This window comes from Lissotriton vulgaris, chromosome 7 (genome assembly GCF_964263255.1).
Source record: "Lissotriton vulgaris chromosome 7, aLisVul1.2, whole genome shotgun sequence".
NCBI classification, from domain to species: domain Eukaryota; kingdom Metazoa; phylum Chordata; class Amphibia; order Caudata; family Salamandridae; genus Lissotriton; species Lissotriton vulgaris.
Genome location: NC_141695.1, coordinates 540,351,351 through 540,495,529, shown reverse-complemented (window position 1 = coordinate 540,495,529; position 144,179 = coordinate 540,351,351). Strand labels below are relative to the sequence as shown.

Sequence of the window (144,179 nt, the reverse complement as noted above, 5' to 3'; positions counted from 1 at the left end):
CCCAAGATGATAGTCCCCTATCATCTTTGGAATCAGAAATATTCTAGAATAGCTTCCTTTGACTTGTTGATGACCTGGAACCAGATTTATGGCATACCTGTTTGTTGAGTGATGATTTCAACTTGTCCACATCCTATGGATTTCGAGTATGAATGGTCCCTGTGTATGCTGGAGCAGAAAGGAATTCTATCCTGTTACCATATTCCCCTATTTGAAGGACCCGTAAGTCAGAAGTGGATTGCTTCCATGTTTCCAGGAAATGAACACGTCTCCTTCCTCCTAATGGCCCGTCGCAGCCATTTACTACATAGTCTTGACTTCTGTCTCTAATTTCTAGAAGGCGACCCTGCATTGGTATTAACTTGTGGGTTGAATGATTTCTTTTTGTACTCTGATAATATTGATTCCACGAAGGTTTTCTATAAGATTTATTTGATTTTGTTCCAATCACTGAAGTTTGAGATGGCCTGAATGAAGGTGAATGTTTTTCTCTTTAAACATTTGATGCAGTGTCTCATCCAATTCAGGACCAAAACGTTTAATACTCTCAAATTGCATCAACAGGTTGCATATTTCGGAACATTTTCAGTACGCCAGTCTCTGAGAAAAACGTTCCTTTCTTGTAGCAATTGCTGCCTCTTTTTTTGCGAATCTGCTACGTTTGCAACATTGAAAGAGATGACAGATAAATCTCAGTTTGTTTTTCCAGACTCTCAATACAAACCGAAAACTCCTTCTCCTCCTGGATAGTTTTAAATACTTTCCTGAAATCAGCAAGCATAGACTGACTGGTGTAAAATTGTCATCTGCATAAGCTTTCTTTAGTGCAGAATCAGTCTTTTTCTCTGTAGGATCTTTAATCATATTCTTCTCTGCCATCGATGTGTGCCCAACTGTGGTGCTACATGTATTTTCACAATGTGAGACTGTGGTGACGTTTGACAATGTCTTTTATATTACTCTATTTTGAATGTACAACAACATTTTGTGCTTCATTTTGTGCCTTTTTGCTGTTTCAGAGTATGATGTTTTCATTTCTTCTTAGCACAGAAAAAACAGCCTTGCTGGAACAGAACATGTGGGATGTGCGTTTGAAAGTGTGAGACTCTGTCTCAGGTCAAAACGGGGAGGGCTGTACAGCTTCCGTCTTGATCTTGAAACACGGTCAGCCTTGGTTTTGCAATAGATGAACGGATGGGGGACTTCTAGAAGTCTCCCTCTTCGTGTTAGTAAATGTATTAAAGACAGGGGGCCTCATTTATGAGGCCTTGCGTCAGTTTTGCGCTGCTGATGCGTCACTTTTTGTGATGCATCGGCGGCGTAAAACATGCGCCTTGTTGCGCCATATTTAAAAAGTGACGCATCTAGGTAGATGCGTCACTTTTTAAACCCTGCGCCACATTATACCTGCGTCAGGTATAATGTATGCAGAGGGGGCGTTCCCCCGCAAAAAGCCTCGTAATAGTGACGCAGTGAAATCTATGAGATTTCACTGCGTCACTTTTAGGATGCTGTTGCGTCAAAATCTTGCGCCTGCCTCACAGCAGGCGTAAGACTGACGCAAGCCCTTTCACATGGGGCTTTCCCCATGTGAAAGGACGCATTGCTGGAGTTGCGTCACTTTTGTGACACACCCCAGCAATGCGTCACTTTTGCGCTTACAGATACGTCAGAAATACTGACGTATCTGTAACTCCTTGCGACATGATGCGTCATACATAAAATATGACGCATCATTGGTGTCGCAAGGAGTGCGCAGTGAAAAGTGACGCATCGCTGTTTTCACGCAGCGATGCGTCACTTTTCATAAATAAGGCCCAGGATGTTGTTGCGCTCCCACAGACGCTCACTTGTGAGGAGGACGCATCGTCATGAGAATGTGTTGCTGTCCCATTTAGACTTCTGGCGGCTAAAAGGGCTTCCCAGTCAAGCAGACCAGAATGTTGTGCTGTCCTCAATGGTGATGTATGAGCTATGAGTTTCTGTGATGTTTTCATGTTGGATATATATGTTCCTTATATTTGAGTCTTTCATTTGACAGTGCTTGTTTCTTGCATTGGACATCAATTATCTGCTTCCATTATTATTATCATCCAATGTTTAGCTCCTTTGCATTTTACTTGTGAATGTTCCATTATTATTTGACTTGTGAGTGTTTCATTATTATTATGATTTGCGTGTGTTTTACCATTATTATCTGCTTGTGTTTTATCTCATGCATTTGAACGTATGAGTATTTTATTATTATTTGCTTGCACATATATACATCTATAAACATTTGCATATTGTTTTACATGTGTCATTTGACATCTTGGAAAGTCTTTCTGCTAGAGAGTGTTGCATTAACAAAACCCCACGCTTCATTTGGAAACTGCCTTTTTATTTTGCCTCATTTGGTGAGCATCCTTGCCAGGTGCTTTTTCTCGTTTTACCAAGCGCCTCTTCTTGGGAGTGCTGATTTTATTTATTCTGGAGTATAAAGCAAGACACCAACTAAACTGGTGTTGCAGCAGGATTTGCAAAGTGCAGATCTTGGGTGCAAACTCAAATACAAGCTGCACTCGAGTGAATGTACCTTGAATTCCACACTGAGGCGTAACTTAAAAAATCAACTATACTTGAAGTACATGAAGGTTTATTAGCTGATTAACAACGTTACAAAGACAAATCATTTAATGTTGTCAAAAATCGGTAGTCAATTCATGAATTTCCCAGTTATTGTAATTCAAATCAATTCAAAATAGCAAATACAAAATGTTCAAAGTTGTCATAAAGCAAATCTAGCAAACTCAGCTTTCCATGAAGGGAAAGAGATAAGCTAAAGAAAATGTGAACATTTGTGAGAAGTCAAGCTGGAGGTGCCAGCAGGTAAAGCCTTTAAAGGCAGAAACAAATGAAGATTCAGTCAAGTAAATGACCATGGATTTGCCCAGGAGTCTAACTATTTCAAGCAGGAGCAAAGGAGCATCTCCTCAAAGAAGAATGGACAGTGCATCTGAAACCGACCTACTCAGCAATGCACAATTAAATCTAGTGTCTAGTGCTGACAGCTTGGGTGCAGGCCACGTGTCTGTTGGGCACCCTGGAGGCCATCTTTCCCATTCTTGCTAGGGTATTGGCCGGAATCTTACTTTATCTACCCCCCTCTTTTCGCTTATGGGGGTCATTTGGCAGCAGCCGCGTGGTCCTGAGGTCACCTTTAAGAAATTTCAGTGCAATGAATATCTGTTGTACTAGTGAAACAGCCCCAAAAGTTAAAGAAATATCCTTTTTTTTTAATTTTGAAGAGTTAGCCTTTATGGAAGTTTTAAATGAAGTTTTTTGCACAATTTACACAGACATGCCAACAGACTCGATTTAGGCGGGAGACTCCCAATAATTTTTAAGACAAATATGGCTTTTATTTAGCTGACTACTGCCGGAAATTTTCTCTGCTTGAATAGAAGGAAAGGGGAAATTACATTTGTTTTCAAGATCTGCCACTTTCCTGTTTTAAAAAGTTGGCATGTATGGATTTACATGGCAAACATTTTCAGAGCTTGACTCGTGCATGGGCTCTTAAGAGCCAAGCCAGAGACCCATGCCCGGCTCTCCCGGTTAATTTCATGGGTCGAACACCTCTGATGTAATTTCTTATGACATGACATAGAATACACATTACAGGGGTTACGTACATTCCCTTTCTGCCTGGTGCTCCAAAAAATCATAGAACTGTCCCTGTTAGGTGGGCTATCCCTAACACTCGGTAGAAAAATGGGCAGATAAGACAAAGCTATCTTAATAACATGCTTATATTTGTACTGGAGTCATCATACATACATCATTAGAAAGCTGCAACTCACCTGGCTCAAAACAAACGCCAAACAAGACAAATTCACCTACAGAAAATTAACAGATTATACAAGTCAGCTATCAAAAATACTAAGTAAAGGTACTATTCAGACAGAATTCAAAATGCTAAATGTGCAAATGAAGAATTCTATAAAATACTCAATGAATTTTGCAAACCAAATTGCCTAGAAGGAACTCATCCTGTTACCCAAGATTTCACAGACAAACTGGAAAATCATTACACGAACAAAGCAGACACATTGGATTCGTACTTAAAACAGAACCAAAGCACCAGCACTAACCCTGTACAAAACAACAATCCAAGCATACTCTAACCCAACTTGTCAGTTACTTTATACACATCTCACACAATCAATTTATGGACCTGGTCAAAGCAAGCAGGCCTGCCGGCAGCCCTTCTGTCCCCTGTCCACCACAGACTTTCAAGACAATTCTCTTAACAACTTCTGCTGCCACTCCAGTAAGAAGAATCATCAATGATTCATTAACTACCGGAATATTTCCAGAAGAACTCAAAAAGTCACTCATACGCCCTTTACTGAAGAAAACAAACTTGGACCCGCTGAACCCTGACAACCACAGACACATTACAAATGGACCATTCCTGGGCAAGCTGATAGAAAGAGCAGCATTCGCCCTGATGTCACAATTCATTGAAGAGAATGACTTACTTTCAGACTTCCAAACAGGATTCCGTCCAGGAAGAGGCACTGAATATGCCCTCCTTGCCATCTGGTATGACCTGAAGAATACAGTAGAACGCAACAGGGTTACTGCCTTACTCCTCTTGGATCGCTCGGCTGCCTTTGACATGGTTGACCATGACACTCTGAAGCAAAGACTCTATGAAGCCGGCATAGAGGGAACTGCTCTAGAGTGTATCGTGTCCTACCTTCGAACAGAACGAATGTCATCCATGCCCCACCTTTCTCGTCCAAACCACACTCCACAAACGCAGGGGTCCCTCATGTCACTATCATCTCGCCCATGCTTTTCCACATCTACATGAAGTCATTACCGGTACTGATCAATCAATTTCACCTCACATCCTATAACTATGCAGATGACACGCAAATACTCCTTCAACTGGAATGTCCCAAAGACATTGGAAAATCCCCAATTTTCAGTTGTCTCAGAGCCGTGGATCAGTGGATGACATGGAGCCATCTCAAATTGAATGCTTCCAAAACGGAAATACTCATGTGTGGCGATTAGAAACATTATGACCTGCTTGCCGCCTGGCCTGATGAACTGGGATCACCGCCTAAAGTATCGAAGGAAGTAAGAAACCTCAGAATGACCATGGACTCCAAGCTGTCGATGAATGCCCAAGTGGACAAACTAGCAAGATCAAGCTTTGTCACTATAAAAGTGCTGCGACTAATTTTCCCTCAATTGGGATTTCCACACAAGGTCCAAGCTACCATCTCCCTAGTTTTGACCAAAGTCGATTACACCAATAACCTCTACGATGGATCACCTTTAACAACCATGAAAAGACTACAATGGATTCAGAACTCGGCTGCCAGACTGCTCTTGCATATCAAAACGCAAAACCACATCTCACCTGCCTTGAAAGCCCTGCAATGGTTACTGTTTGCCAGAAGATCCATGTTCAAGCTATTTTGTATCACCCACAAAGCAATACATGGAATGAGACTGCTCTTCATCAGGAATAAAATCACCAAACACATTCAACAAAGGAACCTCTGCTCTAAAGGGGCATCTCGCCTCTAAATCCCAAGGTACAAGAAAAAAAACATGGGTGGCACATCCTTCTCTGTCCAAGCAGCCAAACTATGGAACTCTTTACCACCCAAACATAAGATCCACCGACAACCACCTTATCTTCAGAAAACTACTCAAGAATTGGCTCTTCCCCACATAAGAACCATACACAAACAGAAATTTACAGCATATCCCTCTGTATATAAGCATTTATATTCACTGTAGACATGTACATATCTTTGTGTATTGCTTTGTATAAACATGTAGAATAATTATGTTGTTAAAAAAATCATCTTTCCCTACATGTACTTGCTTCCATTGTACATCTATGTACCTTCTATGTACTTGGATCTGTGTGTCTGTTACTTTTCTCCTGAAAAAGCATATCCAATGCACTACCCTATTTCTCATCCTGTACCTCTATCAATATCTTTAATCTACATATACTTACCTCCTTTATGCATCTATATACTTTCAATGTACTTATGGATCTATATATTTATCACTTTCTTCTAATTTAGCATGTCCAATGAACTACCCTATTTCTCAGCCTATACTTCACTCAATATATCTACTAGCCCAACTTTCTGGCTCATCTCAAACTTCTTTCTACTACTGTTTCCAATGCACTGCCCTATCTCTCACCCTATACATCTATCAATATATCCTCTACATCCACTCTCTCATTTATCCCAAACTCCATCCCACTACTACGATCCCCAAAATAACCCTTTCTAGACTCTCTCCTTCTATACCCCTCCTTGCATCATCTGACACCTCTTTTACTATACCGATCCCCCAAAACAAACCTTTCTAAACTCTTCCCTCTGACTCTTCCCCTCCAAAACCCCTTTCTACTCACCCAAAAGCCTCCTCCTACTGTTATGACCTCAAACAAAACCCACACAAAAAAACAAATCCTTCAATCTTCTATCCCTCCACTTTCATTTTCAATCAAAATAACAGACTAACATGTTGACTTCTCAAATTCCATATTCCACTTTCATAATTCACCACTAATCCTTTATGGGGAATGGAGAGTAGCATGCTACTCTCCATTGAAGTGATTCAACACCCCATCAGGGATATAAGCGCTATATAAATGCTAACCTTTTTCCCTTTTCTACCCCTCCCCAACCCTTCTCAAGCCAAATAACTGACTAACATATCCACCACTCAAATTAATTTCATGTTTCACCAAACTAATTCAACACTAATCCTTATGGGTTCCAGAGTAGCTTGCTACTCACCAAAATAGTACTGTATACTCACCCTGTGATTGTAAACAGCGGTAGAGTGCAAGAAATGGCAATCTGGGGACGCGCTAAATACCTATTTTTCCTGCCTTGAGGGAAACGGCTCCACTCTTTCTTCTGCCCACCTCACCTGCGAGAATCCAGCGCCATGAGGGGAACGGCAAGCGGCATTGGGGCTCCGACGATGCCGTGAGGGGAACGGCTGGGAGGAGACTCCATTTCCCAGGAGGCTCTCTGTGGCGCCGGAGAGGACGTCACTGTGGGGTACTGAGGCCCTCAAAAGCAGCCCCAGCACCACGGCAGGGCGGGACGCGTGCGGGCGGCGCCCAGGCGAAGCCCAGGGCCAAGGGCGGGCCCGTCCTTACCCGTCATCGACCGGAGGAGACTGGGCTGGGCCACCCCTCTAACTTTTGGAGCTCTGGGTGCTTTGTCTTATCGCCTGCACTTGAAGGTACTGTGATCCGATTTTTGTCTGTTTGTTGCCTCATTCAATAATATTCTTTTAATGGCTCCACCAATTCCCTTTACTCGTGCGCAAGGGAAACGCGCCTGTGCTGTGAAGCGTACTGTTCCCAAATCTAATCCTCCGTCACCTCTAGTCCCCACAGCAAATGACTTAATGCTCCAAAAGGCGATAGGAGTGGTCACCACAGAAATTGAATTAACCGAAAGACGTCTCTCAATTACACCTTATTGTTTTCCATTGACCTCTCCTCCACCAACTGATTCAATGAACTTATTAGAACTAATTGGGAGTACAAATATGGTTTCGCACAGTAATGAAAATATTACCTTACCAAGTTCTGTGCCCAGATATAAGGACCCTCCACCAACTGCCTGTCTGCCAAGAAAAAGGACTTTGGGTAGCAAACAGGGTCCTAAAGTGAAAAAATCTAGGGGTGGTCCTGGCAGTAGCAAAGGTCTTGAAAAGATAAAGAAAAGTGATATCTCTTTAGTTAACGCTAATAAGTGTTCAGCAGACCAGACCTACCCCCTTTGGGCCAAAGCTTTAGTAGTAGACTTGTTGTACCAGTGTAGAATGATGGTAAGGGAAGAGATTGCTCCTATTCTACAGCACATTCAAAAAATTTCACTTCCTAAAAATCCATCAGAAACTCTTCCTAATAATGAAGCTACTATCAACCCAATTGTTAGATTAGGGAAACATCCTTTATGACGCAACTTTTACCACGCAGTGCTTTTACAACGCAGGTTTTTCAACGCAAGTCATTACGACGAATTGCGCTGGGGGGTGCCATAGGATAGGTAATAGTTTAATTTACTATACAACACCTTTCCTACTATCCACGGGGACTGGAGTTGGAATAGTAAATTAAACTATTTACTATTCAGTACCCCCTTACGCAAGTCGTTGTGACGACTTGCGTTGAAAAACCTGCGTTGTAAAGGCATGCATGGTTAAAGCATGCGTTGTAACAACGTACATCCGTTAGTTTACCTAATGCTGGGCCCCCTGTTTCTTTGGACCCACTCCCGAGTTTGTCAACTAAGTTACCCAAAGCTGTTAAAGTGCCCCAAATACAGGTTCCTTCTACTCCTGAAGTTAGAAACGTATCTGGTGAAATAGGGTTGCCATTTTCAGGCCTAGGACCGGCACCTTTACCAGCCCCCCAAGGTGCCCAGGGGAATAATTCCAAACTGCTGAAGCCGCTGACTGCCCGACACACCCGATTTACTAAAAATCCATTTGATGGTGACGCAAGTGTTTTGCCTCCTGCTGAGGAGAACCCAGGGGGTGGAAATGGTGTGTCTCAGCAATCTACTCTTCCCAAAATCAACTTCCCCCTGAGGCTGTTCCTTATGTAATTATTCTGGCAGGAATTCCAGAACTCAAAGAAGGCCATAAAGAGTCTCAGCTTGAACTTTGTAATAAGATTTTGTTCTGGCTTGTGAAAAATAGGCAGTTTACGTATGACAAGTCAGGTGAAATCTTGTTGGTAAGGAGGGTAGCTTGGGTGGGCCCCACACAGAAGTCTATTGTTGGAGATTGTGTGATTATTAACTTTAGGCACCTAGAAACCATCCAAAGATTAGTGGCTCAATCCCCATTTTCTATTAATCATTCTATGTCTATCAGAGCACTCACCTTGGATTTTTTCTACCCAAGACCATGGAGAGCAGGTCTCCCTTGCCCCCTAGTTGATCTCGATAGATGGGTCAAGCATCGTTACATTGCTCCCACCACTCCATATCTAAATCCACCACACTATAGCATTCCCGTAGCAAACCGGTTTGCCCCATTGGAGGATGTTGATTGACTGGCAGAGCAGGTTGTTCTAAATAATGCTCAAATCCCACCCAGGCATTTGGAAAAATCTTCTATTCTGAGTTTGATCTCTATAAATCTAGGGTTAGATAATAACTGTCACAACTGGGACAACCTAGAAAATAAAAACCTGGAAGAATCAGACCCTGGTAATTTTGAAGGTCACCATTCGACACCCTTTGTTTTTCCCATTTTGCAAACTATGGAGAAGGAAACCATTGAATCTGAACTCCAAAAGAGTGATAGTCCCACTAATGTCCCAGTTTTGGGCAACAGGACCCCAATTGAAAACTGTGACAGGTCCCAGATTTCTGATGATAACATTTCCATTCTGTCTTGGAATGTGGCTGGGCTCGCCAATAAATTGGCCAGCCCGATTGGGGACTTTTTATAGATAAATTTGATATTTGTTTTCTTCAGGAGACGTGGTCTAAGGAAAACTTCCACAGGCTGGGTTACCTGTCAGTTAGTAATTTGGCTTTGATTGGTATGAGGGGAAGACCGTTTGGGGGCCTAACTATTCCTAATGGCTCCCATTTAGGTTGTACAGTGACGCAATTAAATTCCCCTTCCCCTGATCTCTTATGTGTTAGACTTTCTTTTAGGTCAAAATTTAGTGTGACCCTTATCAATGTTTATTCTTGACCCACTAAGTTGGGTAAAGAATCTTTAACATTAGATTCCCTTGACAACCTTATTTCTACAGTTAAGGGGGCGAGCACTTTGATTGTTGCGGGAGACATCAATTGTCAGTATGAGCCACTCCCGGGCATGATTGAACCTATTTCTATTATTGAGGACTCCTTGTGGTCCATTCCCGATTTGCTAATATCTCCGATAAAGGCCTGGTCTCAAATAGCTCTCCAACTGACTTCCATCACATTGGCCCACTCCTTAAGAGCTTGAAATGGCCGTACAAAATCGGATTTGGAGGGTAAGAATACTTTTAATCGTCTAGGGCAATCGTCCCGTATTGATTACATCTTGGTTGAGGCCTGCATTTTGTCCAAGGTTATTGACTTTGTGGTCCTACCTCGCTATGATAGTGACCATAATGCCCTGGCTCTTGAATTGGGTTTTCCAGAGCTGAGCATAAATAAGGGATCAGCAGAGGTAAATCAGGTCCCATTGGTAATATCTAATGATAGAAGAAGGTTAAAATGGCCAATGGTAAAGGGTTCGCATGAACTAATGAGTTTTCTCTATCAAACTGTCCTTCGGGCACTTGATGACCTAAGTTGCTTATTAGACCTGGGGCAGGACCCGCCTGGAGACCAAATTCTTAATATCCATGCAGGGCTAGTTACCGCCATCACCTCATTCCTTAATCCACCAATGGGAAAACCTAGGAATAACAAGGAAAACAATACATGGTATGATTTGAACTGTAGGATAGCAATGGGGGCTCTTTTGGCTGCAATCAAAGCCTCAAATAGATCATTAATAAAAATTAAGAGGCTTGAGTACAAGAAAGTGCAGTCTGAGGCCAAACAGACGTGGGAGAACACTAAATGGGCTGCTATAAAAAGTGCACTTGGCTGTAGGGACATGAGAGAATTTTGGTCCATAGTCCGCTCTGGTAGCAAGGAAGGTCAAAATCCACCTATCCCAAATATTGCACCAGAGAGTTGGGTGGACCATTATCAGAGCATATATGCCGCTCCTGTTGAAGAAATTCTCCTAGTAGATCTTCCAGACCAGCCCAGAATTTGCTCCCAAATAGCTGCATGGAGCATCCCACTGTGGGTTACCCTACCAACGAATGTCTAGAGCCCAAATTAACCATGAAGGAGCTAGAGTTAGGTATAAATAGGCTCCCAACTGGTAAGGCGCCTGGCCTTGACCAAATCCCCGGCGACCTTTACAAAGATCAAAATGGGATTTGGGTCCCCTATCTTTACTTGTTGTTCAATTCTATTCTACAGGGTGCTAAATTACCTCACACATGGGTAGGAGCTGAGATCATACCCATCTTCAAAAAAGGTTCTCCACTTCTTCCGCTCAATTACCGTCCGATCTGTCTGATTGATGTGAGTCAAAAACTTCTCTCACGCATCATTCTTGATCAGCTCCAGAATTGGATGGAAGAATGGCAGATTCTTAGCCCTTTTCAGGCTGGTTTTAGGGAAAAGACGTCCACGGTCGACCAGTTATTAAGGCACCAACTACATTACTGGAAGACCGTGAGAGTAGAGGGTGGCAGCCTCTACTTAATCTTTGTTGACCTCAAAACAGCCTTTGATCTGGTGCCCCGTAAAATCACTTGGGATGTTTTGGAGGATATGGGGGTTCCAACCGATCTCCTCAACATCATTAAGAGACTCCATTATGATAACTTTGCCCAAGTTAGGAGTGGTAAATGGGGTAGTCTTACAACCAAACTCCCAGTCAATAGAGGAGGTAGACAGGGGTGCGTGTTGGCGCTGACCCTATTTTTTCTGTTCATTAATGCTTTGATTGACCACCTTAGAGGTGTTAAAGACATTGACGCCCCAAAACTGAGAAATTAACACGTGGTGGCATTAATGTTCACCAACGACACTCTTCTATTGTCAAAATCTCCCGTGGGAATTCAACGTGCCCTGGACAGCTTTGCAAATTTTTGTCATGTAAGGGGGTTGGAGATCAATACTCAAAAAACCAAATTCATGGTCTGCAATCCGACCAAGTCCAGATGTCCCAACCCCTCTTTGAATGGCATAGCTTTGGACAGGGTCACTGTTTTTGAATACCTGGGTATCACTCTCACAGACAAAATGGATTGGGGCCCCCAATTGGCAAAGGCCATACTTAGACTCGCCCAAATTATGGGAGGTATTCTTAAATTGCACTGAGAGTCCATAACCAAGCCAGTTGCATCAATTATTGAAATCCCTAAAGCACAAGCTAGGGGATCAATCCTATACGGAGCTGAATTGTGGGGGCATCGCCCGTTGGGTGGTATTAGCAAGATGGAAAATCAATTCTTAAGATCCCTCCTGACCCTCCCACCCAGTACCCCCCTCACCCCGTTAAGAATGGACCTCGGTATTAGACCTCTAGAAGACGAAGTTGCCCTACACCCTATAATCTACTGGCATAGGCTGTGGGTGACCTCTGAACTAATCCATTTTAGATCAGCCTTGGAAGAGGTACTAGCCCTCCCTGGGGAGGGGAAAATACCTTGGTTTGCCTTCATAAAAAAGGAGTGTGCAAGACTAGACATACCTGGCCTTTGGTCTAATCCTGCTGTTGGCTGCGCCCAGCTGTCGCGTGACGATTTGGTTAAGATGGACCGCAGAAATAGGCGAGAGGACATTCTTGGTAGTTCTTCTTTGGGCCCACTTACTACTCAGTTTTTTAGGTTTCGCCCTGGCCGTAGCAACTGCGTAGCAGTTGCTCCGCCCAGGGCGAAATCTTATGTCCTAGATATGGGGCTTTGGTTCCACCTCTGTCTTCCATTGGCTAGCTCCATAAATGGAGGCTAGCCATTGGAAGACATCAGCGTCAATCACTTTCTCCCGGTCAGAACGCGAATCGTGGGCGTTTCTGACTCTTTTTTTAAGTCCCGCCCCTTGATGCTGTGTGTCCCGGGCCGCGCTGTGATTGGTTGCCGCCCGAGACACCCCCATGACATCATTCCCCGGGCCGCGCTGTGATTGGCTGCCGGCCTGGGACACCCCCGTGACGTCATTCCCCGGGCCGCGCTGTGATTGGCTGCCGGCCCGGGACCTGACTTGTTGTATTCTTCGACTAGCAAGGCATCCCGAGGTCAGTCTTGAAATAATAAGCGCGGCTAATAGATCGCCCTTTTAAAAGCCCAGCTAAAGATTGTGCAACGGCTACATGCCAACAGACCAGATTCCGGTTAGACTCGATTTTTTTAAACCCAAATATTGGATTTAGTTTAGGTGTTTTCCAACTCAGTGAAATTCCCTTTACTTTAATGCACGCCATTTGGAAAAATCAATTCCCCCAACTTAACTTCAAAATCTCCCTCTCGCCAGGTTTAAAATGTTGGCATGTATGGCTGCGTCTCCACTCCGAAAAGTACGTACGTTGCCTTCCCAAAAAGAACAGGTCCTGTCCCCGAGTACCCTACATAGATCACGGGAATCATCAGTCAGTGATCTGAAAGGACGCTCGCCCATCTGCAGTTATACTATAGACAGATGCGCTGCATACTTACAGGCATCAGTATACACATCTTTACTAGCAATGTAGTGTGGTATATGTCTTCTATTTCTGTTGACATTTAAAAAAAAGCGCGTCTCTATACTTAATACAACCGCTTACCACTCAGTGTTTACGTGTACTTTTCTGCACATAAAACAGTGATTCTCACAGGCGCGGAAGAAAAAAAACCACATTAAAGCTGTGGTTAGACACCGCTCAACTCTTAATAACGAATGCGGCTGAGGGAAATTTATTAAATGCAACGTGTAGCGTGCTTCCTAATTTCTGCCTGGGTGGCCTCGATCCAGATGGTAGTAGCACAAGGAATTTACCCCAAATATTCATTATAATTATAATGCATGGGTAATAATTGAGTATCTGAGGGGGAACTCCTTAAAGATGTGTTTGGAAATGCGTGCACTTGCAGCGTTTGAAAGGAACGTGGCATTTATTGTGGCAAAACATGCATATTTGGTCAGTAAAACAGCACATTGCCGAGGAGATGCCAAAAAACTCCTACTGCTGATCCGAGTTTGCGCAGGGATTCACGAAGAGCAGTTGGAGTATCTGCTGAACGGAAGCCCCGTTGGAAGCAGCAGCTGCTATGCTACGACGCCGCCGTAGAGCGCTGCTTGCAAATGGGGCCGAGGAAGGGAGGGAGAATTGAAGACGGGGACCGTGCACGGCAGACTCCCCAGCCGCTGCAAACGGCGACCCGACAGCCCCTCCCCAGGCACCGAAATGCTTTTTAAAAATCTGCAAAGGGCCTAAAAAGCGCCCGCTACCTCATTCCGTTTTCTAATGTCGTTTTTTCCTGATAATTAACTGTCAAGAAGTCGCACCATTTTGCCCAGCGGAGATGTACCCGCCCCCTTCGCTGGGGAGCCGCGCAGTATTCGCACATCTCTGTCTGCCCCGGGGGCCCTTGCCCCCTGGGTCTCTCTCCGCCCCCTCCTGCCAGCTGCACTTACGTGTAGTGAGACGGCTTCTCGGTTTGCGGCGAGGCGCTAAGTTTGGCTTTACACACCGCAGTAGGACAGCATGGGCCACGGGCAGGATAAACAAACACTGTCCCTCCCACCCCGACACCTACCTAATTTGCCACCCCGTGCCCCATGTGCCACCTGGACAGCATGTCAGGCCGCAGGTATGCACGCTACCCACCCACACCAAAAGTAAAGTATGCACCATTGGACTTGGGTGTGCAGCATGTTGCCCTGAGTTTCAGGTCATGACATCATGTGACGGATTATGGGCGTTTAGGGGGCATTTTAACTAGGCAAGGAGGAAATGTGCCACGTGTGTCACAGGTGTGAGCTACGTATTAAAGGTAATGTTGAGTGTTTCTCTGACGCTGGTACAAAGGTCAATCAATCAGTCAAATAACTTTATTCGCATTTAGTAAATGCATAAAAGTACAAATAGTTATCACAGTACGAATTGATCAAGGAATAATTCAAAACTGTTAAAAATTAATTGTATACATTTTTCCTTTTAAAAGATATCAACATTTATATGCATCCACATTACTGGAGCTAGCAGCTATACATTTATGAGAGGAATATTTGCAGTAATCAATTTATGATGGTAACACCCTCACGTGTGGTTTGTTCAGAATAGCCAAGCACTGGAAACCTGGCTGTGCTTGCTTCGCTGCCCCCTGGCCGTGCTTGCTTCCCTGCCCCCCTGGCTGTGCTTGCTTCCCTGCCCCCTCGCTGTGCTTGCTTCCCTGCCCCCCTGGCTGTGCTTGCTTCCCAGCCCCCTGGCTGTGCTTGCTTCCCTGCCTCCTGGCTGTGCTTGCTTCCCTGCCCCCTGGCTGTGCTTTCTTCCCTGCCCCCTGGCTGTGCTTTCTTCCCTGCCCCCTGGCTGTGCTTTCTTCCCTGCCCCCTGGCTGTGCTTTTTTCCCTGCCCCCTGGCTGTGCTTTCTTCCCTGCCCCCTCGCTTTGCTTGCTTCCCTGCCCCCTGGCTGTGCTTTCTTCCCTGCCCCCTGGCTGTGCTTTCTTCCATGCCCCCTGGCTGTGCTTTCTTCCCTGCCCCTGGCTGCACTTTCTTCCCTGCCCCCTGGCTGTGCTTTCTTCCCTGCCCCCTCGCTGTGCTTGCTTCCCTGCCCCCTCGCTGTGCTTGCTTCCCTGCCCCCTCGCTGTGCTTGCTCTCCTGAGTGTGTGTGTGGCTCTGGGTGGGTGTGTGTGTGTGTGTGTGTGTGTGGCTCTGGGTGTGTGTGTGTGGCTCTGGGTGGGTGTGTGTGTGTGTGTGGCTCTGGGTGGGTGTGTGTGTGGCTCTGGGTGTGTGTGTGTGTGTGGCTCTGTGTGTGTGTGTGTGTAGCTCTGGGTATGTGTGTGTGTGTCTGGCTCTGGGTGTGTGTGTGTGGCTGGCTTTTGGTGTGTGTGTGTGGCTGGCTCTGGGTGTGTGTGTGTGGCTGGCTCTGGGTGTGTGTGTGTGGCTCTGGGTGTGTGTGTGGTAGTAATTGCTGTCTGCTGAGCTCGTCCTTAGGGTACTATTTGGTAAAGGTCTATAGTCAAGTGACAACACAAATGTAATAACCACAAAATTATAATAACCAACAATTACTAACAGATGAACTCACCACTCACAAGAAATTAGATGTTCTTTTGTATAAATTTATTTTATATTAAGGATTTATATTTTCATTTTTTTGATTTTTTTAGGATATATTCATTGTATACAGATATATGTTTTTCATCAAATTCTTAATAGTGTATAAATAATAAAATCCATTGAAAGACAGACATAACAAAACACGTGATAATGCAATATGGCAAGATAGGTCACAACGCGCGTTTCGGCTGGCTAGCCTTCTTCAGGTGGCCATATATTGCACTGAAATATTAAGAAAAACATTGTGAGTGAGAGTTTAAGACATATGTGCATATTTTTACATGGGTGACATTAAACAAACAGTGTTTCATAACAATTTTAAACAGAACAACATTTTTTGTCTACAGTCAAACTGTTAAGTATATATCGTGATGGAAGACATATGAGAGACAGAAGCCTGTATGCAATCCTATAGCACCCTATATCTTGGACAACCCAAGTATACATCTATATTTACATTTCATACTCAGATATTTCAAGGATACCATAGACATTTGTATTTAGGTCTGGCCTATTTATGTTTCATACGTATACATCTATATTTACATTTCATATTCAGATGTACCATGGATAGTAACTACTAAGAGAGTAAGCTCTCACATTAGATATACACTGCCCATATGGAGCCTAATGCAAAGTACATTAAGAGATGTTGATTTGTATGGACATAGAGTTAAAGTAGATGGAAGTAAGGATGCCCATAAATAATGGCGAATGTCCTATGTAGATTATAAGCTTAAAAAAGGGGAGGGATGCGCTTACCTAAATACAGTTGCAGAAAAAACTAAACATCCTTTATGGGCTGGAGTATAGGATAAATATCTAATGTGTACAAAAAGAAGGAATAAAAAACTGATATAAAATAGATGGATATTAATGTTTGTGCAAACATAGGCACTAATATACAAAAAATATATCTACCTTGGGGGATAATATTCCGTCCACACGACTTTACATGATTGATTAAGGTTGTATAGTCCTTTGAAGGTATTTCCTCTTCATTCACAAAATTTGATACTGAAATGTAACAAAATACTTTATGTAGAAACTAGAGTTTCATACGGGTGCATGAAGATATAAGGAAGGGAGAGGGCCATTTATATTGTGTGTTTACCTTAATGATCAGCTTTATATAGGTACCATTTTATGGCCTGTACGCTGGGTTGGGTATTAAGAAAGTGGTCATCCAGAGCGGGGTCAGCTATGCAACACAGGTAACTGGAACGTATGGATACATTTGTAGATATATGCCTGAAATGGATATATAACAGTGATATAAGTACAAAGGGTAGGGTACTTACAGATATGTAACTAGCGTTTATAGCGGCCAGTGGAGGGCTCTTGTATGAACATTTCGCAATTTTAGCAATGTTTAGGAATATTTATAAAAAGATGAGGGATGAGTTTGTTGTAAAACTAACACAAATAAAGTAACCATAAGATATTCTGATAGGCTCATATGGTGAGTGTCCTAAATTCAGAGGTTTTAGGCAAAAGATAAATAATGTAATTTGTGAAAGTGATAAAACACGGAAAACCAGAGAGGTTGTTACTGTATACGTAGCCCTAAAAGATTCTAATAAGGGCCATTGTTAAACTAAATAATAAAGAAGGTAACGTTAGCTATTAATTACCGGCACACAAGATTCTAATAAGGGCCATTGTTAAACTAAATTATAAAGAAGGTAACGTTAGCCATTAATTACCTGATGGGTTCATATAACTAGCTTCCGAGAGTCAGAAGTCTTAGGCTGTGTTTAATTCTTGTAGTCTGAAAATACATGACAGACACAAGCGATACTTTAATATCCGAGACAGCACAAAAAGTAACATTTGTATCCGTATGCCCGTGCAGGGGCTTACTGCGGGTCGACTCTGGAAGGCTTACCGTAGTTTCAAGAGAATAGCGCAGGATATGGCTCTCGTAAGTGTGGCGGTCAGCGAGGAAGGGCGTCTGCAACCAGTTAACGGTTTGGGAACGCCTTTTATAGCTAGATAAGAAAAGCCGCGGTCGGCATGTTAATCATAGAGAAAGGACTGCCGTTAATTCTACACGCGATCGGTCAGGGACCCGCGTTCAACAAAGATAATAAAGATAGGACTGTGGACCCTTCTGCTCGTGCTGGCTTAGTACGTAAGAACACAAGGATACCAATCAGAGCTGCATAGTATAAACGCAGAAAGTAAAATTACCGTATTTAGAATAAATGAAGGACGAATAGCTGTAAACATGATCCAAAAAGATTTTACGCTTTATTGTGCAGCCAAGGAAAGCGATAACATATGATTTTTGTAAAGAGAAAAAAAGGAATAAATAATTAAATGACAAAATGATATAAACCAAGGATCGGGAAGGGAAAATATGTAAACAGACACTATGATTATGTAATTCAGACTATATGGTATATACATAAAACCTTAAAGTTGTAAGCCGGGATTCTAACAGGGCGTATAATACCCAGATAGAATGGGTTAGAAGAAATTATCATCTGGAATGTTGTATAGGATGAAGATATCCGTCCGGATAAAGAATTAAAGTGGCCTATCATAGGGTGACTAAATATTTGTAATTTACATAAGTGTATATGGGCAATGTATAAAGATGTGCTTATTTACATCAAACAGAAAGTATATACAGTGATGATTTACATACATAAATTGTGATTAAAATCAAGTATTTTCATCATCATTACAGCCTTATAATTTTAACAGGGATCTGCTAGTCTAATAGTCATTCGCATTTGGACCATTTCTAGTAACATTATAGACTATCTATTCATGATTGGTGTATCTCTATATGTGAAACTGTTGATTCCAGTGTTAGTTAGAGTGGCCGACTGGATTATATTATGGCGTCCGCCCACTGGATTTCTGAGTTAAGGCCATTGGAGACAGTATTAAACATAAATATGTAGTAGACTTCCCGCTTTTTACGTACTTTATCACAGCAGAGCCCCACTGTGGGAGTGATTTTTTCCAAAATAAACCACTTGGCATCATCAGGAGTGTGATTGTTTTCTACAAAATGTGATACTAGTGGTGCGGAGAATTTCTGAGTGCGTATTGCAGATCTATGTAGGGTACAACAGGTCTCACATTTGCGAGAGATTAAGCTAATGGCAATGTAAATGACAATGCCATTAATTTATCTGTTTTCAAAACCAACACATAAATACAAATTTTGTCATTTACAATGCCAATAGCTCTAACTTTTCCAAAGGTGAAACCATTGCATTGTAAATGCTTGTTATTTAAAAGATGCTTATAGAGTTGAACCATTCTTAGATGAAATTTTACCTTCCTCAGCGAGGAAATACTATATACAATTTAGACATGGAACACTCCCGCTTAGGGTCTTCTCCAACAAATGGTCGCCCATTAAATCCGTAGAATGCCCAGTGTGTGGGGCCAAAGAAGAATCGCAGTACCACGTTTTCTTTTTTTGCCCGACATATAAAACCATGCAGCAACACTGGCTTATTCAACTTTGTAAAAACTTGGGATTTAGACTTTATAAAGAGGCCCTTAGAATACTGAAGAGTAATACTTCTACCCCAGTTGTATTCTCAGTGTCTCGCTTTATTGATGCCATGTAGAGAAGGAGAATATCTTATTTGTAGGAAAAATTCTTACCTGTGGAATTGATTTATGAAATGTATCTATGTGTTTTTAATGGGTATACAACCGTTTCAACGCAACTTTTACAACGGACTACTTTTACAACGCAACTACTACAACGCAGGATCCTTTACAACGAATGCCTTTACAACGCATGACATTACATAGCAGATGCTATTACAACGCATGCCATTACAACGTAAGTATAGGTAAGTATATCATTTTATTTAAACATTTATTTAATTCCAATTTTTTTTTAAATTCATTTAATAAATATTAAAAATAAATTAATTTAAGTAATTTTATATATATAGTTTTGGGTTATGGGGTACAGGGGTATTTTTAGGGTTCGGGGCTGGGTTTGGGTTATGGGGTACAGGGGTATTTTTAGGGTTCAGGGCTGGGTTGGGGTATGGGGTGCAGGGGTATTTTTAGGGTTCAGGGCTGGGTTTGGGTTATGAGGTACATGGGTATTTTTAGGGTTCAGGGCTGGGTTTGGGTTATGGGGTACAGGGGTATTTTTAGGGTTCAGGGCTGGGTTTGGGTTATGGGGTACAGGGGTATTTTTAGGGTTCAGGGCTAGGTTTGGGTTATGGGGTACAGGGGTATTTTTAGGGTTCAGGGCTGGGTTTGGGTTATGGGGTACAGGGGTATTTTTAGGGTTCAGGGCTAGGTTGGGTTATGGGGTACAGGGGTATTGTTAGGGTTCAGGGCTGGGTTTGGGTTATGGGGTACAGGGGTATTTTTAGGGTTCAGGGCTGGGTTTGGGTTATGGGGTACAGGGGTATTTTTAGGGTTCAGGGCTGGGTTTGGGTTATGGGGTATTTTTATGGTTCAGGGCTAGGTTTGGGTTATGGGGTACAGGGGTAATTTTAGGGTTCAGGGCTGGGTTTCGGTTTTACACTAACTGGATGTTGTATATTATTTTTAAACACCTACACTATTTTAAAAAATATATATAAATATATTTAGAAATATATTAATAAAAAATTAATTTAATTAATAAAATTAAGTAAATATTTATTAATTACATTTAAAAAAAAATAATATACTTACCTAGACTTACGTTGTAATGGCATGCGTTGTAAAGGCATTTGTTGTAAAGGATCCTGCGCTGTAAAAATTGCATTGTAATGGTGTGCGTTGAAAAAGTATGCGTTGTTACGTCATACATCCTTTTTAATGCTGTACAGTTTTTAAATTGTTATACTTGTATTTATTATTAATGTTAATGGACAGCGTTTTTTAAATAATTTGGATGGTTACTATGCATCTTTTATAATCTACGATCGAAATAAAGATTACTTGACTGACTGACTGCTATATAAATACAAACCTTTTTTACCTATTCTATCCTTCTGAATCCAAATAACTGACTAACCTAGCCACCACTTAAAATGTACTTGTATGTTTCACTATACTAATTCAACACTAAACCTCTATGGGTCCCGGAGTAGCGTGCTACTCACCGAAAATGCGCTTTGACGCCTAGTCAGGGATAGTGAGCGCTGTATAAATGCCATTACAATTAATCATCATGGTTGCCGATAATTTTCACAAGGCATTTTATAGCGACAGAAACAGGGAGAGCCTGCTAATATTTTGAAGCGGCCATATTTAAATGTCAGAAAAGGGGGTGGTGATTAACAGAGTGTCTGAATTAAGCAGACCACTCTTACCCAGTCCAAAGATCAGGGCTTGATCCATCACCGTTTTTTAGCTCACTGCACCTTCCCAGCTCAGAACCTGGCTACATGCAAATGAGTCTGTTCCTGTCCCAGTGCATGATGGGAACAGGGCAAACCAAACTACCAAGCCAATTCTTATACTGGGAAGGAAACAAGCTACCGGGGACCGGTTTCTGGCATTTCAGCCGTCGTCGGCCCGGCTTGTTTGAATCCTGATGGTGCAATGAGCAAGGGACTCACATATGAGTATACTCTTCCACGCTTATGGTGGACAAAATGATTCAGAAAAGGGGGTGGTGATGAACAGAGTGTCTGAACTAAGCAGACCACTCTTACCCAGTCCAAAGATCAGGGCTTGATCCATCACCGTTTTTTAGTTCACTGCACCATCCCAGCTCAGAACCTGGCTACATGCAAATTAGTCTGTTCCTGTCCAAGTGTGTAATGAATATTGTTTGCCCCCACACAGTGCTCAGAGACTTCCAGTGCTTGTAGTTTGTTTTATTTAAACGTTACAATTTATCTCAAGCACATAGAGCGCCGAGCGTCTATCCAGCTCCTGCTCCGGTCGCTAACTGCAGATATCTTGTTCGCGCCTTTCCTAGTCCTGCCGACCACGCATGCGCGCGTGCCTCGCTCCGTCTACAGCGTGACGCGTCATCGCGTTCACGCTCGTAGACTAGAGCGCAACACCACATATCTCCCCCCCTTTGACACTCTCAATATAAACAGTATTAGAGTCCATCACTAATGTCCGCTCATGTCGTAGTCTTTATATCGAGCAGGCAGGGTAACTGTTCTGCCCATGCGGGTGCGCCTTACCAGGTTACTCTCCTCACCGTCGCTTCCGCAAGGAAGACTCTCCGTGTCTCTCTGATCTCTCCTCTCTCCATCTGTAGCTGGGCTGGAGTTGCTTCCTGCTGCCTCTGCAGTCTGCGCTTCTCCTTCTCCTCTTCTGTCTGTCTCTTCTAGTGTTTCTCTCTTGATTTCCTTTCTTATGGGTGTCTCTTCTCCTCCGATCGGTATCTCCTCCTCCTCGAGTTTAGGCCACTTGACGATCCTGTTGACTCTCGCCATGCGGTCTTGGGACCACACCTTGCCATCGCTGAGTAGGGCAGCTCTGCCTCACACCTCCTTGACTTGTAATGGTTGGCTATTCTTGCTCTCTCCTTTCTTTTGCAGGGTAGGAAGTTTGACCCTGACCCATTCTCCCTTCTCCAGCAAGACTTCTTTGGTGTTGTGCCGCCTGTTGTAATGAGCTGCATACACTTTTTGAGCCTTCTCCAGGTTGTGCTGTACTACTGCAGGAGACCATTTACTGGTCACAGTTTTTTCTCGCCACACCACATTGTCCCTGGTGAAGGGGAATCGGCCTCTCAGGATTTGGAATGGGCTATACCCCATCACCGTTGGGGTGATCCTGTACGCCCATAGCATGCTCTGCACTTCCGTTTCCCAGTCCTTCCCTTGCATGATGGCTGCTTGTATTGACCCCATAAGTACGCGGTTGAACCGCTCCACTTGGCCGTTACAAGCTGGATGGTAGATAGCTGTGTGTTTCGATTTGATTCCGTTCCTCATCATCAATCTAGTCCACTTGTCCGAGACCAACTGGGGTCCGTTGTCACTCAATATCGTTTTAGGTATGCCTTCCCTCAAGAACAGGGAGGTTAAGAACTTTAATACAGTGTCTGTGTCCATGGATTCTTGCACGTCTATCTCCGGCCACTTAGAGTACTTGTCAATGACTACACACAAGTATTTGTTTATTCCTCTGTTGTCGAGCACTGGTCCCAGGATGTCAATTGCTATATCTTCCCACGGGTTCTGGGGACGATCAAATTTTCCTAACGCAGGTCTGAGGGGTCGGAGTATTTTATCAGCTCCTTGGCACTGTTCACATTCTCTCACCTGCCTTTCTATCTGGCCATCCAAGCCTGGCCACCAATACGTTTGTTTCACTCGGGCTTTAGTCTTGAGGATGCCCAGATGTCCTTCATGCAGTTGTTTCAATAATGCCGGTATTAGGGTTTCCGGTGGTATGACTCTCTCTCCTCTGTACAGGAAGACTCCAGAGTCACTCAGGGATAATTCTTCCCGAATTTCATAGAACTTCCTCAGCTCCTCTTTGAGCTTCCGTTTGTCTGGCCACCCTGATGTGAGGTATTGCTTGACTTCTGACTTCTCTCGATCTTGTGCGTATGCTGCTGTCCACTCTTGCCTGCTTATCGTCATCTCATTGTCGACCATGTCTGCCACCATCTCGTCCGTGTCCGGTGAGGATGCTGGGGCGTCTTCCATGGCGGAAGCTCTACTTAGGTAGTCTGCCACCTTGTTCTGTGTCCCTGGCAAGTATTCAACATCGTAGGTGTAGTCCAGTAATTTGAGCATCATTTTTGCAATGCGTGGGGTAGCGGTTTCGTGGCCCGAAGCCGTTAAGACCTTGACCAACGGTTTGTGGTCGGTTTGGAGTTTGAACCTGGTGCCCCAGATGAATTGTCTGAATTTGCTCATTGCCCACGTGACCGCCAGCATTTCTTTCTCAATTACGCTATATCTCTGTTCTGTGGGCGACAAAGCACGTGATGCAAAGCTGACCGTCTCGACGGTGCCGTCTGCCCTTTCTTGTGCCAGTACTGCTCCAAGGCCTTTGTCACTTGCATCCGTGGTTTGGATGGTGCTGCCGGAGGGGTCATAGCCCTGCAAGGGTACCGCTTCACTGATGTCCTTTTTCACACATTCGAATTCACTTTGTGCTTCCATATCCCACTCAAATTTTGATTTGTCCCTGATGAGCATTCGCAGTCTGTTTGTTTTGGTGGCAAAGTGTCTCACAAATTTACTATAGTACTCGGCCATTCCCAGAAATGACCGTACTTCTTCTTTGGTGCTCGGGGCTCTGGCTTCATTGATGGCTCTCACGTTCTGCCCTTTTGGGGATATGCCGTGACTCCCAATCTCATGCCCCAAGTAAGTGACCGATGACATCCCTATCTTGCACTTGCTCCATTCAGCCGTGAGGCCTTTGTCTTGTAGTACGGTGACTACCTTGGACAGTTTCCCGTCGTGGTCTTCCTGGCTGGATCCCATTACAAGGATGTCGTCCTGGAAATACTGGACTCCAGGTATATCTTTGAACAGGCGATGCATCAACTTTTGGAAGACCGCGGCTGCGGATGCAAGGCCAAATGGCATGTGGCGGAACTGATAGCACCCAAAGGGTGTGATGAATGAGGTGTATCTTCTGCTAGTGGGATGCAGGTCTATCTGGTGGTACGCTGATGTGAGATCAATAGTGGAGAACCAGGTGACTCCTTTTGTTCTCGCTAACATTTCCTCAATCCTGGGCAGAGGGAACTTTTCCACAATGAGACACTTGTTGAGTTCGCGAAGATCCACACATAAACGGACCTTGCCATTGGGCTTCATGGCTACGACCAAGGGGGCCAACCACTCTGAACTGTCTATTGGCTCGATAATGCCCTGTCGTTCCAGTCTCTGGAGCTCTTGTTGCACCGCCTCCCTTGTGGATATGGGGATATTCCTGACCTTGTGGGACACAGGCTTCGCCCCCTCCTTGAGTATTATCTTGTGGACGAACTTGTCCAATTTTCCTACTGTACCATCAAAGACTTTGGGGTAGGCCTGTTTCAACTCCTCACCGTTTGTTGTTTGAAGTTCTTCTGTTAATAGGATTTGTTCCTTGCCGCCAGGATCTAATTTGATTCCCAAATCTCCTGCATCTCTCCAGCCGAGTACAAAGGGGCCTTTTTCTGCCACGTATAACTTGCAGGTTGCTGCTCTGCCTCTAAATTCAAACTTCAAAGGGCGAAAGCCTAGTATGGGAATGGCATTCTCGGTGTAGGAGATGGGACGTATGTCAGGCGGTTGTAGATTTGGTCCTAGCACCGGTGCGAAGTCCCCTTCCCATATAGACCGCTGCACTATAGTCCAAGGGGAGCCGGAGTCAATGGCCACATACACTTTCACTCCACCAATGAGCATGTCCGTGCGTGGCTTGTCCGTGCGTTTTCCTGTTACCTCCAGCACTTGACCTTCTACACACAGGACCATGTCGCCATCTTCTAGATCATCTTCTGTCCCGACTTCTGACGGTGCAGGCTCTACACACTTTACTGTGGACCTCTTCCCTTTTTTGCGGCATACTTTCTCAAAATGGCCGACCAGCCCACAGAACGTGCATCTGGCGCGAAGCGCCGGGCAACGTTTGTCCTGTGCCGAGTGGCCCGTACTCCCGCACCTGTAGCATGCGAACTTGCTGTCCGTGGAAGGTCGTCCCGATCCCGTCTGCTTCCCTGCCCTTCTGGATTCTTGCTTCTGGTCTCCGTATGGCCCCTTCTGCTTGTGTGTGGTTGAGGCCTCGTCGATCTTATCGACCATCTGTTTCTGTGCGTTTTCTCGCTTGGCTGCGTCTGCACAGCGCTTCGACATCTCCGCCTTCTTCACCATGGCTATGACGTCCTTGAGTGATGCTTCACTCTGTGCCCACAGCTTGTCTTGGACTGGTTTATTGGTTGTGTGCATGACTATCTGATCCTTTATATACTCATCTTGAAGTGTTCCGTACTTGCATGTGATGGCCAGACGTCGCAATGCTGCCACGTAGTCGTCTATTGATTCCACCGTTTCCTGTTTCCTTTGCTGGAAATTGTACCGGTCTATGGACACACAAACTGCTGGTCTGAAGTGATTATCTAGGTCTTCCAGTGCGTTCATGAAGACGTCGTCCTCTGTCGCATCACGTTCCTTGGGCACGATGTTGGCAAAAACTCGCACGCCTTTCGGGCCTAGGTTGTGGAGCAACAACCTCTTTTTTCTAGCTGGGGGGTATGGTTCTCCATTCTCGTCCTCTAGGGCTTCTATGTAGTTTTTGAAGTACTCCCTCCAGTCCTCCCACTTCATTTGGGGTTCGCCTGGTCTGGGCAGGAAGGGGATGGGAGCCATCAAGGCAGATGATTGGTTGGCCATCTTGGGTTCGTCCTTGGGTGCCTCTGCTTGGGCTCTGGGGCTGTTTGGTGCACTGGGAGATTTTGATCCCCCTGCAACCTCTCCTTGGCCTCTGGGGCTGCCTGGGGTGTTGTCCGCAGTCCCTCGAGGGAGGTTGAGAGACTGCTCGCCCTCCTCTGGATCCTGGGCTTCCTCTTTGGTTGCCAGGGTACTGGCTGATGTACCCCTCGCACTCCGGGACAGCACTGACCTTGAATGGTGTCTGTGGCTGGTGCCTCTGCCGAGTTGTAGGGAGGAAGGGCACTCCTCAGGCTCCGGTGCTGGTAAGGTGCTACTGCCGCGCTCTATGTTCCGATGTTGGCACTGCCTCCTATGCAAAGTTCTCTTAGCTCGGGATGGTCTGCTGATGCTCAGGGTGTCGATCTTCCAGCCAGGCTGTGTGGAGACAGTGGGGTGATCCCAGTCCTCGTCGCCACTGTAATGAATATTGTTTGCCCCCACACAGTGCTCAGAGACTTCCAGTGCTTGTAGTTTGTTTTATTTAAACGTTACAATTTATCTCAAACACATAGAGCGCCGAGCGTCTATCCAGCTCCTGCTCCGGTCGCTAACTGCCGATATCTTGTTCGCGCCTTTCCTAGTCCTGCCGACCACGCATGCGCGCGTGCCTCGCTCCGTCTACAGCGTGACGCGTCATCGCGTTCACGCTCGTAGACTTGAGCGCAACACCACACAGTGCATGATGGGAACAGGGCAAACCAAACTACCAAGCCAATTCTTATACTGGGAAGAAAACAAGCTACCGGGACCGGTTTCTGGCATTTCAGCCGTCGTCGGCCCGGCTTGCTTGAATCCTGATGGTGTAATGAGCAAGGGACTCACATCTGAGTATACCCTTCCACGCTGATGGTGGACAAAATGATTCAGAAAAGGGGGTGGTGAAGGCATTTGTTGAAAGGATCCTGCTCTGTAAAAATTGCGTTGTAATGGTGTGCGTTGAAAAAGTATGCGTTGTTACGTCATACATCCTTTTTAATGCTGTACAGTTTTTAAATTGTTATACTTGTATTTAATATTAATGTTAATAGACAGCGTTTTTTTAATGATTTGGATGGTTACTATGCATCTTTTATAATATACGATCGAAATAAAAATTACTTGACTGACTGACTGCTATATAAATGTCATTACAATTAATCATCATGGTTGCCGATAATTTTCACAAGGCATTTTATAGCGACATAAACAGGGAGAGCCTGCTAATATTTTGAAGCGGCCATATTTAAATGTCAAACCTGTATACCGTAATCAATGCGTTTCACTTCAATGTAGTACACTTTTTATCATTGTTAATTGTGGCAAACGGAGACTGGCTTCTTGTATTTTACATGCATAGTTTTATAATACTGTTCTAGTCATGCTCGCAATAGTTACTTTTAGGACGATCCTAAAACAAAATCCTCTTTGTAATAATTTTAGTGACCAATTCTAAGAAGTCGTAGTATACATCAGAAAGGGAGCTATTTCACGCAGCCTTCTTGAATAGGTATTTGATCCTGTTTAAAATACGGGTTCATGCCAAAGGAGTTTACTAAAGTAACAGAGAAGAGGTCGTGGCGCGTTTTGTCCTTTTTCTGTTTCTATGATTCCGGAGCTGCTCGAGTTGACAAGGGAAAAAGCCGGAAGTGATTGCGTGGAGCAGAAGTGACGTGCGACTTCATCGAGATGTTGCAGCGCCAAGTAAGTGGGGTTAAATCTGAGGGATTTGGGGAAAAAATATGGGTTGTCTCTTAATTAAAGCGTAGTACCCCAGCCTGAGTAGTAGTAGCTTCCTTTGAGTGACGCTACGTCTTCAAAGCCCTTGCAAGTTAGGATTCAATAGTTTTGAGTCTGTCAAAGTTGTATATGCGGTCCTATGTCATACATATGATAATATTTAACAGTTTATTGGCGTTCAATGCAATAGGCCAACAGCGTGCAGTATCACTACAGAAAACTGCACTCAAAATAAAGGTCGTAGATTCAAAATGAGGCGCATTTGTGAGTTGGAGTAACTTTTGTAATGCCGTCCTGCTGGAACGCCCCAATGGATCCTTGAGTTCCCCACTTGTTACATTAGCAAAACGCCAAAACATTCTCACATAGTATAACTCATGTTCTGAACTTGGAGCAACTGCATTGATCCCTCCCAGTATGCTATATTCATCTTAACCATTGTCTTCAGATTCTCCTCCCTTCACCAGCCGTGGTTCATTTCCCCTGTGGAATGTTCAAGTGTGAGCATTCCAAGTTGACAGTTAGTTAGATGGTGATATATGAAAGTGGCATTCACATGTCTTGCCCGCTTGCTCCAAATTTAACGAAAAACAACCTGGCTAGTTACAGTGGCTGATCATGTTTTCGGCTATATTATATGTCGCTATTGTAACCAATTACATTGTTAGGCCTATTCTTCGGGTTCTAGGTCGGTTAGTTATCAAATGACGGGAATCGAATTCAGTAAAATACTTACTTAGACGGACAGGTTGCTTCATAAATCTACTTGTCCTGTAAAAAAAATCCACTTGTCCCTTTAGTGCCATGTAGTATGCAGACTAATTATGGGCGCAACCTCATTACCTAAAAGCTTTGATATTAACCTGTTTGGTTATGCCAGGGTTTATTCTAGAGTAGGGTTTGAATACTAGCAGTTCCATTATTTTGCCACCTTTCTGCAGAGCTACATACTGGGGCAGAAGGTAGTGGTGAGCAATAGTTGCAGGGTTGGAATGCCCTTTTGAGAATGTGCAAACCTGGTAACTTGCATGCTTCAGGGTCCTAAGCTCTTTAATCTTTTCCCATACTCCGAAAGGTTGGAAATTTACTCCTGACAAGGGCAGAAGTAAATCCTTACTGGGTTAAGGGAAAAAGTGATTGGAGGGAAAAATAACTTGCAAACTCTTAACAGATTTTCAAAAGAGAAAATCTACACATGCATATTTGCTTACGCTAAAATGCAGTTCACAAATAATTTCTAGAAGTACGATTTCCTGGCTTACTTCTGTAAATTCTTGTGAATTTATAAAAGCCGTAAATCTGCACTAATGCAGGGAAATATACGATGGGTGCACTCTGTGACCTACTTTAAGAATTGGGTCCTTTATTAGGTCTGACATTAGCAAAGACCTTTTTTGTTTTTATTAAAACTATCTGCCTCTCTACCTATTGTCTGGCTTCATTATGAGTTACAGCATTCTGCACTTTTACAAGCAGCATATCAGCACACAAAGTAGATTTGTTCAGTGCCAGGAACTACTGTGGCTATGTGGGCGTTTTGAGACCAAAAAATATTATTGCCATTGTTTTTTTATAATTGTAAGTGCCTGGCATGTCCCACAATAATAAAATTGTTCAAAAACGATGTAAAAACAAGACACGCGTTGACAAACCCAAAAGGCTGACCACCAATGTCCGACCTATTGACTTTTCCAGTACTTGTTTATTTTTATGCTCGATACAATCTTGTCCGAACTGTTTGCACTGATTTTCCATTCTGAATATTTTTGTAAAGTATTAACATGCATCAACACATTTTACTAAATGATGCTTCTAAGAAACGGTACCTAAAGTTTCACAGTAGATTAGCAAAACGTTTTTTCCTAGTTGCATTTTTTGTGTAAACATTTAATTTGGAAAGCAAAGAATAATCAATCTTGCTTTCAAGCTTCTGCAAATATTTGTATCTAATCATAGAGCCTTCTGTGAGCATTTTACGCAGCCTCATATTGGTAAACTTTGTAAAGATGTGTACACGTTTTTTATACTGGAACCTCTGTCAGATTGTCAGTCCAAGCTTATAACATATTCTTAGAGTGCTCACCCTAATAATGAAGGCTTTGCATTAATGAACCATGAATACAAGTTCGAACAGCATTAACATATGGACCCAAATATTACCTTAACTGCTGATAAGGTCGTTCCATAATGTGGTACTATAAATTGCCAGTCAAAGAGTTTGTGCTGCAGAAGCCTGTGCTTACTTGTCATAAGGACCAAATAAATATGAAAACTTTTTGTCCTTGACCCCAAACAATGTTTTCTGGGCATCGGGCTATAATAATTCTACACCCCTGAAATGAGTAATTGTTGTTTTTCAGAGACTGAGGGAAGATTGCCTAACTCAAAGGAAGCAAAGGTTCCTAGTTAAGTTTTGTCTTTGATGTGTTAGTGGGAAGTCCCAAGACACATTTTAAAGTGGGAGTATTTTACTTACTACTTTTGGAAGCTGGGAGTAAAAATATTTTGCTAGGAGCAAAAAAGCTAATTCTCATTTTAAATGTCAATAGTTTTAAGCAAGTAAAAAATAATTCCACCCAGATGCATCTCTTTAGCTAAAATGTATGTGTTATGATGTATGTATGAATTGGTGTCTAGAGTGCTGAGTTGAGTTAACGCTGAAAGTGAATGATGTAATACAGTGTGTGAGTGTGTAGTATTCAGTGGAAGCCTGGAGATATGGACAGTTGGAGCGAGGATGGAGGACTGACAGGACCTACCTGCTATTGCTCTAAATTAAGGGCTAACATGAAATACAGAACATACCCCCTATCTGAGTGACTCCTGTTCTTGTGTGAAGACCCTACCTTCCAACTACAACAGTTTGGCCTAAAGTTGTTAAGAACTTGCATGAAAATGCAGTAAGGCATTGGTGGTAGTTAGGAGCCATTTCTGGCAAAAGAAGAGGAGGCCTGTGAGGAGGAAGATGGCCCTGTGACTGTGGAGGACTAGTATGGGGCCATCTACCCTCAAATCCCAGTGAAGTGGGTGGGAAATCTCTGGTAAGGACAAGGAACAAGCTGTGGGAAGTTACATACTGAGGAAATGTGTCCCAGTGAATAATCCTAAGCTTAAGGACAATGCTGTGGAGACAGTGTAATAAGGGTAGTGCTGTGGAGACGGTGGGAAGGGCCTGGATTCTCCTTTACACTAAGCAGAACTGTGAAATGCCTCCTGGAGCATCAGGCAGTAATACATTCAGCTGTGACATAATGAGCAGTGTTTGTGTATGTGCAGTGTGATTTTTCAATTAAGTTGACTAAGGCACTGGCATGGACTAGGCTTTGTCTCAGTAAACCTAATTGAAAAATCATATGGTTCCCTCTCCAACACAGTTCTGTGGAGGGTCCTGTGGGCATTCACATATTTATGGCGCACTGTCCAGATTGACCTTAGGAGATGTCAAGACTCCAACTGACGCAGTGGTTGAGGCGTTTGTCAAATGTTTGTAACAGTATAGGCACCAGATAAATGGGGACTTTCCTCTCTGGCACAATTCAGTCGGGCTGGAAGAAAACAATGTGATCTTTAGGAACATTACAACTTGCTCATGCAAGCGACTCGCAGATGTCTTGGATTCCAGGCCTAAGTGTCGGAGTGGAGGCCCTGGCTATACAGACTTTAACATCATGATGGAAGATAGTAAGCAGATGTTAAATTGAGACTGGTCTGGAAATTTTGAAGAAAGACGACCTAAGGCCTCCTTGTGAATTATTAAAAAAAAGCAGGATTATATCCAAGGCCATCGGAGATATAAATGAAACTCTTGTCAGAGGGTATACTGTGTTCTAAAGTCATGGGAAGTTGAAACATCACCTGCCATGTAATTTGAAAATTGTCCTGTTAAAATATAACATTCAGTTAATTAATCATCGGGTTTATTTGGTATTCATGGAGTTTGTATTATATTATGTACTTCTCTTAAAAAATGTGCCTTTTTCCCACTAACTGGGATGTGTATTAGGTTGGAAACATGTTAGTTTATAGTTCTTATGTTTTGTTGTATTCCTTACACATCATGCTTTTGATGCGTATCCGGTTTAGTATGTTGAAGTGTGTTAGGGCTCAGTTGGTTTGGGAATTACAGTTTTTGATAATGTTTGTGGTGTGTTGAATGCTTAGTACTGCAAGACATATTTGGAAGTTTAAATTATCCACCAATTGCTTGCTTTGAGAGCAGTGTGTGAAAATGTGCTTTCAACTTCATTTGCAGTCCAGTTAGTAGTTAGGAGAAGAGGTTGTAGTACTCATCTGTATGTTGTGTAGCTACATGCGAATTGTGTGTGCTCAAGTGTTGCAGATATGCGGTAGAGTCGTATCCCGTCACAAGAAATACGAGTGTAGTACTCTTGTGTTTCTGTTGGGGAACATGCAGTACCGTTACTATAGGTTGTATGGGGGAGTTCATGATTGTGTGCTTAGTTATTTGAAGAGTAGTACCATGTTGTGAGAAGTTGTATGAGAGAGTACCAGTTGGATGTGATGTGGGAGAAGGGAGCCACGATGTTGCAGTCGGAAGTATCCATGAAGTGAACATGTGGGCAAGGGTAGTACTCCATGGTGTCCTAGGTGATGGCGACAAGTTTTGCCTGATGTGGGTTAACGCCACACATTTCGCCTGAGTCGTCATTCTTTACCAAAGAGAGAATTTAAAGGTGTGTTGTACTAGAGTGATTGATTGTTTTGTGGTGCATTTTATTCAGTTTGCAGCGTTGTGCTTGAATATAAGTTTTTTGATGTAGATCTAGTGTTTTGTAGATGAGTACTTCTTTACATGCTGATGTGGTCTGGAGTTAATAATTGCATTACTGGAGTTCTCTAGTGTTTGATTATTGTGTTGTATCAATAATGTTTTCTCTATGCATATACTGGATGCTGTCATGCTTGTGTTCGGAAGACGTCCCTACTTTTCCCTGTGTAATTTCCAGAGGGCCGGGTTCTGAGTTTAGATTAAGTGCTTTCTTTGGACTAACTGTTGATCACTTTGGTCTGAGCTGCTAGTGAAACTGGGTGTTCCATGTGTTGGAGTGCTGGGCTGCACTTTTGTGTGTGAATGTTTGCCTGTGTTTGTTGCCCATCTAGATGGGTGTGTTCTGAATTTGGAAGATAGAGAAAGTGGGACTGTTAGTTGTGTCTGTGTCATCTTTGTCGTTGTGTGATTTGGAAACCTGGGGACTTGTGAATGTTGTGAGGACAGGTTTTGTATTGGAGTGTGGTCAGGGGAGTTTACCTTAAAGTGCTTGAAGCTTAAATATTTAGTTTTTAGGTCTCGGCTAGCATAGGCTGCGCATGCGCAGTCTCGCTGGCGAGATCTTATGTCTCAGAGTAGAAAGGCTTGAACCTGCCCTTCTTCTCCATTGGCTGGCTGCCTAAACAGGGGCCAGCCATTGGAGAAGAGGGTTCTGTGACGTCATTTTTGGTAGCTGAGCCCCGTCCGTTTCGAATTGAGGGGCATGTTTTTTTTGTTTCCTTCACTCCACGAAAAACACGCCCCCAGTCTGCAAAGGACGGGGCTTAGCTTCCAAAAATGACGTCTCCTCCTCTCCCCCCACACCTCTTCTCACCTCTTAACTGGCTTGTGCACTACACTACCTAGTCCCAGGCTAATTTTTTTATCTTAACAGCTCTGAGGATGTCACCAATCCCCAAAAAACGTAATGGCCGTTGATACACGTTTAAAGATTCTGAAAAGACTCGGACATTGTACTTAAACATAACTTAATATAAAATAACTTGTAACCGTTTTTACACAGTCTTTTCGTCTTTGCCTACTTTAAATATCAGTCAAGGATTATTATGGAATATTGTATTCACTGTTTAGAGCGTGTGCCATTGTAGCGAAAAATTCCTGCTTTAGGTGATTTCCTACATTTTGTATTGGTCATTCGAGAAAAAACACGGGGCCAGAGGGCAACGCCTGCCCACGTGAAATTGATTGTCAGTCACGATGCTTTTAGCTCTCTATACTTCACATTCATTGTTAGCTGAATCCTTCCCTGAACGCTGCAGAGAAACCGTTATTCCAACTGCCAAGATCGCGCATCACTCAATCAACGTGCAAAGCCGCTTTCTAGATGTTGCATAGGCGGCGATGTGGCTGACATACCGAGAGACGCAGTTATAGGACGTGACGTGTCTCGTAGGCAGTTGCGAACTGTAAATCCTCTAATGGGAATGTCACTATCCTATCAGAAGTGCACTTAGCACGGAACCGGAAGTGCTGAGAACAAAGGAGCAGAATAGAGGTAAGCAGAGGGTCTAGCGAGGAAAAACTGGATTAGAATGAAGTGTTCTATGGGCGTCTCATAGGAGGGGGCGAGGAAAAATAACATAAGGTAGACATTAGGTGCCTCCAAAGCAATTTGAGTGTAAGAAGAGCGTGGGCTAGACGGGCTTTGGCTTTTGAGGTGATAGGGGAGATGGAATTGTAGCGAGGACGGATATAAGGCTAGTGAGGGGTGTCTCAGAGGAAGGGCTTATTGGGGCGGATCCGCATGAAAAAAGGCACCTAGACTTTATTTCTGATCTAGGTTTTAAATGCCACACGAGAGTGTGGCTGCTCAACTAAAGAAAATGAGTTGATGGATAATACTCCCACCTGCGGAATGTGAGATTTGACCAATTTCAAAGATGGTGATTCCACGTCAATCGGATTTAGGATCGAAGGTGTGGTTAGGAAAATGATCTATTGTCAGTGATTATATAGAGGGACATAACCAATTAAACCAGGCTCACTTAAGGCAACATTAGTATTTGCTATTGAGCTGCTGGGAGGGTTTCAGGTATTCCAGATTAGGACGGGCGCACAGCCGTGTGATCGCAGGGTTTTAGGGTGAGTTCAAAGTAACAGTTTCCAGGCAATGGGGTGGGCGGTAATCCCTCGTAACCGCTCAGGGTGGATAAATCCACACAGGTAGGCACAAAAACAACAAATACCCCTGCTCTAGGAAAAATGCAGTAAAGTCACAGTAGTTTCTGGTTGTGGAAACAGTAGTAAGATGAGCACATCAACATATATCAAAGTCAGTAGATGGCGGTATGCCAGAAGAAAGTTCGATAATGAGTGGAATTCTTGTTGTGGAAAGCAGTTTATTGTTTCTCTTGTTATGGCCAACACGTGTTTCATCGCAGGGAAACCAGACTGCGAATCTTCAGGGCTGGATAAATATACAAAAAATGCATTTGTATGATTGTCCTATGTGAGCTAAGCAAGTGAAAAAAGGTGGTTGGTGGACCCTTCGTGATACATTGTGGGCATGCCATGGAGTGACTAGGTGAAAAAACGTATGACTTGAATTCTGGAGCTTAAGTGCCTTTGGTGTATGTGACTGGTGAAGTTTTTATACCGTGGTTAAGCAGATTGTGTGGAAATGACTGCAGACAATCTGTGGCTGGGAAGTTCTAAAAAAGGAAACACATTGACCAGTATGCATAAATACATTTTGAAGATGGAAATACATCGAGGCGAAAAAACTGAAGTGCAAGTGCTCAGATGTACAACCCATTGTGACCTAAAGTGACTGCTAAGTGGGTACTTAAATGATCAAAACATATATCCAAACATTTTGTAGATAATATCGACTAATTAGTGAAATCCGACCGGTAACCGTTTTCTTAAACATGTTGTATGATTAAAACCTATATCAAAAACCAAAATATTCTGTAAGACGACCGGTACATGTAGTAGGGAGTGTTTGAGGACATTGTCGATTGGTGCTAAATAGGATCCAGAAGGTTAGAGAATTAGTGCTATATTTTAGAACACTCATGAGGTGCTCAATCTGTCGATTTAGTTGTACAGCCCTTTAGTGGTGTCAACCTTTTGTGGCAACAGACGGTCATTCCGTACGTTACTGGTCAATGTAAGCGTTATAACACGGAAAAGGAGGATAGCTATTCTATGGGTGTGTTTTTTGAAAAAGCACTCTAATAGATCTGTTTTCAGAACACCAAACGCAAAGAATTACAAAAAACGAAGAACATATGATTGTATTGCAGAGGTTTTACGCAGCTTTCCTTATATTGGTGGGTGGTTGGGTTATGTAATAAAGGAAACGATCTAGTCATGTTCTGGGGTAGAAATGGTAAATCAACATTAGTAAAACTCACCCTTTTAAATAACAAAAGCCGGGATTGGTAATGGGACCAACACCCAGAGAGGCGAGTGTATGAAGGACGCGCTGTACACGCGTGGTAGGTTAGCTCCTATAACCAAAGACACGGGGTTTCAAACAAAAAACACACATGAGGAACCCTTAAAAGAATTTAAATACACAGGGGCGACCAAAATTAGGACATATCTTCATACCTTATCGGGCTCATCTGGATGACTGAAACCGGGAGGAGAATATGTTAGAGCTGTAACGCTCGAAAAAGAGGGCAAACAGGCGGGTGCACCTGTAAAGATAGTAAATAGAGAAACAAGCGATGTGGTATGGTTCGCTTCTATACTATTCAAATAGCGTTTCGAAAGTGCGTAAAGGCCGGTGTATAAAACTGGATGCTTTACCTGTTGCCATTCGTTCCCCCTCCTGTAGTTCCCGGCGCCGTTTGTCGAAGACGGTGCCCGGCCGGAAGTGGGGACCTCTATTTAAGCCTCATTTCCGCCTCTCAGTAGCAGAAAGACTAGAGCGGTGTTATGTCATTATTTATGTAATATTATTGGCAAAGTTTAGAAGAGATACTAAATACGATAGAGTGTTCTGGAATGGCCTCATTTCCGCCTCTCAGTAGCAGAAAGACTAGGTGCACCCGCCTGTTTGCCCTCTTTTTCGAGCGTTACAGCTCTAACATATTCTCCTCCCGGTACACTCGCCTCTCTGGGTGTTGGTCCCATTACCAATCCCGGCTTTTGTTATTTAAAAGGGTGAGTTTTACTAATGTTGATTTACCATTTCTACCCCAGAACATGACTAGATCGTTTCCTTTATTACATAACCCAACCACCCACCAATATAAGGAAAGCTGCGTAAAACCTCTGCAATACAATCATATGTTCTTCGTTTTTTGTAATTCTTTGCGTTTGGTGTTCTGAAAACAGATCTATTAGAGTGCTTTTTCAAAAAACACACCCATAGAATAGCTATCCTCCTTTTCCGTGTTATAACGCTTACATTGACCAGTAACGTACGGAATGACCGTCTGTTGCCACAAAAGGTTGACACCACTAAAGGGCTGTACAACTAAATCGACAGATTGAGCACCTCATGAGTGTTCTAAAATATAGCACTAATTCTCTAACCTTCTGGATCCTATTTAGCACCAATCGACAATGTCCTCAAACACTCCCTACTACATGTACCGGTCGTCTTACAGAATATTTTGGTTTTTGATATAGGTTTTAATCATACAACATGTTTAAGAAAACGGTTACCGGTCGGATTTCACTAATTAGTCGATATTATCTACAAAATGTTTGGATATATGTTTTGATCATTTAAGTACCCACTTAGCAGTCACTTTAGGTCACAATGGGTTGTACATCTGAGCACTTGCACTTCAGTTTTTTCGCCTCGATGTATTTCCATCTTCAAAATGTATTTATGCATACTGGTCAATGTGTTTCCTTTTTTAGAACTTCCCAGCCACAGATTGTCTGCAGTCATTTCCACACAATCTGCTTAACCACGGTATAAAAACTTCACCAGTCACATACACCAAAGGCACTTAAGCTCCAGAATTCAAGTCATACGTTTTTTCACCTAGTCACTCCATGGCATGCCCACAATGTATCACGAAGGGTCCACCAACCACCTTTTTTCACTTGCTTAGCTCACATAGGACAATCATACAAATGCATTTTTTGTATATTTATCCAGCCCTGAAGATTCGCAGTCTGGTTTCCCTGCGATGAAACACGTGTTGGCCATAACAAGAGAAACAATAAACTGCTTTCCACAACAAGAATTCCACTCATTATCGAACTTTCTTCTGGCATACCGCCATCTACTGACTTTGATATATGTTGATGTGCTCATCTTACTACTGTTTCCACAACCAGAAACTACTGTGACTTTACTGCATTTTTCCTAGAGCAGGGGTATTTGTTGTTTTTGAACATTAGTATTTGGCCCACCAGAGCCATGCCCAGGCATTGCGTTCCCCATATCTCCCACTCCACCCAGCTTATGATGTTAAGATCATTGGTAGAACTCTCATTTTGTCGTTCGTATGGTCTCGCAGTAGTCAAGTCAAGTCAAATAGGCTTTATTTCGATAAAAACATATCTTAAAAAGCGTTACATAACAGTAAAAAACCATTCAATGGGATAAAAAAGACACACAACATCAATAAAATAGATAAAAGGGTTTAACAAAATGACCATCATTAAACAATTTCATTTAGTCTTTTGAATCTAATCTTCAAAGCCCAATTTAAAAACTTAGCCATGCCGCACATGAACAAAGGCGGAGTATCGGACTTCAGAATACGCATTGCGGTTATGTGTTGTCTGGTGCCCAACTCCTTACACAATGGTTTCAACCACCTTAATCGCGGAAGTTTGTAGGCGGGGCATTTAAATAGGAAGTGGGCAACAGACTCGACCCTAAGCACAAAGAATGGTCAAAAAGGGGAAGTTTGGGCCGGGATTTTCCAGCGGGCAGTCAATTCACCCACTGGCAGCGTACCTATTCTGAACTCAAAATACAAGGCCCTATCTTTGGATTTTGAGATTAAATCAAGGTAGGGTTCACGGATGGGCACGTCCTTAATCATGAGGAACTCACTGGTTGCTCTGCAGTGGTTGGGATTAGTGCTGCTCTTCACAGCTACCCAGTTCCAATACATATTCTTAAGGACAGACTTTGGAGGGGCAGATCTAGTTAACCAACCCTCCCCAAGCCCCAGCTCCCCAGGCAAGAATTTGACGTCCCTAAGCCACCTGATTTTAGACCAACCAGACCATGACCATACCTCCTTCAAGCCTTCCGCATAACTGGCAAGTTCTGGCACCCTCCACAGACGGGCCCAAAGTAATAGGGGACGGAGCTTTGCCTGACCTTTTAATAGAGCGGCATCCCAAATCTAAAAGCAGAGGGAGCATTGGGGTACTCTGAGAGCGAGCCATTAGGTCCCTCAGAACTTTGTTCTCTGAGCAAGAAAGCTGGTCAACAATATGGGTTCCCCAGAGCTCTACCCCATAAAGTGCTGCACTGACACCTCTCGCCTTATATATATCTAGCACAGGGGCAATGGGTTTACAAGAGGACGATCGCTGTTCTTTAAGAAGAGCCCCACCCACCCTTTTGTGGCTTAATAACATCTTCTGTAGGTGGGAGTTCCACCGCATAGTATCCGTTAAACGTATGCCCAGATAATCAAATTCCTTTTCCCTTTCCAGGGGAACTAGGTTGAGTAAAGGTGCCCGACCAAGCCTTTTGGGGGGGTTCAATATCAAATACTTTGTCTTTTCTTTGTTAATCAGTAACCCTCTACTTACACAGAAAGATTGGAAACTGTCCAAAAGCCTCTGTAGACCCATGGGGGATTTGGAGATTAAAAGGGTGTCCTCAGCGAACAGGAGAGTTGGAATTCTCTTGCCCGCCAGGGTTGGTGAGTCAGATGGAATTTCCAGAAGATGCTCCACCACTCCGTTCACATACAATGAGAACAGAGTGGGGGCAAGAACACAACCCTGGCGGACGCCCCTGTTTACTGGCACTCTAGCTGTCTTTTGGCCCTGCCTACCCCATCTCACCTGCGCAAAATTGCCAGAATGGAGCTTCACCAATAGGGACACTATATAAGCGGGCATCCCCAGATCTAGCTGGACCTTCCACAGGCGATCCCGGGGCACCAAGTCAAAGGCAGTCTTTAAGTCGATAAAAGCCAGATAAAGACTGCCCTTGCCCAGCACGACTACCTTCCAGTAAAGGAGCAGCAATCTGAATGACTGCTCAATAGTCCCCGTACCGGTCCTAAGACCTGCTTGGTAGTCGGAGAGCATTTTGTTGTCGTCAATCCACTGGAGTATTCTCCCCAGAACCACCTTTCCTACCACCTTCTGAGTGGAGTCGATTAGGCTTATCGGGCGGTAATTTGCTGGGTCGTTCCGACTCCCCTTTTTGAAGACAGGGACGACATCAGCTCCCATCCAAGATTCTGGGAGATCCACACCTAAAAAAGTTGCTTTTAGTAATGATGAAATGAGCCTCCCCCACTCCACGAGATTGAGGCGAAGCAAGTCCCCCGGTAGTCCGTCAGGGCCTGCTGCTTTATTGGGGATTAATGATTTTATCACACTCCTTTACCAGTAAAGGTGAGATCTTCAGGCAACCCATAGGGGCCCATAGGAGAAAAGTTGGTCTGCCCTGCCCTTGGATCCAGGTTGGTAGAGTAGAGGAGGGAGAAGTGACTAAACCATGCCTCCTCTGGTATATTACAGGTTATAAGGGTATAGAGTGGCCTATTCCTAGCTCTTACTAGGTCCCAAAAGCCCTTGGAATCCCTCCCTGCACTAGCCTCCTTCAGGTTACGCCAGAACAAGTCCTCCCTCTCATTCTTGGCTTCGTTAACAGCGTGCTTATACTACTTTCTTGCCACCTGAATCAGCGCAGGTCCCTTAAGTTTTACTGCTTCCAACAGTGTCCTTTTTGCCCGCCGACATTTAGTTGAATACCAGCCCGGAATGCTCTCATATCTCCAGCACTCTCTCGCTGGAGGACCCCGGCTGCAAATTAAAAATAACTCTCCCAGGGCATTGATGGTGTCACAAAACAGCAGGGATACCTCCGGAGGGTGCAAGGTGGCGGTCTCCAACCTGGTCACGGCATTTGCCAAAAGTACCCCTGTAGTCTGGACCTTCTCTTCATCCATGGTAACCTTGCGCCATTTCAGACGCCTCCCGCAATTTGAGGGATGTACTTCCCCCAGTTGTGCGCTGCATAGATGGTTCCTGCAGGCCTTTTGATGCCGACCACAAAGGAGTCAGGATCAGAGATAGAGGGTTATGGTCGCTATCCATAGTGGGTAGTACTTCCATATCCCGCATATGGTTCCAAAGTTTAAAATCTAGGAGAATGTAATCGATTCTTGACGAATGGTCTACCCTGTTGAACGTATGTGCTCCACAAGGGTCTGAAATTGATCTACAATTTGCCGCCCTTAGCCCATATTGCATGGTGAGAGCATTGAGCTTGATTACCCGTTGGGACCACCTCTTTATAGGCGCTATTGTTAGGGAAGGAATACCCCTCTTGGCATCCTCCTCTGAGGTACCCAAAATGTCATCTGTCGCAAGGGGCTCAAAGGTGCAGTGAAAGTCCCCGGCAACCATAACATGCATATCGTGAGAGCACCGTCTAAGATCGTCTTCGAGCACAGATAGAATTGGAGAAGGAAGGCCCCCTTTTGTGCCTTTAGCATAGATGTTAAATATTTCCAGGGTAGGTCCTCTCTTAGGCCCCCTAACTGATAATCTCATTAGGTCAGGAGAGTTGGTTTCTCTGAGCTTAATTTGACACCCCAGGGAAATGCTGACCCAAATAAGAAGGCCTCCTGAGGGGTGACCCCTCCCTGCAGTGGGGGAGATTGCAGGAACCAAGTACGTGGAATATCCAACCTCATAGCAAGGCTCCAGGCACCAGGTCTCTTGGAAAATGCATATCCCAAATAACTCAATAAAGATGTTCCAGTCTGGGAAATCAAGGTTTCTGGAGATACGCACTATGTTCCAGCTAACAATCTTCATATTACTGTGTGCTAAGTCTAGCTCTACTGGAGGCTGCTGACTGGGTATGTTAATAATGAACCATTTCCCAGAGGTGAGCCCTCCATCTCAGCTAGCATGCAATAGTCTCCAGGTGGAGAACAGACAGGTGCAGACTTATTCACATGGCAAAGGGAAGGCGAGGGAGTGGACTCAAGAGGATACAGATGGTTATGTAATACCCCCTGCTCAAACACCCTACAACTCACAGATGTAATGGTTGCAGCAGGTAACATCTCGTGTAGGTGGTGGGCGTCAAGTCAACAATCCCACCCTGGCCTATTGATGCCTAGGCCTGAATTCAGCAAAAACGGCCATGTGGGGTGGAAATCATGATGATACAGCCCTCTCTCCCATTCTCTCCAGATTGGTGGGCTAACAAGATGATAGTTTACTGGATAGGAGTGGAAATAGCTGAGGTCGTGGGTGCTAATTCCCAAACTACCCTGGCTAGAATGATAGTTTCAGATATAACTTGCTACCCTAGCATCCCTGAAATTAACCAGGATGCAATCTCCCCTCGTGTCCTTAGGCCTACTCCCTACCCAGCTAACCCGTCTCAACATGGAGAACCCTCCCATCAAGTGAACTAGGCAACGGTCTATTTTCCCTTAGCCAGAACATTGTTTTATTTTTCAATTCATCGTACGATTTAGATTTCACCCCCCTTCAGTTGTGGAACCCCGGTGAGCACTGCTACATATGGCTGGCAATCAGGAGGTAGGTTGACATGGGGAAAGTTTAATAGGGGAGGGTCAATAGCTCCCTTCTCTACTGTGACCATCACTTTAGGTGGAACAGATGTATTACCATTCTGACCCCCACCACCCCCCACGCTGTTAGAGGTGCCTTTGTTCTTAGCAGGTCGACCTTGGGGGGGACCTTGTGTCCCTTTAATCAGGGTCAGACTGGGGTTCGAGCTCGGTGGGGCAGTGGGGCAAGTTTGACCACCCTCGATGTTAACTCCGGCGCTCACATTTACCCCAGGCACTACCCCTGATGAAATGGGTGCTCTCGTCTCTGCAGGAGAGGAATCCACCTGTTGACTTACATTAATTCTAAAGTCATCCTCCCGGTTTTTAGAATGTAGTTTTATTAAGGACTTGAGTGAAAAGAAATTGTCGAGAGTGGCTTGCTCAAATCTATCTAGCCTCTCCGACAAGACCTTCACTCTTTCGATTACCGGGAGTATCAGGGATTTAATTAATTTCTCAATTTGAGTGATAGAGGGGAATTCAAGTGAGGTGCTGGCTAAGGAAGTAGGCTGTACATTGGCATTCTCCTGCTCAGATGGAGTACATGACAACTGACCATCAGAGGATGGGATCCCTTGTAACTCTGACTGAGTCTGCCTCGTCCCGACCCCCAACCCTGAAGATTTCGCACAACCCCTAGAGCAATTGCCTCTGGGCTTCTTAGGCGGTTTTAGGTGGTTACCCCTACGTAGACTTATAGTTCTTTTCCTCTTAAGGGGCGCTGCTCTGACTATATTAATGGGCGCTACATCTGGTTGGACAGGGGGACTCTCAGAGTGGATAGAAATACTCAAGGGAACAAGAGGCTCTGAGGGCTCAATCGGCACCCGTTCAGGTTGGGTGGCCGGGGGCCTTCGGAGTTCAAGGGCATTAAGGTTATCCAGGCTGGCCTTAACGGCACCAGATCTAAGTTGGTCAGCACTGGGAGAACCTGAATCAGAGAGCTCAGCTGTATGTACCGGGAAATTTGCTAGAGCCAGGGGCCCAATGGAGGAGCGTTTGTGGTTAAGCTGCTCGAGAGAGAGGCGGCGCTCCGTAATGGCAATCTCTTTCTCGATGACTGAAAAAGCTAGAGTGATAAACTGGTCCATCGTGCCGCTTATATAACCAGCCCGCCCCCTCTCGGACTTCCCAGAACGAGTTGTCATTGGCATCGCAAAGAACACTAGCAGATAAGTGCACCCAACAGCTGGACAAGCACATTAAACTAACAGCAAAGAAAACAGACAGAAAGCCTGAAAATGTCCAAACGTAAGTGGGGTGGCCCAGCCCAGCCACGACCGGCCCCGGACGGCCACAGGCGGTTCTGCCCTTGTCCCAGGCTTCTCTCGGCGCACTCCCGCGCGGCGGAGATTATGGCTCTTTAAATAGCATCAGGAGGGGCGGTGCTCCAGCCCCGCTACAGGAGGGACTCCTGGTAGTTCGAGTCCTATGTCCGTAGAACACAGCTCCCTCGCAGTGACAGTCCGTGGGGGGAAGGTGTCGCTAATCCCCGTACTTCTCCGTTTGGGCTCACAAGCAACAAACACTCTGCACCCTCGTGTGCTGGGGCACCCCTAATGGTCTCATCCTGGCTTTGCAGGCTTTTATCTTGTTATGTCTCTCTCCTTAAAATATGTACTGTATACAGCATCGGAGAGTAAGACCTACAAGAAGAGTTCTAGTGTGTCCGCAGAATGTACCGCTGATTGGATGCTTCATTCACTAGCTATGGAATATTAGTTTAGGGTCACAGATGTCAAGAGCATGTCCCTGTGGATGCTTGACATAGAGTTTTTTTTCCACATTTCCCTCACGTCCCGGTTTTCTTTCTCTCATGCTTAGGATGTGGTGCCTACGTTTCCAGTGTGAGACTTCGATAAGTGTTCAACTTTAGTGCACCACGTATATGTCCGCTTGGAACATTATATCTATGGCTTTGTTATATTTATCAAAGGCATTTGACAGCTATAGGCCGCTTCAATGCACTGAGTGGAACTCAAGACAGAAATATGATTGCGCGTGAGAGGGACGGGGTGTTCAAGAATGAGAGAATAGAAAAAAGACGTTTTCTTATACAGAGAAGTGAAGAAGAAAGGGTGATGGCTGGAAGGGAACGAGAAAAGGGGTTGCGGGGGAAATACTTTAGGAAGGATAAAGTGAAATAATGAGGAAAGCGGCGAGATTGCTTATCCAAGAAGATAGATTCAGTTGCAATCTCCGCTTATTTATTCTCTAAAGAGTCTGCCCTCCATTCTGTGGATAAAAATACGTTTTTACTCCTTCCTCAAAAGTATGTACATGTGAAATTGCTCTCTGCCAATCATATTAGTTGTCTAAGCAACATTTGCCTGGTGTTAGTCGAGGTTTGCTTCAATGGGTCACATACTAATAATGCCATATTAACACCCATGAAAATAATCCTAGCTAAAGATTTGTGTAAGTGATTTCTGACTGTGCTAGTGATGTGTCCATGATTAGGTTTTGAAAACTTCAATAACATCTGGGATCTGTCGAAAATGACTTGGATAATAGGAACTCTCCACACCGCCTCGGCCCCTTTCCCAAAAACAAAAGACTTCGGCAAACTGCCCTCTTCTTTCTCTGGATTAAAAAAACAAGTATTTACAATGCAATGATCTCGGCTTTGTTAAAGTTAGAGCTATTGGCATTGCAAAAAGCATTTTTTTAAACATAAATAAATGGTATTGTCATTTACGATGGCAATAGGTGAGCATTCGAGAGTAGTAGAGAGTATTAGCACACACACGTCACACACGTCACACACGTCACACTCACCGGCGGGCCAGCCCTGCTGAGTTGTGTTGTGAGAGCATGGCAGAAGCGTTAATGACACAAGCGACCCTACAGTGTCAGCAGAGTGACTGAGCGTGTAGAATGGAGGGGGGCCGCAGGAGGCAACACGCTCGTGACGCAAGATACAGACCGAGTGGCTCTCTGCAACCGAAGTCTGTTTTCCACACCGGCCCTGTTCCCACTGATTATAGATAACTTACTGTCAAAGTCAACCAGTGGAGTCGGGAAGTCAGTCAACGGAAGGAAGGGAGTGCAGCAGGTTTATTCTCAGAGGTGCGGGTTCTATGTTGGACACCACGCCAATAAACAAGCGTCAAACATTTCCTCATCCAATGTCAAGGCACAATATAGTCTGCAAGGGGGCAGCACAGCCCAACGAACAGCTAGCATGGAAATCCCTCAGTTAATTTAATGACACAAACTCCACCAACTAAACCAATGACAAGACGCTTTGACACCACTAAATAATATGTCCCTTCTTACCTAATTGGTTGCCGACACGCAGCTGCCCAATCTCTACTTTTGCTCGTTGTAATAGAGGACCGGTAGGTGCCTGTCAAAGTAGCTTAGCACAGGTGCCAGATTTTCTCTGTTTGCTTATGTGTCACAGCCGCTTGCAGAAAGACAGGGCCATGTGGGCGATTACGGACGAAAAGATGAGGCAAGTCGGGCGGTAGTGACAATGAAGCTCGGAGTCCGCAACGTGGGGCGCCCTCACAGATGCAGTGCACGCGCTGCAACTACTGGCCGCCAGCCACAATCATTCTCCCTTCGAAGTTCAAGTTTGGTGAGGCGTACCTAGTCCCCTCACATCCTCTGCATGATATTGGAGTAGCCCCAAGGCTCGGTTCAGCCTGGTAGACGGCCATCCGCGGCGAGATGGATGGACGGGCCGGTCGGGAACGCATGAGGATCTCTGTGAGGCACACTGCAGGCAGCATAAGTGAAGTTGCCTCCATGTCCCGCCTGCCGCTTTACTCAAAGCCTCACTTCCTGCTCCCTGTGTGTAACAGGGCTTGACATGGGTGCCAGGCCGCGTCGCTGCACAAACCAGTTAAGAGGTGAGAAGAGGAGTGGGGGGAGATGAGGCAACGTAATTTTTGGAAGCGAAGTCCTGTTTTTTTTCAGACTGGGGGCGTGTTTTTCGCGGAGAGAAAGAAACGGAAAAAACACGCCCCTCAATCCGAAACGGACAGGGCTTAGTTACCAAAAATTACGTCACAGAGTGTGTGTGTGTGTGTGTCTGTGTGTGTGTGGCTCTCTGTGTGGCTCTTTGTGTGTGTGTGTGGCTCTTTGTGTGTGTGTGTGTGTGGCTCTTTGTGTGTGTGTGGCTCTTTGTGTGTGTGTGTGTGTGGCTCTTTGTGTGTGTGTGGCTCTTTGTGTGTGTGTGTGTGTGGCTCTTTGTGTGTGTGTGTGGCTCTTTGTGTGTGTGTGTGGCTCTTTTTGTGTGTGTGTGTGGCTCTTTTTGTGTGTGTGTGTGGCTCTTTTTGTGTGTGTGTGGCTCTTTTTGTGTGTGTGTGTGGCTCTTTTTGTGTGTGTGTGTGTGGCTCTTTGTGTGTGTGTGTGTGTGGCTCTTTGTGTGTGTGTGTGTATGTGGCTCTGTGTGTGTGTGTCTCTGTGTCCGCTAATACTCTCTATTACTCTCTAATGCTCACCTATTGCCATTGTAAATGACAATACCATTCATTTATGTTTTTTAAAAAAAATGAAAAAAATGCCATTTGCAATGCCAATCGCTCTAACTTTAACAAAGCCAAGACCATTGCATTGCAAATTCTTGTTATGTTGTATGTGTCTTGAATGTGCAAACTTACAGATGACGGAGAAACCCTTTGTCTAAGGATACTCTGACTGTCGCGTGATGGGGCGTCCGTGACTACATGTCCTGTGTCCATAAATGTGAGCGTGTAGACATGTGGTGGGGCCTCCTATCCAAAAGGCCCTCCAGACCTGCTTGTCTTGGACCATTATGCAATGATAGTCAGAACCTAGTTGAATTGTTTCTGTGTTTTACACGAGGTGGGAAAAGCCTCAAGTCTTGAACTGTCGTAGAGTTTCTGCGACTTTTATTTGTCATGTTTGTGTGTCTTTGTGGGTATTGGGGAGTTTGTAAAAAGGTTTTTATTGGTTAAATGTGTAAATTAGACATAAGGATTGATTGATTGTTCAGGATTGTCCCTGTACTGTATTTTATTTGCAAGGGAACAACGGTTCTTTGTTCTGTTTGTGAGAAAGGGAGGTGTGTAGTATCCCCCGTTTTCCCATTTCCTGTTTATCTCTAAGCTGGTTTCTGGTATTTTGTGAGTGAATGATCTAATAGAATGCAAGTGTGGTCTGCAGTGAAAGCTAGAAGATATGGAGCGTTGGAGGGAGAATGGAGGCCTGACAGGACCTATCTGCCGTTGCTGTAACCTAAGTGCCTGAATGATATTAAGAACGTATTTCCTGCAGAGTGTCTCCAGACTTCTTTATGAAATTCTCGCCTAGAGCCTCATATTTTCTTTGTAGCTGGAAATTCGCACACATAAAAAGGTGTACCTTTAGTCCTTAAGTCCACCCTGCAGAAAAAGAAGTAACAATAGTAGAACACCTTGTGGCACATCACTACAGGTGCTAATGATCTGGACATATCACCAGGTCATTGCTGTCGAAAGCTTCCATTAACATCGGTGCTTAGAGTACTCCGCTTTTTTAGGTGCGGATTTTAACAGAACAGCTGTCAAATATAGCTGTTGCTAACAATACACGCATGCATACAGTGGCTCCTAGGGTCGCCCCTTGCTTCCATTGGCTTTCTTCGACCAGCTTCCTTTAGTCATTTACTTGAGACTATGACTATCACACTATCACATCTTGCTTAGCCCAGTGAAGTATGCCTCTCTCACCTAATATTATTAGCTGTTTAGAGTGTATCCTTCTGCCTCCATTAGAGTGCTTGCACTGAACCACACGAGTGCTTGCAACTTTATTTTAAACTATACTGCTCTCTGTCCTCTTCTACTGACTTGGTCTCTCTCATGCCTGTAATGTGCTTAATCTAGATATACTCTTACATGAACCCCCGACCTCTTGACTTTGCCAATGCCTATGCTTGTACTTGAGTGAGATTTAGCTATCTTGCCAGACCCATGTAATGAGAAAACATTGGCCAAGGCAACAGGTCTAGACTTGGCAAGTTGGTGCAATATATTTTTCAAATTTTCATTTATTGCAAGTGTATGACACACCAGTAAAAAGAAGCCCATAGGTTTTGTTTCTTTTTTAGAGAGTAGTGGCATTCACGTTTTCATGGAATTCAAAAGCTTCAATCTGCACTTTTCAGACACAGGCTACAGAACCATAGGCTATTTCTAGAGATCCCCTGAGTTAGACAAAAGTTCTCTATGTATTACAGCAGTACGTTTAGCCATTACTAGATGTCCAAGAGGCATAATGTGCCCCTTTGAATTTTTTATCTCCAAGATTCATTGTATATAAAAAGCAATAGATTTTTGTATAGTTTGTTCACTGAAGCAGACTTTTAACTCCAATTGTAAGCCATGTCGATTTGCTATGCCAGTGCTTGTTAATTTTCCAGGGCAAATGCAAAAAACTCCCTTGTCCAATAATAAAGGCTTTAAAATCTAAATGAGGGTTACAAGTTTCCATAATGATTGTGCTACATTATTGATGCCTCATTAGTTGTAGTATCAACTTATAATTACACCTACATATTAGTGCATCAACATTTATGAATGTAGCAACTGCATATGTATTATAGGTTCCGAAAGTTGTACTGGCACATGTGGTTGTTGGAAACCATTGCTTTCCACTTTCTCTGTGGTCCCAGAGGCCTAATCTGCACAGTCAAATGTTTTAGAAGCAATAATATTTTGAGGGCTTTTCTTTGCTAATGGAAGTTTCTGGGTCCAGTTAGTCTGTTATAGTCATCAACTTTGTATTTATTGGTTATTTTTAATTGTAAAAAATTCATTATGCACAGCTGGTATAATTTGATTGAGGCATGTATGGCTGTAGATACACATGTTCTGCATACTCCTGCTATCTCATGTTGGGCGCAGATGTGTGCAACTTGTTTTTCTTCAAAGAATTCTTCTCGAGTTACGATGTAGTTCGACTTCACCTCTTGCTTGTAACGCTTATGGTCATCTTGTCCATTGTTCGATTTTATATATATATTTTTTCCTTCATGTTCAGTCGTATTCTTCCGTGCTCCAGATCAACGGTGTTGCAGTGTTTACTTTTGAAGATTCTTTTGTTTCTCTTTCGGTATAATTTACGATCGCATGTGTCCTCTTCTCTTTCGTACCATGTCGATGCTTCCAGTTAGGACATTGTGCCGACCGACTCTAGCCCCGCCCGTGGGGTTTCGCCGATCGGGCCTTTGTTTCATTCTGTGCGATCTACTCTCTACATGTCTTGTCTGTGATGGAACGGACGTCCTTTCAGTACTGCTCTTGATATTGTTCAAAGTACTGCTGGGCCGATTTCCACCAGGTTTGCAATCTCTGCCTCTCTTCTGAGCACGTCAAGGCGTCCTGCAATGCATGTCCTCTTTTTGGTCGTAGTAGACCCTTCCAGACCACCAGGTCCATTGACTCGAGATGTCGTGCAGATGATATCCCTGACCTCTTCAGCACCCAGGACCTCGAAGGGGAACATTATCCCGTGGCTTTCTCTTCCAAAGAAAGTTCCAGCTCTGACCCCGAAATCAAAGACCTCCTGCCGCCTCAGTGGTTCGTAAGTGCAGCTTCTTTTCCCCCTCAACACTTCTCTGAGCTGCTACTCCACAAGGTTTATTCAGCTGCTCGGGACCCACAGAAGCAGACTTCTGGGCCGCCACTGCCTTCTGGTCGTGGTCGGCACTGACCGTCCACTTTGGACACCACGCCCAGCTTTAGTTTGGCACCAAAGAAAATAATAAAAACTCCGCCCTCGTCGCCGCCTGCTCCTGGCTTTGCGCCGACACAGCCGTCTTATTCGAAACTATCAGCCGCGAAGCACAAGTCTGTGCCAGCACCGAAACAATCTGCTCTGACCGGAACACCAGCCAACAAACACGTCCTCCTGAAATTACATCCACAGCTCGATGCCTGACAGAAACAAATATTCATCCACTCTCAAATAGGTTGAATACTAACACAGCCTCCCGATGCAAGTTCCTCTGCCTTCTAAGTGACCGCTTGGTTTTGAAGAAGCTCTCTACCTCCAAAGTAGCGGGAAAAGTAGCATAAAGCCACCAATCCCCTTTTAGACACTAGACTGCCTCCACCATCTTGCACTTCACCCAGTCTCCCACCATTACCTTTCCCTCCACCTTTTTCACCTGACCCACTATCTTACATTCCACAGGGGTCACCACATTCTGATGCTGGTGGACACGCTGGGGGAGAGGGGACACTTATGATGTACCCCAACAGGAGACCCATGGAACTCTTAAAATGTAGATCTATTTGTGGGTACTGACCCTGACTGTTGGACTTGGCCCTTCTGGCAGGTTCACCCCTGAACTTTTTGCCTTTTAATGTTGCATCATGATAGTGATTTCTGGTCTTTGCACACTTTTGCACTGTTTCGCAGTGTAAAGTGCGTGCGCTCTCTGAGTGCGTGTGTGAGATTGGCCTGCCCTCCCATAGGAATGCAAAGGGGAAATGTGTGTCCATGGTAATTCCTGATGCATGGGGAGTGCAAGGTTGAGTTTGGTATGTGCAAACTCGTGAGATTGAATGCTGCACGATGATGTGTGTGGCGTTCTTGTGTCTAGTGTGGAAGTGCCACTTCTAGAAGTTGGCCTGTCTGTGCATTGATTGGCTGGAGCTGGCTGGTGTGCCTGGCTCCAGGAGTCAGGATGGGTCTGCCCCGGTGGTGAATGGGAGATCTGCATGTTAATGGCTGGGGAGGAGTGCACCTGGGACCTGAATAGGGCTGGGCTTTCCCCTCACAATGCTGGCTCCACCCCCTGTGGTTTGTCTGATGTCCCTGACCCATCCTGTGAATAGGCAAAGTGGCTGAGCAAAACAAAGTGCTCAGGAACCAGTTGTATCTGGTTCGCCCCTTGCCTGCACCTTTGTAGACAAAGGATTTCTCTGTATAAAAGAGGGGCTGTGACCCCATAAAAATGTTCTTGTTCCTGACTTGAATCTGCCAGGGGCGTGCTGCTGCTGGAGCCCAGGCTTGCCTCCCTGGGCCCTGCACAGCCCCTGGATGCTGGAAGACTTCTTGGATCCTTTTTTTTTTTGTTAGGTGTACCCCCTTCTTCTAGCCTTGTGGATTTAGGCTGCCCTAGCTCCCTGGGAGCGCTGTGCCTTCTTACAGTGATTTGGATCCCCCCAGAGGGCGAGAACTTGGGGACTGCGCAGCACTGATGCTGCAAGCCCTGGTGATGGAACCCCTGTCAAGGGATTTTCCCTGCGATGTCAGCCCTGCGGGTGCCACCCCTCTTATTTAATTACTTTGGTGCGCAGGTGCCCACCCTGCGTATTGTGTTTTTAATTTAAAATGAACACGGGTGCCCACCCCGTTTATGCCGCCAAAGAAATCACTGACGCAGCCCAAGCTGTGTGTTTTAAAACGTTGCCGGGCCGCTGCCTAACGTGACCCGTAAGCAGAGGAGGTGGGCGGGGCCTGGTGCCCCCTTTGTTCCGCGTCCCCCTGCCTGGGGAAGCCATTGCGCCGCGCCGAGGGAAAAAGCCCCGGGTCCCAGGAGGGGGCCCGGGTGAAATGGTGCAGCCGCAGCAGAGGCCGTAGATAGCAGCGCGGGGCTCCCGGGATGAAGGAGTGAAGCCCCCCGCCGACAGAGGAGACGTTGGTCGAAGCCTCGCGGGCTCTGGGTTGGCGGGGAAGCCGGTCCCTGGTCCTGTTGGTGTGCGGGCCTCTCCTAGTGAGGAGAGAGCCCCGCGGATGCCTAGCCGACTCCCGAAGAAGCCCGCAGCACGGAAGGAGCACCTCAGGAACAGTCCGGAGCACCTCAGGAACAGTCCGGTGAGTGGGGGGCTCCATGCTGCTTTGTGCCCTTTGAGGCACCCGGCGAGTGCGATATTTCAAGTGGCCCCGTCTGACTGCTCCTACAGTGTTCCTCCTATCTTGCCTAGAGCCCGAGTGCCTCCCACAGGTGCGGCATGTATTTATAGAAGCCCCGTGTGGCTCTAGCCTTCGCTTTAAGTGGCTTGTGAGCCTAGATGGCTCCAACGTGTGGGGGCAAGTTCTCTCCCTTCAGGGTGCCCAGTTGTCTAAAGCGCCAGCGCGCTTCACAGTATTTGGGGGCCAGCTTTTGCTCCCTACATTGGGCATCGTTATTTTAGACATGTGCTATGCAGAGCCTAGAGGGCTCCAACGCTGTGAAACAGGATTCCAGAGCCAGTTGGCTCGGGTTGGCACAGTTTTGTTCTAAAGGGCTAGTGAGAGCCCATGCCGCAGTTTTAAGTTCCCAGCTGCCCAGCAATTAGTGGGCAGCTGCACCGTTTAGGTTTTCTTTTCAGGGACATGTACTTTGGACTCAGGAGTGAGTCGGACTCCTTCGCCCCTTACTTGGCCTTCGATAGCTGTGCAGCACTTAGTGCCAGCTGCAGTGTTTAGGCCCTGTTCTGTCCCTGTCCTCAGCTGCCCAGCAAGTAATGGGCAGATGCGACGTTTAGGTTTTGGCGCAGTGGCGCAACTTGGACTTTGATGTGAGTTATGTGCTACATGTGATTTCTGCGCTAAATGTGATATATGTGATATTATGATTTATGCGCTAATGCTTTGGGTGTTAGGAAATGTACTGTGTGTAGTATGTTTTGCGCACCTTGTGTTCTGACACCTCTGAATGTGTTTTTATGCATCATGTGTAAAGCTTCTGGCCTATAACCCTAAATGTATTTTTATGCTTAGGTGGTTGTTTTCCCCAGTATAGTTATGCTAGTGAGTTAATGGTTTCCTGCGTGATATTTTCCTAAGGTGGTTAGGGTTGCATAGGTGGTACCTATCTTTTACCAGTGGTTACTGGTTGTGTGCTACATTTGCTATTTGGTGCTTAAAACTATCTCCAAGGGCTTGAGACTGAGCTCCCCCCTGACCGGAGTACCAGGACCAGTGGACTCTATTGTGCCTTCCCAGCCAAGTTGCTGGGACTTGTCTGATCCCCTTGGGCCGCTGGGGTCCCGTCTGAAGTGTGCCTCGCTCACCCCCCTTTTGCAGCCCGTGCCTGGCCGCCCTCCTGCCTCGAGCCGCGCCGCTCTCCTCTGAATTGCATCTGCTTCGCTGGGCCACCCGCACTCTGCCCCCCTCCTCCTCTGAGTCGCACACTTTGGTTGCCTCAGCCACTGAAAATAGCCCAGAGCCTTTGGAAGGCGAGAAACGCCCGCACGCTTGCAGCATGCCGGCCGCCGGCCGCCTCCCGCCCGCTCCGGCCTATTGAGGAGGTCACCCGCATTGTGTGTAGGAACCAAGGGAAAACTTGTTTTTACTTGCTATTAGTACTCTATTCCCTTGGTGTGGTAAACGGGGTCCCTCTCATTTACTAGCACTAAGATTTGATTTTTGCCCACAAGTTTAAATTGAAAGTATGCTGCTGGTCTTTTACTGTAATATTTAATATTGCTTTACAAAGCGAAAAAAAGCTAAAATACATTAGTTTGCTTCATTGCAGTGCATGAACCGATTTAGTAAAAAAAAGTACAGTGCATCTGCAATACAAAAAGTGGCTGTCATGTCTGTTCTGGAGTGCCAAGTTTATTGCTGGTGCTTTGCACAGGTTAAGCCTCAGAGTTTGGTGCATGTGTTTAAATGTGTTGTTTTTATCCCCTCCCTAGGAGAGCAGTGATGACACGGAAGATGTGTCGTTGTTTGATGCGGATGAGGGAAGTTCTAGGAAACCGAAAAAATCAAAGATAAGGTAATTGACCACTGCAAAAAACTAAATAAAATGAAGCAAGTGCGATCTAATTGTGTCATTTAAGGAGTGGTGCCCTTCAAGTTGATGAGCAGGCATGCATTTACAGTCTTAAGGAGTAGGCTGTTTCGACCAATGGAAACGCAGCAATTTGCAGTTATATTAAAAAGAAAGTAAACTCGCGTAAGATTCTATGGTTTTACATTTTAGAATATACATGACCTTTATCTAATCCTCACCAAATTGTAACAGTGGATAAAAGGACCATTTGTCATTATTTATTAAACAAAGAAAACCCAGTCAGAGTTCAGTACTCTTCTGTGGAAAAGTGCATCCCGTGATTAAGTAATATATGTAAACCAGTCAAAGTTAAGAGTGGTGTAGCTGATTCATCAGGCACACTCCCATTCTGTTCTGATTGTGTTTGAAAAGTGGATGCCAGGAGAAAGACACGGGTGTGTGGCGGAGATTTTGAGATTTCTATTGTTGCAGTGAAGTGTAAGCCGAGGCTCACAGCAATATCCTACTGGTGTCACCAGAAGGATATTGACGCACACTTGAATAATCTCTACTCCCTTTTGATTGTAGGTCGTTGACTACAGGACACACACACCTGTGTTCCCACCCATGGCTTGCTTTGAGCCTAACACGATTGGACAAGTTACTGATTATCCAAACACTTGGTTACGTTCTTATTCACCTTGCGGTTCAGAACTGCCGGGTTGGAATTATCACGATTCAGAAAAGGGGGTGGTGATGGACAGAGTATCTGAATTAAGCAGAACACTCCTACCCAGTCAACAGATCAGGGCTTGATCATCACCGTTTTTTAGCTTACTGCACCATCCCAGCTCAGAACCTGGCTACATGCAAATTAGTCTGTCCCTGGCCCAGCCAATTCTTTTACTGGAAAGGAAACAAGCTTCCGGGGACCGGTTTCTGGCATTACAGCCGTCTTCGGCCCGGCTTGCATGAATCCTGATGGTGCAGTGAGCAAGGGACTCTTGTCTGAGCATACCCTTCCACGCATATGGTGGACAAAACGATTCAGAAAAGGGGGTGGTGACCATCATCAGGATTCAAGGAAGCCGGGCCGAAGACGGCTGTAATGCCAGAAATCGGTCCCCGAAAGCTTGTTTCCTCTCCATTAAAAGAATTGGCTTGGTAGTTTGGTCTGCCCTGTTCCCCCTCGAGACAGTGAATGCGAAGTCGGGCACGAGCACGCTTTAAAGTTAAGAACAGCTGAGGTTTTCTAATGCGCAGTTTTTAATAGAGTTCAGTTTCTAAGTTCCTCTTTAAATTCCAGATATTTAACATGCGTGCGTGTTAATAGCAGGCAAAAACACAGCATAGAAGAGGCACTGGAGCAGTCCAAAATGGACGCAGCTCTCTGTCCCAATTCCTCCGATTTAAGTGAACGTGTGCCTTGGTGAAGATCGACAAAAAAAATTGTACTCGCTTTTGAGTCGCTGAGATTCAAGTTGAAAATACCTCTGATCTGGTGACAGTGAGAGATAGATGAGTCACTAGGCAGGGCAGAGTTGTATCCCATCTTCTGTTGCCAGTGAAATGAAGATAAAGAGTGGTAATAGGTTTCAGCTGTAGATTTATTGGGGAGTAAAGAGAGCTGTCCCTAGTACAGCCAAGGCACAGATAGCAACTGCCAGTACCAGAACATTCAGAGCATAAAGCCTTCCTTCCAACACTCTAGATGACATCAGGGAGTTCTTACAAGTCTCTGACTGTATCACATCACCACACATATCCTTTGTTACTTTTTTCGATGACACTACATATTTTACAATGACCATTCAGAATCAAAACTCTACGTACATGAACCTACGTACGTCCTTGTACTCACTTTTTTGCAATTCTACCGCAAACGTATATTCCTATGTGTTTAGTTTTCCTAATGTACAACGCTTTGGGTCTCCGAAAGAGTCACTTGTATATGCTCATCTGTTTGCCTCTATGTTGTACCTGCACTCTAATACCCAAAAGGGTCATGTTCGCTCTTTATAAAACTCAATAAATAAATACAATAAACGTGGAAACACTTCCTGATGATGAGGTAACCAGTTTCACTTGTTTAGCAGCAGATGATTCTAATTGCAGTGAAAGGAAACTCTAAAGCTCCACTTTTCTCACAAGGCTTTCGAGTATTGCATAATTTGTTTTTTAATGAATGATGTGAAAGTGAAATATTTGTTTCACATTTGTCATGTGGGGGTAGATGTATTTACTGTTATGATTTTCTGAGGACCAAATATCCAGTGTATGGTAATATGTAAAATCATTAAAGGGAGAACTTTCTCTTTTACATCACTGTATAGTGTATATATATTTTTTTTGCCACAGCTGTTTCACCAGGCTTCCCAACACTTTGTGAGCGGACTAAAAAGAAAATCACAGCAGCTAACCCCACAACAATTCATGTTAAGTACTGGTAATTAATGTCTGAACAGCCTTGCCTCAATACCCCATGGAAGGTGATGGGACTAGAGCTCAATTTTGTAGAATATCAAACGGCAATAGCACAGCCTCTGTGAAGACCGTGAGGAATTTCTGAGTATGCAGAGCTACTCATTTGAGGACTGTAGTTGTGAGTCATGAGGCTTCAATTTGAGCTCTGGAGCTGGTCATTAAAAAAAAAAAAAAAAATTCATAGTGATTGAACTTCATTCTTTTGCAGACTATGATAATACCACAAATGTGTTGCGATTGTATGATCCTCCTTTACGACAGGCCAATTGTACGTGTTGGTTAAGCCGCGTAATTTCGGTCTCTGAATTGAAGATTGAGAGGATACTTCTCTTAAATGATGCAAGCTATTCATCAGTTATCTATCTGTTGTTGAAATTCAGCACTTTAGAAATAAGCTGTGCATGTTACGGTTTCCAATTTTTTTATCCTCCTTTTATTTGGCTTGTAAGAGAGCTGGGTAGGAGTGTTGTGTTTAGCCACCTGCTTCATAGAGTTCTGGTGCCTTAAGGGTGATTATCTCTATACAATCTATAAGTCATCCATCGGGGTCACATGTTTTATCCCAGGAGAGCAGACTTATTTCAGGGTTAATAAAATGAGTACCAATATACTTTGTAATAACAACACAAGTAGAATGACAAGCTGTAAAGTAGAAATGGTAGTGTGTAGCAGTCATGTAGTGCTGCATGTCTAATCCACAACTTGGAATATATAAATCCTGTGTACAAAGCAAAAATAAGATCCCTATTCAATGCTACAATGCTAGTCACCATACAAAGAACTACACAAAATACGGCCAGAATTTCACAATTCAGAATGTGCCCCTGGCCCAGCACCTCAAGCACAAGCCTTCTACAACCGAATGGCTGATCACTTTGTCACTAAACCAAAATATCCAGAAGTGTCCCTCTCAAACAAAAGATCTCGATCCTAAACCGACTAATAATAAGGCACTTGGAGATCTGCTGAAAGCCAGATCACTATCAGACCCTTTCCCATTGCAAATATTTAAGATAATACTGCTATTCACTTTGGGTTCGATCCCAGTAATAAGTGATTCCTTAAACACAGACAATTTCCCAAGAGAACTCAAGGCATCATGTACATAACCACTCTTAAAGGACACCAAACTGGACTCATCTGACCATGATAAGATCATTCTCAAACGAGTCGTTCCTCAGAAAACTAGAGCAGCTTTCAAAGAATTCAAACTTCTTGGAATAGAAGACATTTCTGTTGGATCAACAAACAGGGATCCTACGAGAGAGGCACGGAGGTGGCAGTGAACTTCATCTGAGATGATTTGATCTCATCAGCTGATGGAAACTGTAGGAGCACTACTATTCCTCTGCTGCATTTTACACTGTCCATCATGGAACACTCTTTTGCAGGCAAAAAAACATAATCATAAAATCCTTGACTGGGCTCCCCCATAATTCAAAGACAAAGTGATCATTATCTTAATACATGCATACAGATCTACATCACACAGCACCAAGGCATGATTTCCTAAATCTCAAGAAGATCCACTTTTAAAATTCACTTTCCACAAAACTAACATTAAATTAACATTAAGCACATGGAATCTGCTAAAGTGTATAAATCTTATGAAAATATATCAATTGTATGGCACTAAATCTAAGCATATCTATACATATCTCCATACACTTGACTGCACCACTAATGCTTGGTCTCCATGGAGTAGCTTGCTACCCTTCCACAAAGTGCTTCAGCGCCTCTTTAGGCACTTCAATGTCCACAGCCTGGTCATTGTGCCTTGCAGTAGTCCGTAAGTTCAACTTTCAAAGAGCGGGACCTACTGATTGTGGATTTGAGTAATCGGACAACACAGAAGTATGAGCTCTTTGCATAATGTCTGGCAGCTACTGTTTAATTTGTGTAATGTTCTGATCTGTTATCTGTTTTGCTTTATATTTTAGACACCCTGTGGCCTCGTTTTTCCATTTGTTCTTCCGCGTCAGTGCAATAATCGTGTACCTCCTCTGTGATCTGATAAGCGGCAGCTTCATCGCCTGCATGGTGACAATCATTTTGTTGCTGTCCTGTGACTTCTGGGCAGTGAAGGTGAGTTTGTCTGCTTTCATTACAGTAAAGAGCGATTAATATTTAAAAGATGAAGATATCCGATACTTAGGAACTTTTGTCTGTGGCCTATATACTGACAATTGTAAAATGCCAAAATATGCAGCGGATTCAATTAATTTGGTTGTTTACACACTATTCTTTAATACTACTCAGTGGTGTCTTGGTTATTGCAAGTGAAGAATTATTTCTCTGCCATTTGAGAGATTATCAATAAGGCTTGCAACTGCAAAATTTGCGATGTTCCCCTTTGGGCTGGTATGTTGAGAAAAATATTTATACAATTGCTACATGTGCATGGCTGAAGCTAGATATATAATAGGGTTTTTGCTCAACACCCGCTCCGTCCACAGACACGCCGTCGAGCTCTGGGACCTGCTCGACAACACAGCCCCAGACGTCGCCTTCCTCGCGGAAACCTGGATGAACGCCTCCTCAGCGCCCGACATCGCCATCGCCATCCCGGATGGCTACAAGATCATCCGGAGGGACCGCGTCAACCAGACAGGAGGAGGCATCGCCATCATCCACAGGAACACCATCCGCATCACGACCAACACCGACGACACCCTCGCACCCGCCGAGCACCTGCACTTCCAGATCCACGTCAACCCCAAGACCACCCTCAGAGGCACCCTCATCTACAGACCCCCGGGACCGCGCACACAATTCAGCGAGGACATCGCCGACTTCGTCAGCCTGCATGCCCTCCCATCCGCTGACTACATACTCCTCGGGGACCTCAACTTCCACCTGGAGAACAACAACGACCGCAACACCACCACCCTGCTGGACAACCTCACTAACCTCGGACTCAAGCAACTGGTGACCACCCCCACCCACTACGCCGGACACACACTCGACCCAGTCTTCTCATCCAGTAAGGACATTGCATTCAGCCACGCCACCGGACTCCACTGGACGGACCACAGCTGCGTCCACTTCAGCTTCAAAAGGACCACGATCCTCCGCCAACAGCAACAGGTTGCACGCAGAAGCTGGAACAAGATCACAGCCGACCAGCTCGCGACTTCCCTGAGCAAGAACCCACCCACCAGCGAAACGAACCCCAGCCAAGCGGCCACCAACCTCACGAAGTGGATCAGCGACTGCGCAGACGACCTCGCCCCTCTGAGGACCCCGCCTAGCAGACCCGGCAGCAAGAAAGCCCCATGGTTCACCGACGAACTCAAGAGCTCCAAGAAGGACTGCAGAGCCCTGGAGAAAGCCTGGCGCAGAGACCCAACACCGGACAACATGACTGCCCTCAAGATTGCCACCCGAAAACACCACCAACTGATCCACACCACCAAGAAAACTGCATTCAAGGAACGACTGGACAACAACGCACACAACAGCAAGGAACTCTTCAACATCGTTAAAGAGCTCTCCAACCCCAACGCCGAAACAACGACATCACCCCTTCGCAAGACCGCTGCAACTCCCTCGCCTCCTACTTCCTCAACAAGATCGCGGACATACACAACAGCTTCAGCACTCAACCAACGCACGCCACGAGCGAACCACGGCCCCCCACCACCACCCTCCGCGTCTGGACCCTGATCAGCACCGAAGACACCATCCGCACGATGAACTCCATCCACTCTGGATCTCCGACCGACCCTTGCCCTCACCACGTCTTCAACAAGGCCGACGCTGTCATCGCACCCCACCTGCGGGACATCATCAACACCTCCTTCAACACCGCTACCTTCCCGGAGAGCTGGAAGCACGCCGAACTCAGCGCCCTACTAAAGAAGCCAGCAGCCGACCCCACCGACCTCAAGAACTACCGACCCATCTCGCTGCTCCCGTTTCCCGCAAAAAACATCGAGAAGACCGTCAACAAGCAGCTGGCCGCCTTCCTCGAGACGAACGGATCCCTCGACCTCTCGCAGTCTGGCTTCCAGGCCAACCACAGCACCGAGACAGCCCTGATCGCAGCAACGGATGACATCCGAGCCCTGCTCGACAACGGAGAAACAGCGGCCCTCATCCTCCTAGACCTCTCCGCGGCCTTCAACACTGTCTGCCACCGTACCCTAGTACAGCGCCTCAGCAACGTCGGAATCCAGGAGAAGGCACTGGAGTGGATCACCTCCTTCCTCGCCGGAAGAACACAGAGAGTCTGCCTTCCCCCGTTCAGATCAGAAGCCACCAAAGTCATCTGCGGCGTCCCTCAAGGCTCCTCGCTCAGCCCAACCCTCTTCAACGTCTACATGAGTCCCCTCGCAGCCATCGCACGCCAGCACAACCTCAACATCATCTCCTACGCCGACGACACCCAGCTGATCCTCTCCCTCACCAACGACCGCGCCACCGCCAGAGCCAACCTACACGAAGGGATGAAAGAGGTAGCCAATTGGATGAAGAACAGCCGCCTGAAACTGAACTCGGACAAGACGGAAGTCCTCATCCTGGGATCCTCACCCTCCGCCTGGGACGACTCCTGGTGGCTCCCCGCCCTAGGCAGCGCACCCAAACCAACAGACCACGCACGCAACCTGGGCTTCATCCTGAACTCCTCCCTCTCCATGACCAGACAAGTCAACGCCGTCTCCTCGTCATGCTTCAACATCCTACGCATGCTACGCAAGGTCTTCCTGTGGATCCCCACCGAGACGAGGAAGACGGTCACCCAGGCCCTCGTCACCAGCCGACTGAACTACGGCAACTCCCTCTACGCCGGAACCACCGCCAAACTCCAGAAGAGACTCCAGCGGATCCAGAACGCCTCAGCACGACTCATCCTGGACATCCCCCGTCGCAACCACATCACCGGACACCTGAGAGACCTGCACTGGCTCCCGGTCAACAAGAGAATCACCTTCCGTCTCCTCACCCACGCACACAAAGCCCTGCACAACCAAGGCCCAGGATACCTCAACAGCCGCCTCAACTTCTACGCTCCCAAACGCCAGCTTCGATCGACCGGCCACGCCCTCGCCGCCGCCCCCGGCATCCTAAGAGCCACCACAGGGGGAAGGTCCTTCTCCTACCTCGCCGCCAAGACTTGGAACTCCCTCCCGACCCACCTCCGCCTGACCCAGGACCACCTCGCCTTCAGGAAGCAGCTCAAGACCTGGCTGTTCGAGCAGTAGCGGACCCCCCCTCCCCCAGCGCCTTGAGACCCTCCGGGTGAATAGTGCGCTATACAAATGCTTTGATTGATTGAGCTAAAGTGCTAAACCTAGATACCTTTTTCTGCCATTAACTTTTCTGCTCATAGGTGTGATGCTGGTCTGTTGATAGTGACATCTGTTCAGTGATGCTTGCAGTGGGTTTTAATTTTTTTTCTTTTAGTTGACTTGACCTCTCATTTAGAGATTGGCAGGCTGTAGTTTGTTCCTATGCTGTGGTGGACTACAGCCCACCTTATTTAGATAGCTTTGCCAGGTAGGTGGAGAGTGCAGTGCCTCTGAGGAGCCACCACCATGCAATCTGCCCTGAAGGAAGTGAAGCTTGCTTTGGTGGGGCATCATGTTCAGATGGCCTACACAAAAAAGATTTTAGTTATTCAAAATTTAAAAGCAGTAGCATGTTTTTGACAAACTTGAAAGAAATATCCCTGGCATGCAAGGATCTTTTCATCAATGTGTAGGGTTCATTAATCTTAAATACTGTTGCACCTTCCAGGCATACCCCAGCAGTCATGGAGAGGAAATAGTTACTTCAGGATATCTGCCTTAAATAGAGCAGACAGTCCCACATCCTTTGACTGGCCCTGTTGTGGTCTGCATGCTTAGTGGGATGTTTAGTAAGATGGATAGAATGTAAAGTTTTGTAAAGTGGGTTGGGGTTAGATTCTGGAATGTGAGGCAGGTTGAGGAGAGTTTGAGTTTGAGTTGCGACAGTTGCTTGCTGCTAGGTGATTGCATAGAGCTGCTCTCCGCTTCTGGGTGCCACTCTTGTACTAAATAAAGAACTTACCAAAACTCTGGCTGCAGTATCTCCATTGGGATCAGTCTTTACACCAATGTCAGTTGGGCCATTGGTCAACGGTTTCAGTCGGCCTAAATATGACAGTTCTCCGACTCTAAATAAAACGGAGAATCAGGCATTTGGTGGACTGGTCACTCCACCACAATTGTGCGGAGTACCATATCACTCAACCTCTAAATATGCCCCTTGAACTTTACCAGTGCACACATTTTCTGAATGTGCTTATCTATTAAGGAGTGGTTGGGGGGAAAATATGGTGTTTTACTTGAATTTTTACTGAATTTGGAGGTGTACAGATGAATGGCTTTAACTGCATCTACTGTTTCTGCCCAGCATGAGTGGACCTGTTTCTAGTTTGATCAATGTAGCATATTTTGTGAGTCACCCTTGAATAAACAGAGTAATTGAGCCTTGCTCGGAGAAGCAAAGTATTAACATCGGGTATTATAGATGGGTAACATTGACTAACCGGGATGTTTTTCGACAAAGGGTTCTAAGTGACATCATATACCCTACAGAATTTCTGCAGAAAGCATAACGTTTTAATGTTCAAAAGTAAAAATGTACACTCTACAATAAAATAGCAAAGCCTTGAATACAATCTCTAATGTAGAGCAATACAAGTTGCTTATTGTCCAGTTATTTTGACAGGCAAAAGGGCATAAAATAACTTTCGTAGGTGTTATGCAATTTCTGGATCTCATCGACTAAATAGATGGTGGACAAAACTCTGTATGTATTAGTTTCTGAGTGTTTTCTACACAAGCACAGTGGATGACATTATATTGTCACTGATGTTTTACCATCAAATAACATTTTATGATAACGATAAAACTTTACTGTCCATGTTACAGTTGTTGGGGTGTTAGTGAAGAGGTTAGGGTTGGTTAAAATGGTGTTCTAATTGTGTGAAGATTTTGTGGCTGTGATTAGGATGACGTGGCATAGCTATCAGTCTGTGGTGTAGGCAGCAGTGTGACACCTGAGCCCAGAGCCAACTGTGGCAAAGTTGCACTAGCTGCTTCTATGGAGCAGTTCACACTTGCTATCAGGTTTCTTTGCTCTCATTTCTGTTAGGAAAATATGGGGATACGTTGAATGCCCTTATCCTCCTCTGCTATCATGTAGCAAGTTTACATACGCTATTAATAAACATTGGAAATGCACATAGGTCTGCCTTATGAATTAAAGCTGTCGTATGTGTCATTGATGGGTTTAGGCACTCAATAAGTAATCAAACATGCACTTTGCCAGTCATCTTTGCACTCATCATCCACTTATTCGTTCCTTGACTCATTCTAGCGGTCACCCTCTGACTAAACCACAAAAAGCGCACACAAGCTCAACAACATATGCAAAATAAATTAAAAGTGTGCAAGTAGAAAGAAAAAACATGCTGCCATCTAAACACAGTAGACCTTTTCTCACAATAATGAAACTACAGATAGCAGCGATTGTCTATCTGTCTTGCTGAATTCTACATAGTCTATTGTTTTAAAGTTCAAGTATGACTGCCTCGTTTAGAACCAACATGTTGGCCATCTTGGAATTGTACAATAAGTCTACATTATGAGCACTAGCGTTTCATAATGGTCACCTGAATTGGAGGAAGTGGCCATGTGGGATGTGCCACAATGTCAATGAAAGGAGTGGAAAGCAAGCAGCACATTAGTACTGCCTGGTGAATTCTAGTATCCCCTTAAGAAAAATAAAAAGAGGAGAAGTAAAGAATTGAAATGGGAACTATAAAAGGAGGCAATTGAAAACGAAAGTACTGGGCAATCATCCCTAACACTGAAGCACACTCCCTTTCAGGTGGCTTTGCACACGTGATCAGAAAATGCTGTCATACACAGGGCAAGTAAGTCGGGGACTGATCTGAGTTTATCTATACTTCTTTTTCTGAATGCAATACACGGTCATTGATAGGAGAGTGTAAAAAACGATCCAACCTTTAAAGGTCTATTAGCTTTAACATTTGTATTTAACACTGGAAAGGAAGAGAGGGAAACTTGACTATGCACCCCCTCCCCTGTCAACCACATGATACAAGGGTTGTAGCCCCCATTGGTAGATTCTGTGTCCCAATGTGAGGAGGGGCCATATGATGAAGCAAGCCTCCACTGGGTGGGTAAAGGAATTCGTATTTTAAAAATAAATATGTTCACTCTATTGAGAATCCTTCTGTAGTTTCTTTTACGACTTTCCTATAGGCACCTGTGTGTTATTTATCATATGGGTTACTTAGTGAATAAATCGGGCTAATTGTCTTTGTTGTAACTTTTCATAATAAACCGGTCAGACCTATGGCATCTGGCATAACTTTTTCTAGCTCACCAATCAGACCTGTCTATCTGTTGGATTGTTACCAACTGAGGCATACTTTTTTAGCATAAGCTTTCCCACAAGGCAACCTTCAGGCACGCAATCCTAAAATTACATATATATAAAAAATTCCAGTTGGCAAAGCAAAATATTGTCTCTCCTAGGAGGGCTTAACAAGGATTATTATTGTGCAAATCTATACCCACGGAAGGGGATAACCAACACCCACACCCTTGCTTACCATGGTAATCTGTGAGATTCCACGTAAGAAAACACCTATCAGTAGGCTTTAATTCAAAGTAATAACAATCCACCATTAAATGCTTGTTGAATTGAACATATGCTTTTCGCACTCAAATGTCAGCCTTTCTGCTTTTATCATCTGTTCTTACTAAACAATCAGGCCTATAAACATTATCATTGTGTTGTCCCCATAAGCAACTCGAACCCGCTGTGTTGAGTATATGCTATCCCACAAGGCAAACATCAGGTATATCATAATAAAATTACAAATATGTACAAAATTACAGTTGTCAAAACAATATAATATTCCTCCAAATAAGGATTACCCTAGTACAAAGTTGGTATCCCCATGGTTTTTTCGAACTAGTCACCAACACCACAACCCTTGCTACTATAATAATTGGCAAGGGACTGTGTAACAAAGTTCTTACCTTTTAAAAGCCTATTGAATGTAATACATGCTTTTTGCAATAAGTAAGTCAGGCCTACTTGGTTTAAAAAAACAAAATGTATAACCTTTATTTAGAAAAGTTTTTCCAGTTTGTACTGTCAACAATAACCATAAGACTTCCATGTTTAACAGTTGTTGACCCTGTTTATCCATAAACAGCAAAGACGATATAGCCAGTCCAGTACTACAAGATAGAACCATCTTAAGATGCTAGGATCTTCCTCCAAGCGTACCATGTGCACATTTTAAGTTCTGATACGTGTCTGTTTCCCAATTGTATTCTACTTTCCCTTCCTCTTTCGGGGCTCATGTCCAGTTTCGCATTTGTGCTTCCTCTCTCTATAAATCCATCCAACAGTGCTCTCCACGTTTGCAGATCATCCTGTGCTTTTTTATCCTTCCTAGTTAATTTAATGTGATTCTCCTCTACGAAGGCGCATTCCAAAACATTTCTGCCTCACCTAGACAGTTGAGGTGTGTGAAGCAGTTTGTGCTGTGTTGCTGCAGGAAATCCAACCTGAAAGTATGCCTTGTAATGCTCCTTCCAGTCAGCCTTTTGGGTGCCAGTTAAAGGACAGGAGCGTTTCGTTGCCCTGCCTTTCAGATATTCAGAGGTTAAGCAGTTAGATTCCAGTGTGAGAGGCACCAGGACATGGGAGCAAAGAGTAGCAAGTAGGAGCACTGGTCTGGCACGCAGCAGGGACAGGAACTCTAGTGATCTAGGCTGGAAAAAGTAGCTTGCATCTATTTTGTTTTGAGGTAGAAGTGGTGTATAAACATTTTCTGCAACTCATGGGCAGTGGCATTAAGAGTCACTGAACTGTCCCTAAGACTGATGAAATGGTTTATAACGTCATCCAACATAAAGACCTGGAGCTACATCAATTAGAACGGAGACCAAATCCCAGTTAAATTGACAGCAGCTTATCATTTTATATGGTCCTCCTCGACACTGGTGACGTTCTTTGGCTCCACATACACGTTGGGAGGCAGGAGTACATGGTAGGGTTTGGTAGCAGTTGTGTGCTTCCTCAAAAAAAGTGCTCACCCTTCTCACAGCTATCATCATTTTGTTTATTTATCCAGATGCTTGAACTTTCAGGGACACACTTGACAATGTAATGCTATTGAAGTGTCTAAGTTATCTAAATCATTCATGGTGTTTTTTTTATGACAGCAGCACAAACTAAGAGGAGGGCAGTCATTAGCCTACATGGATGTTTAGATCTGACTTGACAGTGCTGTCTCCTGACTTTTTAACCTACACTGCTATTATTCCACAGGTCTTTGCTTTCACACAAATGCATATCCTCTCCCATGTAATTTCCCTGTAATGCTTCACATTACCATACAACATTCTTTTAAAGCCCGACCTATTGGCATTGCCAAAGCTTGTTTTTTTAATTTCTCTCAGATGGTAAAGGCTTCCTTTCATAATTCTCATGCACACTAAAAATCTGTTTGCAAGAATGCTGATGCTCCTATTCAAGTTTGCTTTGTTTTCTGTGCTGTGGGTGGATCCAGTAGTGATAGGCACACAGGCTGATGAGTAGCAGTCGGTACATAGAAACAACAAGCATTTACAATGCAATGGTTTTGCCTTTGTTAAAGTTAGAGCTATTGGCATTGCTCTTGACATTATTTTTATTTATGTTTTTTTTAACATAAATAAATGGCATTGTCATTTACAATGCCACTAGCTTTATCTATCGCAAATGACACACAAACACACACAGAGCCCCCCCACACACACCCCCACACAGAGCCCCACACACACACAGCTACAGAGAGCCCCCCACACACACAGCCACACAAAGCTTCCTACACACACAGCCACACAGAGCCCTCCACACACACCCACACAGCACAAGCAGGCAACAGGGGCACACGGAGGCACAAGCAGGCAATAGGGGCACACAGAGGCACAAGCAGGCAACAGGGGCACACAGAGGCACAAGCAGGCAACAGGGGCACACAGAGGCACAAGCAGGCAACAGGGGCACACAGAGGCACAAGCAGGCAACAGGGGCACACAGAGGCACAAGCAGACAACAGGGGCACACAGAGGCACAAGCAGGCAACAGGGGCACACGCAACAGGGGCACGAAAACGGAGGCACAAGCAGGCAACAGGGGCACGAAAACGGAGGCACAAGCAGGCAACAGGGGCACGAAAACTGAGGCACAATCAGGCAACAGGGGCACACGGAGGCACAAGCAGGCAACAGGGGCACACGGAGGCACAAGCAGGCAACAGGGGCACACGGAGGCACAAGCAGGCAATAGGGGCACACGGAGGCACAAGCAGGCAACAGGGGCACACGGAAGCACAAGCAGGCAACAGGGGCACGAAAACAGGCACAAGCAGGCAACAGGGGCACGAAAACAGGCACAAGCAGGCAACAGGGGCACGAAAACTGAGGCACAAGCAGGCGACAGGGGCACACGGAGGCACAAGCAGGCAACAGGGGCACACGGAGGCACAAGCAGGCAACAGGGGCACACAGAGGCACAAGCAGGCAACAGGGGCACACGGAGGCACAAGCAGGCAGCAGGGGCACACGGAGGCACAAGCAGGCAACAGGGGCACACGGAGGCACAAGCAGGCAACAGGGGCACACAGAGGCACAAGCAGGCAACATGGGCACACAGAGGCACAAGCAGGCAACATGGGCACACGGAGGCACAAGCAGGAAACAGGGTCATGAAAACAAGCACAAGCAGGCAAAAGGGTCACAAGCATGAATTGTAATTTAGACGGGGCTGAAGTGGAGAACGGTCAGTAGGGAAGTAGTGCGGTTGGTGCAGTGGTACCAGGCCGAAAGGTGAGAGGGGCTGTCTGCACCCCAGTTTGGACAATTTCCACTACCTAACAGGGATTGGTGGGAGGGGGGGGCGTACTTCTTGCTTGCTTTAGGGCTGTTACTTCGGGGACGCAGTGCACGCTCCTGCCTGCTGCCGCCGAGACACGACAACAGGCAGGGAGAGGACAGGCTGGGAGAGGGCAGGGAGGAGACAGGCTGGGAGAGGGCAGGCTGGGAGAGGGAGGGGACAAGCTGGGAGAGGGCAGGCTGGGAGAGGGCAGGGAGGGGACAGGCTGGGAGGGGACAGGCTGGGAGAGGGCAGGCTGGGAGAGGGCAGGCTGGGAGAGGGCAGGTTGGGAGAGGGCAGGTTGGGAGAGGGCAGGTTGGGAGAGGGCAGGTTGGGAGAGGGCAGGCTGGGAGAGGGCAGGCTGGGAGAGGGCAGGCTGGGAGAGGACCGGCTGGGAGAGGACAGGCTGGGAGAGGACAGGCTGGGAGAGGACAGGCTGGGAGAGGACAGGCTGGGAGAGGACAGGCTGGGAGAGGACAGGCTGGGAGAGGACAGGCTGGGAGAGGACAGGCTGGGAGAGGACAGGCTGGGAGAGGACAGGCTGGGAGAGGACAGGCTGGGAGAGGACAGGCTGGGAGAGGACAGGCTGGGAGAGGACAGGCTGGGAGAGGACAGGCTGGGAGAGGGCAGGCTGGGAGAGGGCAGGCTGGGAGTGGGCAGGCTGGGAGTGGGCAGGCTGGGAGTGGGCAGGCTGGGAGTGGGCAGGCTGGGAGTGGGCAGGCTGGGAGTGGGCAGGCTGGGAGTGGGCAGGCTGGGAGTGGGCAGGCTGGGAGTGGGCAGGCTGGGAGTGGGCAGGCTGGGAGTGGGCAGGCTGGGAGTGGGCAGGCTGGGAGTGGGCAGGCTGGGAGTGGGCAGGCTGGGAGTGGACAGGCTGGGAGTGGACAGGCTGGGAGAGGACAGGCTGGGAGAGGACAGGCTGGGAGAGGACAGGCTGGGAGAGGACAGGCTGGGAGAGGACAGGCTGGGAGAGGACAGGCTGGGAGAGGACAGGCTGGGAGAGGACAGGCTGGGAGAGGACAGGCTGGGAGAGGACAGGCTGGGAGAGGACAGGCTGGGAGAGGACAGGCTGGGAGAGGACAGGCTGGGAGAGGGCAGGCTGGGAGAGGGCAGGCCGGGAGTGGACAGGCCGGGAGTGGACAGGCTGGGAGAGGACAGGCTGGGAGAGGACAGGCTGGGAGAGGACAGGCTGGGAGAGGGCAGGCTGGGAGAGGGCAGGCCGGGAGTGGACAGGCCGGGAGTGGACAGGCCGGGAGTGGACAGGCCGCGAGAGGGCAGGCCGCGAGAGGGCAGCAAACAGCTGGCCTGGGAAAACAGCACAGGGATCCTTGAAACCAACGCCAGTACTTCATAACTGTAACCAGTCCCTATAAGACCAGGGAAGCAGTGCTTGGATCCCTGAAACCAGAGGCAATTCTCTGTGTCTGAAGCCCGTCAGGTAGCTCTAAAAAATATATTCCTTCCATTTTTTCCATTATTGGATCCCACATTTACTCCTGTATGGATTGTTTGGAACTGTAGTCGCATACCGCCTATAACCCACGTACTGTAGATCACCTGCTTTGTCAGTCAGTCCTTGTTTTTTGGAGAAAAAAAATTAGGAGGACCTGGCAGCTTCCCCGGCAATAACATTTTGCCCAAACCATCGTAAAACAAAACCAGCTTTGACAAACTCAAAAAGATGTCTGCCAACGCCAGACCTACTTGCTTTTCCAGTCCCTGTTACCCCTGCTGCTGACCTCATTAACACTTGACCCGGGGTTAGCAGTGGCGCTGCCATGCCCGGGTCTGGTGCAGAGGGCAAGCTGGGCAGGACAACCCTGACTGACGTCTATGATTCTATGTAGCTCTGTAATGCCTTCTGAGTGAGACTAGGTATGGGCGGAAAATCCGTTCCGCTCGCGGATTTTGCGGATTTTCGGGAAATCCGCAATCCGCGAGATTCGCGAATCTCCCGCAAAATCCGCGAGCAGCGGATTTTGCTCGCACTGTTCGCGTGAGTTCGCGGCTTCCCAGTACAATTTCGCGCCCCGCGAATAAGTGCTAAATTGCAGAAATACGATCTTAGCAAAACTGAAACTACTTGCCAGGTTCAAAAGTTCAGGCTCATCATTAGTAGCCATTTCCTGTAGTGCTTCCTGAGGGGCCCCTCCAGAGTTCAGTTGCCAGTTGCAACTATTATGTGACCCTGCTCTGAACCTCAGAATAGTTACACATATGCCACAAAGGTCCTGAATTACAGCTAAGGGAGACAAGCAGGAGCCAGGCTGGAAGTTAAAATCCATTAATCAGCCCCTAATTCATTATTGTCAGTTGGGGCAGGGCAGGTGTTGTAACTAATTTTGCAACAATGAAAGCACTTAGCAAGTGCAAAAGATCACTAATCAGGGCGCACTAAGGAAGCAGGTGCCAGCTAAAAAAATATTCTGTGACACATTAATCAGCCCCAAATTAATTCAGGTCACTTGAGGCAGGGAAGGTGTGCTTTGCTTTGCCGAAAATAATGTACACTGGACAACCAGAGGGTGTGGTGATGAAACAGAGGGTGGCATGGGTGGGCCAGAGGGTGGCATGAGTAGTCAGAGAGTGGCAGTGGTGACAGAGAGTGGCAGTGATGAAGAAGAGTGTCCCAAACAGGCTGGACACGTAGAAACAACAAGTTCGCAAAACTTGCGACCCGACAGGTAAGTTCGCAAATTGCGAAATTGTAAAAACCCTCGCGAACTGGCAGAAACACGGGCGAACACAAAAAAAAAAAAAAATTCGCGGGAATTCGCGGATTTTGCGGATTGCGAATTCGCAAATCCGCAAAATTCGCAAACGCGAGATCCGCAAAATTCGCCCATGCTTAAGTGAGACCAGCCCTTCTCACGCATATTTATCATGATTAAATATTATGGGATGGCCGCGATATTTGCTTAAAGTAAATTGAACAACCGCGGTGCACTTTTTAGATAATTTTGAGTGCGTCCTGTTTTGAATGGCTTAGTGAGCTTACCCGGGTCTGATCGCTTTAGTAGATGAGGGGGACAAGTGACACACGCAGTACCTACCGCTTCATGCTGTGTCACTGATGGCTGGCTCAAACCACCTATTTGTCATCGCAATCTGCAGGATCGCGTGCTAATCCTAGCTGATAAAAGAGTTCTATTATTAGCATGACAAAGAAATCGTATCATCTTTAAAAATAAAATATCAGGTCCATCTCGGTTGCCTTGGTGAAAGAAACACAGTAAATCTGCGCGTGCTATGGCGCCCTCCAGTGGCAGTAAGGTAGATATTATTATTTTATGAAAACTACAGATTTTCAAAATAATTTCTGTATTTTTTTTAACAGAAAGGGGCCTGTTTTTCTATCTCACTTGTAGAACGAAGTCTGCGAGATAGTTGTCAGTTAGTTGTTTTGGGGAACGCATCGTGTAATGGAGAAAGGGTAGAGAATTGCTGTCCAGGCTTTGGAATGAACTTGGACAGCTATTACTGAGGAGGGGGAGCTCCGAAACCAGGTACAGACTGCCAGAATTATTTCCAAGACCTGGCTTTAAGATTCTGCATTTGGGAAGGGCATGGAAAATCATTCACAATGCCAACTATGGTCATTTTGTGGAAACCTTAACTTGCAGCCAGTTTCTTGTCCGATATGAGAGAAAAAACATTCACCATTCTATTCGCAGCAGTGAACGCCTATGGAATTTCAGTTCACAGCTTTGTTGTAGATTTACCCCAACAACGTGGTGGTACAGCACAAATTAATGTAACTTAGGCAATATTGTAAAAAAGAAAGCCAAAGAACTTTGCACATTTCAAAAGGGCGACACATGGACTGCTCGATTCTTTCTCGGGTGGCACCTAAACTCTGCACGCTTCCGCCAGATGTGTGGAAATCTTAAGCATGCAGTGGAAGACGAAAGAGTTAGGATGCAAGATCTATAAATACCGTCACCTCAACAACACGAATGCCAGACAGAAGTTATAATAAAATTATTATGAGACATGTGCAAAAAATGCATCTCAAATTATGGGCATCAAAATAAGGTCCTTTGCTGGTAAAATCTCAGAAGGGTTGTGGCATGCTATCAAGATTAAAAGACAAAGTTTCAAGGGGCATCAGTTCAGGTTCCTAAAGCAAGTATCCGACTAGAATCAATTTCCCAAAGCTTTGTCCAATGGTAATTTCATAAATTGTGTGGACTGCTGATCTGGCAGTGTGTTCTACCACGTGGCAACTGCCTTTCGATTCGATTAGGGCGGTGAGATCTTTGCAAATAAACGGACAACGGCCAAGGACCAGTCATGGGAGTTTCAAAATACCAGAAGTGATGAAGAAGAACCTGAATGTATAGGTACCAATTTAAGGCAAGCCATACACCCCAGAAGTGGAGGACACTTCACTTCACTTGGAAGGGTCGTCAAGGGTAATATGGAGTTTGAGAGGGAGATACCATTAAGGAGAGTTTGTCACTCAAGCAGAGTAAGGGAATGGAATAAACAAGCACTGAAAACACACAATTTGTTCAAAGTAACCATTATAGTGCGAGACCTCTCTCTCTCTCGCCGTCCACCCATGTGTACCCCCCGACTCGTGCCCTGTCAGGACTCGTCTCCAAGAGTATCCCACACATTCCCCCTGCAAACCCTACCAACTACTGATCGTTTTCGCCCCCTGGGCCCTGGTGCAAATATCACCCGCCCCTTTCCCAGTCCTGATCTCCCGTGGGGATCCCACAGAACATCTTCCCCACTTCAGACCCTCTTTCCTCCTCTGAACCCTGCTCCACACACCACCCCAACTGCGCGTCTCCACAACACACCCCTTCCCCTGCCCTCTCCCCCCGTCACACACCTCCCCAGCCGGCCCGCTCTCCCTCCCAATGCCCCAAAAAACCTCTGCTCCTCGTCTCCTCCCGCCATCGCATAACACCCGCAAGCAGACCCCCGAACACAGCACTCACCGCAAACCGAGGGAAAAAAGGCAGCCAATCACCGCGCAGGTCGCCCGGCGAGCCTCCCGCAGCCTGAACCAATGGCAGCGCGGCTCCCGGGTGACGTCAGCGGTGGTTCCCTCGGCTTCTCCGCAGCCCCGGGGCTGCAGCGGTGATTTTCACGGGCAAAACGGCTGTGCACACGACGGCCGGAGCAGAAAGGCGGGCATCAAGAAACAAGCGGGAGGGGGCGGGAAAGGGGGAGGAGAGACGCAGCGCCATTGCGAGGCCAGCATCAGGAAACAAGCGGGAGGGGGCGGGAAAGGGGGGAGGAGAGACGCAGAAGTGCCGGCAATGCCGGACCAGATTCGGGGGCGTTCCCGGCTTTTGGCTGACGTCGCGTGACGTCGGCAAAAGCCAAAGAATCTCGGGAACGCCCCCGAATCTGGTCCGGCATTGACGGACAGGCCCACCGTCCAATGGCTATGCTCCATTTATGGAGCTAGCCAATCGGAGGAGGGGGCGTATCCCGACCCACACACACAACTCAAGAGGTTTTTTGGCGCATGCGCAAAGCGCATGGCCAGGCAAAACCTAAAAAAGTATGGGAACTGTGATGCTGTGTATAATGGGGTGGGGTCAGACATTTGCTAAAAATAACAAAATGTTTAGTAACCTCCTGGTAGCTTTATATAAAATATAATGAGCACGCACCTTAAATGAAAAATAAATGCAAATGAATTTCTCTCGGGTAAATGTCGTGTTCTGGTATGAAAGCATAGTATATTAATGCGATCACTTAAGATGTTTGTGTGTGTAACCTCAGGATTTGAATCCTGCATGATGCACTGGGGAATGGTAATGTTTTTTTCCGATCCCAGCCTGTGGTAGAAAGCAGCGTAAATATGTAAATCATTAGTTTAAAAAATGTATTACGCATAATATGATAGACTGCTGCTGCATTTTGGAAAATCCGTAACGCACATCATTCAATAGTCTATACATGATATAAGGTAAGCTGTCACAAAAAGTCATGTGCTTAGTATGCTTGCAAAAGTAAAATTTTTAGAAATAATCAATCAGACTGTGCAAAGTTTGTATAGGTTTCCATTTAAAAGACGCATTCCAGAACTGGTAACAGCCTTACAGTAGTAACTCTTAACAGAAAAAAAAATTGTCACCATGATGCTCAAGATTATTCTACCAATTTAATTCTGTTCTGCTTCCCAAGCAGATTTAGACTTGCTAATTAACCAATTTCAGACATGTGCATTTCTTTCATGTAGCAGCCAGCCCCCTTAACTTAAGTATTGTTTGTTCTTTAGCTGTGTGTCCTTTATCTCACTTTACATTACAGATGAGCCCCCTGCTTCCCTTTCAGCAGGTGGCAGCTCACGGTCCGTATTAACCGTGGAGGAACTCTTTTTTTTTTTTTTTTTTTTCTTCTTCTTTTTTTTAAAAGTACAAAACCTTTTGGGAACGGTTTGGGTAAAATTGAAAAAGCTTGCGAACATTGTTCCCAATAGATTCTGCCCAGTTTGACATCTGTGGATTTCTATGCAGACTCTGTCTTCTTGTCATGGGATTGCAGAGGCAGCATGGACCCAACGGTCCCTCGAGCCCATTCGCTCTCCACCTGCATGTCATCTTAGTGACGATCCGTTGAGCCCAAGGGGATGGAGACTGAGAGAGAGAGAGATGCAGCTCGTCTTCCTTTGGGAAGGAAAGAGAGCAGGATAATTACCAACTGGGTCTATACAGAGCCTCTTTCCCCTTTTTTAGGTCGAGGGACCTATAAGCTGCGCTTTTGCGCAGCTTCCGGTCTGGAGATCTTATGTTTTGGAGTAGGGCAGTTTAGACCCGCCTCTCTTCTCCGTTCGCTTCCATTGGCTGGCTTCCTAAACGGAGGCCAGCCATTGGAAGAGAAGGGAGTCACTCCAAACAAGCCCCGTCTCTTTCGGATTCGGGGGCGTAAGTTTTGCTGTTCTTTAGCTCGTGACGTCGTCCGTCACTCAGGACAGCAAAACACGCCCCCGAATCCGAAAATTTCATAAGCTTTGTTTCCGCCATTGTTGCCCAGCCGGTAACAGAGTACGGTGATGCTGCCGCTTTCCACCCACACTAGAGCCGCTTCCTCTGCTCTGACGCGGACACGGGCAGTCAGGTAAGTTTTCTTTTTTTTTTAAATGTATTTAAGCCCCCGCCCCCCCGCACCAGTCCCGTCACCCGGCGCCAGTCCCGGCGCCAGTCCCGTCCCCCGGCGCCAGTCCCGTCCCCCGGCGCCAGTCCCGTCCCCCCTGCGAGTTGAAGGAGAGAGGATCCACCGGTGGAGACGCGTCCACGCAGACTGTGCAGTGAAAGGTTTAATGCTTCAGGTTAAAGCAACGGCAGCCTTAAAACCCCTTTTCAGTAAAATCCCGGGGTACGATTAGTCCAGTCACACTCTTCGAATTTACCAGATTGTGATCGTAGATTTTTTTTCATACCAGCACGTTGCGCAATCCACATTCCTATGTTACTCTTTAGAAGGGTTTGTTTTTATGTATAACGTGAATATGTATTCCCTTGCTAAATTCAGGCATGACGCGTCCCTGAGCTGCAAAGTCTGTTTAATCCCAGTGAGTTACTCCGCAATACTCTATTCTGCTAGCACCCCGTTACCGAGCATCATAAAGCCAGTATTACCCCAGCCAGTGGCTCGGCAGTACTCTTCCCTGCTTGTACCCGGAATAACGCTGCATACCGTTTATATTACTCTAGTCACTGACTCAGACGCCCCTGCTTGCTCCCCTCCCATACTGAGCTGTGTGATGAAAGTATAAATGAGAGTGATTAAGTGGGTTTTTGAGTGGATGAGAGTGAATCCATGGAATAAGTTTGGGAGTTTGTAAGCAACTGTTGTGAGTGAGTAGGCGAGAGGATCTGCTCTGCTGAAAGAGCGCTCACTCAGTTTCCACTGGTGCCTCGTGCTAGATGGATGAACTGTTTAATTTTCTTTCTATAATAATGGTTACTACAGGCCAAATGTTTTTAGTATTTCGGGGACTGGCACTGCCCCTGAAATGCAAGGGTGTTGCCAGGCAGCGGAACCGCTCCTTTGGTGCCGCAATGAGGCTAATAGCCATGTGGCGCTTTTAGTCGCAATAAAACCTTTCCACGTGCGAGACACAATCCCACTGTGCACCGAAAGTAAATGCAATATGTGAGAGGGGCATGGGGTGCAGCTGAGAAATTAAGTAAAACCCCCAGTCCAACTGCGCCCTCGGGCTGGACAGGTCTACGCCCCGGTCAGATGCCCCCAGTGTCATCATAAAACGAGTTCACCAGGGCAGGGGGGTAGGCAGCTGTTTCACCAGGCCGAAGGGGCGGTAGAGGGCTTATGGGTAAAATAGAGCAGGCAGCTCCCTTCTGCCGCCCTCTACGTCCCCAACAAATGCCCATGTGCGAGAGATAGGGTTGGGGGCGTGGGGGGGCAGAGAGGGATGGGAGAGTGAGAGCAGGGCAGGGTAAACTGAGGGCTGTATTGATGTACCGAGGATGGTGGGTGCCTAGTTTTTTTTAATTACAGAGATTCAAAGGTTTAATGCAGAGGAAGGAGTGTGTAGTGAGATAAAGTGTGAGGAGCAGGCAGAGTGAAGGCTCGGAGGGTGCAGTGAGGGTCGGGAGGGACAGAGGGCTGAAGTGAGTGCACCAGTGCAGAGGGGAGTGCTGGACGGTGAATGGGTTGCAGTGAGGGTTGTAGTGAGTTCTGGAGTGGAATTCCGATTCTGTGAGGGATTTAGTGAGTTCTGGGGGTGAGGGTTGTAGTGAGTTTTGGAGTGGGAGTGTGTTCCAGTAAGGTATTAAGTGAGTGTTGGAGGGTGAGTGTTTTGCAGTGAGTTTATTTATTTTATTTATTTCAAAGGTTTTATATAGCGCTACTGGACCCAAGAGTATCAGAGCGCTTTACAAGGATGGTGAACATAATGAGATAAATTAACAATTAAGCGAAAAAGAGTTACAGTATGACACTGGAGTGGAAGTCTGATTCTGTGAGGGATTTCGTGAGTGCTGGGGGCGAGGGTTGTAGTGAGTTCTGGAGTGGAAGTCTGATTCTGTGAGGGATTTCGTGAGTGCTGGGGGCGAGGGTTGTAGTGAGTTCTGGAGTGGAAGTCTGATTCTGTGAGGGATTTAGTGAGTGCTGGGGGCGAGGGTTGTAGTGAGTTCTGGAGTGGAAGTCTGATTCTGTGAGGGATTTAGCGAGTGCTGGGGGCGAGGGTTGTAGTGAGTTCTGGAGTGGAAGTCGGATTCTGTGATGGGTTTAGTGAGTGCTGGGGGCGAGGGTTGTAGTGAGTTCTGGAGTGGAAGTCTGTGAGGGTTTTTGTGAGTGCTGGGGGTGATGGTTGTAGTGAGTTCTGGAGTGGGAGTGTGTTCCAGTGAGGTATTTAGTGAGAGCTGGGGGCGAAGGTTGTAGTGAGTTCTGGAGTGGAATTCTGTGAGGGTTTTAGCGAGTGCTGGGGGTGATGGTTCTAGTGAGTGCAATAGGTCATGCATATGCGAGCGATTAAGCTATTGGCATTGTAAATGACAAAGCCATTTATTTAACGATTAAGCTATTGGCAATGTAAATGACAATGCTATTTATTTATGATATGAAAATAAAAAAATAAAAATGTTGTCATAAGCAATGCCAATAGCTCTACCTGTAATAATGCCGCGACCATTGCATTGTAAATGCTTGTTTCCTTTTTGCGTGCTAAACACAAACCCCTTTCCCTTCCTGACAAGTTGTGGATAAGGCGCCAAGACCGAGATCCAGCTCCAGTCATTGCGCTGTGAGATGCAGAAAATTGCCATTGAAAGTTATTCATGCTTGCTGTTGTGAACGAGAGGAGAAAGTTAATAATAGGAACATTTACTTCACCAGCCCTCATTATGCGTGGGATGGAAGTCACCCAAATCCGATCTCCGTGTCGCTTTCACTTTAAACAAGCATTTGCAATGCAATAGGTCTTGCAGTTACTCGAGTTTGAGCTATTGACATTGCAAATAACCATGGCTTTTTTGTTGTTTTCATTTTAAAAACAAATAAAAGGCATTGTCATTTACAATGCCAATAGCTTAAACTCGCATAACTGTGAGACCTGTTGCATTGCAAATGCTTGTTATAAATTGTTGTAGATCTCCATCTTGAGTCGCATTTTCACTTATTAAAACACTGTGTGCATATAGTCGTAGTATTGGCGAAACCTACAACTCTACCTGCAATACGTTGATTATTTTATTTGATCAATCGGGCGGGAGAAGGACCTTCCAATGACCGAGACACAACTAACCTCTTTTGGAGTGAGTTATGAAGCCACTGAGCACACTCACTAAATGTGCCTGCCATATTCCAATTTTTGTTACGATCATTGTTTTAAAAATTAGGCACTGAACACTCATTTCGACAGCCAAAATATGATTTTAAGTCCAAGACCTCTGCAGTGATATTTGGAAGACCCCTGAAAACTGGTGTTGCATTTGAAAGAACTGAAGTTTTTTGCACGTGCACCTCCAACAGTAGTGTGAAATTGTGTGAGCTTGACTGCAGCGTCAGAGTACTTCAAATCTGCGGAATCGAAATTTGGCTAGCTTAGTAACGGTAAGTTTCAATTCTATTAAGGACACGGAGGCGAGGATTATGCTTTTTTCCCTTCTTCGCTGTTTATTAACAAAACAATCAGCAGCCAAAAAAGCATCAATATAAGCCTTATACCTCAGAACAAAGGATATAAAGGCTATCATAACTTTAGAAAATTCAGAAAAAACTACAAGTACCATGGTCTGCAGCAGAACAGTCTGCAATATAGTCCTTCATTAGTGTCCATGGCATCTAGATAGGACGTCCCTCCTATGACCACTTCCTCTTTCTTCGCGCGAGTCACGCTTCAATTTCACGGGTCTTGCTTTGCACCATCGTTACCTAACAAAAAACATACAACAGCATCAGCGGTTTGTAAAACCAAACGATCCAGATCAGGCAGTTAATCACCAGTACTATAACAACACGTCTCATCAAATACCGCTGGAAAACCTGCGTACTTACTGCATTACGGGAGGGATCGCCTCCATCGGTGGCCGGGAGGGATAATCATCGCCTCCGTGTCCTTAATAGAATTAAAACTTACCGTTACTAAGCTAGGCAAATTTCGATTCTATGTCAGGACCGGAGGCTTCAGATTATGCTAGTTTAAAGCTTACTTACCACCAAATGCGCTATATCCACCACTGGTTTGAAATAAAACCGCTTAATATTGGAGTCCGAAGACCAATCCGCCGCACGCATCAGGTCCTCCAGACGGGCTCCCAAAGAGAAAGCCTTAGAAGCCATGGCCCCTCTAGCGGAGTGGGCACCAAACTTCTTCGTGTCGATACCTGCTTCCTGCATGATCCACCGAACCCATCTGGTGATGGTGGGTGATGAGACAGCCTTGTGTGGCTTCCGCAGTGCAATCAACAGCTGTCGTTCGCCCGGAGGACGAAGTTCTAGGGTTAAATCTTCATACGCCTTCAGGCATTGTACCACACAGAGTTTGGGGACGTCCACGAAACACGGATAAGAAATTGATCTTGACCCACATTTCGTGCGGCGCCCCAACGTGAAGACTACCCCATCCGGGGAAAAAACCCTCGCCGAGATATCCAAGGCGCGCACATTAGACACCCGCCTGCATGAGACCAGACACAAGAGCATTGCCAATTTTGCCGATAACTCTTTCAAAGAAAGATACTTGTTTGCTTGCCAAGACAAAAAAAGATTCAGAACAAGGTTGACGTCCCAGAGAACCGAGTAACGTGGTTCTGGCGGCAAGGAGAGGCGAATCCCTCTCAAGAGCCTACAAACAAAGGGGTGCTCCCCTATCGGTGCGCCTGCCACAGGATTATGGCCTGCCGAGATCGCAGAGCGCATCGCGTTGACAGTGCGGTAGGCCAGTCCTGTTGAAGCCGATTCTGCTAAAAAAATTTAAACTGGTACGACACCTGCGACCAGGGGATCCAGGTCTCGTCGAAGACACCAGCGGGACCATTTATTCCAGGCGGAGCGATACCGCTTCGCAGTGCTACCTGCCCAGGCCTTTGAGAGGAAACTCTCAGCCGGTTCCGAAAGGCCTGGGAGCGACCAGCGTCACCTGAAGGCCTCCATGCCATGAGGCGGAGAGAGCTCTGCATGATCAGATGGTGGGGATTCCCGTCCGCGTTGAGAAGACGCGGAAACCGGGGGAGTAGGATTGGAGAATCCCAAGAAAGTTCCAGAAGAACCGGAAACCAGACTTGAGATCTCCACCAGGGAGTCACCATAACCACGTCCGCTCGCTGGCGGCGAAGATGGGCCGCCGCTCTTAGCACCATCGAAAACGGCGGGAAGGCAAATGACAGCTCCTGACTCCAATCCTGGAGAAAGGCATCCGTGCCCTCCGCGAGAGGGTCCGGCCTCCAGCTCTTAAAACGCGGGAGCTGGTGGTCCAGACGGGACGCAAAGAGGTCCACTGAAAACGGGCCCCACAGCGTGTTCAGCCACCTGAAAACCTGCGAGTCCAGCTTCCACTGACAGGAATCCCGCAAGTGCCGGGAGTGCCAATCCGCCACTTGGTTGTGTTGACCCGGCAAGTACTCCGCTGTGACCGAGATATGGCGAGTCAGGCAATAATCCCAAAAGACCTTCACTAAGTCCGCCAAGGCTTTGGAACGATGGCCGCCCAGGTGGTTGACATAGCGGACTGCGGAGATGTTGTTCATCCGAAGTAGGACGCAGGAGCGGGCCGAATCCTTTGTCCAGCAACGCACCGCGAAGGACCCCGCCAACAGTTCTAAGCAGTTGATATGCAACTCCTGCTCTTCGGACGACCAGGCGCCGCCTGTGGAGAACTCTCCACAACGGGCGCCCCAGCGGGCCCTGCTGGCGTCTGACTCTATGACTAAGTCTGGCACCGGCCCGAAGATCACCCGGCCGTTCCAAGCTTCCATATGGGTCAGCCACCAGGCCATCTCCTCCTTCACCTCGACTGAGAGGGGAACCACCTGATCGTACGTTAGTCCCCGACGGAGATGATGTGCCTTGAGGCGCTGAAGGGCCCTGTAGTGAAGGGGGCCCGGAAAGATTACCTGAATGGATGAGGAAAGCGATCCTACCACTCTGGCAATCTGCCGGAGCGATGTGTGGGATTTCGAGATCGTCTGATGCAGAAGATGGCGAATCTTTCCCATCTTCCTTGAAGGAAGGCTCAGGGTGCACTGCACCGAGTCCACAGGAGGAACACCACTGTCTGAGTAGGGGAGAGAACTGACTTCACGCCGTTTATCACAAATCCCAGCCCCTGGAGCAAGGATACTGTCTGTTGAAGTTGAAGGCTCAACTTTTTGGGACACTGTGCCATCAACAGAATGTCGTCTAAATAGACAATCATCCGAATTCCCTGGCCCCGCAAGAGTTCCACAGCCGGATGGAGTAGCTTGGTGAAGCACCAAGGCGCCGATGAAAGACCGAATGGAAGGGCGGTAAACTCGAAAATTTGACCCATCCACTGGAATTGATGAAAACGACGATGCGGTGGGTGAATAGGAACCACCAAGTACGCATCCTTGAGGTCCAGACTGACCATCCAGTCGTTCGGGAGGAGCACATCCTGCAAGAGATGGATCCCCTCCATCTTTAAATGCCGGTAAACCAACCACCCGTTGAACTCTTTGAGGTTGATTACCGGACGCTTTCCCCCATCCACTTTGTCCACCAGGAACAAGTTGCTCAAAAACCCGGCCGAATGTAGAGTTGAACGACAAATGGCCCCTTTGCGCAAGAGGTCTGCGACCTCTTCGTCGACCAGTTGTGCATCCGCTTGAGAGAAAACGATAGGGTGTGGAGGTCTGTCTTGGCATGGCCGATCGTAAAACTCTATGTGAAAGCCGCGGACGGTCTGTAAGACCCAAGCGTCCGACGTGATTCTGGCCCATGCCTCTGGAAACAGGGCTAACCTCCCCCCAATGCGGACACTGTCTGCTGATATAACACTCACCGTTTGAATTCTTTCCACCGGCATTCTTGAAACCACCGCGCCCTCGGAAGCGCTGTCCTCTAGTTGGATAGAAGGTATTGTAGTTTGCTGAGGCATTAAATTGTCCTCTTCCGGAGCCTTGATTTCTGTTGGCAGGTTGTTGACCACCACGGCCTGTCGCGCGGCCCCCACCGCGTCCGCCCCCCCTGGAGAAACGCTGTTGGAAAACCCTCTTTATACTTGACTGCGCCCTATCAAGGGACGTAAAGGTAGAGACAAACTTTCCTAATTCTTTAATAAAGGGGTCCCCGAAGAGGCCCCCTTGGGCCACCGCCCCCATTTCCTAGGAGGCCAAGTCTCCCAGTTTCGGGTCAAGCTTATTGAGGAGAGACCTCCGGCGCTCGGTGGAAAGGGCGCAATTGGCGTTCCCTAGAAAAACCACTACTCTCTGTGCCCAGTTGGACAGGACATCTGGGGAAATGGCCGCACCTGACACTTTCGCTTCCTCCGCCATGTCCAGGATCTTAGTTATGGGACCTATGGCATCCAGAAGCTTGTCCTGACAGGAGCACCAGGAACGATCAATCCCCTTGCGTGGAGCTTTAACGAACTTCGCCAAAAAAGTGGCCATTTTAGGGTCTAGCTCGGGAGTAAGGGCCACTTTGCCCTCCAATGTGGGCCTAGGACACTCCCCGCGCAGACAGCTCCTTGTGGCCTTCTCAAGGGGCTTGCGTAGGCGCCCTGCGACGAACTTCGCCACTTTCTCCCCCGGTGTCCAGGCAGCCGACCGCTTATGCATTATTTCATCTGGGTCAAGCATGCCCGAACTATCCTGGGGTAGTTCAGTGGCCGAGCCCGAGGGCCACCAAGAACGCACAGACCCATCCTCATCGTCAGTGTCTGCCGGGGAAAGCCCTCCAGGGGACGAGGGCGCCGTCCCTAAGGACCCCGAAGGGCACGGGGCCGGTGGAGGCGCAGGGGTAGTCGCGGTTGCCTTGGCTAAAAATGTGTCACGCAGTCGCTCGAAGGCGTCCCTGTCTACACTCTGCGACGCACCAGCAACCCCTTCCTTACACTTTTTCTTAGGGGCTGGGGGGGAACCTTCTCCCAGGGACGGCATAGAGCCAGGGGCTCCCAAATGTGCCTGAGTCACTCTCTCACACTCCTGAATAATGCGCGCAGAGAGACGATCTTCCATAGGTCCTACGATCTCTTGCACGCAGCGGTAAATGGAACTATCCACCGCTGTATAAAACTCCTCATCATTTAAATACTGATGAGACTCCTCCTCTTCGTAATATTCGTCCTGGTTCATCTCCCTGTAAAGCTCAACCCAAGCACCTCCTAATATAAGGAGAGAGGGGGGAAGGCACAGGAGCAGGACAACAGGTAGTAGCCTGTTAAAATTATGTGTGACAGAGCAACTCTGTTGTATTTTTGGGCCCAGTGGTACTGGGATGTAAAGGGGGGCACCCAACCCACAGCGCGCTGACCCTCAATAGGACCGGGTCACTGCTGCCTCCCTGCGCGCTGCTGAAAAGATTAGATGCAGGAAAATAAGGTGCCCAAACTGGAGAAACGCCCGTAGGCGGCAACGCGGCAAAACCGCTATACAGACCGCCAGCAGGGCGTATTTGATGAGGAAATCTGGGGCAGTACAGACTCAGACGAGCTGAGCGTCACGGTGAGGCAGCGGGCGGTCTCCGTCGGTTTGTTCACCTCAGCGTGGTCTCCCTGAAGAGAAAGCCGCGCTGAGGCGAACGACACGCTCTGGCTCCCCCTAGCGGTCGGAGGCGGCCGCCAAGCACAGGGAAAGTCGCGTGAAGAGCAGCGAATGCTCCCGCGAACGAAAGGGGCTCTGAAAAGCAAAGAGCAACAACCCCTAACAAAGCGTACAAGCTTTTAATACACAAAACATTCAAATTACCCCACAAAGAGAAACCCAGTGAGGAGAAAGACAAAAAACCACTTAACTGGCTGCGAAGCAGCGAAGAAAGACGAAGTGGTCATAGGAGGGACGTCCTATCTAGATGCCATGGACACTAATGAAGGACTGTATTGCAGACTGTTCTGCTGTAGACCATGGGACTTGTAGTTTTTTCTGAATTTTCTAAAGTTATGATAGCCTTTATATCCTTTGTTCTGCGGTATAGGGCTTATATTGATGCTTTTTTGGCTGCTGATTGTTTTGTTAATAAACAGCGAAGAAGGGAAAAAAGCATAATCTGAAGCCTCTGGTCCTGACATAGAATTCGTTTTTCCTCACAGGTGCCGGCTTGTTAGTGCTGCCTTTTGCAGAGCGTCTTGCCCAAGAGACCCCAAGAGACCCCACTAGCAGCGTCTGACACTGAAAATCACAAATGCAAAGCCTAATAACATGCGTTTTGGGAAAATGAAGTAATTTAAAGTAGTTTAAAACAGTAATAGCAATGTCCGGTGTAACTGTAACAAGCAAAGGCGGACTTACAAAAAGGAGAAAAAGTTGTGTCTAGCAGCACCGAAAGGAAGGGCAATTTAACAAACTGTAAAACCCCGATGGTGGGAGAAGGGCAGGAGTGCAGACTTCGTTTCCAAGAGTGCTGTAAAATCAAGCTCAGCAATAAATACTTCGCAGCAATGGAAATTTAATTCAGTCTTAATCGAATTACTTCCAGTAGTGACAGCTTCCGTTCCAGAACATGAAGGACCAAAAATTAGACTGCGCGCGTAAAGAGGAGCACGGGTGGCAATACAACACAATGGTAACTAAGATGGGGGCTGTCGGAGGGTAGTAGTTTATCGAAGAGCACTGGGCTGAGAGGTCAGCACAGATCACATCCACGTGGGCAGGTTATTACACACCTGACTGACATCTGCTGTAACAGAGTCACCAGAGTATAGGGTTCATGGCCAGCTTCATATCTGATGGTCACTGATTTACATAAAAGGCTTCTGCTCCGGGCCACCCCGCCTGTAGCACAGCACATCACTGTGAAGACAGAGGATGAGGTGTTAAGAATCGGAGAACAGAAAGCGCGCCAGCAAGAAAGTAGATGAGGCACATTGCGGCTTATGAAGTGTCTGAGACCAATGGAATAGGAGGCAAACACTGAAGGCCACACATCTCCAAAAACATCAAACAATAGGAACCGGTCTTTGACTGGGCCTAGGGTTAGGCCTGAGACTGTAATGCCTTCTTCCTCTTACCGGAGTGTTCTCGAGGCCGGTTCTTGGAGACCGTGTCGGCGACTCAGGGATCAAGGTGGGGCAGGAGGATACTGGACTGCCCAGTGTAGATCCCAGCGGCTCATCGACAGTGTCATGCCTCTCTGGCGTGCCGATCTGATGTTCTGTATTGACCGTTGTTGACGGGATTCGTTTAAACCACGATACGTTTCTTGTCACTTCTTCACATTCGCGTCGGGCTGTCACTGCAGTGCCTCTGCTAGCTCTGATGGTCTACGGTTCAACTTCATACGGTGTTCTGAACTTTCCCCCAGATCTTCGGGCCCGAATGAGCACACGATCCCCTGGGACCAGTACTCTGTTTTGGGCTCCCCTTTTCTTGCTTGCTTTGTCATTAATCCTTTTCCGCCGGGCTTGGTGCTGTCAGGATGATATGGCTCGGGCCTCAGTTTTCTGCCATGGGAAGCAAATCATGTCTAGGTCCTGAAAACATGAGAGACCAGGGAGATCTCTGTGTGGTGCTGTGAGGGGTGCTTCTGTACTCCCGTAGGAAGTTTTGAAGGGCGTCTTCCGGGTTGGTTCCTTCTACTGCTGATATTCTCAGCACCTTGTTGATGGTCTTCATGAATCTTTCCAATTCGCCGTTGGCTTGAGGCCATTGCGGCGTTATGCGACAATGGTGAATTCCTAGTCTTTGCATGAACTCCTTGAATTCACTCCCCTGAAAGGGAGGCCTGTTGTCGGTTTTCAGTGGTTGAGGAATTCCAAACGGTTATGTCTTTATACTTTTATCAACATTATTTTGCCATTGTGGCCCGATTTGATTATTTTGTGATGGGTGAGTTTGTCCGAACAAGCTACCTACCAGCTTAAGAAACTCTCCAACAAAGCTGATAATGCGAGCTACCGATAGATGAAAACTTGCTGCACCATCTAGCGGAATTAAAGTAAGAGAAGCGGCCAAACTGCAACAGAATCGTATTATTGACATGACGTCACCAAAGTAAAACACTGATGACACAAAGACCAACACATTAATTACATCCCTCATTCCAATAATGTATAATGTCATTATTTGATGCAGCTTTACCACTATACAGTACAGTAAAATAAATCCACCATAAACAGATTTACACCTCGACCGCAGCTACAAGCAAATTGCCAAACGTTGCTCTTCGAAGCTAGATGTTGCATTCCGTACGACGGGAAACAAAAGAGGTTATTAAATTAAACTGAAACCATAATACTTACGGTTTCATCCCTGCAGTTCGATGATGTTTGTAAAACCGATAAGGAGAGGAAACAGCCTGCAGGTACACTCGTATGGAATGCCAGATACTAAATTAAACAAGCACGGTCCTGAAGGTGAAGGAGGACCGCGCTGCAGCCGGAGCATGGGGATCTTTTGTCTTTATGGGGCCATGTGTTTCTAATTAGAAATGTATTCATTTATTTGTTAAATGAAATTGTAAGGCGCAACAGCTACCCAAAAAGGGTTTCCCGGCGCCAGGACGAAGACTGGATGCAGGAGAAAGCAGAAATGAGAAAAAGTTACTGATTAAATAACCAGGTCTTCAAGGAGCGGCGAAAACAGGGGTAGCTGGTTTCTTTGCGGATGACAAGAGGGAGAGCATTCCAGAGAGTGGGGCCAAGATAGGAAAAAGAACGACCACCCATCATAGGCACCATACATTTTTCCAAAGAAGCAGAGCGAGATGGCGATTAGGGACATAAGGGCAAGCCGAAGGAAAGCAGGTATTGTGGAGCTAAGCCCCATTTGATCTTAAACATGCAACTCAGGGCTTTAAATTTAATACGATTTTCCACCCTGAGCTAATGTAAATCGCGAAGGAACCCGAAGATGGGTATGATTCTGTGAACACTGCATAGCAGTCTCGCTGTGGCGTTCTGCCCCAGCTGCAGTCTATGGGTCACAGCCTTATTGACACTCAGAAAAAGGACATTACCGTAATCCAGCCGTGAGGTGATCAGGGCATGGACCACCGTTTTCTGGGTGATTTTAGGCAACATCCAAAGGATTTTCCGAAGCCATTTTAGGATGGTGCAACAGGTGGCTGTGACCTTGAATGCTTGATGATCCATGAATAAAGAATCATCGATATAGACTCCCAGATTCCGGACGTGGCTGGAAGGCTGCGGAAGAACTCCCATCTCATCAGGCCAATGTGATGGGCCCATACATCCTTTCTCTTTGCCGAGAATTAAAACCTAGTTTTTTTCACCATTCAGTTTCAACAAGTTCTGGTTCATCCATATAGCAATTCGCCTGAGGCTTGATTGGAGACAAGATGTAGAATCGGGGTTAGAACGAGAAAGTGAAAAGATGATCTGAGAGTCATCAGCATAGGCAAAAAGAGTCAGACCGACCTGTTCAGCAATGTCCGCCAAAGGTCTAACATATATATTAAAAAGTAAGGGACTCCATATAGAGCCCTGCGGAACCCCAAAGGGAGATGGATGGATATTGGACCCATCTGTAGCAGAGAAAATCTGAAAAGTGCGACCATCCAGAAAAGAGACAATCCACTCCAAAGCAGAACCACAGATGCCGGAGGATCTCAGCATGTTGACTAGTATGGCATGGGAGATAGTGTTGAACGCTGCACTAAGGTCTAATAATACGAGCGCAACATTTTCTCCAGCATCCAGGAGGTGACTAAACCTCTGTGACCCCCAACACAGTGGTTTCGGTGGACAAGCCAGTTCTAAACCCAGACTGAGAAGGGTGGAGGATTGTATTAGTCTCAATAAACTGGGAAAGATGAGTGGATGTGCCTTTCAAGGATTTTAGAGAAGATAGGCAGAAGAGAAATTGGACGGTAGTTAGTAAGAATAGCAGGATCAGCAGTCGGTTTCTTAAGCAACGGAGTTACCATGCCGTGTTTCCACAGTGGAAGCACTGTGGACTCCATTAGGGAGGAATTCAGTATATCCAAGATGACCTTCATATGAGGATAATCGAGTTGCTTGAGAATAGAAATTGGTAGTGGATCATTCGGGGAACCAGACTTGACTTTATCTAAAATAAGAGTGAGGGAGTCCAGATTAAGAGGGGACCACCAATCCAAACGAAGGGGGTAGTACAACACTCCGTAGCTGGGTGTGATGTACCAGCAGTAAAATTAAGAGAAAATAGTGTGGAGCTGGTGGCTGTCAAATTAGATTGCGAAGACAGGGATAAGGGAGAGTTAGCCATTTCAAAAGATACACATGGCCCCATAAAGATAAGAAATTGCTTTGCGACAGCAGCAAAGCAGGCAACCCAGTCTGGCTCGGAGGCGAAATGGCGTCAACCAAAACCCCTCATTTCCAATGGCAGGACACATTTTAGCATAAACGGTGATGCCAGCCAATGGAAATAAGGGGCAGGGCTTAAAGCCCTTTTCTGAAACACCTTGTTCACAATAAATCTTGCCGAGGCGAGCAGCGCTTTGCACTGCAATGCCACGTAAGACCTAAAAAAAGAAGCGGAGTCTGGGCTCCGGTTCTCAAAATGTGTCAGGTTCCCTCTGGATCAAAAGGGGGATTAATAGTGCTTGTAAGTTTTAGACGTCCCATTGTCAAACAAACAGTGACTAGGGTAAAGTATTTTCCTCATGGTTTTTTTCATGGTTACTGTAATAAACCATGTCTTTAAACAACACACCTATCATATCCTATATATATGTCTAGATCTTTCTTTGGCCATTAGCCTGCAGTGTTCATCCGCAATTCGGCAGAGCACTATCCTCAAGATAAAACTTGTTGCTGCTGGGTGTAATCGTTGCACAAACCTGGAACGTCCCGATCTCCTTGGGAGAAATGCAGGTGATCTGATGATTGCCTCAGCACAGTGGATCCACCACCTCCCAGTCCGACTCAAGAGTCTGAGGGGCACATTCATTATAGATGTGGTGTAAAGAATGCCACTGAGACTTTGAAATCTCGCTGGAGTTTCACTTCTTGTGGGATTCGATAGCACAATAACTTTTACTTAATAATGCTCACTCTTACTTTCAAAAGGTGTTCCCCTATCCGATGGTCGTCTGTTTGACTTTTAATAAGGAAAAGTTCTTACTTGAATTTCATAGTATATAACCACAATCCGAATGTTCCATTATTGGTTTCTGTCTTTGGTGTCATAAAATTGACCCTTGTAAACGGACACCTTCAAAGCCCCAGCCCTCGCCTCCTGACACTTCCCAGAAGCGCACATTAGAGTTCTTCTGACCTTTATTAGGAGTGCTATTTTTGGATGCTGACCTCTGACAGACAATGGTAGTGCTAATAACTCTTAATCTGGGCTAGTTACTAGAAATCTGCTGTTTCCAGTGCCACCGTTGGAAATCTATTGATAAACAATATACAAAGCCTCTTTACTTTTTTTACATTCAGGGAAATTTGGAATTCTAAAAGTGAATTGCAGTGATTGTGCACTAATCAGGTGAAGTTAGTTCAGGGAAAACATTTTTTTTGTTTAATTCACCTCTCCATATAGATAGGAATGTGTTATAATTTCTTTAACAACTGACACTTATTGTTCAGAACCTGATACCCCTTTAGATTTATGAAAGTTAATCCTCTACCTGCTTAGCTGTTGGTCCCAAAAACAGGTACTGGAAGAAAGGGAGTTGCGAGTCACCCAATACAATGTTTCCCCCTGTTTTAAGGCTTGTTTAAATAGGTGCATGTAAACACTCTCAGTTGAGTGAATGAGCTGACAAGAAGTTTGTTCTGTTAATGATTTTTCTTCTATTCTTGCAAGATATCTTAGGAGGCTCCTGCAACTGCTGCATGATCTACCGTCATGGTCACAGGTTTAATCTTATGTTTCTGAAGAAACCTTGGGCGTCTCAATTTTTTTTATACCTGTGCAGCTTGAGACATCTTGCGTTTAAGCTACCTGTTTTGTACCTCTTGTTGTTCATGTAAGCAGGCCTGCTGTTTATCTGCCCATATTTGTAAAGTCTATTTTCCCAGAGAGATGGCTGTAATGCCTAAGTAGATTCCTAACTGTACTGTATGCAGTCAATGATAATCTTTGAAATTGAATGTGGGACTATAAAAATAACTTAATACATTTTGATAAAGATTGGAGCTTATGTCGAATCATGTATTTCCCAATTCACAAACCTTTCTTCCACCAATAGAACGACTTCTGTAAAGTTAAGAAGATGTTGAGCGCAAGTCACACCTTGTTGCAGAAACGTCTCTAGAATCGAGTCTTTAGTTTTAGCTTCACATAGTTTGATTGAGAATTCAACCATCCAGTCAGGAACGTGTCTTATCAAAGCATTGCTGATTCAACATTCTCCTTTTATGCAAAACGGTCTCAGCTGAGGAAATTACTTAAACGCAAGCAAAACCATAATTTAGAAGATGGGCATTGACCGAATAGGATGATCCCAAAAGATTAACTGAGCTCTTGTTAAGTGAGAGCATGGGGAAATCACGTGGAGAAAAAGAGAAATATAATTCAAAAATATTTTTATAGGGGAAACATCACTGTCCCCTCCAGACCAGCATCCAGTGGTAACTTAATTCTCTCCATACCCTGTGGGTGCAGTTTGCCAGTTTCCAGGAAGGCCTTGTCAGAATCCACCTGTGAAAATAGAGATTTATTTCCCTGGTATTCAAACGCAATCTCACTGGGTAATGCACAAATGCCAGAACACCTCCACTCAAGAGCTCCTACCTGTTATTCATTAGCGCTTTCTTGGCAAACATTTGTGGCCTCAAGTCCCGAAATATCAGCAAACGTGCATCTCTCCTTTGACTGCATTCTGTTGAACTGCCATGCGCTGGGTTCGAGCCATTATCTCAGCTGACCACCACCACCGTGGTACCAGAATTCCCCTTTGATTATTTTGAGTTTGGAGTAGCGTCTGAAAGACTTTGGTCACAATGCTCCAACTTTCATCAAGTTGTATACCTAGTAACTTAGCCAGTATCTTTTGTAAGTTTGCTTACAATAACCTCTCCAGGCATTTCAGTTCCTTCTACTGGGTTTCACAGAAAGAACCCTGCCAGTCAGATCCTTCGGTTTACTTCTCATATCTTTTAGCGATGTCTTGATGCTGTCCGCTTTTTCCTCTAAGCCATAGTGTTGGGCGTTAAAGGATTTAAGTAATGTTTTCTCACTTTGTGTCATCTAAATGTTAAGAGAGCAAATATTCTCTATTGCTTTTCAGCGGTTCTCTTCGTGGCACAAAGAAGCCCTCCTTACCTTGATTTAAACTCCAATGATCGATAGTCCCAAAGACAGGATAAAAATGTTAATGTTTTTGTCTCAAGACAACAATGGGAGAGGTAGGGAGAATCAAGGACACTCTCTCAGTCCCCAGTTAGATACAATTAAACAAAGAAAGAGAGGTACGGTCAGTCTCAGTGCTGCCACGGAATAGGAGCGAGATAGGTAAGGATCACACACTCACTTTGAGTGGATAGGAAAGCCCTCACACACCGACCTAGTCAGTGTCATGCTTCATCACTGGGCCCCACCACAGAGGCCGAGTGCCTCTATGGTGTGCTGCAACGCCAGAAAGACTGCGGAGCTGGTTGTGTGAAGAGGGATGTGTTGTGAGGGTAAATAAAATTAAAAGTGTCTAAAAGGGTATCAAAAAAAGAATTTTAATATGTGATCCCTAAGACACGAATATGGAGTATTATGTGTCTGAATTTAGATGCCAAGGTTTAGGATTGGTTACATTCAGAAAATACAATCAGTCAACATGTTTCTGCCATAAGGGTGGTTTCAATTTACCAAGGCATTAGTCAGGACTATACCCCGGCGGTATGGACACTCTAATAGTCCACCCTAACCTGGGGGCGTGAAAGTGAAAAGGGGGTGAAGAAGTGCTTTAGAAAAAAAGGAAGAGCAGATTGCTCATTCCAAAATAAGGAGTATAACAGCACCTGTGGAGTGAAATACACAGACAAACACAAACAAACAATTAACATAATTAGTTAATGTATAACGTTGCATTTGGTAGCAGTGCTCCTTAAATGTGGCCTAAGTGGTGTTCCCAAAGTAAACACTAGTTTTTAACACCATCCACGTAACCCTATGGGGATGATATTGGTAACTCTGGGAAGTGGAGTGAAACAGTGTTTAAAAACCTACTAGAGGTGGAGAGAGAGTTTAAAAACATAATATATGTACTCCTTATGAAGGGATCAATGGACCAAAGGTCAGTGACCCCCTAAGATGGTACTCAGGATTCATATCTCACTTTAAAAATGGGCGCTACTTGCACCATGGGTCTCGGGAGGGGGGTTGGAGCGTACCTGGCACATCCTGTGAAAGAAAGAGCTTAGTTGTTAGGTACCCGTATCTCGGGTGGCACTTAGCTCGATTCTTGTTGGAGATCAGCGATCTTGTGACCCGGGTGTACTCACGCCCTCAACGCTCGCAGCCCGCTGAAAACCTGTGTTCAGCCTCTGAACCGGACCCCGACGATGTGGAGCGGGGCCGGTGTCTGAGTGATATAGCAGTGGGGCTCTTCACACAACCAGCTCCGCAGTCTTTCTGGCGTTGCAGCACACCATAGAGGCACTCGGCCTCTGTGGTGGGGCCCAGTGATGAAGCATGACACTGACTAGGTCGGTGTGTGAGAATTTTTTTGTCTCAACAGCAGCTGTCGTTAGGCAGACAACGACGCACGAAGCAGTTAGTCGAATCTGCAGCCCCAAAAGAATGGCCTCCGGTGGGTACTCGCCATTCTCCTCTTGTTCACATCCAGGCCCGTCTGTACCTTCCTTAGGGCTGACCTATCTGCCTCATCCACTACATCTAAACTTTGCTGAAATGTTCAGGGTGAATGCTGAGTATTCCTACAGCTGTGCATGCGCTAAGCCAGTTTCTCAAGAAAACATTGCAGCCAAATAGGCCTGAAATGAGGAGCTTATGCCAGCACTTCCTCAAAACGTGGATGACCTACCTGGAGCACTGAATTCTTGGTCAATATTATGTAGGCTCCATTGTAAAGTGAATGTTCGAGGCATGTGGGCCGCTAAATTCATATCTTGTGCATAGATCGCCGCCTAGTGTTGGGTCCGGATGATTGCACCTTGTTGTCCTGGAAGAGTCTTTGATGTATCACGAGATAGGTGGCTCCTCCCCTGGACTACAGTGCGGATGGGCATCCTCTCCATCCTTAGATTGTTTTTTTCCGCCATTGGGTTTGGATGTGTTCCGTGACTCTCGTCCGGAACCTATAGGAAAAACTTGTTTTCTTCAGGCCAAACGGCCTCTTTAATCGTCGGTATTGTACTTCGTTCGGTTCCGAGTTAATTTATCCGGTTTCCCGGATACTTAAGCATGTGTGCTCCCAGCTTTTAGGCTCGATCGAAGATTGTCATCGACGATGGAATTCCAGGCCCCGTTTATACGTTGCCCAGTCTGTAACGCGAAGTACCCTCTCTCAGACGTGCACCCTGTGTGCAACAGATGTCTGTATCCAGACCACGACGAGGAGAGTTGCTTGGCCTGTTCGAAATTCAGGTCAGAAGAGGTGCTCGCTCTTCGACGTGAGGCGAGACTACTGGCGCGGACAGCGTCGGATATGGAGGATATCTTCGAGGCTGGGGACGACGAGGGCGTCCAAGAGGAGGAACCGGAGCACTTCTCCGACACGGCCTCCTGTCAAGATTCTTACTACGGAGAAGAGGTAGACGATGAGAACGTCGAAGACGATGAAGCCGTCGAGGTAAGAGATGACGGTATGGCTTGGAGCCGCAGAGGGCGGCTCCAGCGATGAGCAAGACCCGACAGAGCCTTCGGGGGTCGAAAGTGACAAGGTCTTGTCAAAGGCTCAGGTCGAAGCATCGCCGGAAGGCCTTAGCCAAGATCTTTATACTCATTCTACAGCCCCGCAACCTGGCCCGGCTAAGAATAATTCAGAGCCTTCGGTGGGTACGCCTTAGAAAACGAAACCGAAACTGACTAAAGACAAATCGAAACTGAAACTGGTCAAACCAGTATTCGTTTCGCAAAGCCTCGTTCCATCGGATCCTAAGAAGGCTCGAAGTGTCATTGCCCCTTCGGGGTCACAAAAGGGTGCCAACCCGAAGATCGGTACATCCAAGAAAGTGCCAAAGGCCCAAAGAGACGGAGCAACGTCATCTAAGACTGCCCTCGGGGGCATGGACACTGAAGACGGACTTGAGTCGCAGACGCCCCTCAGTCCGGAAGCATACAAGTTGATGCTGGTGAAGGTTCTCGAAGACCAGCACAAAATGGCCGCGTTGGAATGTGACGTATCAAGCCGCGGCCATTTTGGGAATCCCAGCGCGACACCTGGCTCGAAGTTGGCGATGGCCGTAAAAAAGTCAAACAGCCATCGGGGCCTCCACCTATAGTTTTTGGACTGCCTCCGACTGCAAGACCTAAAACGTCTAAGCCGGCACAGGGCACCGACTCTGGTACAATGATGCCGAAACTTAAGGGAACGACCGCCACTCCTGAAGGCGTCGGTTCCACTCCACCTTCTGAAAGTTCAAAGAAGTTGTACGTTGACTCTGCAAACGGAAGACTCACCCTTTTCAAACGGAAGATCTTGCCGGAAAAGCCAATGGAATCCTATCAAATTCCACTCAAAAGGAAAAGAGACTCTGCTTCCTCGTCAGTTCTTTTCGAGTCCGTAAGGCCTTATGGACAAGCCTTTACTCATTCCGCCACACGCACTGATGATGGTGGGGGTGATGACCAAAATGACAAGCAATTCAACTATCCTGATGAATCTAACCAGGATGACTCGCAGGATGTGCTCGACGATCAAGGCACGGCAGACACCCAGTCTTACCAAGTAAAGACAGCCCCCGCAGAGGATACTGCGGCGTTCAACGCTCTACTGGAAAGGGCAGCGTTGAACCATGATGTGGTCATGCATGCAGACCCAGTCGAGGAGGACTTTCTGTTTGATACCTTCTCTACGTCTGACAGATCTGTGAAGATGCTGCACATGCTGAAGGGTGTCCTTAAGCACGCCAATGACATTTTCAAGGACACAACCAGAGCAAGGGTGGTGAACCCACGTATTGAAAAGAAATACAGGTCTGCTCCTGTGGACCCTACGTATATCCGGGGTCAATTGCCATTGGACTCTTTGGTGGTCTCCAATGCCCGGAAGAGGGCGAACTCGCAAACGAGTGTTGATGCTCCTCCCCCAGACAAAGAAGCCAAAGTATTAGAAGCCTCTGGGAAGCGGGTTGCTGCGCAGGCGGCGAATATTTGGAAAATAGCCAATACCCAAGGTCTACTGGCTAGATACGATAGGGCTCACTATGATACCCTAGAGCAATTGTTGCAACACTTGCCTGATGCATATAGAGAGGGGGCGGAAATGTTGATTCAGGAAGGGAAACTGATATCAAACGCTTCTATCAAGTGTGCCCTAGATTCAGCAGACACTGCAGCCAGGGCCATTAACACTAGTGTAATGCTAAGGAGGCAGGCATGGTTACGAATTTCAGGGTTTAAGCCAGAAATACAAACAAGTTTGCTCAATCACCCCGTTAACCCAGATTTCTTGTTTAAGCCTGACATTGACACAATTCTTGAAAAGATCAAGAAGGACACCGAGACGGCTAAGTCTATGGGGGCCTTGCAGTCTCAACAGTTCAGGGGGGGTTCTTTTCATCGCTCAGGTAGTAGAGGGCCGTCAAGGGGGCAAACATCTCAGCAAACCCAATACAATAAAGGTGGTGCACATACCACCTTTAAAAAAAACAATAGAGGCGGATACCGTGGTAACAGCGCCAAAGGCAGAGGACGTGGAAATAATAACACCAGGTCCTCAGCAAATACCAAACAGTGACGTCTTGTCACTGCCCCCGGACCATGTAACACCGTTCGGGGGACGACTCCAGCAGTTCCTGCCAGTCTGGGAAGGCATTACCACAGACAGGTGGGTGAGGCAACTTATCCAGTACGGGTATTGTTTAGAACTGACATCCATCGACCCAACATACCACCAAGACACCATCCTATGTCTACAGAGTACTTACCCTTATTACAGCAAGAAGTGGCCAGCATGCTGCAAAAAGGGGCCATAGAACTGGTGCCTCTAGAGGAGCACGGAACAGGGGTGTACTCTCTCTACTTCTTACTCCCAAAGAAGGACGGGTCTCTCGGACCCATTCTGGATCTGAGACCCTTAAACCTATACATCCTTTCAGAACATTTCCACATGCTGACTCTGCAGCAGGTCCTGCCGTTGCTCAGTCAGGGGGTTTTCCTGGCAACTCTGGATCTGAAGGATGCATATTTCCATATACCCATACATCAGGCACACAGGAAATACCTCCGGTTCACTATCCAGAACACGCATTACCAGTTCAAGGTACTACCCTTTGGAGTGACCACTGCTCCCAGAGTGTTCACCAAGTGCTTTGCGACAGTGGCGGCACACCTTCGGAGACAACACATTCATGTCTACCCTTACCTGGACGACTGGCTTGTGCAAGCGAAGTCGGCCCAGCAGTGCGCCAGCCACGTGTCCCGCACAATTCATCTTCTGCACAGTTTGGGATTTTCTCTAAACTATCCCAAGTCGCATCTTCAACTCGCTCAAGTACAGCAATACATGGGAGCGACGTTGGACACTGTGACAGCTACAGCCCAGCCAAACTCAGTGCGAATCGACAGCATGCAACTGCTGATTCGCAAATTCAGACCACAACACTCACTCCAGGCGTGAGTGTTTCTGCAGTTGATAGGCATGATGGCCTCCTGCATCTTCATAGTCCCGCACGCGAGACTGTACATGCGTCCGCTCCAGGAGTGTTTAGCACGACAGTGGAATCAGGCTCAAGGACAATTGAAAGACCTAGTATTGGTGACCGGTCGTGCGTACAACTCTCTGCATTGGTGGAATCCACGCAACCTTTGCAAGGGACGACCGTTCCAAGAGCCTGTACCACAAATAGTGCTCACGACGGATGCATCCCTTCTGGGGTGGGGGGGCGCATCTCCTTCATTATATATATACTGTGCAGGGACTATGGTCGGATCAACAGAAGAAGATGCACATCAATCTGCTGGAATTGATGGCAATCTTCATGGCAATGAAGGCTTTCAAGATACATCTGTGCAACAAGGTTGTGTTGATCCGGACGGACAACATTACGGCCATGTATTACATTCAGAAGCAGGGAAGTACTCGCTCTCCACAGTTGTCACACTTGGCTCAGAGCATGTGGAAGTGGGCCATTCAGAGGAACATTTCCCTCATGGCGGAGCACCTCCCGGGCCAGGACAACCAGATGGCGGATCTGCTCAGCAGGCACAGCCATCAGGTGCACGTACTTCCAGCAGTGGGGACATCCAGACATCGACCTGTTCGCCACAAACGAGAACGCAAAATGCCCAAACTTCGCCGCCAGGTTCCCACACCCACGGTCTCAGGGCAATGCGATATGGATGAACTGGTCAAGCAGATTTGCGTACGCTTTTCTGCCGGCCCCGCTCATACCTCTGGTGGCAGGGAAACTCAGACAGCACTCGATGACTCTCATCCTGGTTGCTCCAACGTGGGCGAGGCAAGCATGGTACACCACGTTCCTAGAACTTTCCGTGGTGCCTCATCAAAGACTGCGTCTTACACCCAGTCTTCTCACCGAGAGCCATGGCGAAGTTCAGCACCCAGATCCGCAACAGTTAAACCTTGCGATATGGCTCCTGAAGTCATAGAATTTGGGTATCTGAATCTGCCTCCTGATTGTATGGACATCATCAAGGAGGCAAGACGGCCTACTACTACGGCCTGCTATACTGCCAAATGGAAACGTTTTGTTATTTACTGTTCCAACCATGACATAAACCCGCTGGATGCATCAACACAGAACATTATTTGTTACCTGTTACATTTATACAGATGCAATCTAGCATACAGTTCTATACGTATTCATTTGGCGGCAATAGCGGCTTACTTACAGAACAGGCAACACCTTTCGCTGCTCCGAGTGCCAGCCATAAAGGCTTTTATGGAGGGACTCAAACGAGTCATCCCACCAAGAAGACCTCCTTCACCGGTCTGGAATCTTAATATAGTTTTGACCAGACTGATGGGACCTCCTTTCGAACCTCTCCACTCTTGTGAGATACAGTTCCTAACTTGGAAGGTTGCCTTCTTAGTAGCGATCACGTCGCTGAGACGGGTTAGCGAGCTGCAAGCCCTAACCATTCAAGAACCTTTTATACAGGTTCACGCAAATAGGTTGGTGCTACGCACTAACCCTAAATTCATGCCCAAGGTAGTTTCTCAGTTCCACATTAATCAGACTATTGAACTGCCAGTTTTCTTCCCTAATCCAGACTCGGTAGCAGAAAGATCACTGCACACGTTAGACGTCAAACGAGCTCTCCTGTACCATATTGACAGGACGAGGGATTTCAGGAAGACTAAACCACTCTTTGTTGCTTTCTCACCACAGCACAAAGGCAAACCCATTTACAAATCAGGTATCGCCAGATGGATTGTTAAGTGTATTCAGATTTGTTATCAGAAGGCCAAACGCACACTAAAAGTTCCCCCAAGAGCGCATTCCACACGCAAGCTAGGGGCATCCATGGGTTTCCTGGGTAACATTCCATTAGAGGACATATGTAGAGCAGCCACATGGAATAACATACATACATTCACCAAACACTACTGTGTTGATGTACATTCCAAGCAGCAAGCTGCTGTAGGACAGGCTGTTCTAAAGTCCCTCTTTCAGGCTGCTGCAGCTGGCTCAGGCAACCACCGCTAAGGGAGAAACTGCTATTCATTCTATGCACAAGATATGAATTTAGCGACCCACATGCCTCGAACGAAATATGCTACTTACCAGTATGCATCTGTTCATGGCATGTAGGGCCTCTAAAAATTAATATCGCCCGCCCATCCTCCCCGGTGCCTGTCGCAGCTGTAGTAGTCAGAATTATCTGTAAGCATGGTCATAAAGTATTGTATTGGACTCCATCTCTGCCACAATGGCGAAAAACAATCTAAGGATGGAGAGGATGCCCATGCGCACTGTAGTCCAGGGGAGGAGCCACCTCGTGATACTTCAAAGACTCTTCCAGGACAACAAGGTGCAATCATCCGGACCCAACACTAGGCGGCGATCTATGCACAAGATATGAATGTTAGCGGCCCTACATGCCAATAACAGATGCATACTGGTAATTAGCATATTCCTTTTGAGGTAGGGCGTTTTAGGCGAGAGGAGTGGGCTAATTTGACAGACCTTTAAACTACTTTCAAATGTAATTTGCACTTAGGCGTAATTTGACATACATTTTTTGTGAGAAAATGGGTTTGTTGACTTTTTACTCGCTATAAGCAAAGAATATAATTTGTTTGCATTAGGGTCCTTGGCACCCTTGCTATGCTACTGTTGGGAAGTAGTTTTGTGCCATACGTATTCCACCATTCTGCTACATCTCTACAATGTCACATGATTTTTATGTAAACCGCCTTTTACCTTACTTGAATAAACTGTTGCAGCTCTCAAGGGCGTACCGCTATAATTGATTTCAGAGTTGATGAAGGGTTACAGGCATCGCGACTTAGAAAGGTAACTATATCCGCAAGAAGGTGACCACTTTCTTGGCTGTAATGCCAAAACTTTTGGTGCACTTTTGACAGGATCTTGAGTTGACTACATGCTTAGTCTATGTCGATTGAACGTGGATGGGTCCTTTGTTCCCTTACCTGCTACAAATGTTTTTCTAAGGTGAACGGAAAGGTAAAAGGAAATGATGGAGTTTGATGGAATACGTATTGGAGAAAGATGTTGACTAGTATTCACCTTTGTTTAAGAGAACAGTTTTACTCTCGCACAAGGAATATGACTACACTGGAATCCTGAATGGAACTCTAGTAGTGTGTTTTGCATAGATGTTTGACCTTATTGTGCTTGTCTTTCAGACAGCGGGCTTGAGTGTGAAAATTCAAAATGCTTTTCTTTGGTTTATCTCCCCTTTAGAATGTCACAGGTCGGCTCATGGTTGGCCTTCGTTGGTGGAACCAGGTGGATGATGATGGGAAGAGTCACTGGGTCTTCGAATCCAGGAAGGTAAATTAATGTTAAATACCGTTTTTTTTTTTTTACCAAAAGCATTTGTTTATAGTATTTGTTTCATAAGCTAGTTTCTTGAATGTGCACTCTTGATGGCATCTCGACAGATAAAAGAATGCTTAGGGGTACATATGAAACAAGCACTGGTGTTGCCAATAGGTCTCGCAGTAGGAAAGTTTGAGCTATTGGTTTTCTAAATGACATTTTATTTTTTTGTTTTGTGATTTACAATGCCCATACTTTTAACTTTTCGCATTAGGAAAGTTTGAGCAATTGGTATTGTAAATTACACTTTTTTAATTTATGTGTTGGTTTTGAAAATAGCAAAATTAATAGCTTTGTCAGTTACAATGTCAGTAGTTTTAACTTTCGCAAATGTGACACCTATAGCATTTGTAATGCAATGTGTGTTGTATTTACGTGACTTAGATGTATTGATATTACAAATAGCAATGGCTTTTAATTTTGTAAATAATTAATACTTAAATAAAAGTTATTGTAATTTATAATGGCAATAGCTTAAACGTTTGTAAATAAATTTTGTGAAGATTATGTTCAGTGTATTTTATTGTGACGAAAATCCAAGAACATTGCATTTGGAGAGTGGAGGTCCTGGGCAATTGCCCACTTCGCCCATGCCTTAAAACGTCTGTTATTATGATAAATCGCTTCACTTCACTGCCGTGGTAATTCGCCTCCCAATCTAAAACCACAGATTTCTAAATGCAGTCTTCCTTCATGCAACTTAATCGTCGGACGGTAGGACCATTTTTGTTAGCAATTTTTGCGCCGTTGTATACTAAATAACCCCCACCGTCATTAGAAAGCTGACATGTAAATTAATAAGGGGGTTCTCACCGCTCGCCAACACCATGGAAATACACTTTCTTCTCCTGCCTTTGCATGAGTAGGTTTATGTGCCTCGTCCAGGAAGGAAGGAAACAACCTGCAAAACGTATGTGAATACCCACACACTGCACTTCATATGCCCACCCATGCCAACCGTAACCCTGAAATGAGCATGCAGATGACCCACAGTGATACCGCCTGGCTGCTGTACTGAGATATAGATGCGGGTACTAATGTTCGCAGTACCAGAGTCTGCCAATCAGAAGCCTGGCATCTGTGTGTTGAAAATGTTTTTGTGCACACAAGCTGTTGGTTGTGCGTAAGCCTTGCCAGTCAACCAACATACAACCAAGTGGACAGCAATTGGGGCGGGGGAACAAACCTAACTCAAACAAGTCGAAGCAACTACAGTGACTGTTTTGTTTTAAAGTTGATGGGGCTTGCTACCTAGGCACACACGTGGTAAATGTTAGAGGGCATGCTGAGGTCTTGGTGACAGATAGCAATTAGGCTTGAAGGACAACGGGTGCACAGTTAACACTGCCTGTTGAACCGGTACCCCCTCACTGCCTTCTTCCCCATTCCCCCCTGTGAGGAGCTGCAGACCGCCGTGGATTAACAGCAAAGTTTAAAACCACCAAACATCGAAATGCCGGCATTCAGAGGCTTTCACTCTCTCACAAAGGAGCCGACTAGAGAAGGCTTTAAGCAAGTCATGTCCGGAGGCTGTGTCAGGAGGACTGGAATCTCGTATGGAATGCTGGCAGAGGAGAGGTGTGAATAACGCTATACCATGCGCTAGGAAATCACTTAGCTGCTGCAGTTGGGGGTTGTAATCTGAGACCGTCACTCACAGGAAAACCGCGAAGAGGCAAACACACGAGGCAGGAGGAGGAAAGCGCAAGTCAGAAAGAGAAAGGCAGTCAGAAACAAACAAGTACAGGATTACAAAACTTACAACTCCATTATGGACAATGAAGGGTAGGGAAATGAAAAGGGAGGAAGGGTGGGTGGCCATATATTCTCAGGTGATGTGTGACTCCAGCTTTCACTAAGTCAAAGATAAGTAAGTTCAGTGATACAGCGTACAAAAAGCCCATACAAACTTAGAACTTGACAATACCTGGCGTATACAATGTAAGAAATCTGAAAGGTACATAACAAACGTGATGGAAGAATGTTATCACAATTGTAAGGTCGGAAAAGTTGGTTCACCTTGCCCGACCTGGTCCGGAGCTTGTTCGGGAATAGTGTCAATGGCAGTCAGTCTTGTGGCGCTCAGTCTGTTGGCGGCAAATGGTCAGTAGGTCTCCTTGATTAGGGCCAGGGGAGGGTGAGAATTATAAATCAAAAGGAGTAGTCTGGTCAGTGACAGCATGTTGAGCCTAGCGCAAAAATATGCGATGGTGCAAAACAATGTAGATGTTGAATAAGAAGGTTACTGAGGTCTTCTCAGAGGATTGTCTCATAAGTGCAATTTAGAACGGCTGCACCCTGAAGCAGATACGCTGCAAATGCCTGTGTGATATGTGGCAATGAAATGAATAAAGCCTACAGTTACGTAAAATGGGGAATAAAACAAAAGGAAAAACACCACATAAGCAGGCCTGGCGTTCTGAGCAGTGTCTAAAAAATACAAGTCAACCCTCCGTGACAGATTATGAGTAATAGAAACACATCCGAACTGTTTAGGGCATGAGGCTAAATTGCCACAACCCCACCTGGCTGGTGGTATCGCCAAATGTGTATGGAAACACGACAAGGCAGCCAGGATCCCATGAAGAACGACTTAATCCTTGATGCAGAGTTTTTGGGAGCTGACATAATGAAAATCAGTATCAAAACCCGGGCTAACCAATGGCCTCCGCAGGGCGAGTGGAGCGAGTTGATGTAAAAAGTGAAGTAATCGCTAAGGCGCAGCTAATAGAGAATGCTCATTCTGGCCTAGTGGGTGAGAAAGTACTAGGCGAACTGGGAACATAGGCTGAATCCGGAGAACAGCATCCATCCGGGGGAAAAGTGGTGGCATCAGAGTACTTCAGTGCCAAAGGCTTACCTGTAAATGTCAATAACGGCGTTCCAGCTCACAGAACAGCATGGACGGTGTGAGCCAGGCAGCCCGTTTATAAGGAATATGTGTAGCGTGCGAAACCCAGCATTCAACCGTGCGTGAAGAAAGTCTTAGTTGGCATTAAGCCAACATGATGTTCTCCGGTTCTACTCCCAGTCCTGATTGTCAATGACGTCAGGACAGCTCAATCATCTTAAGGGCCCTCCCAAGCACGGTTGCTGGGCAACACCTACGCAGATCCCCTCTCCAAGAGACAACAGACTACAAAGGAAGCAAGTGTAAAAAATTAAGACAGTGCCTGCCTTGCGGGCATTCGTAGGGCGGGGGAGGAAGAGGGGGAACGGAGCGTATTTAAAATGTATAGCGTGACGCTCTAGTTAAAAGTAAATCAAGTAGTCCTGAAATTAAACTAAACAAGAGCGGCCGGGAAACCAAGTACGTCCGGCCACCGGTCAGCCATGAATAATTAGGGGAGGAGAAGCCGCAGAGCACACGCTGGGAGAAGCCCTTTGATGTGGTGGCGGCCGTGAAAAAATGCAATTAGGAGGGAGGGAGGGAGGCTGACGCGCGTGCTTGTTTGATCACGTGATTCACGTGAACTCTAAGAAAACCGCACGAAAAAACCTGTGGTTTCACGAGTATTTTGAGCACTTGAATTCTCGCCATTTCCTATTCCTTCGGAATGGAAAAGGCGAGACCTAAAAAAAACTAGTATGGTGAAGATATTCCATGAAAAGCTTTTTCACGGTCTGATAGCAGGGACAGTTGGATTGTTCGGTTTACTAGGTATGTTCAGGAAGTAAATGTTAGAACTGGTTGATTACGAAAAGACTAGCTTAAATCTGTAGGTTTGATCATTTTTCAGTGGTGCATAGATGGTTGATGCAGACTTGTGTTAGCATGCGAGTTGGGTACGTTGGAGGGGATGAGTCTCAACAGATTCCCTTAAGCTCTGTCAGTACATGGGCCATTGCGGCTTGCCAGCGTTTTTTGAACGCACATGGTTAGATCTGAAGTCTAAAACACTGGTGAGGATATTCAATATTAAATGGTTATTTATCCAAGCTATATCCAAGCTTGCATGAAGCCTGCTTGACATGCAGGGCTCAAAAACAGAATCTTAAGCACCCTTGGTCAATGACGGCAGTCTACTTCCATGGTGGAATACTTGTATTCCAGAGCAGCCCATAGTTGTTGGCTAACTGGTGTTAGATGGCAAGGCTATTTAAATTGTGACATGTGCGTGGTTTGGATCTTTCATAGATTGATATTCTTTTAATTATTCCCAGTTGACAGGGTGGGAATCTTTGATAAAAAGAGTTCATTAGCATAGTCTTAATTTCAGTTTCTCCTTCAATGTTCTAATCTAAGGCATATTGTTCACTAAAATGGCCAGCCTGTTTAAACTTTGTAGTATCATTTCACATCACCAACTCATAATCTCAAAATTGATACCTCTCCAATCACATTTGCTCAGAGTTGATCAAAGAAAATGTGTAATTTAAATGAACTCTCTTGTATTCTATTTGTGTAGAGTGTGTGTAGTTCATGTCTCCCAGTGCATTGCCTATAAGAGATTTAGGCAGTTCAGGGTGAGCCACATTCCACACAAACTGAATTAAAGATTATTTGTAACATCCGAAATTTTAAACAAAAGAAATACATCATCTATATAAATTCTGATCAAAGCAGTATAAAATGAGTGAATGTAAAGCAGAAACCTTCCTCAGTCTGCATAAGGATAAGGAAAGGGTCAGTAGGATTTTTGCCCGGCTACGCATTTAAAATTCCAGTACTGATGAATATTACCAATGGGAATCTAAGAATACATTGATTCAATCTGTTGACTATGGCACGCCTGGAAGGGAGACATTTCAATAGGTCCATCAGCCATAAAGTCTGATAAATTCAGTGAATAAGAAGCCAAAACTGTGTATATAGCCGATAATATGAACTAGCTGAGAAAACTAGGAGATTGTTGGATGGTTAATTTAGAGATTACACCATTCTGTATTTACTCCTCTTTGAAGTTCGGTTAGTTAGGTGTGACTGATAATTGTGCTTGGGTTAGGTTTTAAAAACAAAAAGATTATTGTAAAGTATATTTTTCAGCTGGTCAGTATGTAAAATAATCTGAAATACACTATTTTAGATGGACAGTTTGTAAAATAATTGCATGTGACCAAAATTGTAGTATTGGTTGACTTGCTTGAACTTAAAAAAAATATTGAATTTTTTTTTTAGATCCAAGCAATTCAATCTAATTTATACGTTCTCTTTGATCAACTCGGAGCAAATGCGATTGGGAAGGTATCAGTTTTGAGATTGTGAGTATAACCCAGGTTTTGTAGCCAGTGCTTCTGCCCGTTTTACTGCTAATATGATTAAGCCCATGCTAGTCACTGTCTCTATACCTATCAAATATAATGTTTATACAGTTAGTTAGGAGATTGTGTGCATGTCTGACTTGTGGATGCCGTAAAGACAGGAGAAGCTTCTTCTTATCATGAAGCCCCATGCTCCCATGAGGAGTTTTTAGGAAAGTCTTTAATTATATGAAGAAAAATTATGACTTAACATCAAAAGGCGGAGAGCCCATTTGACTAAATATCAGTCAGTGGCATAAAAAGTTGTTTGATGATCCACTTTCTTCCGTACCACATACCAGAAGCATGTAATATTTAAAATAACTTCTCTTTTAGACTTTCAAATGCTCTTACATTGAAGCAAAGGATATTGGTCAGGTTATTACATTAGAGGGCCACTGCTGGCCATGATTCTACTCCGTGTTCAGCTCTTGCATTTTGGGTTCTGGGCAAGTTTCTGAAGTCGAAAGGCCACCACCGGTATTAACTGAGGCAAAGTCTGCACCTTCAAACAATCTACAATGCCATTTCCTCACGAGGAGGCTCAAAAATCCTAGTGGACTCTGCTTGCCTTTTCGTATAATTTCTGGTCAATTGAGATCTTTTTGCCTTTATTGTTAATCACATCCATGTTAATGACAAAGTCCTTATCAATGATGCCATCATTGGCCACTGTTCTATCAGCTCGGTAATTGGCACTCAAGTTTCTCTGCATCAGGAATCTTTAAAAAAGCACATCTGTGTCCATGTGCTATGCGGGTTATAAAGTAATTTTGGGACTGGTACTCTGGGAAATTGGGGCCAGGAGCCTTATACTCCCCTGACCTGACACTATGGTATGTGTCCCTACATTGTCCCCCATTTCCATCCAGGTGAAGAAAAGCATACTACGTCATTGGAATGTACGGAATGCAGATCAGCTCTCTAGAATGCCCAATTTTCGCATTTTGTAAAAACAAAAGCATTAGGATCATTTGGTGCGCGCAAGTCTACCTTCCGTCAAAATAAACTGTAATCTCAATGATCTATGGAGTCTCACTCCCCTTTCTGGCCACCATAAATGTGAAAACTACAGTGTATGTGAGTTTCCTGTCGATACCAAAGAATTTGTGCATGAAAATGTGAAAGTGACATTGCCCCATTTCACAAATTACAATGCTACAAATGTATTAACGCTATTACTTGTCCATGCAATCTGATTTTTATTGGCCGAACTACGCAGAACGTCCGAATGAGAACACGCCAACACAGGAGCCACCTTCACTTCAAGGTTGCTAATGCCCCTTTGGTGGAACACTTTCGAACTTTTAACCACAGCAAAAATGACGTTCAATGGCACGTTATTACAGTCGTTAAAGTGCCTGAACGTAGTGGTGACAATGCATCATTACTTAACAAGGAAGAAATAAAATGGTCCACCCTCTTTTCAATCATGTACGCAAAAAAAAGTGGATAGAGGACCTAGTTAGGGTGAAGTTTGACCCCCAAGTGAAATTGAAATGGAAGGTCAGGTATTTATGACAAGAAAGAACAAATGCTTTCTTGAGTCCCCTCACTCACCGGGGTTTCCCACCGGTGACATGCTTCATCATTGGTCCTTTCAATCCGCTGCGGATTGAGGCGTGCTTCGACTTGCGAAATTACGTAGGAGCACTAATAGGCGACTATGTGTGGTGCAGTATTTGGTGAAGAGGATAGAAAAGCTGAAAATACCTGGCTAATGGGCGAAACACTTTATTCTAGCTCTTAGTATATTAAAAACAGGGGTACTAGACAATGATGTAACCATAATGAGTTAAAAGTCTCTAGTGTTGGTCAACCTGTTTCGGGCCACCCCACGGCTCTTCCTCAGGACCACACAGGGGCCAGCCCTGTGCGTTACACTCCTAAGTGACCTGAAAGTGAGGTAAATAAATAGTTAAGTTAGAAGTGATGTGTACACACCTACTGTGTGTGCACTATAATACATACAATTTTAATTCAATTGATCGTAGTATTTCAAATGAGGTTAAGATTAGCCCTATGGTCTGGAGGGGCTTGTATTAATACTTTGAGTGGAGCTCGCCTCGGCCGTAATTCACCTACTCGTACCCCTGGAGACCGCATATGTTATGTGTGCACATCACTTCTCACTTAACTAATATATAACCGGTTAGAGTGCTTGGAGATCGTTTACTTATGCCATACTATAAATGCACTGAATCCTATCTAGGATCCCTGAATCGCTGAATTATGCAATCGGGATGTAATCCAAAATGGTGACGTAAAAGAAAGTTTAAAATAACCCTAGCAAAACACGCAAGTTTTAAAAAACTTGAGAAAAGACGACAATGAGTCTACTTTTCAGATGTGCAGAGGTAATGCATTCCAAAGTTTATATCCTATTAATGAGAGCCTCCTATCGTCCTGAGACTTTTATTTACTATGTAGAACAATCAAGAGAGAAAAATCAACTGATCACAAAGGTTTGACAGGTATGTATTTACCAATTTTTTGAGTAAGACAATTGGAGTTGTGGGTCTGTTACCTGATTAAATTTGTTGACCAAACTCCGGATTTTAAAATCAGTTCTAGCTTTCACTGTAAGCCGATGGAAGAATCTCTGCATTCAAGACACTGTTTCTATTTTGTGGAGTCAACTAATGTAACACACCACCACATTTTGTAAACCCTAAATGTGTAATTTGTTTGGCCACCATTCAGGGCACTTACATAGTCCAGCTTTGAGTTGATTGAAGCTCCTACTATGAGTTTATGGCAGCCTACAGGAAGAAAGCAAAGTAACTCTCAAAGCTAGCATAGCTTAAACCAGCACTATTTGGTTAGTTTACTAATTGAGGAGAGAAGTTCATGCTAGCACCCTAAATAACTCCTAAATTCTTTTTCAGTCTTGCAATTTCATTGTGACTTCTAAATTAGCAGAGATGGCAGAAAAAGCACCAGGAAAACACACACATGTTTTGTACCCATCAATATTACATCTGCCATGCCATAGAATCCATGAGCTTTGAAACACTATAACTTAGATAATTTTACATAGGCTTGAGTTAGTCTCATATATATCTGATGGCAAACCTCTGAATGAAATGCCGCTTGAGAATAATTTATCATATGTTGATTATACTCAGCTGAGAGAGAGAATAGCATCTGAACATTCAGTTAGTGCTCCCTTCATCGCAAAGACTCCAAGGCATGAGTGGTCCTAGACAAAGAAGGTTTATGGTGGTTTTTTTTTTTGCTTTGCTATGCTGCTGTAAAGCACAGTGTGAATGGGTCATGTATTCAGACTTATGGCACTAATACTGCTAACTCTAACGACGGTAAGCACCAATGATAAAATAATACATTTAATAAACCATAGGAGATGGAACATTTTAAGGATAAAGCAAATGAAGAAAGCTGAGCAGGAAACTAAGTGTCTTGAATTTCCAGACATTGTTTCCAAGGGAGGATTGTTTGATTGTTTCTCCTGCAAGGCCCAATATAGCGGCTTCATGTGGCAACCAAAGCACATGCTTTTGCAGCATGAATCTTTCTGGATTCACTATGCTGTGCATTATTCCGCGGTCTTGTCCGGAATCGTAGTCTTTTATTTTTGTAGCCCAGGTGGGTGTCGACGTCCCACCTTTTGGTGTATTTCCGGTGATGTCGGCACGCTTCCTGCGGAAGCACCAACTCTTGGGTGCCATCTTAAGATTCTTTTTCCGCGGTTGGGTCTGGATAGTTCCCGAGACGGCTCCAGACATTTTTGGAGAAAGAAGAAGAAAACACGCAGTTTTTGGACGAAAAACATTGGAGAAGACTTCAGGAGACTACTTCATCGACAAGATCGACGAAGAAGGGAAGGAAGTTCAAGAACTTCGAATTCCCATCGAGGAATGCGAGTGCAGGGGGCCCCCTGAACGCATGAGATGTACAAGACTCCTTTCAAGTTCTGCGCAAATTGCCACCACAAGTACGCGCAGAAGGACCAGCACCCGGTTTGCAACCTCTGCCTACTGGTAGACCACGAGAGCAGCGACTGCAACGCCTGCTCCGCCTTTACGCCGAAAACTCTTCGAGTTCGAGCGAGACGGAGAGTAGCCAACGCCATGATGCAGGGCAAGGGCCAGCCTCCATCCCTTTGAGACCTGGCGCTATCTTCAGACGAAGAAGACCACAACGCCGCAGAAGACGACGGCTATACGGTCGTAGAGACCGATATTACGAAGACTCCAAAGAAGGTAGGAGACTCTACGGCCCCGAGAGACCCTGAGTCTCAAAGATCGAGGGAAATTCCTCGGAAGCGCCGGCGCCGAAAGCTGCCGCGCCCGCACCTAAACCCAGGCCCAGCGGATCCTCTGAGAAGCAGTCCCCGGCGCAGAGAGCTGAAGAACAGCAAAAGCCGTCGGAAAACGTCTCCGAAAAGGAACGTCCGACGCCGAGGGAGAAGGACCCGAAAAAGACTCCAGCGCCGACGCCGAAAATAAGCTCGGCGTTGAAACCTTCGAAGCCAAAAATAGGTTTGGCTCCGAATTTACCGCCAAAGAGACCGGCCGAACCATTGGACGCAGATTTGGCTGCCGAAATGGAGAAGAAGAAGAGGCATCTCGAAGCCGAGATGGAAAACATCCTGCAACGAAAGAAGGATTTCGACGCCAGGATGAAAGACTACATAATCCCGACGAAGCCCAAGCCACAGGTGCACGAGGTGGTCGAGGAGGAAGAGGATGAAGTCGAGGAACAGTCGGAGAATGTCGAAGCATTCGACAAACCGGACGAAGACGAGGCCGCCTTCGACTACTATGAGGAGGACGACGACCGCAGGATGCTCCTGGGTTCGGCGACCTCAAACTCAGGAGCTAGACTGGCAAGAAGTCCTTTGAGGCCTTCGCCGCCAGATGACATTGGGGTGTACAACACAGTCATCAGGAATGCGGCGGCTGTCTTCAAGGTGAAATTCGACGAAGAGCAGCAGAAGGCTGCCTTCCTTCTCAAGACATTGCTCCCCACACAGACCAGGAGCCAGTACCTGCCAATGCTGGTAAGTGTCATGGCACAAGGGAAAGAAGCCGGCTACATGCAAGGCAGTCACCCCAAGGACTGAAAACTAGTATAAACATTCATCCAAGGACCCACCCTATATCCAGGGCACGGTCTCAGCTGACTCAATCATTGCTGCTACAGCAAGGAAAAGGGCTAATGTGCCTACTACATCAGGGCCACCTCCAGACAAGGAGAGCAAGAGGATGGAGTTGGTAGGGAGAAGAATTGAAAGGAATGCCGCGATGCACTGGGGAATGGCCAATTCCAACGCACTACTAAATAGGCATCAGTACCAGATCCTGGAGGAACTGGGCCAGTTGATAAAGAATGTGCCTCAGGAATTCAGGGACAGAGCTGAAAACCTAGTAAAAGAGGGGAAGAATGTGGCAAACTCTTGCATCAAGACAGCTCTGGACGGAGCTGACACCTCCAGTAGGCTCATGATGATGGGCATCACAGAAAGAAGACAAGCCTGGCTCAGGGTGTCAAGCTTCAAGCCAGAAGTACAACACAGCATCCTGAACACCCTGTTCAACGGACAGACCTTGTTCGGGGCCCCAGTAGACGAAAAGCTCAGCCAACTAAAGAAAGACAATGAGACAGCAAGGTCCATGGGGGCATTGCAGTTCAGAGGGTCGAAAAGGGGCACCCCATCACGAAGGCCCAACGGCAGGGGTGGTAACCAGCCAGGAACATCGCACCAGGCGTTCCAACAATCCCACCAGGCGGAGAGCCAAACACAGCAAGGACAACAGAAGCAGTCCTGGCAATAACAGCAGAGGGGCCAGTCCTTTCGCGGGAGAGGCAATGGATGTGGCCAGAATAGGAGGGGAGGACAGCAACCCCCCCGCCAAGTGACTTGGTCAGGCAACGTGTGCCCACCCAAATAAGAACTCCCAGAGGCACAAGGACAACACGCAGGGGTCAAGAGCACTAAACACCTGCGTACATGTGAGACCAGTGGGAGGAAGACTAAAGCATTACTTCCAGGAGTGGAAGGCAATAACTTCAGACAAATGGGTTCTAAACATCATGCAGTTCGGATACTGCATAGAACTGGAAAAGACACCAACCAGCAGAAAGCCAAAAAGAAGGCAACTAGCAAGGAAACAGCTGCAGTTACTTCAAGAGGAAGCAAGAGAGCTCTTGCAAAAACAAGCCATAGAACCAGTACCTTACAGAGAAAGGAACAGGGGGTGTATTCAACTTACTTCCTAGTGCCAAAGGTAGACGAAAAACAGTGAGACCCATCCTGGACAAATTCATAAGAACGCAAAAATTCAAAATGACCTCCCTACAAGAGGTGCTTCCTCAATAGCAAAGAGGAGACTTCATGGTCACCATAGACCTAAAGGATGCCTACCTACACATACCAATGAACAGAAGTTACAAACATCTGCTCAGGTTCGCCATAGGGGAACACCACTATCCTTTCACAACCCTAGCGTTCGGTCTAAAGTCGGCGCCAAGGGTCTTCACAAAGTGCCTAGCAACAGTCGCAGCACACCTAAGCAGTGAGGGAATGCACGTATAACCTTACCTGGACGACTGGCTAATAAAAGCAAGGTCATACCAGATATGCAAGGAGCATGCAGAGAGAGTGACAAGAACACTGATGGACCTGGGATTCTCCATACACTGGGGGAAATCCTCAATGGAACCAGAACAAATAAAAATCTTCCTGGGAGCTCAGATTGACACCGTACAGAGCAAGGTGTTCCCAAGCGAGAAGAGGTCAGTTGCACTGGTGAAGGAGACGAAGCTCTACCAGAGGGGGCAAGCTCGGACAGTGAGAACAGCGAGCAAGATCATGGGCATGATGTCATCATGCATACACCTAGTGCCAAATGTGCGGCTGCACATGAGACCTTTACAGGAGTGGTTACAAGAGCAATGGTCACAAGTAACAGGTCGTTGGGAGGATCTAGTGGTTGTAATGCACGCAGTGCAGAAAGAAATGGCATGGTGGAACATGGAGAACTTGACAAGGGGAAAGCCTCTAACGCCGCCAACGGTGGCCATCCCCACAGATGCATCCCAGAAGGGATGGGGAGCTCACATGAAGAAACTCAGTGAGGGGTCTTTGGACACCAGCAGATGCGGTCAAACACATCAATTACCTGGAGTTGAAAACAGTTTTCCTCGCTATAAAAGCCTTCCAGACAAAACTGTACAACCAGAGAGTGTTGATCCAGACGGACAACACGACAGCGATGTTCTACATCAACAAGCAGGGTGGAACACAATCTGCCACGCTTTCGAAGCTGGCGCGGGAGATATGGGCATGGTACATCCCTTTTAACATAGACCTGCTAGCCATCCATCTGCCAGGGAAGGACAACGTAGAAGCGAAGCAGACAGACCTTGGCAACCCACGAATGGGAGCTCAATGCACAGGAGACGAGAAGGCTGTTCGACAGGTGGTGGACACCGTCGGTGGACCTATTTGCAACACGCCAAAATGCAAAATGCCGAAACTTTGCATCCAGGCTGACCGGGGGAATGCCCTATGGATAGACTGGTCGAGGACATTTGCCTACGTTTTTCCCCCGATACCGCTGATGTACAAAGTCCTCAGCAAGTGCAGAGCGAGCAACATGACACTGATACTGGTCGCACCACAGTGGGCCAGGCAGACATGGTATTCACAGATTATGGAGATGGCACAGAGCGCACCCCACAGATTCGGAATGAGAAAAGACCTGCTCTCCATGCAAAACGTATTTACAACAAGGGGTGGTGAGGGACAGAGTCTCTGAATTAAGCAGAAAGCTCTAACCCAGTCAAGAGATCAGGGCTAGATCCAACACCGTTTTTTAGCTCACTGCACCATCCCAGTTTCAGAACCTGGCTGTATGCAAATTAGTCTGTTCCTGTCCCAGTGCATGATGGGAACAGGGCAAACCAAACTACAAAAGCCAATTCTTACACTGGGAAGGAAACAAGCTCCCGGGGTGGTTTCTGGCATTACAGCCGTCTTCGGCCCGGTTTGCTTGAATCCTGATGGTGCAATGAGCAAGGGTCTCACATCTGAGAATACCCTTCCACGCTTAGGGTGGACAAAAATATTTACAACAAGGGGTGGTGAGGGACAGAGTCTCTGAATTAAGCAGAAAGCTCTAACCCAGTCAAGAGATCAGGGCTAGATCCAACACCGTTTTTTAGCTCACTGCACCATCCCAGTTTCAGAACCTGGCTGTATGCAAATTAGTCTGTTCCTGTCCCAGTGCATGATGGGAACAGGGCAAACCAAACTACAAAAGCCAATTCTTACACTGGGAAGGAAACAAGCTCCCGGGCCGGTTTCTGGCATTACAGCCGTCTTCGGCCCGGTTTGCTTGAATCCTGATGGTGCAATGAGCAAGGGTCTCGCATCTGAGAATACCCTTCCACGCTTAGGGTGGACAAAAATAATTACAACAAGGGGTGGTGAGGGACAGAGTCTCTGAATTAAGCAGAAAGCTCTAACCCAGTCAAGAGATCAGGGCTAGATCCAACACCGTTTTTTAGCTCACTGCACCATCCCAGTTTCAGAACCTGGCTGTATGCAAATTAGTCTGTTCCTGTCCCAGTGCATGATGGGAACAGGGCAAACCAAACTACAAAAGCCAATTCTTACACTGGGAAGGAAACAAGCTCCCGGGCCGGTTTCTGGCATTACAGCCGTCTTCGGCCCGGTTTGCTTGAATCCTGATGGTGCAATGAGCAAGGGTCTCACATCTGAGAATACCCTTCCACGCTTAGGGTGGACAAAAATATTTACAACAAGGGGTGGTGAGGGACAGAGTCTCTGAATTAAGCAGAAAGCTCTAACCCAGTCAAGAGATCAGGGCTAGATCCAACACCGTTTTTTAGCTCACTGCACCATCCCAGTTTCAGAACCTGGCTGTATGCAAATTAGTCTGTTCCTGTCCCAGTGCATGATGGGAACAGGGCAAACCAAACTACAAAAGCCAATTCTTACACTGGGAAGGAAACAGGGACAGACTGATTTGCATATAGCCAGGTTCTGAGCTGGGATGGGGCAGTGAGATAAATAACGGTGATGGATCAAGCCCTGATCTTTGGACTGGGTAAGAGTGGTCTGCTCAATTCAGACACTCTGTTCATCACCACCCCCTTTTGTAAATCGATTTTGGCCACTATAGGTGTGGCAGGGTATACTCAGACATGAGTCCCTTTCTCACTGCTCCATCAGGATTCAAGCAAGCCGGGCCGAAGAGGCTGAAATGCCAGAAACCGGTCCCCGGTAGCTTGTCTCCTTTCTGGTAAAGAATTGGCTTGGTAGTTTAGTCTGCCCTGTTCCCATGATGCACTGGGCCAGGGACAGACTGATTTGCATATAGCCAGGTTCTGAGCTGGGATGGGGCAGTGAGATAAATAACGGTGATGGATCAAGCCCTGATCTTTGGACTGGGTAAGAGTGGTCTGCTCAATTCAGACACTCTGTTCATCACCACCCCCTTTTGTATCTCCATGCAAAACGGGCAGGTGCTACACCCAGAGCCAGAGAGCCTGTGCCTGGTAGCATGGCTCCTGAGGACATAGAATTTGCGCATCTGAAACTACCAGAGAGCACCCTGAGGGAACTTCGGGAGGCACGAAGGCCCAGCACACGAAAGTGCTATGTATCGAAATAGAAGAGATTCACTCTATGGTGCAGGAGAGAGAAGCTGCACAATAAGATGCAAAGGGACTCGACGGTGCGAAGATACCTCACGCACCTACTAGACAAGAAACTAAGCTCATCCTCCTTGAGAGTTCACTTGGCCGCAATAGTCGCTTACACAAGAGGGGAAACGTGTAAGAGTTTCTTCACCTCACAAGTGGTTAAAAGATTCCTGGAAGGAGCTAAGAGGATTGCGCCTCCAAAGAGGGTGCCACCACCTGCATGGAACCTTAACCTGATCCTAACAGAACTGATTAAACGTCCTTTCAAACCAATTCACAAAGCATCCCTAGAGAGGCTAACAATGAAAACAGCTTTCCTGGTAGCAATCACCTCGCTGCGCAGGGTAAGCGAATTACAGGCTTTAACGATACAGGAACCCTACATCCAAATTCACAATGATAGGGTGGTAATGAGAACGGACCCACACTTCATGCCGAAGGTGGTGTCAGGGTTCCACATGAATCAAACCATACAAATACAAAGTTTCTTCCAGAAACCGACAACAAGCGCTGAACGAGCTCTTCACACCCTAGATGCCAGAAGGGCAATCATGCACTACATTGAAAGGACAAAGGAACACAGGAAAACAAAGCAATTCTTTGTTTCCATCGCAAAGAGTTTCATGGGAAAACCAGTAACTGAAGGAACAATTGCGAGATGGATCGCACAGACAATACAATTCTGCCACAAACAGGCAGGGGAAGAACTAGCTGGAGGGACACGGGCCCACTCTACCAGGAAAAAGGGAGCTACAATAGCTTTCCTAGCCAACACACCCATTCAGGACATATGCCTGGAAGCAACATGGGCTTCAGTGCACACGTTCACAAAGCACTACTGTGTGGATATACAGATGAACAAGGAAGCACAAGTCGGACAAATGGTGCTTCAACACATATTCAATTACCAACACTCATCTTCCACCCAGCTGCCACAAACATGAGAAACCGCTACAAAGTCTATGCACAGCATAGTGAATCCAGAAAGATTCACGCTGCAAAACTAATAGTTTCTTACCTGTCGGTGTAGTTTTGCAGCTTGAAGATCTTTCTGAATTCACTAGCGAACCCACCCACCTCCGCCAGAAAGATGAGGCTGGAGAGGAAGGGGGTTGAAAACATGGACAATTATTTGAACAAACAAGCCTTGAAGGTTAAAGCGGTGAATGACTTACTAGAACATTGCCATTACTTCGGTAACAGAACAAACACGAGAAAAAAGAATCCGAAGATGGCGCCCTAGAGTGGGTGCTTCCGCAGGGAGCGTGCTGACGTCACCGGAAATACACCAAAAGGTGGGATGTCAACGCCCACCTGGGCTACAAAAAAGAAAAGAAAAGACTACGAATCCGGACCCAACCCACAAGACCGCGGAATAATGCACAGCATAGTGAATCCAGAAAGATCTTCAAGCTGCAAAACTACACCGACAGGTAAACTATTTGTTTCTGCTTGACTGCCTGCCTTCCTTTTGGGCTGTTAAAGTGTATTTTGCTAAATAATGGCCCTTGTCTTACAGTAGTCTGTGGAATTTTACAGGTGCCACCATTCCGGTAAAGAGAATAACTTTTGTTCAGTAAAGGCCGTGATTTAAAAAATAATGTTCTTGTATTGGCTACCATGATGAAATGGGAGAGAGATGGTATTCTGCCCAAATATAGAGACAAAACAGTGATTTATTGAAGTTCCTAAATGAATCTGACCCTGTGGTATTACTGTGGCTGTATACCGTACCTTTATTTTTAGGTAGCCTTTACCATTAAACAACTGTACCAACCTTGTGCAGGTTATCGTTGGTCCTGTATGCATATGAACAGTACAGCCCTTTTCAAAGAAGGCAGAACTAGTCCGGGACTGTATGTGTTTGCGGTCAGAGGGGATGTGGATTAGAATTTGAGACTGACTGTCAATTTTGGTGGTGTGCCTAGACTGATTTGCACAGTGGCATGTAGGACATCCTGCTTAATTACCAGTGGACAAAAGTAATTGTTCCATACATAATTTTTTCTTTTGCTCTTTTCCATAGTGGACTTTTCCACTTGGTCTGTATTTTTCCCATAGCCAGTATTTCTCTTTGAGTTATTTCATGTGTTATGGCTTAAAGCAAACCGTGCTGTTTTCTCTGTGGAAGCAGAGTGGGTCTAGAGTCAAAACTTTGTTATAGGTTTGAAAATTATAAGACATTTTTTATTGAGTGTAGTTGATTGTTTTTGTCCAGGAGATAAAGAACAGTCCTGATAAGTGTTAGATTTTTTTTTATTGACATTATGTCTGAAGTAACTTTTGTACTAAGCCATGTCCAATGTGTATGTGGTATTTTTGCACAGTAAATCTAGCTGACAGGCGGTGCAGGGGTCTACTGTATCAAAGGCTAATATACAGCTAACAGGCGATTTGAGGGGTAGCTGGGCATTTGGCTGATGGTTTACCTTTTGAGTAGCAGACACTTTTTTTCTTCGTCATTTTTTCTAAGCTAAGTGGGACTTTTCTTTTTTGCAATTTTTGATGTTTTCTCTTGGCGGGTTTCAGTAGTGATACCTTCAACTTAAGTATTGATGGCTAACACCCCAAGTGAAGAGGATGTCGTTTATCCTTTTGCCATTGCTGTCATCAATTTATACCAGCATTTTACAGTTGGTAACTCCTTTATGGTGCATGGAGTTTGCTTCGCATCGGGCGCAAGTCATGCTATCCCCAACTGGGTGCTCATTTGTGTGTACACCGTCAGGAAAACGAGGAATACATTTAACTTCTTAGAGCATTTTAATTAACAATGTTCTGAAATGGCACATTTATTGCTATTCACATTGTCTTTGGAAGTGTACTTTGGAAGGATCCATTGAAATTAACTTCTTAAATTGCAGGCACCTGCTCAAGGAAAAAAAGTTTCTTCAGATTCTGAATCGCGGATCTTCTGGTTGGGGCTGGTAACCTGTCCTATCTTCTGGGTGATCTTTGCATTTATTACGCTATTTTCATTGAATATCAAATGGCTGGTAAGTTGTTTTTTTTTCTTACTGAATTTTGGTTAAGTATGGGCCACGTTCAAATGGAGTAAGAATGCCCTGTATTTATGTAGGAATGGTAATATAGGGCTTAATTTCAATTTTCCAGTTGATGTTGGTTTCGGAAGATTACTGACACTACAGTTCATGTAAGGAATTTCCCATTTATACATAGTATACTTGTTGTTTTGCTTTGCAGTCCTCTTGGTGGGTATGACCAGCTTCTTTAGATGGCAGTGTTTTTGTACTTTTTGCACTTGAACTATTTTCTGTGGTTTCTTGATTTCTTTATAACAGCCTAGATGTGTCATACTTTACAAGAGTTTGAGCAATAGATCACACTGTACAGGCATGATGGCTTATTGCTACATCTCGAGAGTGCACATATGACTCCACAGCTTAAGCTTCATGGATTTGTGCTTTAGATTATCCCAACGTAACTAAATGCCTTGAGCCATAGCCTGTCGGCCACTGCATGATGGTTGTGAGATATTTTCATAGGCAAGCAGGGAGGACAGGGAGTGCATTTGCAGAGATTGTTGTGAGTAGGGAGGGGTTTGAGTATTACCCTTTAAATTCTAACGGGGGACACGTGGATGTGTGGTAAAACTAGATGTGGCGAGGGTCTTATGGGTGGATAATACTGATGTGGAGGACAAACTTAGCCACAATATTTTCTCTTTTTGCATGGTTAGAATGGCATGTGGTGTGTTTGTAGATGGTAGATGGTGTTGTTTAGTTTGGTGCATGATACTTTCATAACTGAAGCCAATTTAACGCTCACATAATTCCTGTGGAATGTTGTATCGCAGCCTGCTGCTTTGTGGGGCTGTTTCCTTATATGTTAACTTTCTAGACTTATTACAATGGAGGACTATCACCTTGCTCCTGGAACCAAGAAATCCTAACCAGATTGGACTTGTGAACACTGGAAAATCACAGTGATTTGCCAGAGTCCAATCTGGTTAGGATTCCTTGGGTTCATGAGCAAGGAGATGGTGTTCCTTATTAAATGCCTTCTAGGCAGAGTTTGATTTTGGAGATTATGGCCTTTGAGTTGTTTCTGAAGTAGAGCGGTCAGCTATGTTGATGCTTGGTAACTAGATTCATGCAGTGGTTTTATGTGGAAAGAGGGATCACTGTTGAGTGTGAATCAACCATCTCTACACGTACACCTTGGCACCGCCTTAGAAGAACAAGGTGAATTACTTTTGTTAAATGCCATTATTGCCCACCCATAGAGATATTGAGGAGCACTCTGTACGTGGTGTCAGATTGGTGATGGGTATGTAATGCCACAAGAGCCAGGTTCCCAGCATGTGGCGCATGTAGTACCTTGTCGACGGCTTTCAACGTTGTGGTTTCTGTGATGCAACGTTGCTAAAGAGAAGATAGTATTGGAATAATGCCAAACGAGATGAAGTGAAGTATCTACTCTTTTGAAACTTTGAGTCTTTGGCAGTTAGCATGCCCCATCTTACCACATCTCCTGAAATTGGCACATGACTGACCAACAGCCTTCCACGTGCCATGGTCTGTCAGAAGTTCTGATGCATTTGTTGTCCAGAGCACCATGACATTCATGACTTCATCAATAGTTTAAGATGATCATACAATCTGGCTTATGACTAGCATATTCCTGCATCCCTTCCAGTTGGATTAATACACATTTAATTACACAAGTGCAGCCTTCACAGAAACATTACCTGTTCATTTACTTGTAATCTTGTTTGAAAAAAATTGCAGGTTCATTTTACGCAATGGTGCACACGTTTATATTGGCATGGCGCATGCATAGGAAAATTCATGCTTTCAGCACTGACCACTCCATACCTCAAACATGATGATTCTTCTAATGGACCATTCAGTAGGCTAAGTGCTCAGGCCCTTCTCCCCAGTCACTGACACAAACTGAGTGCAGCCATGGTGACCTCTTTGAGTCAGACTTGTGCTTGACACTGAAAATATATTTGCAGACACCAAAAGAGCAAAGGAAATCCTGATAATAAACAAGAACGCCTATTAGTAGTGTTGAAACAATTTCTTATGTATAACTTTTGCAGCACTATCCAAATTTGTTTTATCTCGTTTTGTTGGCACCATTTTGAAAAAGTTCTTGAACAGATAATTTAGTAAATACAATAATGTTGAAAGCAAAGGGCCGGGTTTAGTGTTTGGCAGACGGAAGTGGTTCCGTCAGGTTGGTGAAGTAGACTTAACCCAAAAGTATTGAAGCGTTTTATATGAGCACGAGTTACACAAAGACACATGTATTTATTTACGTTATTTACCCAGAATCGCAGGACCGTGACCTGACACTGAGATCCAAACCTAGTTCCCCAGTTCAATAATGTGCAGGTATGGTTATTAAACACATCCTCTGCTCAATCTCCCATCCTTTACTTTACTCCTGCCATACTGAGTGTCCTCTGCCTGCCAAATTTAGAGATGTCTGCCGGCCCATCAAGCATCTCTTAACATTGGCAGGAGCCGCCGTCACAGTGGGTCATGTTTCATTAAAGTTTGATGGACTGTACTGTAAAAATGACGGTACTGTTGTCAAACTTTAAAAAAAGAACATTGTATTTTCAAAACGAAATCCCATTGTCGGATTTTGTTTTTGAAAATACTAAAAACGAATTATTCCCACGCCATAAGAGATTTCTTTTTTTATGTTTTCACAGCCCGTTACCACCAGAATGTGCATGGTGGCAAGGGGCAGTAAAAACTGGTTATTCGACTCTAAATTTGGTAGGCGGTTGAATGGCCAAACCTGTGGTGACCTTTACTCCTCTGAGTAGGTCAGATATGGAGTAGCCAATGTCACTGACGTACTTACCAAATGGGGTGGATGGTAGTCCAACTCAAGTAACAAAGTCAAAAATCTGTTAGGTCCATGCAAAGGTTTCAGTAATTTAAATCTAAGCTCAGCCCCTCTTAGCTATGGCTCGGAGGAGACAGGCTTAACTTGGAGAAAATATCTAAAGCATTTAGAAGTAACAAAACAATTAAAGTTGAAAACCCAACACAATAAAAAATCCCACTCCAATTTATAAAAATAGAAAAAAATATAATAGGCAAAATGACACCAAAACAATAAAAATTGAATAAAGGGATTGAGGGGTATATTAATGTTTTCAAAGATTTTAAAGAAAAAATACCACAAAAAAGTAATATGCCAATAAAAAGTGCTGTTGAAGTGTCATTTGGACCTTGGCGCAATTTCAGGGTGACTGTGATGGAGCCTGGGTCGGATGAACCAAGCAGGTTTGTCATGGTCGAAGATATTACTGTAGACTAAACAAATGGAAATCCAAATTCCCCAGCAGGACAAGATTGCATGCTGTATCTGAAAAAGTTCTCTTGAAACCTGATAGCCGATGGATACGGTCCCGCTCATCAGCCAGGTACTTTTTGCCCAATTAAGATTTCTATGTTTGGACTTGGTCCACAAGGACAGATTCCTTCTCATCAATAGTGTCTGACTTGGCCCTCTCTACAAGGTCATCCCCAGACCTTTTGCCTTAACCCTCATGTTTTCTGAGCCTGTTTTTGTTAGATTTTAGGACTGCACACCTCAACGTTGTAAACCAGTGATAAAGTGCTTATGCTCTCTCCTTTAATCATGGTAAAATTGGCTCACACCCAACTGGCACATTTAAATAATTTGTAGTCCCTAGTTAAGTGGTATTACATGAACCAGGGCCTGTAAATGAAATGCTACTAGTGGGCCTGTAGCATTGTGCCACCCACTGAAGTAGCCCTTTAAACATCTCAGGCCTGCCATTGCAGCCTGTGTGTGCAGGTGAAACTGCCATTTCAACATGCTAAATAAACCTTTTGACAGGCCTGAATCTTACATGTCTTGATAGTGAAAAACTCTAAAATTAGTTTTTCACTGCTGCAAGCTTTGCCTATCCCGTAGATTAACACTTGTTTACCTTATTACATTTAATAATTCATAACTCAATTGGGAGCAGGTAGGCATTGTGAGCTTGGTCTCTAGAGAATTGTAGTTTAAAACCCTCTTTAATGATAAAGTAGGATTTTAAGCCACAATTCTTAAAATGGCACTTATAGAAAGTTTGCATTTTCTTGTCCCAACCATTTAGTGCCTGTATCGTGGGTCACATGACTAGGTGTAGCTGGCAGTTGGTCTTTGTGTATTGCTCTCAGACAGTGAGACAAAGGGGGAATAGGTGTTGGCTGGATGGGCTATCTCTGACTTGAATGGGGATGGAGCTATCACTATAGCACATCACAAAACTCTGCCTCACTCACAAAGGTTTACACATTAGTCTTTCGTGCCCCCAGACCACTTGGGGCTAGGGCAGGGAGGCAGGGAATTCCCAACACCTTTTGGGGGTGGAATCCCCCAGAAACCTTTCCTACTTCAAAGCTCGCACGAAGTATAAATAGTGGACTCTCAGACCCAGCTCTTCAGTACAACTATCAACCTGTGGAAGGCTCAGGAGGACTGATTTGCTGCACTGCTGCAAGGGTTACTGCCACTTTGCTGCCCTCCTGCCTGAGTGAAAAGGACTGGACCTGCGTCTTGAACCCAGGATTACCAGAGTGACTGCCAAGTGCTTGTTTGCTGGCCTCCTGATTGAAGCCTCAGATACAGAAAAGGCTCCAACAACCTTGAACCTAGCACCTGATCTCTAGCTTTTGTCATCCTGCCCCCCCCAATTGTTGCCACCTCAGTCCTGCACCCTTGGAAGTGAGCTTGAAGGTGCTCTGCCACTCCAGATATGGTCCAAGCAGAACTGACCCATCTTGACTCATCAGAACTGCCGCTGTGCAATACTTCCCTAATGCAGGACGTCGCACCTTGTTAATCCTCCACCGTGCTCGCAGCCTCAACACAAGACCGTGTATCGAAGCCCTGCGGCTCCTCAGAACCGCTGCTGGGCAATGCATCCTTGATGCAGGACCTCACGTCACAGCGTTGCAGCTCTTTGGGACCGCCGCTGCACGACGCATCCTCCATGCACGATCACACAGCGCAGCCTGAATCACCTCTGCTCAGTGGCTCCTCGAATCGGGACCTCGCAACACTCCTCAACCAGGATTTAAGGTACTTTACTACCTTTAAGGCCTAACTGTGTCTCTGTAGTGCCCGCGCTCCATCACGGCCTTAACTTGTGAATTTGTCCAGGTCTGGCGCGACCAGATAACTACAGTTAGCGCTTTGTGCTTTCAAGCACTATTTTTACCTAAATATTTAAAATTGCAAATCTCCAATTCTAACGATAGGATTTTTGTTGTTTTGGTGGCAAATTTATTTAAGTTTACTGTATTTTTCTAAATTGGTGTGGGATTTTTCTTATTGTGTTTTGAAGTTCTTCATAAATACACATTGCCTCTAAGTTAAGCCAGACTGCTTTTGTGCTAAGCTACCAGAGGGTTAAGCACAGCTTAATTTGGGGTTAACTTGTGTTTCACCGTGACAAGAATTGTGGTTGCTTCTTGAGTAGGGTTCATCTCCCTCAGCCTGTAACCCAATTTCCTACAGAGGGCCTGTTGAAACGGGTTTGCCGTTGAGGAGAATCTAAAAGCGGGAGGAACTGTTTTTTTTTTTTTAGTTCAGCGGTAGCACCTTGTCGGGATCATAGATAGTTTGGTCCTCTTCCTCCAGCGGCAGGAAGTCCAAAGATGTTCTAAGCCACAACCTTTCAGAGATTGACGCAACCAAGCATCCCAGGCCTTCTGGGCCAGCTCATAGAGGTTAAGTGTTGCTCCAGAAGAGGTCTCCAGCAGGGTCCAGTCCAGGGAAAATTCCTCCTGCAGCTTGTGTCCCTGTAGCCAAACAGGTTATCAACCAGCTGACCCTTGAAGACCATTTCTTTGTCCTGGGTACAAGTGGCAATAGTCCAGCCCTTCAGGTCTCCTCACAGCTCTCAAACAGCAGGTGCAGCCCTTCTGTTGTTCCACTGGGCCCGAAAATGTTTTGAGAAGTGCGCCTTTGGGTGCTACATTTATGGTTGGCACTCGGTAGTGGGTGGGGTGTCTACTGGCTCCTCCCTAACCAATGGGGTTGAAGTTCCCAGGGTGAACCCTATCCACTTTTTCAGCACTTCCTGTTTGCCCTACTGCAAACAATCTCACAGTACACAACACTGGTAGGCCTGATGCCATGTTTCCTCTGTCACACTGATGGATGTCACAATAGGTGCTGCAGTCCACGGGTGACGTTTAACGTCCCTTGCCAGGGGTGTAGTTTCTATACCATATACTATGGCTTTACAGGATTGGTATATCTGCCAATCAGGATTTAGCCATTTTCCATATTTTAGGGGCCCGAGCACATACACTGGGCACAGGACAGCAGGACCCCAATGTGTAAAGTCTAAATAGCAGCAATACATTTGAGGAAATAAATGGGGTGGCCATGCAAAAAAGGGCCTTGTCTCTTAGGACTCGATGTAAATCCTAGATTGGTAACATAATTTCATTTTGAAGCAGAAACAAGAGTTAAGACAACAAAGGCAAAGTGAAGAGCGGGTAGAGTAAAATGTCAAGATGAGGGATAAAGTATGAAATACACCCTCCCCCTCATCCTCCAAAAAAGTGGAAAACGGAGAGAAAATGAAATACTTTTAAAGATAGGTGAAGGAGAGTGATTGGTTGGGACTTTCGTCCTTGGCACCTCCTCTAAGGCAAATAAAGAAGAGGGCAGGTAGAAAAAAGATAAAGAAGGGAGTTAAATGTTACTTGGAAGGGAAACGGAGCAGGGAAAAGAGTGAAGTTCCAGCAGTTTGAAGAAAGTGAAATGCTTCTACTTAATAGGACTTGTGAATGTGAGACAGGTGAGGGGAAAAGGGTCTGTGAAAATTATGTTGAAAAACGGGCACATCAGTTTCAAGATTAATAGCAATTGCACCTGAAAATAAAAAGTAGGCCGTTTTGATTTAAAAACATGCATATATTTTTTTTCTTTTCACTGAAAAAAACAAAGTCAGAGTGACATTATAGTTGGGTGAAAATGTCAATGCCAACGTAAGTTCAAACTAAAAAAAAACCGCACATAATTCGACATCACGGACATCATTGATGACATCATCCAATCTACTTTTGTACACATTACTCTAGAAAGCAGACTGGCATAATAGGTATGACATGAAGTAGAAAATACCAAATTTGGTGCAATATATATACACATATTGACTTCTTTTAGGCTCTGGGTCTTGTTTGGTGTCTTAATGTCACCGCTACAGCCTACACGTTTTGTTTGATATAGGATGTGCGTATTGCGAGACTGCACTGGATCGTCTTCCGGCTATCTATTTGTCCGTTTGAAGCAAGTAATTCCCAAAAATAAAGTAGAAACTCTGGGATCATAGTCCAGAATTGAAAACTAAAGAAATGAATTAAAATACCCTGGAAAACCTAATTGCAATTGTATCTAAGCAAGTCTAAAAATGCACGTAACTGTTTTTAAGCCTTGCAAAAGTGATTTTCCATGAAAAACCTGTCTGCTGTAGTAGTAAGATTATAACACCTTATCCGAGCCTATTTATAAGACCAACTAAACAACAAGCTATGCCTGTTTAAATTCAAGTAATCATTATGGGAGATTGTCAATGAATCCACAGTGATCCACTAACATGTTTTGCAACGGCAATACGGTTTATTATATTGTATGATTAATATTCAAACTGTTTTAAAATTTGTTGAAGAAAACCTCTTAAAAATACACAAAGTTGGGAATAACATACCAGATGTGACTGTTATTAGAGGCTTCGAGTCAAGTGATATTTTTATCCCACACTTTTAATGATACGTGTACCTACTTGGTCATTGTCCTTCAGCTTGGACATTTTGATAAAACAGTAAAGATGTAATGGTTTCTCAGAACTGTTATTGTTTTACATATTTTCTTCCATCAGTTGTTGTTTTTGTATTTGTCACCCCGAGTGGGACGTGTATGCTCAGACGTGAGTCCCGTGCTCTCCATGCCACTGGAATCAAGCTATCCTGGCTGAAGACGGCTGATAGCCAGAGACCAGTCCTAGGATGCTTGATTCCGGTCCAGAGAAGACCTGGCTTGGCAGTTCGGGCTGGACTGTTCCCATTAGGCACATGGACAAGGTCAAGACTGATTTGCATATGGCCATGTCTGAACTAGGTTGGCTTGGTGAGCAAAATAATGATGGATTAAACCCTGATCTGTGACTGGGGGTGAATGTTTTGCCATTGTGCAACATTCCGTCCATCATCTTGTGTGTTTTGCTGTTAAATTGATGAAAGCCTCACTGAACCGTATATAGCAGCTGCTGGTGTGCAAAGCTGTTGTAGCGCCAGTTGTTTCAAAACGACTCTTAAAATACTTGTGTGTATATACTTTTGCGGGTTTAGCAACTAAACACACACTTAAAGGGAACAGCAATATATTTTCTAATTTTCATGGCCAACTGGTTATATGAGTGTCTGAAAGACACTGAAAATCCTATGTAGTGGACCAAATAATCTAATACTGTTTACTAATCCCATAATATTCTATCAGATTTTAAAAAAAAAAGGTGCAACTAGAAATCTAAAAAAGTGTAAAGTTATAGAAATCGATTAAAACAAATATTGCTGACAGACTTCTCTTTAATACTCCTTATCAATCTTGCCACCTAGTGAATAATTCTCCGATTGGAACTAAAATCGCATCTTTTGAGAAACCCCAGCATGCATTTTCCCCAACAGCTTTAGTTTCCACATCATCTATTATTAGTGAATTTAAGATTTGCAATTTTCCTAATTGTATTGATAGTGACAGATTGTGTTTAGAAGCCTTTAGGTCAGGAGGAATGTTTATTAAGCGGATACAATCCCCATGAAAGGAATGGCAACTTTTCACCACCAACTAAAACCTAGACTTGAGGAGGGCAGTGATTTGTGATCTCGAAGTAGTAGTAATTATTATATATAGAAAAGGTTTGTTTGGAAGTTTGGTCTCACCTGATGAATCGTAGTAAGGTATGTATCAAATAAAAGGCTCCTGATGTCTTATAAAACAGAAATGCAAGCCATCTGTAAGAAAACAACTGTGGATTCGTGTATTTTTGACAAGCACACGCATTAAAAAAGTCCAGATGTGCTTTCTGAATAAAGTGTAAATGTATTTCCAGTATTCAAACACTGCTCACCAGTATACATTACTCTCTGTCAGAATAGAAAGTTAGTGGTTCAGACCATTTCTTATGCTGAGACTGCAAAGGTCCAGTTTCATTCAGGCTATGATGGTGTTCCAAAAGACCACGGAGATATAATACTTGTATATTGAAATAGAGATCAAGCAAGCTGGAGCACATCATGAACTAAATCCACTTTGGATCAGTGTTGTCTCTGCGGATACACCAAAGAAACGTTACAGTGCTAAATTACAGGCAGAAACGTTTACGCAAGACTCTAAGGTCTTTGCAAGTCAGGTAATGCCGTCCAGCTTTACTAGCCTTACTAAGAGGGGACCCGTGCAGCTATCGTGCAAGGCTGTGAGGTTCCTCAACCTCCCTTCCAAGAAGCTGGAAGAGCATAGCATCTGATCTGACTCGCTCCTCCCACTTGATTTTTCAGTTGAGGACCGCTTTTAGCGCAATTAACATTGCCCATCGGCCACAGAGGGCCTCATTCTGCTCAAATCGAATATCGCAGCAGTCTTGCAAAGAGGGGCCCTAGCCCATCCACTGTGCCAAGCCACAAGGACTCACAAGTTAGCCCTTAAGATGCTGGCAGAGCACTGCACCTAAAATGAATTGTTTCTCCAAACTGCACAGTCAGTTGAGGTACTGCAACAGCAGATCTTCAACATCGTTCTGGCAGCAACTCAGCGGGGTCTAAACCTGCCTTGGAGAAGGCACTGACAAATCTTCTTGTCTGGAGGGTGCCACTACATTAATGCATTAAGCACCAGGTACTTTACTCCCTCGGACATGCTCTTACACATCCAGGTTCCATCAGCTGAACTCTAATCGATCTGGCAGCAACTCACCTGGGCCCCAACCTGCCTTTTGAGAAGCCACTGCAAAATGTCTGGTCTGGTGCGCGCCGTCTCACTAACGTACAAAGCACCATGCAGTTTACTTCCTTGGACTGGCTCTCATACACCCAGGCTTCAGTCATGCCAAATTCCTGGACTGGTTGGCGCTACATTAACGCACAAAAGCGTTAGTCCTCTATTGAGGTACGAATGAGGTTTTCATTTTTATGATCGTTGTTTGCCCACATATGCAACCTGATGCCTAGTCTGGTTTGTGCCATCACACTATCGCACAAAGCGCCATTAATTTCTACCAGCTTTTGAACAAAGCGCAGTGTGATCTATAGAATAATGCACACTTGATCGGTTCATGTTACACGCTAGAAAATCATGCAGCACCAACAATGCGATATGAAATCTGTGGCCAAGATAACAAAGGGGGAACAGAAAATATCAAAGAAGCAAAAACATACCCTAAGAAAAATAGATACCAAGGACAAGCCAGGGCAGATGGACCAAGCTAACCTGATTAATTGAGATGAATTCGATCTTGGAAGATGGGCACAAAGACTTTTTTTTTTGTGGCCCCAATCTCTCTGGGCTTAGAGTTGGTCACACTAGAACAATTGAACAGTAGTAGGAAAGGAGATGAAACTTAAGCTTGTGATTATGATGATGTCAATCTGAATACTGATTAATTAGTACTTATTATTTCGTCTTTCTCTCTCAGGCTGTTGTCATCATGGGTGTCGTTCTGCAGGGTGCAAACTTGTATGGCTACGTCAAGTGTAAAGTTGGCAGCAGGAAGAATTTAACCAGTCTAGCTACTGGTTACCTCGGAAGTCATTTATTACGCCAGGTAAACATTGTTTTGGTGCCCATCAAGTGTTGCTCCAGCTGTGTTTTAACTCTGGTTTGCTTAAAGATATATGTGTGTGTATATATGTGTATAATATATATATATATATATATATATATATATATATATATATATTGCAAGTCACCTTGAAGAAATATATATATATATATATATATATATATATATATATATATATATTTCTTCAAGGTGACTTGCAATAGCCTTTTAACGTACGCTAGAGGGTATATTTCTAGAAATGTGGTCGCACAGTCACTGTTCCCACAAACCGCTTAAATCCTTGTTGTCTTTCTGTTTCATATAACAGAGATAGTGTGGTTGCAGACATGAAGAATGATAGCAGAATGTTCATTGTGAAATTAAACATGCCAAAAAGAAGCTAGCAATTTCTTACAGAAAAAATATTAAAATATGTTTGTGAACCAGATTTAATAAATAACATGCTCAGAATGTGTAGAAACCTGTATAGAAAAAAAGCCTGTTTTCGTTTTTTTTTGTTTACACTGAAACTTTAATTATGTTCTGTGACCTGCCTTTCATCTTGGGAGCAGGCATTATGACAGCACAACTCCTCTGTAATAACTTTCACATATCAGCAACTTTGTAAGTTTCTTCTTAGATAACTAGAGAAGTTATAATTCAACTGTAATAATTAAGTTGAAGATGAGCTTTTGTAACGGGATTTCACTCTCCTATTATAAATAGCAATCCTCATTTTAAAGGATATCTGGGTCTTGCACAAACTAAGCAAAGCAATCGCCAAACCCTTAAAAAAGACTGACAATGACAACAGTAAATTAATTTAACTATGCAATGCAGGCATCTATAAGTTAGCCTGTTTTGAGAAAATTGATAACGCACCCGGAAATTTGATAATCCCTCCTTTAGTGATAAATACTAGACCGATTCTGTGTGTTTTTTTTCTTAATGCTTTGTGGGTTTTTTCTTATGCGCCCTGAGTGGTGCTGTTGGCAGATGTTACTTTTCTCCATAAGCTTTCCTGATTCCCAGCGATCTGGGTCTGTCAAATTCTCACTGTTGAAGGAAGTACAACTGTGTGTTAATGCAACTGAGAGAGCTCAAACATGGCAACATTTGTTAACTTTTTTTGCATCTGCATTGCTGATGCTGCAAGCCTGAATATTGGCATACATTTGTGCAAAATGGTGATGTGGAATTGGTGTGGCATTGACCAGCATGGCACATTTGTTTTCTCTCTTTCGGGAGCACCGCATACCCTTGAATTCGTTTGCAAAATACACTGGTTTCACAAGTTATGAGGAGAGCACAGACAGGCCATTTCTAACCCCGGCAGTCTATGTGCCACTTTGTGTATTCAGTAATTTTGCTGCAGACAGTTGACTGCTACTCTCTATATACTGCACATTCCCTGCTGAATAACCAGCACTGCAGCTCTGCACGGAAGGGATGTTCAGCAAGAATTTCCCAAATCACCGTTAATTTGAAACTGAATTTGCAGCAGTGAATAAGGCTGGAATCCAAACAACTCTAATACCCCAAGCAGATAAGAGGAGGCGAGGCAGCATTGAGACACCAAAGAGAAGATTTTAAATGTTATCCTTGTAGCCAATGGACTGGCCTCTTGATTTTACAAACCAGGTGAGACACCATTATTTTAAATACTGTGGACCTGGACAAAGGAACTTTGAGGAAGACCTAAATTCAGGAAGTTAGAGTAACAGGGAGGGGAGTTAAAGTAGGACCCCGGCCATACTTTACAATTTGCCTAAACCTTTCAGGGAAAGGAGTACTAGGAGCCCTCATCAGGTAAAGATGATAAAACGATGCTTTGGTTGCTGCTTAGATTTGGGTAGGAGTTCGAGTCCAAGGTCAGAAAGTATCTCAGTATTCTTATAGGGACGTCCCCAGTAATGAATTAATGTGATGATAGATACGAACGGAAAAGCATGGAGGATTTCATCTTGGTCCTTAGATTTTATGAATTGTGACTTTGATGGTATCAAGACTATCCTCTTGAATGCTGAGTTGGTGCGTACGGACTGAGGGAAGGGCTGAGGGAAGAACTGTGAGTCAACATGAATACATAATATGAAAGTAAAAGATGTTATGGAACAGTGACTATGTGTGCATGTGTTACCGAAAAAACAGGGCAAGGAAAGGTGAGCTCTGTGAAACCCCACTCAAAAGTAAATACCTATTGAGGGGGAAAAGGAACCAACTTGGTTGTGATGGGACAGATTCATCTGGTAGTTCTGGAACCAAAGTAAGGCAGCTTCCTAATCCAGTTTCCCTTGACCCTGTTGTGAAACTGAGTTTTTGCCAATATTTACTCCAGAGGCATTCATATACACATCTTCTGAACTTTTACTAAAGTTCTTTCTTTCCTTCTTTCTTTTTTCTTTCTTTCTTTCCTTCTTTCTTTTTTCTTTCTTTCTTTTTTGTTTGTCTGTTTCTTTCTCATTTTTTCTTTCTCTTTACGTAGCTTTCTTATTCTTTATTCTGTTCTTTTTGTTTCAAAAACACTGTTCACTATCATACCACAGCAAATGTAAACCTGTTTGTCTGCCTTATATGGTATGGTGATGTTTACTTTTAATCTAAATAGTTTGTTATGCCGATTTTATTTTACAGACATTTGCAAAAGAAAATCAATCCGAATCATGAAGAACCAATGAAGAGGCCCAAATGGGCGTTGGACTCAATTTGTATCTACGAATAATAGAAACAAATCTCGATCTATGCATTACAGCAAATACTTGTTCTTTGCTCCTGTGTTTTTCTAAATGCTCTAAAATTCCAATGTGTTTGGTAGTGCAATGCTGCATTAGGTCAAATGCATCCCTGCAGTTGGAATTAGGATCGTAATCCTCGTTTCTTGTAGAGGGTTACATTAAGTCTAGGTAACATAGTAAGTCTGGAGACTTTAATTTTGGGTGCTGAACTTTACAGCATTAACCGCTTGCATGCGGCGCACATTTCCCCGCTGTGCGGGCGAATTCTACGCATGTGCAATTCGGACGGCCCCTGGCCGACTGACGTACACCGTCACGTCAGTCGGCCGGGGGCCGTCCGACGCATGGAAGAGGTTAAACCTTTGTTTATGAAGCAAATTTAATTTTGGGATCCTTTCATTCCATTCATTATAAATGAATGATGATAGAAACCGCAAACAATCTCCCAGTATCTCCCCAATAATAACTCTTCTATACATGGTTGTGACAACCCTTGTTTTTTTCATTTCAGACTTTGTATATTCACTTCCTAATATTTTGATGATCAAATAGTTTCAATAGTTTATCACAGCTAATCGGTATGTTTTCAAATAGCTAAGTGAGCATGTGCTAAAAGAAAGAACAAGGGTAGTGACAATGTAAGTATGGGTTCTGCAACATTTTCTACCATATGCTGTAAGGAGGCTTTTTTCCACAATGTTTATATTTGTATTGTGCTATGCCTTTGAGTTTTTAACATGCACGATTCCTCATGCAAAAATGTTCACTGTTGTTGTTAACTGAAAGCCAGTTATCTCCGTTAAAGATCTTTGTGGTGGACTGAAGGAGAAAAGGAAGGACTCCTACTACAAACATCGGATTCGACACATGAACAACATTGTGGTTGGATGATCGGGTAGGAAACAGTACAGTCCAGGGATGGTATTGCTATAGCTATACAGAATCCAGGATAGGCATGTCCATAATGCAAGTGTGCCCCGATCACATTTGTTTCATACTAAGAAATGTAACTGGTCAGTGGCCTTGGTGTGCTCCTCTTGTGCGTTGTGGCAACATTTCCCCAGCTTTGGTATCCAATTCCGAATGTTCTGATTATGTAGTTGCAAGGCCTGCCGTTGCTAAATTGTCATTGTGTGAATTTAAATTTTCATCCTATAAATACTGGTCTTCACTTTTCTTTGCCCCTTGAAAGAGTTACAGTCGTTTGTAAATTGCTCACAGAAATGTAACTTACTGTGAACAAAAACAATTAAAAGATTTGCTCCGATTTGAACACCTATAATATTGTCATCAGAGTTCCAAAAAGTCATATTTTCTCATCCTAATACTATGTGTGTTCGTTTTAGTTTGTGGCTCAGTCGTTTCAAGGGATTCAGTATGCTGCTGTTTTCTCTAGAATCACTACCTATGTTTTCACTTTTCCCATGCTTAATATTTATATGTTCTTGCACATTTGTTGTGAGAATAGTTTCTAAGCTACAGAATTATTCTTGCACTCCCAAGTTGCTTTTCTCTCTTCTGCATCCAAACTAGGTAATAATAAAGGAGACTAGAGCCTGAAAAGTTGCCACTTTTGATCAGGTTGGCAGCTATCAGAAAAGATGCTAACTTGCGTTTGTTTTACAATTTGCTGTACTTATGAACGGTCTATAAAATAAAGAGCTAATAGGTAAACTTTCAAATGATCAATATAGAGATGTATTTAATATATAATAAGGAACTCCTTATAACTCCAGAGTATCAGGTTACTAAATATATTAAAGAAAGGATACTGTGGTTTATGAGTGAAATAAAGCAAAAAGCACAACTAATTTTTGAAAAAAGTAGATAAAACGGAAATGTTAAAACTTTAAAAATCTCTCTCTTATTGGGTGATGTCGATGATAGTTTAATTTGTTTTGTAACCTTCTTCAGGACTAGGCTTATTCAACTAAAAGTCGTAGAAAATTACCAAATGTAGAAATACTGGTATAACTAATGTTTTTATGTACTGCTAAAGTGCTTTGCTGTTCTTCACGTTGAGAAGAAAAATTGCGTTTGTGTTTTTTTTGTGTGAATAATTACTGATTTTCAACAATATTCTTTCTTGTAACACCCAGATTTTATTGATTCTCAAACTTGCAACCTTAAATATTAGAAATGCATAAATTATTCATCTTAGCAACTGAGTAGTAGTGGTACTGACTTCTCTAGAAGCAACCCATAAAAATATAAATCTCTTCACCTTCGCTAACTTTTTCTTTTACAATTTAAAGATGTATTCAAGATGTCCGCTCTTGACAAAGTATTGCCACCGAAGATACTAGAGCTGATTACATACTTTACTTTGTGAAAGGTGTCCCTTGTCATTTACAAGGCCATTACATCAGCTCTACCTCATAAACCAGATCAGGAGACCGGTGTGGCAAAATGAGTCTCACTTGCTAACTCTGGCTCCCCACCATCGACATTTCACAGGAATAATATCATTAAGGAGATCCGATCCGCTCATGCATCGAGATCTGGAGTCCTTTGAACTAAGGACTCTTCCTGGGATCAGACAACGCAACTTTATTACAAGAGAATGCTTAATTTAAGAGCTATCAGATTGGACAAAAATAGTACTTATTCTGTGTTCGTTAGCACAGCATCTGCTGCTGAATCTTCCTTACTTTTGTTCACATCAGACTACTGGGGGATCTACATGAAGCTGGAGAGGATGTTTACTAAACAACTGGAGGTTTATGCTTACCATGGTCTTGAAGCTAGATTTCCACATATAGTGACTGGTAGCACTTGCTTCAGAAAGTCACAGTCTGTGCGTCCTATTAATGGGGTAAAAAGTAATGTTTTTTACAGCTGATATGATCTACAAAGCTATCGGTACAGTGATATATATTATAACTTGGAATAGTATATTTTAAGTATGCAATGGTGATGGAATGGGACACCAAAATCCAGCTATATTTTTACCTTTAATGACTGGTCTGAAGGCATAAATAGGAATTGTTCTCTGTCACTGAATTGATGTTGTTCTCAAGGTTTCTTTGTAAATCTGCATTAAATTAGTCATGGCTTATGTTGAATTTGCTCATTGGCACAAGGCAATGTGCACACCAGGTCAGGTCCCTGGGTTATCCCTCATTATTTTTCAGTGTAATCCCACGCAAATATCAGTCCATAACACACATGCCTTTACCTCACAAGCATTACAGTGCGCTGACATTTTCAACACCTTGTAATACCACATAGGTTTTACCAGGCAATTGCGTGGTATTGACCAATATCTATGTGTGTGAGAAACGTTCCCAAATTTTCCCTTTAAAATAATACATACTTATATTTGGAGTCTGCCGCCCCGGCCAGTCTCCATCGATTGAAAAAATATATTTAATTTAAAGGGAGACTCCTTTTTTTATTAAAAAATAAATGCATATTTTTGTAATATATATTTTTTCTCCCTGCTACACTTTTTAATTGACCCAATACTACTCCCTACCCTTACTCATCCCTGAACCCTACTGATCCCTTACTACCCCATACCCCTACTACCCTGAACCCTTACCCAGTCCATAAACCTTAAATGCCCTCACCCTTTTTTAAATTACATAATAATTGTGTCATTAAAAAAAACTTGCCTGTGTGTTTAGTACTAAAAAAGGCCTTCTTGGAACGTACCTGAATAATAACTTCTGGAGAAAGTCCTGCTGTGAAAAGAGTGCAGGGTAAAGTCTGTATACCTTCCCAAGCTATTCCTCCTCTCTCTTATAGTCTATAATCAACGTTGGAGTGTTCACCATATTCCTAGGACGATGCAAATTAGGTTTTATTATGTGAGCACTTTCTTTCATTTTTCCAGGTTATTGGCTTAGGAGCTCGTGGATTTTCCTGCTTTGCCTATGTACTTGCATAGTTTTCTCACACAAGACTTTCATACCAAATGTTTGCCAGTCTCGATTCTTACTTGGAAGCCCGCCACACATAAATACTGTGTACGAAGTGTGTTTTTTTTATAGTTTTGGTGAAAATGTGTTCCCCTTCATATTTTTTCTAACTCCTCTGCATGCCCCTGTTGTGCCCCCCCCCTCCCCTTTCATATCTAGTTTCCTCTTCATTGTCTGTATTGGATTTTTATCCCTACACACTATGTCCAATATATCTTCTGCCCTTTTTTATATTTTCTAACCCCTTCACCACCAATGTGTTGCATAAATTTTCCCTTCCCCTTTTATTTCATCCATCTATTCAAATTTCCCCTTGTGCTATTTTTTCTTATTTGCTGAAGTCCTTAATTTCTTCCTGCCTAAATGCCTTGTTCAAGGCACTACCACATTTCCTACACCTTAGATTGGCCAGCCCATTATTTGTTTCCATGCCAGCAAGTCTTCCCCACCCCAAAATGCCAAGGAAGATAATGTTAAGTCCTTCAGTTGTGCGTTTTTCTTCTCCTGTATACAGCAGGAATGTCCATTCTTGTTCCATATGAGCTGAGTCCATGCCATAATTTCATTACAATCATCGACTAGGTAAATGATTCCTATTTAGATTGTATGTACATTTGTTACAGTTGAATTTCTTAAAAAGCTGGCCTTCATGGACCAGTGGCCGACATGCAGTACATAGACAATGGTCCGGAAATGCCATGAAGGCGTTAAAAAATATGATTAAAAAAGAAATACCAAAACTTAGTGGTTTACAAATATAACCAGAAGGTTTGTAATTGCGTCATTATTCTACAATGCACATTATCTGTTATTTGTTTTGTATATTGCGTATAAAGAAAAAAACAGGAATTCCAAATGGTTGAAATCCTAGTTCACAGGGCTATTCGTGCAATAATAAATGCAAAAATATATTGTAAAACTATGTTTGGCTTGCAGATTCTCCTGCAATAACTTGTGAGTCGCCTATTCTGCACAAGAGCTGATAATACTGTATTGTATATTTGTCTGATAAAGTGTTTTTGGCTGTCTTTAATTTGAACTTCACCTGTCCGCAAGTGCCAAGTAAAACTGCTCAAACGTCCCACTGTAACATCTCAAGAAGTGAAACTCTATTCAGACAATGCTATATCACCAGTCTGAATGCACATATAATGTATAGTGCACTCCCAGACTGACTGCAAATTCAGGATATTTTAATTCATGAATGAGTCACTGACCATGAAGTGAAATACCTGTGTCTAGTCATGGAGCTCCACAGTGACTTGTCATTTTCTGTTTTTCAAGATTGTGATACCTAAATGTATTGTGTGTTGTGGTCCTCAGAACCAATACTTGCACCACATTATGCACCGGTAAAAAGCATAAGGCAGATGAGTACCCTCAACACCTTTTCATTTAAAGGTTTTCTCGCAATATGTTAGTCTAAAACTGTTCAATTTCAGTAGTGTGGGTGAGTTCATGTGCATAAAGCAAATGTAAATGAATGCTTTTAGAAAGGTGTAAAATACAAGGAAATGTTTTCCTCAGAAAGAAGGAACACGTTTTAGTGGTGGTTTTGGGTGTTACATTGTATGTATTTTGTATTTAAAAATGTGACCTAGACTTACACAGTGATTTGAACTAATCAGACCAATTTTTGAATATATTGATTATGCTGGATTTTGGACACATTATGGACAAACTGTCAAGCACAATAATAGTTTGAAAATGAGTATACTTATTATAAATAATCTGCTCAATTGATTGCAGAGTTCTAGTGAATTGCTTGGTTTGTCAAAGGATTTTATCGGGAATCAGAGTGCAGTTTAGCGTAAACAATGCTGTATATTTTTCAGATTTTTTGATCCTTCAATGTAAATAAATATTTAATTGTTTTTTTGTAAATGAGGGATATTATTTATTCTTTCTATTAAAAAGTGCCATATCCATGCTATTTCATATGTTCAGTTTGTTAATTAAGCACATTGTGAATGTTATATTTCTGATAGAAACTTCTAACTACAGATTCCTCTCCTTGTGATCCCTGGTGTCAGACAAGGTCTGTAAACCTTTTATAGCAGTTTCCCTGTGGGTCGTCAGATGGCGTTGCGCAGATCTGTTCACCCTGGATGTGATGTCAGGGCCTCCATATATGCGCCACCTCCGTGTGCTGACGTCCATTCCATTCTTTCTGCGCCTTTTAATGTTGATTCAGAGCTTCTCAAAACCTGAAACCCTGACAGAATTTTCTTCCTCAAATTTCTAGTGTGCAGACATATCATTCCCCAATACTACAGTATTTAAGCCATGTTGAGGTTGTCATTGGCAGATGTTGATAACCAACATCCAGTACAGTACATCTGTCTGTGGTGTCTTGGATCCAAACACGACTCTGCATTGTGTGACTGTAGCAAGAAAATGAATTGCAAGGCCATCTGAGAGCACAAAGCGAAACTCGCTGTTACTGAACTCTATATAAGAAGTAGAAAAATTGGTCCCTATTGAGGGTATAGAGGCGTTTTCCCTCCATGAGGTTGCTCCTGTGGCTGGTAGTCATCGAAGTTTGCCAGTAGGTAAAAAAAGCATGGGTCTCCCTTGTCCCACCACTCCCACCGTTCTGAGTCGCGTGATACCCCTGGCACCTTTAGGACGCAGAGTCTGAGCTGATGCTGACATTGATCCTGATGCTCCAAGACCTTCCTGTGCCATTGGCGATGCCATTACAGCTTTGAGAACTGAAATAGGCCTTCAACACCGTTTTCGGTGCCTTGCCATATCCCTCGGGTGTGCCTTCGGGCCTCAAGGATATTAGGTGGACTCTAGTCGGATTGCCGGCAGCAGATCCTCCCTCACACCAACTGCACCACTTGGTCTCTGTTCGCGGTTGAACCTTCCTTTGAACAAAGGCCTCGGACTCTGGTGCATTCTCCAACTGCCCCCAGTGCAACGGCAACCGCCAGCTCAAAGCTAACGTCGGAGGTGAAGCCAATAGTGTTATTGGACACTGAAATCTATTTTTACACCACCATTTTCACTCCTCTCCATGATGATGAGGTGGATGTATTTGACAACACTTAATTTGGACCGTGGTGACAATGGCATTCTTTTGACGACCTGCAAAATGCCGTGTGGCCACCTCCTCAGACCTTGGTCTTTCCTCTCCACATCCAGCCATGGCAACTGATGGTTCCGCTGAGACTGTAACTAGGAGGACAGCGGAGGTTTTAGACCTTTCACTCCATACAACAGAAGTAAAGACGAATGTCCTCACAGAGGTCCTTAATCCTGGGCACACCAACCAGAAACCTCTGATGCCCTTCAAAGGGGCACTTACTGATGTGCTGATGGGAATCTAAGCTATTTCCCGCCTCCCCCCCCTGTCCCTTCTCCTCCACTGCTGTAATCAACCGGAAGGGCGGCATAGACTCATTCCTGTGGATTCCAACTTCATATTTATGCACCCCATGCTAGAGAACTTAGTCGTACAGGCATCTACAAGTTCCCTGATGCTTTTCTTACCACTTTGCTTGAAAAGGAATCTAAGCGAATAGAATTGTTTGTTAAACATGTATTCTCCTCTACCAGCCTTGCCCTCTGGTCCTCGAACACGTCCGGTCTTCTGGGGAGATATTTGTTCGCTTTATGGGACACAGTGGTGGACATCTTTCCAGCTGTCCCAGATGACATCTAGCAAACCTTGCAATGACTGATCACAAATTGGCCAGAACGCTACAAAATGCTTGGCCAGGACGCTGCACAATGCTCCATCCGTTCAGGCTTTGATATGTCTAACTTGGGGAAGGGCGGATGGGATCAGTATGGGGCAGCGGCACCACACCTGGATTCACTCCATGGGCTTTTCATCAGACGTCCAATAGTCTCCAATGGACATTCCCTTCGGCTCCAGGCTGTACAAAGCAAAGGAGGATTTGTACCTGGAAAGATTTCAAGAGAGCAACGCCATTGATCCCTCTCTGGGCATAGTTCCACCTGTTTGACAGAACCCACAGCAACCATGCCTCTTTCGAACTTTTGCTCAGGATATCAGCAAAGGCATCATCAATATGCGCCTCAACAGATAAAGGCTCCCAGTCCTTTTGGTGTAAAGGCCTGGAATCCATTAGGCCACATCCAATCCCCTTGGGGCAAAATCATACCCAACTCATAGCCCTCCCTCCTGCAAATACACTTTGGACCACCCTTGGAGGTGCTTCAGATCGTGGAACATGGTTACTCCTTACCCTTCCTGTCTCATCCACCAGATATGCCTTTCATGCTGCAGCCCCTATCAGAGGTTCACTTGTCCATACTCTGTGGCGTTGTTCAAACTCTCTTGCGCAAGGGACCAATAGAGAAGTTGCCTGCATTAGAGGTTAGGACTTATTTTTATTCTTGTTATTTCCTGGTGCTGAAAAAATACTGAGGCTTTCGCCCCATCCTCTAACTGTTCCTCCAGAAGGATAAGTTCAAAATGCTCACCCTGGCCCAAGTGAAGTCTGCCCTAGATCCATTAGACTGGTGTTGGCATTGGATTTGCCTATTTCCACATCCCTGTCTTGCAGTCCCACAAATGCTACCTGTGAGTCCTGAAGGTCCACTTTCACTTCACTGTGCCCACCTTTGGCCTTACCAGTGCACCTGGGTAATTCACAAAGGAGATGGTTTTGGTTGCAGCCCATCTTTGGAGGTTAGGAATACCACCTCTCCTGTCCCTGGACGACTACTGAAAGTAATCTCACCTCAAGCAGTCGCAAACCACCTCCAGACAACTTGCTGACATTGGTTCCCCTTTATTAGAGCCATCCTGAACACAGCGCTCTTCTGAGCCTTTCGTTTGCCTCAAAGAGTCCAGAGAAGTTGGGCTGATGTTTCAATCCTTTCCCTGAGTCTCAGTGAGAGCAACTCTTATTTTTCCGGATCTCTTGGCCTCTTGCATGCTGTTTATGGATCACCAGTTGGCACATGAAGTCTCTGCAGTGGCATTTAAAGTCACAGTGGGCTTAGTACCAAGGGGACCTGTCAGTCTATCCAAGTGTCAAAGGAAGCTGAACGATGTGCAGTGGTGGCTGCTCTACTTGCATTGAACCAGCAGACCCCTCTCCCTAGCTCACCCAGAGTTAACAGTCATGGTGGATGCTTTGTTGCTTGGTTTAGAAGGTCACCCAGGAGAGATGGAGATCAAAAGACTGCTATCTAGCAGAATCTCACCTCCACATCAACTATTTGGAGCTGTGAGTGATTAGTTTTATACTGAAGGTATTCTTCCCAATCATCAAGGTGGAATGGGTACAGAGTCACAGACAATTTGACCACCATGTGATATTGCAACAGACAGGATCTCATGGAGTCTTGGGTCGTGTGCCAGGAGGCTCTACATCTCTGAGAGTGGCTGAATGTTTAGGGCATATCCCTGATCACCCAGCACCTGGCAAAATCTTTAAACGCCAGGGTGGCCGAATTCAGCCGACGTTGCAAAGTGCATACTGAATGGCAGCTACAATTTTGGGTGGCTCAGGACATCTTCCAACACTGTGGAGAAACTTAGCTCAATCTCTTTGCCACTGCAGAGAACACACAATGTCAATGCGTTTGCTCGTTGAAGTTCCCAAGGCAGTTCTCTCTCACAGATGCTTTGTTTGTTATGGGGACTGGACTCCTGAATGCCTTTCTGCCCCTACCTCACCAACCCAGGGTGCTGAAAAAGATCAAATAAGATGAGGCCCAAGGCATCGTAGCTGCTCAGGACTGGACAATGAGTCTGTGGGACTGGTTTTTCTGGGCTTAAGTACATGTACCCCGATCTGGCTGCCCCTTTGGAAAATCTCCTGTCTCGGAAGCAAGGTCCGGTCCTGCACCTCCACTTCCATGCAGGAAGATTGAGCAGTGACAATTGATTGCTTTTGACCTTTGTCCGAAGTGGTTGCTGTTATCTTGCCAAGTAGGCGCCCATCCACAAGTCTGTATACCAGGAGACTGTGAGAAGTTTGCTGTTCTTCCATAAAATCAAACCCTTAAATGCTAAGTTCCCTGATGTTCTGATGGCATTTCTCATTGCCATAACATCTGTGAGGCAAGTTGGAGAACTACAGGCAGTGTCTGTGGTACAGTCATACACCTTATTTTCCCCCAAATAAGCAAGAAAGTGGCATTCCTGCCATAGATATTAACTGCCATCTACATAGGGCAATTCATCATCTTGCTAACCTATGCAGCACCCCATCCCTCCAAGGATGAAGAACAACTCCACTCTCTGGACCGCAAGAGGGTTCCTGAGTTATTACATTCTCCGAACCAAAAATTACCAACAGGAGGAACAACCTTATGTCTGTAGCTCTGGCGTGAAAAAGGGTAAGGCTGTGCAAAAGAGAACTCTCTCCCAACGGATTGTATTATGCATATGATCTGCTATGGGGTAGCTAAAGAGCAACCCCCAGAAGAATTGCATGTTTATTTTCACTAGAGCGTAGGCTGCTTTTACTCCACTAGAGCACAGTGTGCCAGTTCTGGAAATTTGTCCGGCAGCTATGTGTGCATCCCTCCACAGGTTCGTGAAGCAATACTGCCTTAATAGACAGATCCGGTGGGATGGACACTGCACCCAATCTGTTCTGTAGGATTTCCTTGTCTGAGCTAATCCACAGACCCTCCACCATGGAGGTACTTATTTAGAATCTGTACACAAGGTGAGGAATATACAGTTAGAAGTCTTAGTGGAGCAAGTTACTTACCTTCGGTAACGTCTTTTCTGGTAGAGACTATGTTATCGTTCTGCGGAATAGTCTCATTCAGCCCATTAATAGGATCCCAAATCTGGAAGTTTGCACACTACCATATTCTGATTTTAATGGCTCGGTATCGAATGCCGAGGATTGAGATCAGAAAGGAACTGTCAGCCGGTGGAGATCGTGCATGCACGGGGGCCCGAAGGGTATACAACCTTTAGCACGCATTTTTTACAACGCACTACCATTACCACGCATCTTTTACAATGCATGCCATTACAACGCATAGCGCTTTGGGGCGATCTGACATAGGGAATGGATAGTGAATAGGTTAATTTACTATCCAATAACCTTCCCTAGTGTCCACGGGGACTGGTGTTGGAATAGTAAATTAAACTATTCACTATCCAGTACCCAAAGCACTATGCGCTGTAAAGGTATCGCGTTGTAAAAAATGCGTGGTAAAAGTGTGCGTGCTAACATCATACATCCGGCCCGAAGTCGTATCCTGGGCGGAACGGTTCTGACGTACAAGGAAATTGCTAGCAAAAATGTTATGAATCCAGTCTGATGCTTAGAGAAATTTACAAAGTAAGGAATCTGCGATTAAATAGTCGATGAGAAAAGGCGCTACTGAAGTTAAGTAAGGTGCTTGCACAGTTTGAGGATAAAATTGAGCCTGACTTCTTTGCTGCTTTAATTTGTTTGCCTTAAAGATTAGGGCATACAGAATGCTGGAATACAGATTCTTGAGTAATTTTATCTAGGGACTATTGGTTTGATTACTGAGGGAGGCCCTTAGATGCATTGACATAAGCAATTTTATTTTGTCCACTTTATATGGTAATAAAAGCAGTTAATGTAATAGCAGTGATGTCAATTTTGAAGGAATACTGTGAGTTCAATGGATTCAGGCCATTAGAGAGTGGCTTCTTCTGATGCATTGGGGGTACAAAAGGGGGTGCTGAACCAATCAAACACTCACACCCAGTCAACAGATCTGGGTTTAATCCATCACCATTATTTAGCCCACTCTGCCACCCCAGTTCAGACATGGCCATATGCAAATCAGTCTGACCCTGTGCCTCATGGGAACAGTCCAGCCTGAACTGCCAAGCCATGCATTCCATGGACAGGAAACAAGCTTCCTAGGACCGGTTTCTGGCATTACAGCTGTCATCAGCCAGGCTTGCATGAATCCAGTGGGAAAGTGAGCAAGGGACTCACGTCTCAGCATACCCTGCCAACTTATGGCGAACAAAGCGGTACGTGATGGACGGAGCATCTGAACCAATCAAACACTCACACCCAGTCAAC

General features: G+C 45.1%; 1 protein-coding gene across 1 annotated transcript; it reads left to right on the top strand.

The window, feature by feature from the left end:
* Positions 1-27,813: 27,813 nt before the first annotated feature.
* Positions 27,814-138,094, top strand: TVP23C (trans-golgi network vesicle protein 23 homolog C). Its single transcript, XM_086930614.1, has 7 exons — positions 27,814-27,908; positions 54,032-54,114; positions 58,536-58,680; positions 100,598-100,687; positions 118,537-118,668; positions 129,378-129,506; positions 132,138-138,094. The coding sequence occupies exons 1-7, from the start codon at positions 27,894-27,896 to the stop codon at positions 132,168-132,170; spliced, it is 627 nt and encodes a 208-aa protein (XP_086786740.1). The 5' UTR covers positions 27,814-27,893; the 3' UTR covers positions 132,171-138,094.
* Positions 138,095-144,179: the final 6,085 nt, after the last annotated feature.

Coding starts and splice junctions, on each gene's coding strand:
- TVP23C (XM_086930614.1), top strand. Junction 100,688..118,536: donor GGGTCTTCGAATCCAGGAAG/GTAAATTAATGT, acceptor CTTAAATTGCAG/GCACCTGCTCAAGGAAAAAA. Junction 118,669..129,377: donor CATTGAATATCAAATGGCTG/GTAAGTTGTTTT, acceptor TTTCTCTCTCAG/GCTGTTGTCATCATGGGTGT.